The sequence below is a fragment of the Cebus imitator genome, unplaced genomic scaffold, assembly GCF_001604975.1.
Source record: "Cebus imitator isolate Cc_AM_T3 unplaced genomic scaffold, Cebus_imitator-1.0 Scaffold206, whole genome shotgun sequence".
In the NCBI taxonomy this organism is placed as follows: domain Eukaryota; kingdom Metazoa; phylum Chordata; class Mammalia; order Primates; family Cebidae; genus Cebus; species Cebus imitator.
The window spans coordinates 1797061-1906897 of NW_016107521.1; the positions used below are offsets into that span (position 1 = coordinate 1797061).

General features: G+C 52.4%; 3 protein-coding genes across 5 annotated transcripts; 2 read left to right on the top strand and 1 right to left on the bottom strand.

Moving 5' to 3' along the window:
• Window positions 1-7276: 7276 nt before the first annotated feature.
• Window positions 7277-43000, top strand: NR6A1 (nuclear receptor subfamily 6 group A member 1). Its single transcript, XM_037745652.1, has 9 exons — window positions 7277-7319; window positions 7621-7851; window positions 17510-17565; window positions 21189-21343; window positions 22509-22736; window positions 24687-24941; window positions 33309-33430; window positions 35439-35591; window positions 37814-43000. The coding sequence occupies exons 1-9, from the start codon at window positions 7277-7279 to the stop codon at window positions 37900-37902; spliced, it is 1332 nt and encodes a 443-aa protein (XP_037601580.1). The 3' UTR covers window positions 37903-43000.
• A 9693-nt stretch (window positions 43001-52693) lies between these two features.
• NR5A1 (nuclear receptor subfamily 5 group A member 1) lies at window positions 52694-78808 on the top strand. Of its 3 annotated transcripts, none has more exons than XM_017548354.2 (7): window positions 52694-52964; window positions 56741-56857; window positions 56936-57077; window positions 59281-59906; window positions 66434-66553; window positions 68299-68446; window positions 77072-78804. In XM_017548354.2, exons 2-7 carry the CDS (start codon window positions 56756-56758, stop codon window positions 77317-77319), a joined length of 1386 nt encoding a protein of 461 aa, XP_017403843.1. In that variant the 5' UTR covers window positions 52694-52964; window positions 56741-56755; the 3' UTR covers window positions 77320-78804. The 3 variants fall into 3 exon arrangements, with proteins under 3 accessions (XP_017403843.1, XP_037601561.1, XP_037601562.1); XM_037745633.1 differs by lacking the exon at window positions 52694-52964 and adding an exon at window positions 52978-53255 and having other exon boundaries at window positions 77072-78808; XM_037745634.1 differs by lacking the exon at window positions 52694-52964 and adding an exon at window positions 52978-53237 and having other exon boundaries at window positions 77072-78808.
• Window positions 78809-82639: 3831 nt separating this feature from the next.
• On the bottom strand, window positions 82640-103540 carry ADGRD2 (adhesion G protein-coupled receptor D2). The gene is made up of 28 exons (XM_037745653.1): window positions 103360-103540; window positions 102559-102689; window positions 102290-102382; window positions 101842-101905; window positions 101278-101490; window positions 100677-100969; window positions 100347-100547; window positions 100111-100273; window positions 99900-99998; window positions 99425-99510; window positions 98867-99151; window positions 97204-97315; window positions 96463-96623; window positions 95708-95835; window positions 95223-95328; window positions 93712-93767; window positions 92683-92809; window positions 91804-91907; window positions 91463-91565; window positions 91014-91167; window positions 90541-90674; window positions 90349-90464; window positions 89247-89367; window positions 84327-84368; window positions 84208-84243; window positions 84004-84118; window positions 83425-83483; window positions 82640-83162 (listed from the first exon to the last, which is right to left on the bottom strand). Exons 3-28 carry the CDS (start codon window positions 102323-102325, stop codon window positions 83064-83066), a joined length of 3213 nt encoding a protein of 1070 aa, XP_037601581.1. The 5' UTR covers window positions 102326-102382; window positions 102559-102689; window positions 103360-103540; the 3' UTR covers window positions 82640-83063.
• Window positions 103541-109837: the final 6297 nt, after the last annotated feature.

Here is a 109837-nt window from a genome sequence, read left to right on the forward strand (position 1 = left end):
GACCAACATGGTGACATCCCATCTGTCCTAAAAATAAAAAACTTAGCTGGCCATGGTGTTGCACACCTGTAGTCCCAGCTACTCGGGAGGCTGAGGCATGAGAATCACTTGAACCCAGGAGGTGGAGGCTGCAGTGAGCTGAAATCATGCCACTGCACTCCAGCCTGGGTGACAGTGAGACCCTGTCTTAAAAACTAAACAAAACAAAACCAAAAACTCTTGCCAGGTGCAGTTGTGCATGCCTGTAGTCCCAGCTACTTGGGAGGTGAGGCCCAACGGTCAATTGAGGTCAGGCATTCAAGGCTGCAGTGTGCTACGATTGCGACTGTGAATTTGGAACTCTGCAACTTCACTGCGCTCCAGCCTAGACAACATAATGAGCCCTGTGTCTTAAAAACAAAAAAACAAAACAAAAAAAAAACTTTACATTGACCCTAAGGTTTGAAAGTCTATGGCAGAGACCCAGCCTGTTACCTTTTTTCTAATAATTTTTGTGTTTAGTTATAGATAACCAGCAATACATAGAATATTTTGTAGGAATAAAACTGTGGGCAGAACATGACTCTTTTTACATACAGAGGGGTAGAATATAACCTGATATATCTGTGGCTACTTCTGTGCAGCTCTTCTTAATAGTCTTACTGAAACTTAGTGAACTATATTGGCTCTTTTAGAGAGCACTGAAATTCTTCTCAGAGGAAACCCAAGTTGGAGAGGAGTTTTCCAGCACAAAATTTAAGAAATGACTTTAAAGTCTTTTTTTTTTTTTTTCCTGAGACAGAGTCTCACTCTGTCACTCAGGCTAGAGTGCAGTGGTGCGATCTCGGCTCATTGCAACCTCCACCTTCTGGGTTCAAGCAATTCTTCTGCCTCAGCTTCCTATACCACCATGCCTCACTGATTTTTGTATTTTTAGTAGATATGGGATTTCACCATGTCGGTCAGGCTGGTCTCGAACTACTGACCTCATGATCCACCCACCTCGCTTCCCAAAGTCTGGAATTACAGGTATGAGCCACTGCGCCTGGCTCAGTGTTCTTAATCTGTATTATTCTATCGAAAAATATAATGGGAAGAAAATCAGGCAAATAAACTCTTCAAAGTTGATACTATGGGTCACAGTAATGTAGCTGATGAAAAGCTGAAGGTTTAGAAAATGATAGGTGTTTGAAACTCAGCGAGGTAGTTTGCTATCTACAGAAATATCAACAGGAACAAAATAGTGTGGGTAGAGAGATGACTTTTACTGATTTATTAGAGAAACTGAATGTCTTTCTTGATCAAGGGTACTGAAAGGGCTCAAATTTTGAACTTTAAATTTTAATTCTCATGAGGAGCCAGAACTCCTTAGAGAAATGGTTGATTCCAAGTATGAGGCAGAATATAAAAGTTGAGCCTTGTTGTGTCATCCAAACTATTAATGGGGTCATGTCAAAAGGATACAGTAGGCTACATAAAAAGCCTCCCACTACTCTAAGATTGTGCAATCAACACATCAAAAAGAATACTGATGGCAAATAACTTCAAATATAAAAATCAGTTACTTAATAATAACATTAAAAAAGAAAAACTTCATTTGTTACTACTGGAGGTTGCTATAATACCAATTCAGCACTCCGAAAATTGATGAATAAAGGGGGGAAAAAACAATTGCCAGTAAAAACAATTGGAATCTTCCTCTCTTGTTTCCTTCCACAACAGTAAGAGAAGGGAAGAGGGTGGAAATCATGACAGTTGTTTGGTTGGTTGGTTTTGGTGACAGGGTCTCACGTAGTCACCCAGGCTGGAGGGAGCAGCATGATCACAGCTCACTACAGCCTCAGCCTCCCAAGTAGCTGGGGACTACAGGCATGTGCGACCATGCCTGACTAATGCTAATGGTGGCATGATCATGGCTTACTGCATCCTCGAACACTTGGGCTCAGGCGATACTCCTACCTCAGCTTCCTCCTCGGTAGCGGGGACTATAGGAAACACCATCACACCTGGCTAATTTTTTTGTAGAGACAGAGTTTTGCCATGTTGCCCAAGCTGGTCCTGAACTCCTGGGCTCAAGTGATCTACCCATCCCAAAGTGCTGGGATCACAGGTATGAGCCACTGTGGCAGTGGCTCATGACACTTCTTTTTAAAAAGATAATATTATCCACATTCTATAAACTGGAAACTGAGGTATATCTAAATAGGTTAAGAAACTTGAAATCACACTGCTAGCAGGTGACAGAGCCTAGATTCTGATTTTAGAGCCCAGGTTTTTAATTTTTATGTTCTCTTGTGTGTGTGTTCTAGAAACTTGTATCACCACATGCAAAAGTTAGCCGAGCCTGGTGGCGCATGCCTGTAATCCCAGCTACCCAGGAGGCGGAGGCAGGAGAATCACTTGAACCTAGGAGGTGGAGGTTGCTGTCAGCCAAGATTGTGCCACTGTACTCCAGCCTGGGTGACAGAGTAAGACTCTGTCTCCAAAAACAAACGAACGAAACACTGAATTAAGTGCACTGAATGCATAAATTAAGAGCACTGAATTAGGAATGGTTGTGAACATTTCCTTTGAGATAGGCTGCTCATTAGTCAGGGAATATTGTAGATGTAATGAATCTGGAATTTCAGTGAAGCATATAGCTCAGTCTTTCATGAAGACTTTACATATAAAGATAGAGAAATGCAGTTCCTGGCCTAATAAAAAGACAAAACGTGGCCAGGTGTGGTGACTCATGCCTGTAACCCCAGCACTTTGGGAGGCCGAGGTGGGCAGACCACCTGAGGTCAGTAGTTTGAGACCAGCCTGGCCAACATGGTGAAACCCTGTCTCTACTAAAAATAGAAAAAATTAGCTGGGCATGGTAGCACATGTTTGTAATCCCAGCTACTTGGGAGGCTGAGGCAGGAGAATTGCTTGAACCTGAGAGGCGGAGGTTGCAGTGAGCTGAGGTCGCATCATTGCACTCTAGCCTGGGCAACAAGAGCGAAACTCCATCTCAAAAAATAAAAAATAGGAGGGGGGAGGGGAAGGCTGCAGGGAAAAAAAAAAGAAAAGACAAAAGTAATTGAATAACTATTTCCAGTATGCTAATGGTTAAGTCAGATTGGAGAAAGGGCTTCAGTGTTTTGCCTGAAGGCCACATTCTGTTTAATATTGTTTTAAGGATAGATATGAAAATAATGTAACACTGACCACACATGTAGACAAGAAGGAGGTGGAAGAAATAATATACTGGCAGGACCCAGATCCCTAAAGATTTCAAGAGACCAGAATGACATGCCGAATTTATTGTATAAAGATAAAATGGATCAAGGGCAAATGTAAAGTCCTAGCCTTGGGTTCAACGTTCAACTTCCCAGGAATGGAATAAGAACAATATTGGTCAATGGTATGTGTGGCAAATACTTCAAGTTTTAGATGCCTGTGAAACAGATGTGAATTAACTATGTGTGTGGTTGAGTAGGAGGTGGCAGGGAGGACTGAAAATACAGCAGTCTTAGAATTGAAAGATCTTAAATTCCAATTCCAGCTTCACTCCTGACTTGGTTGTGCAATCGAGATTATTTACCTCTTTCAGCATCAGTTTTTCCCATTATAAAATGTGTGGCATGTCACAGAGATTCAGTCATTGTAAAATGTATGTACTTACTGTGTTGCTAGCTGCAGAAACATATAAGCAAAATTAATTCAGTCTTAAATGATATTAAGAAAAACAAATCATTCAGTTCTGGATACTTTAAGACAGATTTTGATACTGTATGATTCATTAAGACTAAGAAATGAGAAGGAAAAAAATCACAATTGGAAACTCCTTTATTTATTTATTTGTTTGTTTGTTTGTTTGATGGAGTCTTGCCCTGTTGCCAGCTGGAGTGCAGTGGCACAATCTTGGCTCACTGCAACCTCCTCCTCCTGGGTTCAGCCTCCCGAGTAGCTGGGACTACAGGTGCACACCACCATGCCCAGCTAATTGTTCTATTTGTAGTAGGGATGGGGTTTCACCATGTTGGCCAGGATACTCTCAATTTCTTGACCTCGTGATCCACCTGCCTTGGCCTCCCAAAGTGCTGGGATTACAGGCGTGAGCCGCCGCACCAGGCCTCAAAACTCCACTATTATCTTTAAATCTCTAAATGGTTTATATATGAGCTAGGTTAGATTGTATATTTGTTTTTTTTAACCCATGAGCACAGTAGTCAGGGCAGTGGGGAAGCTTCAGGTTTGGCTCAGTGTAAAGAAGAGCTTTTGAACCATTAGAACTGTCTAAAAATAGAATGAATGGCATGAAGTGCCTTATTGGTCACTAGAGGCATGGAAGTAAGAGTGTGGGGCAACTCTGTCTTGGAACATTGTGGAGGGAATTCATGCCTCAGGGGAAAGATCTATTCAGGGCAATTTCTAGGCCCTTTCTAACTCTTAAGATTCCAGATTCAGTAATACAGGGATAATACTTCTCACAGTTAATGAGGTGAATAAATAGTATATGTAAAAATTTCTTGCACATTGCATGGTACACAGTTGGTGCTCACTGAATGTTTTTTGCCTTATCTATAAGATAAGAATAACCCTTGCTTTGGCCTGGTACCAGTGAGATAATGAATGTAAACAGGCTATAAATATCCTTCAAATCCTTTGCAATAGGAGATGCAGAAATCTATATCTGACATCTGGCCAGGCACGATTAGGGGCATTTACTTTAGTTTGTTCACTTACAAAGGGGGACCTTGGCTTTTTAGGTAGGTAGGTTGGTTGGTTGGTTGGTTGGTTGGTTGCTTTTCAGTGTGGAAGGGCCTGACTTACCTGTATGTAGAATGTATAGATTTGCCTTGCTATAGCCAAAGATGTAATGGTTAGGAACATAGACTTTTGGGGCTTCCAGCCTTCCCTGACTACCTGGACGACGAGGGAATATAGCACCTCATGGGCCTCCATTTCCTCATCTGTAAAATGTTGAGGGCACCTCATTTAGGAATAATTGTGAGTAGTCAGCACAATAATGTATGTTAAGTGCTTGGCCAGAGCGTAGCACCTAAGTGCTCAGTTAACAAGCTGATTCTGTTGTCGTTATTTTTCACATGCTGGGAGAGAAGTTTTCCAAATGCTTCTTTGAAGGGCTACTAGATTGATCTGGAGAGAACCTTTCTTTTGTACCATTGAGAAACTCCATTTTGAATTAGTTCCTGGTCCATGGCATAGACCATTTTTTGCAGAAACAGAACATGGCAGGCAGTAAAATAGCTGTAGCCAGACAGAGAAGCAGTCCTAGGACTCCAGGCTCCTTAAAGAAATATGGCCCTCTAATCTTTATTCTCAGTGTGGCCTTTTAAAACTACCATGAAGAAAGCAAGCAGTGTTATGAGACATGAGCAGGTTCTTAACAGGTCTGTATTTGATTGTCATTCTGTAGATTCTTTGCTCTGGTTCCAGATGCTGCACAGCATGCCATAGGAATGCTTTATGAAGAGGCTGTTGAATTCCAATTCTGATATTGGTGATTCACTTGGATCACCTGAATTCAGGAGTTCAAGACCAGCCTAGCCAACATGGTGAAACCCTGTTCCTACTTAAAATACAAAAATTAACTGGGCATGGTGGCAGGCACCTGTAATCCCAGCTACTTGGGAGGCTGAGGCAGAAGAATCGCTTGAACCTGGTAGGTAGAGGTTGCAGTGACCCAAGATTGTGCCACTGCACTCTAGACTGGGCAACAGAGTAAGACTCCCTCTTAAAAATAATCATAAAAAAAAATTAGTATCCCTGGGCTGAAATGAAGGTGTTTGCAGAGCCATACTCCTTTCAGAAGTTCTAGGGGAGAATCGGTTCCTTGCCTCTTCCAACTTCTGGTGACTGCCATCATTTCTTGGTTGGTGTCCAGTTTCTGCCTCAGTCTTCGTATCACCTTATCTTCTACACATTCTGTATTTCTTCTTCTCTACTATCTTTATCAAATCTCCCCCTGCCTCTCTCTTACAAAGACACTTGTGAATGTATTTAGGGCCCATCTGTAAAGTCCAGAATAACCCCCTAATTTATCACATCTACAAATACCCTTTCCTTTATAAGGTAGCATTTTACAGTTTCCATGGATTAGGACCTGATATCTGTGGGTCGCAATTATTCTGCTTACTACAGATGGCAATCATAAAGACTCAAAGTTGGCGTATAATGAGGGCTCCAGAAATGCAAGCCTCCTCCTTTCTCTGCATCCCTCCTGTATACACTACCATGATCCTCCATTAACATTGCCTTTGAATGCCTTTCTTTTCAGGAATGTCATTCTCACATTAAATGTGGGCTGCTGGAGTAATAATGAAAATAATAACTGACAGTTATCAAATGTCTATTATAGCCCACGTGCTGTGATGAGAGCTTTATCCCTGGGATATAGGTATTATTATAATCACCATTTAATAGATGAGAGAAATTGAAAAGTAAAGAAGATCAGTTTTTCCCTAGTTCACCCAGCTAGTGTCAGAGCTAGGGTTCAAATTAGAATCTCACTAATTATAAGAGTTCTCTAATTCATGGTATAATGATGTGCCCTTTTTTTTTTTTTTTTTTTTTTTTTTAAGAGACATGGTCTTGCTGTCACCTAGGTGGAGTGCAGTGGTACAGTCATAGCTCACTGCAGCCTCAAACTCCTAGGCTCAAACAGTCCTCCTGTTTCAGCTTCCTGAGTAGCTGAGACTACAGGTGTGTGCCATCACACCTGGCTCTATAATAACGTTCTTGATTATTATACCTTGAATCTTACTCAGGAACGAGGTTCAGATATCTGATTTCTTGTCTTGGCGTCTGATTGGAACCTTCCCCGGTGGTTTATTGTACCTGTTGGCATAGCTTCACATCACAGTTCACAGGGTACTTTTTTGTCGGATGCTTGCTCTTTAGCAGTTGCTTGGTCCTGAGTAAATGCAGGTTAAAGGAAGAGGAAGTGGAGAGCTGTATTCTATCCTGAATTTTCTCCTCAAGTAACTTGTTTATTGCTGGTCAGTGAGTTCCATGACTCTGGGGATCATGATGATTTATTTATGTCCTAGCACAGGACCTGGACACTGAATTGATGTTCTGCTAGAGTATAAACTTTACCAGGGACTTTTGTTCACTGCTGTATTTGTGCTTTATAGCAGTTCCTGGGATAGAATAGTTGCATAGTAAATATTTATTGGCTGGATGTCTGGCTGACTGGCTTAGCTGGGTGTGGTTAGAACTTATTTACTAATAATTACAGCTATAACTTATTGGCTATATAGCATGTGTTAGGTACTTACATATATGGTAAGTAATTCATACCATGCTCCTACAGGGTAAAATTGATGGGTTTATGGATGAGCAGGGTGAGGGCGATAGAGGAGTCAAAGATATTTTCTAGGATTCTGCTTTAGATACTGATCCAAGTATTGATGAAACCCAGGGGGAAGAGTTTAGGCAGACTGTGTTGTGGTATCTGCAACCACAGATGCAGGGACTATTCCTGGGACAAGTTTCCAAAGATGGGCCCCCACTGTTTGCCCTTCAGCCTGGAGATAGTGCTGGTCTTAATCTACTCAGAGCAGAGTTGCTCACTTTAGGAACGGTAGGCTTAAAGCCATTATTTCTACTGTGTTCTAACTTGAACATGTTCACTTTCTGTTCCAGATGATCGGACTGAACAACGAACCTGTCTCATTTGTGGGGACCGCGCTACAGGCTTGCACTATGGGATCATCTCCTGTGAGGGCTGCAAAGGGTTTTTCAAGCGGAGCATTTGCAACAAACGGGTATATCGGTGCAGTCGTGACAAGAACTGTGTCATGTCTCGGAAGCAGAGGAACAGGTGCCAGTACTGCCGCCTGCTCAAATGCCTTCAGATGGGGATGAACCGGAAGGGTGAGTGGTGCTTATGGCTCTCATGGCCCATCTTTCATTCATCACTTTACCTTTAGTGTCAGCTGTTATGCTTTGGAGTTACTTATTTCTCAAGCCTGCACTACATATCAGGCCTTATACTTTGTACTCATAACCCAAAAATGAATCTGGAACCATTCCTGCCTACAAGAACCTTCTCAATTAGGTGGGAGGAAAAAAAAAACTAGTGAGATGTTAAGGATTCTATGGGAGTGAATGCACAAGCCTTGTGTGACCAAGAACCCACTGAACAATCAGGTCTTGACAGGGATTAATGTACTTCACTAGCTATTTCAGGAATGATGACAGACGTAGACATTTTGGGTGAAAGGCGTGAGGTAGGAGATTTCTGAATGTGGTATCATTTTGTTTGCTAGAACCATGGCATACCCAGAGGCTAGGCATGCTCAGAAATCTGTGTCTGGGTTGGTAAGGACTTTGGGATTTATTAAGAAGCTTCCCAAGAGCCATTAGCCTGAGATAACATGAATAAACTGATATTTTATTCATACTAGAAGTAGGATGAATACGAAGGGCAGTTTTGAAGGATGAATTGGGGCAGGGAAAACAGAAAAGCCACCTAGAAAGTTTTTAGAAGAGTCTAAAAGGAAATCTGAAGGATCTGAATGAAGTGGGGAAGGAATGGCACAGAGAGACATGGAAGAAACTCACCTGATAGGAGCTGGTGACATACTTGAGCAACACCAGAAGTTGAAGTTGAGGATTTGGATTAAGAGTAATGGCCTGGCCGGGCGTCGTGGCTCATGCCTGTAATCCCAGCACTTTGGGAGGCCAAGGCAGGAGGAACACCTGAGGTCAGGAGTTTGAGACCAGCCTTATCAATACAGAGAAACCCCATCTGTAAAAAAAAAAAAAAAAAAAAAAAAAAAAAAAAAAAAAAAAAAAAAAAAAAAGGAATGGCCTTCCTGGGGGGGGGGGGGCGGAAATGGCAGGGTTGATTTCTCTATGAGACCATCTGAAAAGAAAGGAAAAAGCAGGGTGGGGCAAAATGTTGGCCTTGAGGTACCTGAGAAGGACACATAAAGATGTCCACCAAGGAAGCTTGATATATAGGATTGGAACTGAGGTGAAAAGTCAAGCCTGCAAGCAGGCTTCATGGAGCTGTTGGCACAGAGGTGGTAGTTCATAGGCGAAATCACCCACAGAGAGAGCTTAGATACAGAAGGGAGAAGGACCAGTGTCAGAAGCCTAGAGTGGTATTCCCAGGGAGGGTGGAGGGTAGAGTAGAGCAGTGTCATTCAGCAGAAAGAAGAAGAGGCTCTAGCAGCAAACAGACTAGCTCTGTGACCTTGGGAAGCTTGCCTTATATCTCTGATATTCAGTTATCTTACCTTTAAGATGGTGTGTTACTTACTCTTTAGAGTTCTTTTCCAGATTAAGTATGGTAACATATATAAAATACCCAGCAAGGTTTTAGGGGTTCATAGCAGCAGTGTTCAGAGATGAGGGGCTTAGTCAGATATAGTGAACTGTTCAAACTGGTTTTATAGCATTGTGAATGCAGACATCCAGATGTACTCAGACTGGTTTTATTGTGTATGAGATAAGAAGGACCTTTTAAAAACTTGCCCATCATGAAGAAAGGTAAGAGAGATGTGGAAAGGCATTTAGATAAATTTAGGTGGTTTATAACTTATTTATATACTAATACTTACTGAGCATTTATTTATGTACCCTCCATATATTCTACCACTGAGTATACAGAACAACCCTGTTATTATCTATTATCCTCAATTTACAGATGCAGCTTAGGGAGGTAAAATGACTTAGCAGTAGTTAGATTAGGGGTGGTTATGTTGACAGTTAATAATTATTAAATTATAATTTGTTATTAAGCCGAGCTTATACCTGACCACACGAACAACATACTGCTTCACATGTTCACCATATGGCTTAGCTGTTTACGCATTGGAATGCCCTCTGTTTACTGGATGGTGAATGTCATAGTAGGACATTTGAAGTGTTACCAAGTTTTCCCCCTGCCTCTCTTTTTAACTCATCTTCTAACACTGTGCCTCAGGGATGCCTTATACTGCTGTGCCTGTGCTCAGGTTTTTTCCTCTACTTAGAGATCGTTTCCCTTCCCTACTGCCAGTTACCTCTTACTGAAATCTTTTCCAGCCACCAATACCAAGCACTGTGGTGAAGAGAGTCTGTCATCTTCTGGCCCTTACCCTCTTTGGTTTTGGGCTCCACCTTTCTTGTCTCCCTTTGTTGCCCTCACTGTGAATATCTGAGGAAAGCTTAGTTATTACGGATTGCCTTCTTGACTACTGTCTCTGATTAATCATCCTGCTTATTCAGCTGGAGTGTGAGATTCTGAGGCTTCCAGTAAAACTCACCTCTTTTAGGGAAGAATAAACTTAACCTCATAACCCCTCTAACCATAGTCAAAAGACACATGGAATGGAAGGGATAGGGAGCTGTCTCCTTAGGATTATTTGCACACAGAGCAGGCTGACCCAGTTGCCTGGTGAAGTCTGCATCAGGGAGAGAAACCCTGCCACCTCCTGGTTGGTGCTGCAAAAGCAGGATTAAAATTGCAGTTACCATGGGAGTATTTTGGGGGTAAGGAATATTCCGTATGGACCTATGGTGGTTGACACATAATTCTGTGCATTTGTCAAAACCCATAGAACTTTACCCCACAAAAAAGTAAATGTTACTACATGTGAAAATTTGTTTAATCAGCCAGGGTGTTGTGGGAGTTACAGGGCAGAGGGAAAGAATGTACACTGTGACAAATGAATCTAGCTGGTGTTACAAATGAGTCACATAATCACACTTAAGGGGTTTGAGAAAAAAGGAGCTCACCTTTGAAAATGTTTTGACTGTATACTGTAAAGCTAAAAACAAAAAGAATTATATACAAACAAAGCACTCTAGTTTGTAAAATTTGTTTCTCTCAAGGTTATGTGTTAGGAATTCTGTCGCTACTTCGCTACTTCGTTTGTATAATAGAGAGTGGAACCAGCAAGTAAATACATTGTGGACAATGAGAGTCAGATTTCTCAGGTCAGAGAAAGAAAGAAGTTATAAATCAGCCAAGGGGAAGGCTAGAGTGAATCCCCTGGTGCTAGATTGGTTTCAGTGTATCAATATGTATTCGTGTTTAGATAGATAGATTTTAAAATGTATAGATATGTGCGTGGGTAGGTGAGTTAGTACACATATGTGTATTTCCAAGCTCTAGCCACTGAGAGGGGCTAGAAGCAGATACCCAGGAGCAATGAGCACACCCAGCACCCAGATCTTGGCTTCCAAATAACAATGAAAGGAATGAGACTCATTGGAGAGCTGATTGATTCCACAGCTGAGGTAGGGGAAATATAAAATGATCCTGGAGCATCTTGTGGTGCCAGCAAGTTAGGAAGTACTTTCTAAAAAATTAAAGGAAGCATATCGAAGGGCACAGAAGCCAACCTGAAAGAGCTTCTGATGGCCAACACTGGAACAACTTGAGCAGTGATAACTGTAGGATTCGTTTATAACCCAAAGACTAAAGTAAATATCCATGAGTTTATACTGAAAGAAATAAATGAAAAAATAAAGAGAAGTGATCATTCTTCCTTTTAAGTGAATTCTGATTAATAAATGTAGAAGGAGGCCAGGTGTAGTGGCTCACATTTGTAATACCAGCACTTTGGGAGGCCAAGGCAAGAGGACCACTTGAGCCCTGGGGTTCAAACAGCCTGGGCAACACAAGGTGACTCCATCTATATAAATAAATAAATATAAATATAAATATAAATATAAATGTAGAAGGAATGAGGGAAATAGAAAATCACCACTAGCGTTGGGCACAGTGGTTCATGCCTGTAATGCCAACACTTTGGGAGGCCAAAGCAGGTGGATTGCTTAAGCCCAGGAGTTCAAGACCAGTCTGGACGACATGCTGACACCCCGTCTCTACAAAAGAAAATAGAAAAACTAGCTGGGCATGGTGGCACATGTCTGTAGTCCCAGCTACTCTGGAGACTAAGGTGGGAGGATCGCTTGAACCTGGGAGACGGAGGTTGCAGTGAGCCAAGATCATGCCATTGCACTCCTGCCTGGGTGACAGACCAAAAAAGAAAAAAGAAAAAAATCACCATTAGAACACCACAGTCATAATTGCTACAAGCAAGATCCACTAATGGATGCTAAATAAGTGGCCTCAGTGTAAACAGAAACAGCATATTTGCATAGTCTGCAAATACATACTAATTACAAAGGGAAAAATGGTTTATTTAGAGAATTCTAACAGACATGACTTTAGCCAAGTAATCAAGATGAACAGTACCAATAAAACACACCAACATTGTATATACCCCTGATATGAAACGCTGAGAAGGGCACACATATACACACACACAGAGGCTAATTTCACTCTCAGTCTAATCCTGAGAAAACAGACAAGCCCATATGGAGAGACATTCTTGAAAATAACTGACATTTGACAAAATACCCATTTGAAAAGTGTTAAAGTCACAAAAAACAAGGAAAGACTGAACTGTCACAGATTGGAAAAGACTATGAAGGCATGACAGCTAAATGTAGTGTGGGGTCCTGGACCGTGTTCTGGAACAATAGATAGAAGTGAAGCAACTGGAGAAATCAAAATGAAGTACTTACTTTGGTTAGTAGTTTTGTACCAAAGTTAATTTCCTAGTTTTGATGACTAGCCATGGTTATGTGAAATGTTAAAAGGAGGAGCGTATATGGGAACTCCCCATAATATTTTTGCAACTCTTCTATAGGCCTAAACCTACCTCAAAATTAAAAAAAAAAAAAAAAAACTATTAAAAAAGTGCAGCTGCCATTTGTGGCTGGGGCTTTTTCGCCTATGCGCTAGAAGCTCTCTGTTGTCCCCCATCTTTGGTAATAGAACTGAGTATCTTTTCAGGCATTGTGAGACAGTGATCCTATGGCATCGCTATATCACTTTACCAGGGTAAAAAGTGCCCCGGGACACAACACAGAAGTCTGCATGAAGCACTGAGAAGTCTGAAGGAGGGAGAACAGTTGAGTAGAATCTTAAAGAAATCAGAGTTGATGTTCCTTACCAACTTTTTTTTTTTTAAACATTTTTTACATTTTCTTTACAAACATTTTTTTTTTTTTTTTTGTAGAGACCAAGTTTCACCATGTTGCTCAGGCAGGTCTTGAACTGAGTATCAAGTTTAGCTGAGCTGAACTGAACTCAGGCAGTCCTCATGCCTCAGCCTCCCGCCAAAGTGCTGGAACTAAAGGCGTGAGCACCATGCCCAGCCACAGGGTTTTTGGGTTGTTGTTGTTGTTGTTGGGTTTTTGAGTTGTCGTTGTTGTCTTTTAATTAAGACTTTAAATTTTTGTTTTGTTTTATTTTGAAATAATGTCAAGCTTACAAAAAATGTGCAACAGTAGTAAGAACTCCCATATACCCTTTACCCAAATTCCCCAATTGTTAACATTTTGCCACCTTTGCTTTATCATCCTAATTGTTTTATTATTTTCCCTCCCCTTCTCTCCCCCTTGCTCGTTCTTCTGTCTCTCTGTCTCCCCTGCCTTCCCCACTTCCCACAGGTAAGTAAGGGTGCATGCATGCACCTGTGTGTGCACAACTTCTTAGCCATCTGAGAGTAAGGCATAGGCAGTGTTCCCCTTACTTCTGACAATCACAGTACTGCTATCAAAATCAGGAAATGTAACATGACACAGTACTATCTTATTAGCAGATCTTATTCCATTTTTGCCAGTCATCCCAGTATCTTTTATAGCAATTTTATTTTATCTAGAAGCCAATTCAGGGAATCACATTACATTTTTATGTCTTTTTAGTCTCTTTTAATCTGAATTGTTCCTCAGTCTGTCTTTGTCTTTATTAACATTGTTGATTTTGAAGCAAATAGGTCATGTATTTTGTAGAATATCCCTCAATTTTGGCTTGTCAGTTTCCTCATTGACAAATGCAAAAATGGCTTTTCTGTGCATTTTTGGTGAGAATGCCATAGAAATGATATTGTGTCCTTCTTAGTCCATAATATCAAGAGCACATGATGTAAGCGTATACCCATTATTGGTGATATTAACTTGAATCGCTTGGTTATGGTGATGTCACTTAGGGGAGGTGGTGTTTCCAAACTTTTCCACTTTCTTTCTGAGTATAGGCAACAGAGACAAAACTATGTAAAACAGAATGGCATGTTCAAGGACTAACAAATAGTTGTCTATAGATAGGGTATAGCATTTGTGACAAGAGATGAGGATGAGGGGTCCAGAACCAGGTGATAGATGGTCTTGAATGCCATGCTAAGGAGCTTAGATTTGGCCCATAGACCAAAGGTGCTTTCAGCAGGTTTTGATTGGCAAGATGTAAATCTTTAAGACCTTGATGTAGTTAGCTTTGTTATTTATGGTTTCTGGATTTTGTTGACTGCCCAGTGCCAAGCAAATGAATAATGATAGGCATGAGTTCCAAAGCAGAAAAAGTATTTGTGATGCCTTCTGAGAAGATAGAAGAGCCATGGCTAGTGCTATTCTCTTTCTTAGATAAGAGTTACAGCAGAACCATTCCTGTAACATTGCACACAGGAACCATTTATTCTGTTTTTTTTTTGAGACAGAGTCTCACTCTGTCACCCAGACTGGAGTGCAATGGTGTAATCTTGGTTCACTGCAACTTCCAACTCCCAGGTCCAAGCGATTCTCCTGCCTCAGCCTCCTGAGTAGCTGGGACTACAGGTGTCCACCACCACGCCTGGCTACAGGGTTTCACCGTATTGGCCAGACTGGTCTCGAACTCCTGACCTTGTGATTCTCTCGCCTAAGCCCCCCAAAGTGCTGGGGTTACAGACATGAGCCACCACACCCGGCCCCATTTGTTCTCTTTAATCAAATCACTGCCAGATAGACTTTAGCCTTGCTGAAAAACTTGTTAGCTCAGTGTGGCATCAAGGAACAAGCATAGCTTTAGAATTAGAAGATCTAAATTGAAACCCCAGCTCTATCAGTTCTTCCCTGAGTAACTTGAGCAAGTCTCTTTACCTCTCTGAGCTCCATTTCCTCATCTCAAAAATGTATGGGAGAATATTACACCTTCCAAGGTTGTTGTAAGGATCAGATGAGGTAACATACATATGTGTAAGAATATTATAAGCTTGAAAATATGGTACAAGTTTTTGTTTTTAACAGAGGCACTGCAGCACATTATATTTTCCACACTTCAGGTAGTTTCATGGCCTCTTGACCAATTTTATCATCTCTAACTAAATGGGTACTACTGTTTATATTAGTCTTTAAATAGCTTTTAAAAATCAAAGTTAATTTTTAAAGGCAATTTTTTACCACCTCAGTGAGTGGAAAATCAGTATTTTTAGTGTACATCAGAATGAATGTATAATTAAGAGTTTATAAACCACCTAAAAGTATCTTAGGTTTCTCTACTAGGATGCATGTATAGTAGTCGTGGAAAGAAGTCTGGTCTTAAAGTCTGATAGCTTGGGTTCCAACCCTGATTCTGCTCTTTAGTTTCTGTCTCTTCCTGCGAAATACTTTGTTTCTGTGAGCCTTAGATTCATCTGTTCAATGGGAGAGATACTAATACTTCCCTCGTGAGTTATTTTACCTCAGAGAACAACAGTACTTATGTAACACATAGTAGATTACTGTCATATATGCGTTTTCTTATTCTGGGTGGTGGTCAAAGAAGATGAGCTTTTGAATTTCAGAACAAGAGATTGGCAAGATGTAAATCTTTAAGACTTGTGGCCCTTTAAATGAAAAGTAAAGTATGTTGAGTTCTTTTCACACCTCCAGGACGGTGAAAGTGAGATAACAGCTGAACTATTAATATACTGGGTGTTGTATTCCAATGACAGATCTTTGCTCTCTACCTATGAGCTGAACATGTGAGATGTTATTATTGGAAACAGAAATACCCAAACACTGTCATTGATCATGGAACAGCAGAGAAGTGATTGTAAGGATTTTTAGATCTTGAAATTAGATTGAAAGAGAGCTCCCAGCAAGCAAGCAGCATACGTCTAGCTCTAACATAGGCTATATATGTTTCTTACTCTAAATTCACAACAACTTTTTATAAAGCAGACCAACCATGTTGCCTCCACTTGGTGGATGAAAATATTAAGACTCTAGCAAAGTTAAGAATAGAACCATGGATTTTTAACTCAAAGAGGCTAGGGAGAGGGAAGGATTAGTTGCTAAGTGCTTACTTTACATGCCAGGCCCTAGGATTGGTATTGTAGCCACACTGTTTTATATAATGTACCATAAAACAAGTACCAGTATCTCCTCTTTTCATTTCAGTAAACTGAAGTCCAGAGAGGTGAAGAAACTTGTTCATAATTATACAGACCAGGCAGAAACAGGATTTGGACCCTAACTCAACCTAATTCTAAATTTCCTGTCAGCCTTTTAGTTACCTCTGGAAACAGGGTTATGCTTGGAGCTCCCACCTTTTGAGGCAATCAGTCCTGCCTCAGGAACTTTTGAGATGACTTATGTTAATTTTTTTTTTAAGTGGCAGGTATATCCTAGCAAGGCCTGCTGCTACATAGTGTTGTTAGTTTATCTTGTGTCATTGTTAACATTAACCCCTTCTAAGCTATCCTTCACAGTGGCTGTGGCAAAGATTTTTGAAAAATCCCAATATGACTGCAGTGCCTCCCTACATTCCTTCTCATCCTCAAGCTCCTTAGCTAACGTTATACCCTTAGTCTGGCATTCAAGGCTGTTTATGACCTAGGCCCAATTGGCCTCTCCACCCTTATCTCATGCTACTCTTCCCCCACGTGTGCTTTAGTCAGATTAAACCATTTGGAAGTTTCTAGAAAAAAGAGTTTATTCTTACCTTCAACTTGATGCTTTTCTGTACACTGTTGGCTCAACCTGGAGCACTCTTTTTCTGCCTTCCTAAACCCTACTTAATCTTTAAGACTCACTTCAGAAGTTTTCTTTCCCAGAAAGCTTTGCCTAATGCTGCGGCCCTACTGTTACTGCAAATCAGGGGTTCTTCTCTATGCCCCCATATTAAGTGTTCCATAAACAGTGACGATAACATTAGTAGTAGTTGTTATTCTTAATGAGGATGATACTACTTAAAGGATGCTTTTTATAGTTAGAAAATGCTAGGTAAGCTCCTTCAACTATAGAGGTGCTCTACTGACTGCCTTTGCAGGGAGAAATCATTGAGGTTAAAATTCTGATTAATGAAAAAAACAAAAAACCTGTTCTGATTCTACAAATCAAACCTAAACTTAGGTTGGGAATAAAAACTTTTATTTAAAAATGGAAATATTCTATCCCTCCCCTATAATTTGTCAAGACCTTAAGATGCTTCATCCTGGCAGGATGTTTGTAACTGAAGGACTAGTGAACAGTACTATCACCTTTTTTAAACATACTGAATGTATACAGTGTGTGTAGTATGTATGCAGTGCCTTGAGAGCCCCAAAATATTGCTGCCTATGAAGGAGCCTGGAATAATAGAATGTGTGCTTTGGGTCCAGAAGGACCTGTGTTTTAATCTTGGCTTTGCCAATTACTGCCTTACGCTTTTGGCCAAATAAGTTCTCTTTTTGTGCTAAGACTTCTGTGAGTGTGCTTCTGACTACCTTTCTTGACTTATATTTCCTTCCAGCTATCAGAGAAGATGGCATGCCTGGAGGCCGGAATAAGAGCATTGGGCCAGTCCAGGTGAGTTCTAGGCCTCAATCTCTGTGGTCCATCCTGGAAGCGCAGGGCTCCACTGTTCCTGAAACTGCTCACCTTAATTCTTTCATCTGCTGCTCACAAGAGCCATCTTTGCTTTCATTTCTGTAAAACTGCTTTTATAGCCTGGATGTAAAAGTGCTTTGAAAATCATAAATATTGCTCATGCATGGCTAGGGGAAAAAAAAAGAATATCTTAAATATATAAGTTAATGATTAAAGCTCTTCTTGTGATCCCTCAGCCTTTTCTAAGGATTTACAGACAGTGAACCCAGTTATGATTCTGAACCATCCAGAGGATTTTTTGATCAGTCCTTAAGGTCATAGATAACTTAGCCTGGCAGAAATGAGCGAGACTAATTTGCTCTTCATGTCGTATAAAAAATATACTAATATATTTTTGAGCAGAATATTAATGTCTTACTGTAGACCAGGAATGATAATACTCCATTCAGTCCCACAAACACTTACTGGGCTCCTACTCTTCCAAGCCCTATACTATGAACTTAGTCTAATGGGAGAGACAGATAGGTCAACAGACATCATAGTAAGTTGAGAGGTAACAGAGGATGCCCAGGGACTACAGAGGGAGGGGCACCTATTCTGCTTGGGCTAGGGCCATGGTTGGGGACCAGAGACACTCAAGAAAATAGACTGTGCAAAGACCCAGTGATGAATCGTTATGACAAGGAGTTTGTTCAATTAGGTTGGAACGTTGGGCACATGTAGTGGAGTGGCAGAAGATAAGGAAGATTCCTTGAATTTGGAATCAGTTCATTAGGGAGTGGCCTTCAACTCTCTTTGACATAGCTCCTTAGGAAAAGTCTTTGTGGGGCCAGCCTATACACTTGTTCTTACTTGCCAGTGGAAGAACTTCATGAGGGTAGAAAATTGAATATATTTCCGCCCATCAGGTGAATCCCTTGGCGCACTAGTAGGCAGAGCACATGGCTTAGGAATTATTAGTGGCCAGGAGCACTGTCACCCACCTGTAATCCCAGCACTTTGGGTGGCTGAGGCAGGAAGATCGCTTGAGGTCAGGAGTTCAGAACCAGTCCAGTCTGGGCAACATAGCATGACAGACCCTGTCTCTACCAAAAAAAATTAAATTAAAAAAAAATATTACTGGTATGAGCTAAGAGGCAACCACTAAAAGGTTTTATTTAGATTTGCATTTTAGAAAGATCATTCTAGCAGTGGAAATGGTTTGTGAGGCGTGAGGTGAGGGTGAGTGAAACGGAGGGAGAGAGAAAGCAGTTAGAAGGGCTTTGCAGAAGTACGGGCAAGAGATATAGATAATAGTTTGAAGCAGAGCAATGGCTGTGCAGATTGAGGGGAAATAATAGACCTAAGAGTTATTTGCTGCGTAAATCGATAGGATTTAGCCAGTTAAATGTGAGAGAATGAAAGAAAGGTGTTTGGAGTTGTCTTGAGACATACACCGATGATGTTTGGGGGATTTCCTATCAATGTGCATAGCATATATTCAGTCAGGCTGTGTGACTCTCAACTCTGCTGTATTTATTCTTTTTTCCTAAACCATTTTTATCTTGTTACTCAAGTCATATATATGTCTTGTAAATTATTCTTGTGTTTTTTTTTTGTCTAGACTAATAGCTGCCCTTTTTTATTATTGTAAAAGTAAAAACCGTATAACATGAAATCTACCTTATAAACAAAATTTTAATTATACAGTACAGTGTTGTTAACTATATCCACATTTGTATACAGCAAATCTTTTGAACTTTTTCATCTTACATGACTGAAACACTATACCCATTAGATAGCAATTCCTCATTTTTCTCTCCCATTGCCCATGGCAGCCACCATTCCACTTTCTGCTTACAAGAGTTTTACTACTTTACATGTCTCATAAAGTGGAAGCATGCAGTATTTGTGCTTCTGTGGCTAGTTTATTTCACTTTCTTTTTTTTAAGGTGTTTTATGTTTATACCATATTTTCTTACGCATTTCTCTGTCATCAGACACGTTTTCACTTCTTGACTATTTTGAATAATGCTGCAGTGAATGTCGGAGCGCAAACGTCTCTTCACAATCCCGATTTCAGTTCTTTTGGATAAATACCCATAGATGGTATTGCTGGATCATATGGTGGTTCTATTTTTAACTTTTTGAGGAACCTCCATGCTGTTTTCCATGTGATTGCACCGTTTTACATTCGCACTAACAGTGCGCAAGGGTTTCCGTTTCTTTACATCTGTACCAACACTTGTTATTTTCCAGACTGGTTTTTTGGTTTGTTTTTGTTTTTTGTTGTTGTTGTTTTCTTTTACATATAGTAGACATCCTAACAGAAGTGAGGTAATATCTTCAAGTTTCAATTTGCATTTTCCTGATCATAATTGATGTTGAGCATCTTTTCATATACCTACTGGTTTGTATATGACCATTCTTTGGAGACATGTCTCCTTAAGTTTCTTGTCCATTTTTCAATGGATTTTGTTTTTTGTTTTTTTTTTTGTTACTGAGTTACGGGAGTTCCTTGTATATTGTGGATGTTGACCCTTTCTCAAATGTGTATTGTAATATGTTCTCCCATTTCATAGAGTATCTTTTTACCCTGTTGACTGTTTCCTTGGTTTCACAGAAGCTTTTTAGTTTGATGTAGTCACACTTGGCTGTTTTTGTTATGTTGTCTGTACTTTTGGTGGTGTATCCAAGAAATCATTGCCAAGACCAGTGTTATGAAGATTTTCCCTGTGTTTTCTCCAAGTTTTATAGTTTTAAGTCTTAACATTTAAATATTTAGTCAATTTTGAGGTTGACTTCTGTGAATGGTATAAGGGTTCAACATCTTTGGCAGGGTGGGAGCAGGGCATGTGGATATAGTTTTCCCAGCACTATTAGTTGAAGAGAGTATCCTAGATGTGATGGTAGAAAGTCTCACAAAGGAGATGACATTTAGGTTTTTGTTTTTTTTTTTTTGTCTGGTTTGGTTTTTTCTTCTTTTGAAACAGGGTCATGCTCTGTCACTGAAGCTGGAGTGGGTTGGTACGACCATGGCACACTACAGCCTGTCTTCTGGGCTTAGGCCAGAATCTCCTGCCTCAGTCTCCTGAGTAGCTTGGGACTATAGGCATGCACCACCATGACCAGCTAAGTTTTGTATTTTTTGTAGAGACAGGGTTTCACCATGTTGCCTAGGCTTCTCTTGAACTCCTGGGCTCAAGCAATCTGCCCTCCTCAGACTCCCAGAGTGTTGGGATTACAGACATGAGCCATCATACCTGGCAGGAGGTGACATTCGAATCAGATCTTGAAGGGCCAGTAGGAGAACGGTCAGTGAGGAATGGCATTTCAGGGTTAGGAAAGAATAACCTCAAGGACAAAAAGGAGTTGAAAGAACCTAGAGGCTTCGTGGCTTGAGAGTAGTGTAAATGAGCAGGAAGAGGGCCACGAAGGGCCATGGTGCCAGTAAGAAGGAAGCTACGCCATCCTAAGATTAGTGAGAGGCCCGGAGTATGGGCGTGGAGGAGAGGGAATCTAGGTTTCTGGGAGATCCTATGAGATTTAAATAAGCTCTCAGTCCTGAAGAAAGAACAATGTCTTGAGCACCCAGTCTAACATATCTTAATTCCTTGTCAAAGATATCAGAAGAAGAGATTGAAAGGATCATGTCTGGACAGGAGTTTGAGGAAGAGGCCAATCACTGGAGCAACCACGGTGACAGTGACCACAGTTCCCCTGGGAACAGGGCTTCAGAGAGCAACCAGCCCTCACCAGGCTCCACACTGTCCTCCAGGTGAGCTTTAAGGCAAACCCACGATAATCATCTAGGGATCCTCCACCAAGGGCAGACCCACAAGAAACCTCTGGCTGCGTATCCCTGCCAGGCTGTCTCAGCCATTGTACTGTTGCTCCCTCAGACTCTTGAAGTAGGGGTCAGGATGATTGAAAACAGTGTTTCCCAGCCCCTTTTATGCTAAAGACCTTGAAAATGTCAGTGGTCTCTTCTGCAGACTGATAAAGTACTGTATCTTCTATCCATGCCCATGCATTCTTCACCTAACAGAATAACATTTTAAATGTAGCTATTTTCCCTCATTTATTTTATCACTGAAATAAACTTCCTTGACAGTTTTGAACTAAAACTATAATTTCTCTGCCTCACAAGAGTCAATGTTTTTCACTTTATAAATTTTAAGAAACATCGAAGGCTTTTTAAGCCGGTCAAATTTGCTGCTATCAGAAAATACAAACTTAGAAACTCTTGGTTCAAGCATATCTTTAGTTAGTTGTCATGTGTGAAATAGAGCCTTCAGCCATTAGGGAAGGTTTCCTTTTTCCAGAAATCTTTCTTGTAGGATATGGGTTGACAAACTTTTTCTGCAAAGGCCAGATAGTAAATATTTTCAGCTTTCCAGGCCTGATGGTTTGGATCTCCACTTCTCCATTCTGCCTTTTTAGTATGAGAACAGCCACGGCCATGGACACTATGTGAAGCAGTGAGCATTGCTGTGTTCCAGTAGAACTTCATTTGCCAAAATAGGCAGTGGGCTGGATTTAGCCTGCAAGCCAAAGTTTGCCAACCCCAGTTATAGGAGAGATTCCCAGCAGTAATATAATATAAACACCCACTTTGCCATCATAGTCTACAAGTATCTGTTAAAAATACTCTCCAGGCATGGCACCTATATAAAGAATTCATTCAACCAGTATTTATTCATCACCTACTCTGCCTTGCACTGAGTGTCCAATGGTGACCCCAATATTTATGTAGAGTCCTTGTCTCACAGATGGGAATCCAGTAGGAGAAACATGAATGTAACTATTAATTTTGTCCCCTGGCTTGATGAAGACACAGACCTGATGGCCAAAGAATACCTTAAGTCACCTTCTGGCTCATTTCCTGTGAGTAATTACTAGATTTGCCATGGCTCTGTTTGATGCAAGACTTTTCTCTTCAGCAGGTCTGTGGAACTAAATGGATTCATGGCATTCAGGGAACAGTACATGGGAATGTCTGTGCCTCCACATTACCAGTACATACCACACCTTTTTAGCTATTCTGGCCACTCACCACTTCTGCCCCCACAAGCTCGCAGCCTGGATCCCCAGTCATACAGTCTGATTCACCAGCTGTTATCAGCTGAGGACCTGGAGCCATTAGGCACACCCATGTTGATCGAAGATGGGTAAGTAAGCTCCACCCTTCCTGGCCCCTTGCAATCTCAAAATGTCCCTACCCCACATCCACCTGTGTCCCTGGCTGCTATACATTTGGCTTCAGAATGAGTTGGGGTATAATGACTCAAGCCTCAGGACAAATCTGTGCTTATCTTTGAAGCCAGTGATCCCTTATTGTTTCCTTAAGTATTTTTTCTCACAGAGTTGAGGTTACTTTTCAGTTCCTATGGAATTGAGATAGAAGGGCCTTTGTTTATGTTTGGGCCTAGGTAAGCCAGGTACTGGGATGGATCTGAGCACTTCCAGGCTAGAGATGAGTAGTAGTTCTGGGGATAGGCATATATCAAATATAGGCTCCTTCACAAAGCCCTGGCTGGTTGTGGCCTGTCCTGCAACCCTCACCAACATCCCCACGGCTAGGATGGTGGCACATCATCACTTTAGGTGCAGGCTTGAGTGGATAGAAGGAATATTCTTTCAGTCTTTAGTCAGCTCTACCTGAGGAGATGATAATTCAGCCCTTGGGTCTACCCATTGCTGCATCCATCATTCCTCTGGCCTAGAGCATAAGCAGTTTGAGTGCTTAGACCTCCCAGGAAGGTTTCTTAAGCTAGTGTCCAGTTTCAGAAGAGGAGATTAAACTATTCACCCACAAGGAGGCCACACAAACCCTTTATAAATCTAGATGTAGAAAGCTGGGCATGGTGGCTCATGCCTGTAATCCTAGCACTTTGGGAGCTGTAGGTGGGCAGATCACAAGGTCAGGATTTTGAGACCACCCTGGCCAACATGGTGAAACCATGTGTGTACTAAAAATACAAAAGTTAGCTGGTCATGATGGCATGTACCTGTAAACCCAGCTACTCAGGAAGCCGAGGCAGGAGAATCGCTTGAACCTGGGAGGTGGAGGTTGCAGTGAGCCAAGATTGCACCACTGCACTCTAGCTCTTGGCGACAGAGCAAGACTCTATCTCAAAAAAAGAAAAAAAAAAAAAGTTAAATGGAGGAAAGTGAGGAAAAGTGTTGCCAGGGGCCTTGAGAGAAAGAAAGTTGAAACTTCTGGGTCTGTGGTCTCAGAGGCCCCTTTTATTCCAGAGTTGAGAGATGCCCTGCTGCTCTGCCCAGCTTTAGCTTAAAGGAAAGGCTGAGCAATCCTGGTTCCTGAACTCACCACCAGGGGGTGGAGTGAGAGCAGGGAAAGCTTCTGAACTTGTTCTGTTCTCTTCAGCAGTCTGGACGTGAGGCTTATTTTTGTGCCAATTCCTTTGTTGGGTGGGCATCAGAATTAGAATAAGAATTCCATTGCTAAAACTTGAACAGGAGTGACTGGGATTTTCTCTAAGACATGAAACATCAGAGGACACCAACAATAAAAGTCATATTCCCTGACAATTGCACACTTTTTTTTTTTTTTTTTTTTGAGACAGTCTCGCTCTGTCACCCAGGCTGGAGTGCAGTGGCACTGTCTCGGCTTACTGCAACCTCTGCCCCTTGGGTTCAAGTGATTCTCCTGCCTCAGCCTCCCGAATAGCTGGGATTACAGGCCCAGGCTGCCACGCCCGGCTAATTTTTGTACTTTTAGTAGAGACGGGATTTCGCCATGTTGGCCAGGCTGGTCTTGAACTCCTGACCTCAAATGATCCACCTGCCTCAGCCTCCCAAAGTGCTGGGATTACAGGCATAAGCCACCACGCCTAGCCAATTGCACACATTTCTAAGCCTTTTATTTCCTCAGCAGCCTTTCCTCACCAGACTCACCTCTCCAACCCTGGGCTTGCTACTGGCCTCAGCCCTGCCCCTATATCAGAAAATCACATTGGATAGAACTGGAGACCGTGGGCATGGAGCAAGGAGCCCATTGCCAGGGACCCTTTGTGCCCTTGGGACTACCTTCTCTATGTGCCCTCATCCTCACCCTCTGGCCAATGGAAGTGACTTTCCCTGTCCCTTTCCCTCAGATACTCTGTGACACAGGCAGAACTATTTGCCCTGCTTTGCCGCCTGGCCGACGAGCTGCTCTTTAGACAGATTGCCTGGATCAAGAAACTGCCTTTCTTCTGCGAGCTCTCAATCAAGGATTACACGTGCCTCTTGAGCTCTACGTGGCAGGAGCTAATCCTGCTATCCTCCCTCACTGTTTACAGCAAGCAGATCTTTGGAGAGCTGGCTGATGTCACTGCCAAGTACTCACCCTCTGATGAAGAACTACACAGGTGAGGGCTCCTGGCTGGGGAGGAAATCCCAAACAACCACACCATTGTCATCCCTGTAAGGCATAGTCGCCTGGCCCGTCAGAGGATAGGCATTGCACCACATAGGCCTGGGTTTGAACTCTCACTCTGCCACTGACTAGATTTGTGATCCTCAGGTTCTGAACTGGTAAAATGGGGTGATAACAGAATTTCCCTAATAAGATAGTTTTTAGGAATAAATCTTATACATTCAAGCTTAGCAGAGTGCTAAGCTGTAATTTATTTTTTATTTTATTTATTTAGTGTGTGTGTGTGTGTGTGTGAGAGAGAGAGAGAGAGAGAGAGAAACAGAGAGACAGAGTCTTGCTCTGTCGCCAGGCTGAATGCAGTGGTACAATCTCGGCTCACTTCAACCTCCGCCTCCCAGGTTCCAGTGAGTCTCGCCTTAGCCTCCCGAGTAGGTGGGACTACAGGTGCACGCCACCACATCTAGCTAATTTTTGTATTTTTATTAGAGATGGGATTTCACCATGTTGGCCAGGATGGTCTCCATCTCCTGACCTCAGGTGATCCTCCTACCTTAGCCTCCCAAAGTGCTGGGATGACAGGTGTGAGCCACTGTGCCTGGCAGCTGTAATTTTTTAAAAATTAATTTATTTTTTGAGACGAAGTCTAACTCTGTCACCCAGGCTGGAGTGCAGTGGCTCAGTCTTGGCTCACTGAAACCTCCACCTCCTGGGTTCAAGTGATTCTCCTGCCTCAGCCTTGCAAGTAATTGGGATTACAGGCACCCGCCACCACGCCTGGCTAATTTTTGTATTTTAATTCTCCATGTTGGCCAGGCTGGTCTACAACTCCTGATCTCAAGTGATCCACCCATCTCGGCCTCTCAAAGTGCTGGGATTACAGGCATGAGCCACTGTGTCCAGCTGATTTGTATTTTACCTGGATTTCTGAGATAATGCATCCAGGAAAAACAATAACCTAAATTCTGCCTACAAGGCAATAGGGGCTCTGAACTGGAGTTTATAATCCAAGAAAGAGACCTAGAGGTCATTTTGGTACCTACTGTGTGCACTAGGTAAATATTTTTAATTGTCTGCTTTCTTTCTCACAGCCTCTAGCCTTACAGGTGTTGTGCCTATTTTATAGATGAGAAAACTGTAGTTCAGAGAGACCTCCCCTTAAATATTTGGGATTTGAATCCAGAGCCATAGATTTGAGCACATGCCTGCCTGACTGAAAAGCTTCATTTCCTTGATTCTGTCTGAGATGCGGTGAGATGTTGAAAGCATGGGACTAAAAGACTGAGCTGTTCTGTTTGTCATTTTCTGGCATAACATTTTATCCCAGCTGGCCAGTATCCTTACAGCCTCCCTGTCCAGAATGGGTCACCTCCCTGCTGCTCTGGGGCCTGTCCAAGCACACTTTTTACTCATTTACTCTGCAGAACTGGAGCACAGGGTGACCATATTTTCTGACTCTAAAATCAGGACAAATGATCTGCTGAGATGACTTTCTGGCTTGCTAATTTATCCATATGAAAAGTCTTATAATGCTTAATTTGTATTTAAATAGACATTTCAATACATGACTTGTATCGTACAGTTCAAAATATTGGAAGTCATAGGATTCCAGGGCACCAAGAAGAAGAAAAGAAAAGGTGCCCCTACCCATGAAAGCTGGAGAATGGAAAGTAGCAGCCTTCACAATTTTCTTCACAGAATGGGGGTCCATCTCCCCCCTGCCACCTAGTTGTGGCATTAAGACAAGCAAAGGCTCAAGTGGAAAGCCGTACTCCAAGACCTGCAAGGGCCCTTGGCACAGCTAGGGGAGGGAGGAGCCAGCTTGCCGACTCTCTCCACTCGTTTTCTAATATTTCCTTATTAATGATGCTTACTGGCTTCGGTGTGATCTATAAATGACAGAGTTTTGAACCCAGCTGACACTTAGTCTGGTAAACAGAGCTATCTGATTTTGCAGATGACCTAACCCCTTGTCCAGAGCCTCTAATTCATTGTTTCCATCAAATTCCTGTCTCCTACTCCATAACTCTGTTTGGATAGCAATCAGCCTACTCTGATGTTGTCAGGGTTTGCGGAACTGGCCCAAGGAGTCCAGCCTCTCTGGGTGCCTGGAATCTACGAGTGCAGCCTGAGGCTACAGCATCAGCCTTTCGACTCCACTCCCGAGTAATAGGTGTGCCCAGGCCCTCTGCAGGGAGGCAGGAGTCACTGGCAATACAGGTTCTCTTTGGCTTTGAGCTTCATAAGGCATCCCATCTCACTGTAGCCAGTCCCTTAAGCCCCAAGACCAAGGCAAAGGTCAGTAACAGCTGAAGTAGTGAGGAAACGTTTCCTTCCTACGTTGGAATTTTTCTAATCAAGGAGGATCTAAAGCTGTACCATCCACTATAGTAGCCACTAGCCTTACATGGCTTTTAAAATGTAAATTTATTAAAATTAGAAATTTAGTTCTCACTTGCACCAGCCACATTTCCAGTGCTCAGTAGCCACAGGGCTAGTGGCTACTAGTACAAATAAAGATCATTTTTATCATCACATAAAGTTTTATTGAACATTGCTGTCTTTAGAACATGTATTGCTGCTGAGCTGTCAAGTGGGTTCTGAGACTAGGAAATGGATTTGTTGTTAGGACTCTACTGGGGAATCCATCGATGGAAAAATAACAGTTAAACTTCAACATGTTAATTCTGATTCCATGACCATTTACTGAGTATCTATTGTGTGTTTTGCGGGGAGGAAGCTGGGATCACAGGTGATGCAGACATGGTTTCTGATTCAGAGTCCCTATCCTTCATTTAGGGGATTGGGAGGCAAAAAGAAGCAGACACAATTTACAGTGCAGGGTTGTGTTGGCGGAGATAGAGGGGCATATGAAGAGAACTGTGCAAGCATAGACTGCGGAGTGAGTACCTCTGTGCAGGGCCAGGGAGGGCTTACCAGAGGGTCAGACATTTGAGCTACACCTTGAGTGGGAATTTCTAGGCCCCTGGTAGAGAACAAGAAGGAAGGCAGGAGATAAAACAAAGTCCTAGAACTTAGAGATCCTAGATGATTGCTATGTGCAAGGAATCAAAAGCAATTCTGTGGATTTAAGGTATAAAGAGAATGTATCTAAGAGAGACAGAGAAATGAGGGGAGAATTGACTAGAGAGAAAGATATGGTCAAGACAGGTCATGAAAGTGCTCAAATGTCAATCTAAATAATTTGGGGTTTGTTGTGTAAATAGTATTAAATCTTGGGAAGTTTTTAAGTGGAAGAATTACACAGGTTGCATTTTAGAAAGATCTCTGTGGCAGTAAAGTTCAGGATGGATTGGCCTGGTCAAGACTGGAGCGCAGTGGCTGAGCAGGAAGGAGACTGTCCCATAGCCCAGGTGAAAGAGAACAAGGCCTGGACAAAACAGCAGTGATTGTGGAGACAGAGGGAAGCACAAAGCTAAGAGATGTCAAGGAGACAGTGGGACTTCAGTGAGTGGAAAATGTCGATGATGCTGCTGGTATTTTTGGACTAGCGAGGCAGGTAGGCACCAATTTTCTTAGCTAGGATAAAGGAGCAGGGAAGAACAGGATGGAGATGAGCAACTCTTTGGTTTAGGTGTCTGTGGGGTCTGAGAGGCATATAGGACTGCCTAGGAGGTCGTAGGAAGTGGAAGAACCTCTAGAATCAGGTTAACCACTGGAAAGCAGTAACCGCTCTGCTAGAAACCCAGGCTGTGGAGTCTGTAATTGGCCGTAGTGCTCTCCTACCTTGCCTGCTACTGCCTTGCTCCCACTCCCCCAGACGGCCTTTACTTCTTCACAACTCTTGAGTGCAAGTGAGTTCCTGCTGTCATGGAAAGGCTTTTCCCAGATGATACATGACCACCTCCTTTTCTCTTCTCAAATATTGAATCAAATTTATGGTGCCCATATTCCTTAATCAGACTGTTATCAGACAGTGAACCGGGTGAATTTGATTTAAAGCAGATTGTAGCACCAGCCAGTGACTGCTCCTGGCCCTAATCAAGACTCCTCTCCGGAGAGGATGCCTTGAGCTAGATGGGCTTTAATGGGCACTTCTATCTCATGAGCACCAGCCCCATTTTGCCAGATCTCTGGAAAGTTGCCTCCCAGCTTCCCTGCCTAACCATAAGGCTCAAGAAACAGACGTTTATTTTTGCTACAATAATGGGAGAGATGATGATGATGGTGCTATTTGTAATGATAACAGCTGACAACTGTATTTATTATGCCAAGTTCTATCTTAAGTGCCTTACATACATTACTTGTTGAATTCTCACTGCTACCTTGTGTGACTGGCACTAATATTATCCCCATTCTAGAGATGAGGAGCATGAGGTTCAGAGAGATAAAAAGGCTACAAAGCAAGAGAGAGATGGAGCTAAGTTTGTCACCTGTATCTGTTGTGCTCCAGTGCCCAGCCTCTTTAACATTGCCTCATACTAAATTCTTATTTTCCCAGAGCATTTTCAAAAGGTTTGACTTTCTGGAATTTGTCCTGAAACTACAGTCTTAGTTTTCATCTTGGAGTCTGTACATGGGTGCTGAGATGGCAATTTCTCTAAGATTGTGGCTCATAGTCACTCCTGGGAGTAGGTGCATTTAGATGAATGAAAAAGAGACAACTGGGTCTCTCAGCCCGCTTAATGGGACATAACTTACATAGTGTCAGCTTCAATTGCAGACTGAATGGTCCAGTGGTTTGGGGGATCCTGGCAGGAATGTTTTCCTTGCCCCAGCATGCTTGTGTAATGGGAACCTAGAAGAAGAATGGGTGTGTTTGTCCAACTTTCTGGCTTTGAATGCTGATAATTTGTAGACAGTGAATACGGGGCATTAGAACTGTGGAGTGGGCAGATGTGGAGGAGGCACGGCTGCAGGCCCATGGAACAGAGAACAACTTTGTTTATCAAGGGGTGGGATGTGGGGTGTGGAGGAAAGCTTTGCAGTCAGGCTGTGGAGACTGAGTGGGGGCTGCTGGGCTGGCTGCCAGCCCCCACCACTGCTGGGGGTCGATGGTGTCTCCCTGTTGTAGGAATGTTGGGAAAAGAGGGATGTGCTGTCCTCAAGAGAAAGGGCAGATTTAGGGCATATGGACAGGCTAGACACTTGGGAACTCCTTTGTGTCGCTCAGGTCAAGACTCAGCCAGGAAGAGGTTTGGCACTCCTGGCTAACTGTCTGGCTGATAGCCACACACCTGCAGGGTCTGCAGTGCCAGAGTGAACACTTGGGGCAAGGGGTTGCTGATTAAAGGACAGAGCATTATCTTTGCTTGCTACACTACTCGGCCACCAGACGGATGCTGACACTGCCTCTCCTCTTGCATCCTCCTTTTTTATGCCCTATACTATTTCCTCACCTCTCCAGGCAGATAATGAAGGAAATTGGCAGTAAAGACCATTTTTCCACTCTCAAGACCATAAATAGCTAGCAGAGCGCTGTGATGAAGAATGGTCTTCACTCCCAGGAACACCGCCTCCTGCAAGTGTTAGCATCTTGGAGACACTGCAGGGGCAGTTCTGTGCACTGTAGCAGACCTGACGTCCTCCCAGGGCTGGGCCCTGTTCTGAGTTGCTGTGGGAACACAGTACTCCTAAGGTCCCTAGTGGTAGTATATAGTTAGCCTTTTCCAGGTAGCAGCTAAGAACAAGACAGGATAAGGGGTAGGCAGTGTAGTGCTGAGAAAAGTCCATAGGCTTGGAATTAGAAAACCTAGTTTGAACCCTGGCCTCACCACCACTCCCATTTATTTTCCATGCAACTTTGGACTAGTCACCTATTTTTCTGCTTCTTCATCCCTAACATGGAGGTGATACATAGTATCCTTCCAGGTTATCAGGAGGGTCAAGAGTAAGAATGCGTATGAAAAGGCCTAGTACATAATAGAGACTCAGTAAATAACCTCCCTGAGCCTTCATTTCCATATGTGAACAAAGGGGGTTGTGATTCGTATCCATTCTGTGAATTTATTGGGACTGTCAATGGGATTAAATGTATGTAGAATACTTAATGTGCCTGGCAGGTAGCAAACACTCAACAAATGGTAGAATGGTAGAAACGGTGTTATAGAATGGTGGTTATTGTGGTTATTCAATATGAATCTATCAGCCAGGATTGGAATGTATCAATAAAGTTGTAAAAGCCATTGGACCAGGTTCAGAGAAACTGAGTCAGCCATAGTAGCTCAAGTCATCAAACTGAAGGAAACCCCAGCTCGTACTGGGAGCCATGCCAAGGCCAAAGGTCAGAGCTGCGGATTGCAGTAGTCAGTCATCTCTCAGTATCGTGGAGGATTGTTTCCAAGACCCCCGTGGATACCAAAATCTGCAGATGTTCAAGTCCTTTATATAAAATGGTGCAATATTAGCATATAACCTACGCATATCTTCCTGTGTATTTTAAATCAGTTCTAGAATTCTTATAATACCCGATGGAATATAAATGATGTAAATGCCATTTAAATAGTTATTACATTGGTTTTGGTTGGGGGGGGATTTTTGTTTGTTTGTTTTTGTAATAGTTATTACATTGGTTTTGGTTTGTAGGGGATTTTGGGGGGTTTTTGGTTGGTTGGTTTTCTGTTTTACATTTTGAGACAGGGTCTCACTCTATTGCCCAGGCTCTAGTGTGGTGGTACAGTCACAGCTCACTGCAGCCTCAACCTCCCACACGCAGGTGATCCTCCCACCTCAGCCTCCAGAGTAGCTGGGACCACAGGCATGCACCACCATGCCCTGCTAATTTTTGTATTTTTTGTTAGACATGGTGTATTGCCATGATGCCCAAGCTGGTCATGAACTCCTGGGCTCAAGCAATCTGCCTGCCTCAGCCTCCCAAAGTGCTGGGACTACAGGTGTAAGCCACTACACCCAGCCATTATACTGTATTTTTAAATTTGTCTTATTTTTTATTGTTGTATTGGTTTTTTAGAAAAATATTTTTGATGCAGTCGGTGGAACCCACTGCTGCTGAGGCTCCTCTTCATGCTTAAAAAGGGCAGGGACCTCTGGCCTCAACCAGAGCCAGGCTTTCCCCAAGCAAGAGAAAGTGTCCTGCTTGTCCAGGAAGTCAAAGCCTGCAAAGCCTTCAAAGTTAACACAGAAAGCAGTAGATTCCAGAAAGCAATAGTTCATCCCCAGGTGTTGTGGACCCTACCCAGATAGGGCCTTGTTGGCCTGGCACAGGGTTTTAGTGCGCAGATCTGAGGGTGTCACCAGGTAGCAGACCTGAAGCTAAGAATCTTCTCCTTGTGACTGAGTTATATCAGGCCCTTCTGGGACCCTCCACCCACTAGCCAGTCTACTCCTCAAATGACTCAGGCCAGACTTGACCTCATCTTTTGTAAATTCCTGCTTCCTGGTTAAGTGTTTGCCTCCTTGGTTTGATGGTGTCTCCATCTCTGGTATGAAGTATACCCAAAACATTAATTCCCCTGGGGTGACCTGGCCTGGGGCTCTGTTGCCTAAAAGTTGGTCTTTCTCCAGAGAGCTCACTCCTAGCCCAAAGTAAGGACTATGGGGGCTTTGAGCCCCTCTGCTAGGGTACACCACCTTAGATATTGGAGAAACCAAGGCCTTGGGTTCAGGTTCTAGGTTCCCACTCTGTCACCAATTAACTGTGTATTTGTAGACCAGACCCCTCCCCTCTTTGAACTTCAGGTGCTCATCTGTACATTGGTGATGATTATGTCACCCAGCTCATAGGGTTGAGAGGATTAAACATGATAACGCTCATAAAGTAACTGATGCAACCACAGAGGCTGGCATGATATGGAAACTCAGTTAACATTTTACTCCCTTCCACCAAAGTCAGGGATGCCAATAACAATTTTCACTGTGCATAACCTCAGCTCTGCTGGAAGCAGTTAACATAAGCAAATACAATCAGCAGCTTTTCTTTGGAGTGTGGTAGAGGCTCACATAGAGTCACCATGGCAGCTGACTTTGATGCTAGAGGCTGCGTCTCAACAATAGCTGTATCTTAATAATGTTGTACTTCTCCGCACATTTACATCCCAGACCTTCTTTGGCCCTTGTTAGCCCAAGAATGCAAGTTCCTCAAAGCATAGAGGGGTCAGATGACCTTGCCAAGATCTCATAGCCTGTGTGTGATGGAGATGAGTTTGAACCTAGATTGACCCTGCCTGGCCTTGGGAAAAGCAGCTTGCATGAGCTATGTTGGCCTGTAGACAAAGAATGGATCTGCCTGTGCTTCCCAAGTGGCTTTGGATCCCATTTTCCCCAAGCTCAGCCTGTTTCCTGTCTTAGATAACCTTAAAGAGCTGCATGAGCTCTCTGGCTGCCCTTTCCTCGCCCCTACTGGTATCACAGCCCACCGTTAACACCTGTGTCTGTTCCCCAGATTTAGTGATGAAGGGATGGAGGTGATCGAGCGGCTCATCTACCTCTATCACAAGTTCCATCAGCTAAAGGTCAGCAATGAGGAGTATGCTTGCATGAAAGCAATTAACTTCCTAAATCAAGGTGAGTGGCTGGGATGGGCAAAGGGACCTTTGCATTGGTAGGGGGTGTAGGGGGCAGCGAGCATTTGCCCTCCTGTTTCACCCCTCCTTACCCTCAGGATTGTCTCACACAATCCATCATACCATCTGGGTTTCAATCCTGGAAAACCTGTGGACCCCCTTGTCATCACCCTGACCCTTTATAGCACTGGGAATGGGAGAACGCTTTGGATATTTTTTTCTTCAAACCTAAATGCCACAATCTCTATAACTCATAGAGGAAGGAAAAGGATTTGCTTTGTTTAGTCAGTTTTAATGCATTTACACACAGACACCAAGGACAGTACATGCGTCATTTTAAATATGTACCAAGTTTACCAGTGACTGAAGAAGAACAGAGTGACTGATGAAACTATTGGAGATAAGGCCTCTGACAGGCTGGCAGTGGTTCTGACAGCCTCTTCAGGGCAGAGCAGGGATGCACAAATACACACACACACACACACACACCCCCCAAGCATGGCTTTTAATAGGGTACACAAATACACACACACACACACACACCCCCCCCAAGCATGGCTTTTAATAGGGTGCACAAATACACACACACACACACACACACGGCTTTTAATAGGGTGCACAAATACACACACACACACACACACACACACACACACACCAAGCTTGGCTTTTAATTAAAAGAATGCCGGATATGATTTATGTGGAATATTACCTGCAAAGTGGCACTTGGCAGCTGCCTGCCCGCATAGGGAGGAGGTTTGTATTATCTTTTTTTCCAAAGTAGCTAATGAGTACTCTGCTCCCATAGCAGCACTGGGCTGTTCTGCTGCCTGTGGCATTGCAGGTGCCCTCGTCCTGTGTCCTGTCTCCACTCCAGAGCTCCTCTCCTCTTTGCCCACTCTCCTCCTGCTTCTGCACCATTCATGCATTTATCTGGTGTTCTGCATGCCTCCCTTAGGCCAAACCCTGTGATAAGCATAAAAGACATTGAAAAAACTTAGACCCCAGATCTCTGGCCTCAAGAAGTATGCATTCTGATGGCACTTGACATGCTGCTTGCCCCTCAGATGGGGGAGAGCAGTAGCAACTTCTTGAAGGAGGAGAAATCTGAGCTGGGCCTCAAAGCCTGGGTAAGATTTATATATAGAATATTTTTGTTCATATTCTATATATAAAAAAGGTGTGTGTGTGTATATATATATATAGATAGAGAAAGAGAGAGAGAGAGATATCTATATATAAAAAATGGAGGGGCCAGGCACAGTGGCTCATGCCTGTAATTCCAACACTTGGAGAGGCCAAGGCAGGAGGATCACTTCAGCCCAGGAGTTTGAGACCAACCCAAGCAACATAGACCCCATCTCTGCAGAAAATTTAAAAAATTAGTTGAGCATGATGGCACACACCTGTAGTCCTAGCTTCTCAGGAGGCTGAGGTGGGAGAAACTCTTGAGCCAGGAGATTGATGCTGCAGTGAGCTGTTGATCGCACCACTGCACTCCAGCCTAGGGGGCAGAGCAAGACCCTGTCAAAAAAAAAAATGGAGGGACAGCCCAGGAGGAAGATTAAGAACAGAAGCACATGGGAAGTGTGTGTGTGTGTGTGTGTGTGTGTGTGTGTGTGTGTGTGTGTGTGTGTGACAAGCATGAATGTATGGGTATCAGCAAGGTTTCTGATTGGTTCCAGCGAAAGGCAAATTTGAAGACATTATAAAGGATAAATTTGGAAAGGTAGGTTATTCAGTCATTTGTTAAGTGTTTTCTAGTTGTTTGAAGCTGAGAGAAGCCCTAGCCCTTGAGGGACTCTGTCCGCTTACTATCCTCTGTATTATTTTTTCCTCTCTCTCATTTCTCTTCCCTTATGCAGAGCTTAGTTCCTCCCTATCAGAGAAGATCCCCTGTTGTGACAATGTTTATTAACTTAGTTGAAAGATGCACATATTTAAGGAGTTGGTTTCTCTTCCACATTAGAAAGCCCGTCCCATTCCCTGTGTGGTTTTTTCTTTCACAGATATCAGAGGTCTGACCAGTGCCTCACAGCTGGAACAGTTGAACAAACGATACTGGTACATTTGCCAGGATTTTACTGAATATAAATATACACATCAGCCGAACCGCTTTCCTGATCTCATGATGTGCTTACCTGAGATTCGCTATATTGCAGGTAACATCCTGGGTCTCAGGCTTCCAGACCTTCCTTGCTTCTCTTAGCTTGTGAAGGAATGAGGCAAGCAGTGTTTTCAGGGTACTCATTCCAGCCCATCACCAACTGCATGAAAGAGCTCTCATCCTTGCCCTCAAAAAAGGTCTGTTATAACGAGAAGCTTGTGTTCTCTGTAGAGAAGAGAAGTTAATTTCCTGAGCTCTTATGATATGCAGGGTACTTTGTGGCCTTATATCATTTAATCTCACACCAGTCTCTGCTGATGGTTGGCGATATTATAGCCATTCTACGGATGAGGAAAGAGAGGCTCAGAATATCTCAAATTAATTTAATTTCTTGAATTGTTGTACTTTAAAAGAGTGAATTTTATGATACATTAATTATATCTCAATTTTTAAAATTATCTTCATTTCACAGAATTGCTCATAAGCCCATTAGCTTTGAGAGGTCATTTCTTTAAAGTGATGTCTTTAGCTGGGCACAGTGGCTCATGCCTATAATCCCAGGTACTCAGGAGGCGGGGGTGAGAGGATCTGTTGAGGCTAGGAGTGAGATTTCATCTCTAAAAAAATTAAACATAGGAAAAATAAAGTTTAAAATCCTGTGTTTGCAGAGGAATTTTATGCATTAGGATGTGTATACATGTATGTATGTATGTTTCTATGTGGTCTTGACCCCTACTGAGCTTCCTGACATTTAAGTAGGTCTATTTCAATATGAAATCCTGGCTTTTTTGGTTGTTGCTTTGCTTCATGTAGTAAAGATTCTTGTTCCGGCTGTCTGGCACATACCAAGGGGCAGCTCAGAACTGTGACCTGTAGATCAGGATTCTTCCTGTAAAATTCAGCAGTATAGTTTTTAAATTCAACATAAAAATTCTGGAGAAAGCAATAACAGTTTTATTTCAATCTGACAAGGGAATTTTTTTTTTTATACTTCTTGGGCCACAAAGCAGTCTAGCAGATGTAAGCTGGGCCTAAACTATTGGAATTTTAGAGATATTTTGACAGTTTGTCTCAGTATTTTCTAATCCCTTACCACGTGAGACATTAATCAGGTACTCTGTGAAATAAAGGAAGTCAGCAATTATACATCAGTCTCCTCCATAGAACTGAGTCCTCAGCCTTGGCAGCACTTCCAATCACCTGGAAAACTTAAAAAAAAAAAAAAAATCAATGTTTGAGTTGTACCTCAAGAGATTCTGGTTTAATTGGAATGGGGTGGAGCCCGGAGATCAATCAGTGTTTTCTTTTCTTTTCTTTTTCTTTTTTTTTTTTTTTTGAGATGGAGTCTTGCTCTTTTTGCCCCGGCTGGAATGCAGTGGCACAATATCAGTCACTGCAACCTCCGACTCCTAGGTTCAAGCAGTTCTCCTGCCTCAGCTTCCCAAGTAGCTGACATTACAGGGGTGCGCCACCACGCCTAGCTAATCTTTGTATTCTTAGTAGAGACGGGGTTTCACTATGTTGGCCAGGATGGTCTTGATCTTTTGACCTCATGATCCGCCTGCCTCGACCTCCCAAAGTGCTGGGATTACAGGCATGAGCCACCTCGCCCAGCCTCAATCAGTGTTTTCAGACGGCTCCCCAGGTGACTCTAAGGTACTGTCTGGGAGAAGAACCACAGCCTTAGATATTTACAAATAATATTAGCACGCTAAATGCTCTGAGAAGTCCTTCAATCAGAGATTTGCAAAACTCTTGGAACCCTGAGTTTCTCAAATGTATTTGTCCCTTTACCCCCATTCCTTTTTCCCCTAGTACTTTCATTAACCTATTAAACCATCCTGAAGTGCAGTATTTTATAGAATATTAGTTAGAGAATCCACGGGGGCTTGGAGGGGGGTGAAGAAAATATGAGAGAAGTTTCTTGGACTACCTCTCAGTTTCAGATTCCTTATCTATAAAACAAAGGTAAAAAGCAGTACACAGAAGTAGTGTGAGAATTAAACGAGTTAATTCATTTAACCACCCAGAACAGAGGAAGTATTCCCTGAGTAGTAGGATGATGAGTTGGCACCGTTACCAGGCTCCCTAGGGCACCCAGAGGGGTCTGGATGTTAGGATGTTAGCCCAATGTGTCTGATCTTTGTGATACTCCTGGCACATCTCTTGCCCTAGACACTCAGCAAGGTGATACTCCCTCTCCACCAGCCCGGGGAGGCCGACGTGCCCATCCACTAGTGGCCGCTGCTAACTCTTCTTCTCCCGCCTTGTTCCCAGGAAAGATGGTGAATGTGCCCCTGGAGCAACTGCCCCTCCTCTTTAAGGTGGTGCTGCATTCCTGCAAGACAAGTGTGGGCAAAGAATGACCTGTTCCCAGCGCCCTCCTCAGGCCGACCACCTCGCTTTGGGTGGGCAGGATGGGCTCTGGAGGAAAAAGCCAGAGAGACCAAGATGGAGGCCGTGGAGCAGCATTTCCAGTTGCCTCCACAGCAAGAAGAGTTTTTGTTTGTTTGTCTGTTTTTTTAACCTCATTTTTCTATATATTTATTTCACGACAGAGTTGAATGTATGGCCTTCAACATGATGCACATGCTTTTGTGTGAATGCTGCCGATACATCTTCTTACAGTTTACAGATGTGAAGATGTTTAATGTGACAGTGTTGTCATTGTTTAGAAATAGTTCTTTTGTATTTTGAGGGAGAGGGTGGGATGGGGCTAAGATGACTATTTCCATAATGTTAACAAAGATGACTACCTCAATGGAAATAGGGGGTGTGTCCATCCCTACTTTTTCCACATTTTCTCAGCAGACTCATACATTTGTCTGTCAGAGAGCAAATTGCCTTTTTTAAGCCACAGAATTGCCAGGTAAAAGGGCACACTGTAAAGGGGCAAAGTGTTGTTAGGAGATTGACTAAGCAGGGTTGGGGAGATGGCAACAGGACAGGGGTGAAGACTGCGCCATGTCCTTTCCTTCGAAAGCATGAAGAGAGAGTCGGACACAGTGACCAAATTTAAGGCAGGTTTCCTTCCACCCAAGAAGTCCTGATGGCAGAAGAGTGTCTGTTCTCACACGTTGCTGCCCCTACCCTTGCTCCACCACTGTCACCTTCTACCACTGTGAACTTGCCATCTAGGCAAAGTCCTGGCAATCAGTTGATCCACAGGACTGGCCTCCCAGCTCCCTTGGGGCCGCCAGCTACCTAGTTTCCTTACCTAGATCTCCTGAGCTCCACCTTTCTCCTTCCTGCTCCCTTATGTATTTGACTTCCTACTGGCCCTTTGAAAAACCAGCTGAGCAGAATGCCATGTTCTGAATCCTGTTGCCCACCACTGATTTATTCTCCTTTCACCTTGTTTTCTTCAAAGGGTAGTAGGGCAAGGCCAGACTGCGAAAAGAATAGACACTCCTCTTGTGAAATTCCCTGTTCCTCTCCCCACCCCTTCCTACCGCTCTCTCAGGTCTGAATCCAAAACCTGCAGTCTTTTGTAAGCAGTGGGAAGGACCATTCACCTGTCTGCTGACCAGAAATGTTGCTCCTAAGTTCTTCTCCAAGTTTTCCTTTTCTCTCCAGAGTGAGACCAGTTCTCCTCAGGGACCCAACACAAAGCCCAAGGCCCAGAGTGGTCCAGCTGCCCCTTACTTCAGCAGTGGACTGACCAGCCAAGGCCTGGAGGGCTGGAGCCAGAAACACCTGGAAGGGAAGGGGGGCTTTAAACTACCTCAGGTTCCTGATGGCCTGGCTGCTCCTCTGCAGACATGGCCTGGACTCCTTGTTCTTTCACTACCTGCCCCACCTCATCCCAGGAAGTGTTCCTTACCCTCTTGACTTTGGCCAGTGCCACATCAGGTCTGTCTTAGAACTCTTTCAGGTGCTTTTCCCCTTTTTGCCTTAATGTAATAATTGTCCTGCCTACACCCAGGTACCTTCCACAGCCGGTGTGGCAAGCAGACCTCTTAGCTGGCTGCATGCCTGAGTGGGTTGGAGGCCCATGGCTGCTCCCTTGCCTATTCAGTCAAAGGCTGTTTGCTCTCTCCCCAACTCAGTCTAGTAAAGCTACCCAGGAGGCCACCATGTCGTGTGCATGGGTAGTCCATGTTTGATTGTAACTTCATCTGTCTGGTGAAATGTTACGGGTACCAGCAGAGTGATGATTTTGCCCCTTGATGGATCTAAAACTCAGAGCATTATGCCTTGATGCCATTTCCCTGGTTGCTCTGAGAAAGAGAAAAGACCTGTTCCTCAGGAAAAGCTCCAGCTAGCACGTTGTTCACATCAGTGGGAAGATTTTTGTATGTTCATGTGTATCTGTTTATTTCTAAGTTCACAATACTTGTTCCCCTGATTTTTTTTTTTTTTTTAATTTAACCAACTGGATCACATTCTTTGGCCACAGGTCAGACTCTGAGCTGCTTTCCTCCAGATTGGGAAGGAAACACATATCATAGACCCCTTCTCTTAGACAGCTCCTGCGTACAGCATCTTTCTTTGCTGAGGCCTCCATCTGTCCTACTATTATTTTTGAAATTGCTTTTCAAATTAAACATTTTACCCATTGTGTTGGGTGTCAAAGGGAATTGCTCTCTGATGAGGCAAGAACGTGTCTCTCCAATAACATAGTATTAAACAGAGCAAGTTGTTAATTTGTGGAGTGGGGGAAAGGTTCTGCAAGTTGCCATTATACAAATCCAGTTTTACAAATGTTTGCAGCAGATTCCACAGAACAAAGAGCCCATTCATTGCTGAGAGCCCTGCAGAATCTCTGAGCCAAGTGGCCGTGTGTTCCGAGCCGGAGCCTGACCTGTGGACCGTCTTTAATGTCTTCTGCACCCAGTCCTTTTATGACGTGGGCTTTTTTTAAACAGGGTAAAGTGAATGTGTTGCATTGCAAACTCAGGTATTATGCGGAGAAGGTAGGAGTGTAGCTAGCAGCGTGGAGACATTAGGTCAGCCACTAAATGTATTTGTGAATTTGGTTTGAAGGACACAGAGAAAGGTTGGAGGGGGAGGTTTGGTGTGTTTGTTTTTTGCCTTCCTGTAACGTTTAGTTAACAGGTAGCCTTTTGATTGTGGAAAGAGAGAAAGTTGTACATGTTTTCTCTCATTCCTCTCTCTGTCCTCTCTCTGATTCAACCACCAAAAGCACTCACTTTGAGTGAGAATTTCTACGCCATAAAAATATGACTCTGAAAGCCACGTGGAAAAGGAGAATCCCACCTCCTTGTACTACGTTGAAACATGCAAGCCTTTCCCTCCCTCTCCTTTTGGATGTTTTCTTGTTCCCAAGACAAAAGTTTGGCATCTTGGAACTTATTCATGCTCTGGCTGCCTTTGTAGACTTTTGGAGTCCTTTGCAAGGTTTGGTGGTCTTGCCCTTAATCTGGAGAAATTCCCCAGAACCTGTCTGAAAGCACTCAGCCTGGCTCAGAGGACACCCAGCCAGTATGCCCCACTCACAAGAGCAGTGGGCAAACCCCCAGGGATAGGAGGAAGTAGGCAGCATCCTCCCTGTCCTGTTCCCCAGAACCAGAGCAAGGAATGGGGAATCCTAAGGGTTTCTGTGGCATCACTGAACATCGCCCACTCCACATCAGCCTGCCTCTCACCTGCCACCCTTTTTCAGGGAAGTGAGTACCTGCCATGTTCAGTGTCACCAGATCCTTAAAATCCTGGGCCCTGAGCTGGCTGCATTGCTCTGTTACCCATTTCCTGTATTTGTTTGTTTGTTCTTGATTTCCGGGGGGAGTGGGACCAATAGAGACAGACAAACCCAGTGTGGGCAGCATCTAAGCCATGTCCAAGATTGGCCAAATTCAGGGAACCCTACCTCTCAGCAGGACAGAAGGCTGAGCAGTGGTTCCAGGCCCTCCACGTTGGGCCCCTGGTGTATGTCTTTTTCCTTGATGCTTTTGAAATTTTTGCAGTTGTTTTAAGAATCCAGTCTTTCAGACCAGCCCTTTTATTAAACTTTGATTTTTTTAATTAATTTTTTAAAGTAAAAAACAAAAACAAAAAAAAAATTTAACAAACCGCTACTCTTACTCCCTCGCCTCCCCACCCTACTCGATGCGCATTCCCTTGCACTCCCCTCTGCCTTTGCAGCTGAAGCATCTATGGCTTGAAGTATCTATGTCCAGTGTCTGTGAAATGATGTTTTATCTGTGTGTCAGGATGAGAAATGGCAGTCATTCCACCAGGTGCTGGAAACTGGTTAGCCTGGAGACAAGGGTTTCTGGGGCCACAGCTCAGGGATGTGTATTTAATTACAGGGTCCCCAGAAACTCCTCTCTAGGCTGCTATGGCAACATTTTTTCTGGGCTTGGGAGCCAGACCTGAACTGTTTCCTCCAAGGCGAGAGCCCTAGAGAGCCTGCCGGGTCTGGAACAAGCTAGGGCTTCTGCTTGCCAGACCTGGGCCACCATGAGACTTGAAGGCTTCTAGCTGTCCTATGACATGAGCCACAGTGGCCCTGCCTCTCCCAGCTCATAGAAGCCTGATCCCTCTGTCTAGTCCGGTCCTTATGTGGCATCCGTCTTCTGGGCCTGCAGCCCTAAATGGGCCACAGCCTGCATGGGAATCAACTGTAGGCTCAAAAGGAGGCGGCGAATAAGGTCAGAGCCCTCTCCAAGCCCAAGAGCAAAAGTTGTGTTGCTGGTGGAGGCTAGTCTTCCAGACCTAGCCCTACCATCTGTGCCCTTTGATGACTATTGTTTTTTTTTCTCTAAAATGTCTTGTAATAGGTGATTATTTGTTGACTCAAATTTCCATGAAAAAGAAAAAAAAAAACTACCTCTTAAGTGACATCCTGGTGATTCCTCCCTGAGGATTCCTGTGGGAAAAGAATACTGTAGCTCCTGCTCCGTGTACGTGTTTCTGTCGGGGAAAGAAGCCCCGCCTGCCCTGGGGTGTTGGTGTTTTTGTCTGTGTTGCCATCCTGGGTCTGCCACAGGGGCTGGTGGCTGCACTGTACTGTCTGGGCTGTGTGTGGGGATTCCTTCCCACCTACCCAGCCAGGGACGAGTCATTCCCTTGAAGAGACCTCCATTTCCTTCCTGTGCTCCAAGGCATGGGGAGCACCACTCCCACAGGCACTACCTTTAGGGGCTCTGATGGCACACGCATCAGGAGCCTACCCTCGTGTTACCTGTCCTAGCTCTGCCTCCACCCACAGTCCTGTGTGTAGGAATCAGGAAACGGGATGTCTCTGAGCCCTTGTCCCCAAAGGGCCGGCCAAGGGCTGCCCGCCAGCCTGGCTCCATCAACCCTGCATGATCAAATGATAGCTGGCGGGCTCTGCAGGCTACCCTGGCCCTCTGCTACCTCCCACCCTGCCAGCTGGCAAGGGATGGGCTCTGCTCTGTGAATTGACTACCTGTGGAAATGTGACCAATTAGTGTGAAATGCATGTTTAGCAAATGTTAGATACTGTATTGAATCAATAAATGTGAATGCTTCTGCACATGGCATCTGTCTTTGAAGCTTGTCTGGGGTTCTGGGGAGGGATGATGGCATGTCCTGAGGCACCGGCTTGAGCCTTCACACCTGTGGCTCTTGCTCATAACTGACGCCCACCTCAGTTCCTGTTGCTGAGGCTCTGGCTGGGGGTGGTCTCTCTGAACTACCTGAATCAATGAACCAGCACTGACTAAAGTGGCCACCTTGTGTGTCACGCACCATGTTGAACTTCAAGGATCATTGCTTCTATTTTGTAACTGAAGAAACTACAGTCGAGAGAGGTGAGAAGACTCTCCCGAGGGGGGCGGCACCACCAGAGGAAGTGAGCCTAGTGGAGAGGCAGACACACGCCTGCGCAGTGCAGGGGGATGAGGGTTGCCATGAGGGGTTATGTGGGATTGTAAGCGCCTGGAGAAGGAGTGGCTTGTTCTATGCAGGATAGTCAGGAAGAGCTTCGCAGATGAGTGTTGTTGAAGATGGCGCTTGTATAAAGTCACGGGGCAAAGGGATCCACAGCATCTCCTAGGCCTGGCTGTGAATCAGAAAGATGGGAGTGTTTGGGCATAACAAGGGACTGCCACGGCAGGAGTGGTGGCCGGTGGGAGGGATCAACAAGAGTTGGGGCCGGAGAAGCAGTTGGGAGCCTTGGATGCCACATTCAGGAGTGTGGGGAAAGAAAGCTGTCTGCTGAGTCTCGGGCAAGAGAGCAGCATCACAGTGCTTGAGAGGCTGATGGATGGCCTTGGATGCACTGTGCTCTAGCAAAGCAATACTGTCTTTCCAGAAAATGGGGGAGGTCTGTTAACAGCTTTTCCAGAGCAGAAAATATGGAGGCTCTAAGAGGTCAAGGGATATGGCCAAAATCATACAGGAGTGTCAAGTTCGGACTTGAACCCAGATCTGCCCAACTGTCCTGCAGGCCTGTGCATATGATCAGAGAAGTGGCAGAGTCTGGGTTGAGGGGCGTGTGAAGACAGATGGGAGAGATGAAGGCTCCTCAGGCTGGGAAGATAAAGGCTGAAGAATGTTTGATCAAAGTCCGTTAATCCTCTTGTATGAAATGAGGGAAGCCCAGCTGCCTTCCCATTCCTCAGCCTCCAGCACAAGAAACCAGAGAGCCCTTGAGTTTTGAAAGAGATGGGTTTAGAACAAAGGAAATGCTGCAGAACGAATTAATAGACTGTCTTCCTTGCCCCACAAGGGGAACAGATACACAGAGGTGCCGGGAGGAGAAGGGACGCATTGGCCAACTGCCTCCGGAGTCCAGGCACTGTGATGGGTGCGTCATGCACGTCGTCTCAGTAATCTTCATAACAGCCTTGCAAGGGGTAGGTCTCAGCCCCATTTTTTTAATAAACAAATTGAGGCTTGAGGAATTTAAGTCTTCTGCTTAAGATGACACATGAGTAAGTGGCAGAATTGGCTTTTGAATCCAGGTCTATCTGATTAACTAAAGTTACAACAGGCTTCCTCCCTGTTCAGCCTTAGCAATTCAATAGTGCTGAATGTGGATGTCCAGAGTTTGTAGCAAAGCTCAGTAATGGCCTTTGGGTGAACCTTTTACCATTCAAAACAAAACAAAACATTAAGCTAAAAAAGGATTAATTCTGTAAGAGGTAGATGAACAGACCCAACCAAACTGAGCTGAAAAGCAGTGCTGCCCAGATGTGTAGAATACTGCAGGCACCATATCGGCATGGAGTCTCAACACAGACACCCACAAGACGGTTCTGTGGAACAAGAAGTCAGAATTCTGTTGCCAAAAATATAGGAAGTGCTGCACTCACTCTTCGGTCCACATTGATTCTCAGCCCTTATCGGCATATTAAAGGCTCTGAGAAGTCCCACCTGAAGAAAAGTAACGTTGTTGAGCCCAGGTTCTACCAAAACCATTTGAGCATTGGACATTTTTGCCTCCTGTTAAAATTCTGTTGGGATAATAATATTCTGTGGAATAAAAGGACACTGCCCTTTGCTGCTTATGTGATGCTGAGCTTTTAGTTTCCTGGGTTCCAGCCAATAATATGGAAGAATAATAAAGTAACATCTAGAAAACAAAGCAAAGCACTGTGCTAAGGATTTGTGTGCACTAGAGTACTACTGATTGCCCAGAGCAACCCAGTGAAGTTGCTGCTATAATGATCCCATATTACAGATAAGAAAACTGAGGCCCAGAAAGGGTAAGTCATTTGCTTAAGGCATAACTGGTGAGATGCTGGGAATGAATATAAACCAGCATCGATTGAGCGCCTACTATTCAGCAAGATCTGTGCTCCAATTCTCATCCGTGTGCAAACCCTCGGAGGTAAGTAAGGCCATCTACATACCTGAAGAAACAGGGAAGGCTGGCTACTCTGAATTAAGTCAGAGTCTGAAGACAGAAGCCCCTGGAAATGAAGGCAGGGGAGAGTGCTGGGGTGAGGCTGGGTCTGGCTTCGCAGAGCTCTTTCCAGGGGTGGTTTCCCTCAAGCAGTCTGTGAGATGGCAGGTGTATCAACCAGGGATCTCACCACCTGAGTTCTCATTCCAGCTCTTACCCTTCCGGGTTGCCTGTGACCTTGACCCAGATAGATCTCCGATCCTCACTTTCCCTGTCAGACAAATGGTGTTGATGGTACCTGTGTCTTGGGAGATGGCAGGGTTAAAGTTGGGGCTCAGTGAAGTCAGTACATAAAAGGAAGCTAGGTACGGGGAGCTGTCACCCCTACACCCCAACAGCAGAAACTTAGCAGAACCAGGAGCCTTGGCCTGGCTGCCCATCAGGGTTTTAGGTCCACAGTGGTAATCAGCCTCTCAGAGATCCTATGGCAAAAGTGCCCAACTGCCAGACCCAGGGCTCTTGGAGTCTTGTTCCCTTGGTAACAAGTCTCACCATGGAGACCACAGCCCCATCCTTGCCCTCCCTGCATGCTCACTCTCCACAAACCTTTCTTGTCCAACACCCAGTCCTAGGAGCAGTGTAGGTACTGAGGGGCACTTCCAGGGGTACTTCCTCAGGTGAGGAGTTGAAGGCCAAAGGAACTCCCATATTTTGAGTGTCCACTCTGTGTGGCGAGGTCCAAAGGAATCTGCTACATACATGGTCTGGTTAGGGTTAAAAGCACTCGCGCTGTTTTCCGTAAGTGGAAACTGAGGTTCAGGGAGGCAACATAGACCAGCCCAAAGTCTCACAGCTAGTCAGTATTGGAGCCAAGACCTGAATCCAGGGCTTCTGACTCAGGAACCCAGGCTTTTTCTGCACTCCCCATTCCCACCCATGTTGCTGAGACACGAAGCCTCCGGCCACAGTCTGAGGAGGGCTGGGTACCCGGCTCCGCCAGCAGCACAAGCAGCAAGCCAGCAGCCCTCCGAGGTCTGGGCTGGGCCCGGCAGCAGCAGAGGAGGAACTGCACTATTTTAAGCCAGGGCCAGAGGGCCCCATGTGGGCACAGGGAGGGTGGCCTCGGGCCCTTGGCCAGCTTCCTGGAAGTCCCCATGGCCTCCCTCCTCTCCCACTGGCAGGTTTCTGAGGCAGTCACTTCCCTACAAACAGGAAGGAGGCTCTCAGGCCGGGAGACCTCCAGCCCCAGCTTCCTCCCCCTCGCTGCCACCCCCAGGCTTCTCCATTACACAGGGGAGCCTCCAGTGCCAGGCCTCACCAGTGCCCATCATCCAGCTGACTCCAAGCGGGTGGGTGGGAGGGGCCTGAATTTGGGCTCCTTGGGCTGCCCCAGCTCACCCACTACAGTTCCAAGGTCTCAGCTTTCTGAGGCCCTTTGTCCCATCGCCTGAGTTCTCATAGACATTCCCACTCGGCTGGCTACTACGAGCCAGAAAGAAGAGCAGCAGTATCCCTAGATGTGGCCCCATTCAAGGACCCCAGAGAGAGAAAAGAAAAACAGATTAAGAGGCTGAAAATAGCAGAGAGAAACAAATTAGAACATGATTAAGGTACCGACAGTGACAGATTCATCATGACAGATAAAAGCACAGACAAGCGAAGAGACACCAGAGGTGGCTGCACAGGGTTGGAGCCGAGGGCAGGGGGTGGTTCAGCATGGTGGCTCCCGACCACCCCCAAGCGCAGGCCCTGTCTCGGGGCTGTGGGGGGCCCGCTGGCTGCGTGGCTGAAGTGGAATGTGGGGAGCAAGGCTGGGTCACCCCTTGAGGGCCGAGCGTGTGCACCGTGAGATAAGCTACCCCAGGCCGGGGCCCCAGCTGCACTGCATGCTCCAGGGGCCTGGCGGAGAGGCCAGACCCAAGGCTGGAGCCCAGTTCTGCCAGATGCCACCTTCTGCACCTCCTCTGGAGGCTCCCCCCACCCCATGTTCTAAGGGTCCCAGGTCCTCTGCCCAGCCCGGGGGGCAGCAGATTCTGAGTGCATGCCGTTCACAGAAGAGCAGTGTGGGCCTTGAGAATAGCACCAGCCACAAAGAGGCTCCTACCTTGCTTCTCCAGCACAGGCTGCAGTCCTGGCTCAGGTGAGGGGGTTGCAGGGTGGGGGCCCTAAGCTGAACACGCAGAGCAGGGGCTCCAGCGGGCTGTGGGGTGCTGAGGAACGCCGTGGAGGTGCAGCTTTTCACTGCACCCTGTCCCCTGTGGCACCGCACACTCATGTGCCTGAGTGTGTGTCCACGTGCTTTCTCAAATGTGCAAAGATGGATGTGTCCACATGTTGCCAGGAGCCCAACTCTGTCTCCACAAGTCCCTGCTCTCAGTCTAGAGAAGTGGCCCCAGAGCCACCTGGTCTCTCCCATCCCCATGAGGTGGTCCAGCCCAGAGAGCTACCAGGCGGAGGGGGAAGAGTGAGCAGGTCTACTGCATGCCCGGAGCCCCCCTCCCCACACTGCAGCTGAGGCTCCCGCTGGCCACGGCCTTGACCCAGCGCTATGGACTTCTCTGACATTGGCATCGGATCTGAACATCTGGCAGCAGGCTGATAAGGGGTGCAGCGGAAACAGCCTCCGCTGCTGCCAGCAGCCCTGCCCCCTCTGCTGCCCTGCACGGGGTCTCCACATCCACCCTCCCTCCGCCTCCAGCTGTCCGGGCCCTGGTCCTTCCCGCTTCTTGCTCTCTGCCTCAGTATCTCTCTGTCTGTCTGAATCTCTCTCATCCCTACTCTCTCGCTCTCCCTCATTTCTTCTCACTCTGGTTTCTTCTCTCCCTCACCCCCACCACTCTGAATTTCTCTGTCATCCTCCCTCCCTCCCCAACTGGGTCTCCCCTTCTCTCTCTTCACATTTTCTGCCCACGCCTCTACAGCTTCTCTCTTTTTCTGGCCACTTTTCCACTCTGCAGCCTGATGATTCTGCCCCTCTCCTCTGTTTCAGTGTCTGGGCCTCTGGTTTGTTTGTCCCTTATCCCACCTCCAGGAAATAGGCCTGGCACTTTGGGAAAATCCCCACTTTGGAGAGAGACCCTGGGCTTTGTTTGCTTGGGGAGGGAGGTGGGGAAGGTGCCTGAGTCAAGACTACACCCCTCTTCACTTTCCCCTCCGGGTGGGTCTGGTGGCCTGGGACCACCAGGGCTGAGTCTTGAAGGAAAGGACAGATAGGCCACCCAGAGGCTCTGGCAGGGAGGAGAGGAGTCAGCCTGCAGACCTGGGCTCTGGACCCCACTGCCGGGATTTGAATGCTGGTCCCATCACACCCTCACCTGGTGACTTTGGGAAGGTACCTGGTCTCTCCGAACCTGACTTTCCTCACCTCTTAACTGCTGCTATGGGGGTTAAAAGGGAATGACTGCCTACCTCCCAGCATGCCGGAGAGGTCTGATACTGACCGCAGATGTGGGGTGGTTAGCTGGGGACCCGGCACGTAGGGGGCACTTCTGAGTTAGGGCCTGGCCATTCCCAGGTAACGCCTGGCTGCCCCAGTCCTCATGGAGCACGCAGTTTGGCTGAGGGTGGGAGGAAGGAGGGCAGCGCACAGGGAAAAGAGGTGTCCATGACCGTGACCAGGGTTGGTTAGGGGATAAGGAGCACCCAGCCTTGAGTGGCGGCAAGTGACAGCTGGTGCCGCCGACAGAGGAGACAGGACCCAAGGAGCAGCCAGCTGAGCTCTGCCTACCTGTCCTTCCTGTCTGAAGGAAAGGCCTATCTGCTGTGGCTCCAGAGATAAATCAGGCCTTTCCTGGAGGGTCCCCCAGTCTGGGGTGAGGCACTCATCACAGAAGGGCAAACAGTGTCCACGATGATGTTGCAATCTCAGACTCAACAGGGAAAGGGCCTCTGAGGACAGATCAGCCAGTCCTTCAGCTGCTTGCTTGTTTGTGTTTTGCTGACACTTTCTGAGCACACACGACATACCAGGCAGCCACTGAACATGTTACACGTATTGTCTCCTTTCATCCCATTTTACAGAGAAGGCATAAGGCCCAGAGAGGGGAAGTGACTGCTGCCAGGTCACACAGCTAGAAAGTGGTAGAACTGGGATTTAAACTAGAGACTGCTAGCAATTGTCCTTCTCAGGGCTCAAGGGCTCACCAGGGGACTATGACAAAGCCAGGCTGGTTCCTTCTATGGCATCATGGTGTGAAGAGAGACCTGTTTGTCTTGTTTAAGAAGGCAGACAGGGCAGGCGCGGTGGCTCACGTCTGTAATCCCAGCACTTTGGGAGTCCAAGGAGGGCAGATCATGAGGTCAAGAGATGGAAACCATCCTGGCCAACACGGTGAAACCCCTTCTATACTAAAAAATACAAAAATTAGCTGGGTGTGGTCTCACGAGCCTGTAGTCCCAGCTACTCGGGAGGCTGAGGCAGAAGAATTGCTTGAACCAGGATGCGGCGGTTGCAGAGAGTTGAGATTGCTCCACTGCACTCTAGGCTGGCGCCTGGTGACAGAGCAAGACTCTGTCTCAAAGAAAAAGAAGGCAGACAAAGCAGACCCCATTTCATAAAGTCACTCATCAAACGAGGTGCAAAGAATCATGATTTTGTTGTTACAGGTATGTGACATGTTAGTGATGGGTATTTGCTGGGATATTTCTTACTAGATTAAGAGGGTGAGTGATATAAGTCCAGAAACAAAATCCTTACATTAAAATAGGGACACCAGCCCGGGCGCAGTGGCTCACGCCTGTAATCCCGGCACTTTGGAACGCCAAGGTAGGTGGATCACCTCAGGTCAGGAGTTCAAGACCAGTGTGACCAATATGTTGAAACCCCGTCTATACTAAAAATATAAATATTAGCCCAGTACGGTGGTGGGTGCCTGTAATCCCAGTTTCTTGGGAGGCTGAGACAGGAGAATTGCTTGAACCCGGGAAGCAGAGGTTGCAGTGAGATGAAATTATACCACTGCACTCCAGCCTGGGTGACAGATTGAGACTCCATATCAAAAAAATAAAAAATAGTAGGGACACTAAAGCCAGGTGCTGTGGCTCACGGCTGTAATCCCAGCACTTTGGGAGGCCTAGGTGGGCAGATTGCTTGAGCCCAGGAGTTCAAGACCAGCCTGGGCAGCATAGCGAAACCCCATCTCTACAAAAGAAAATACAAAACTTAGCCAGGTGTGGCGGCACGTTCTGTGGTCTCGGCTGTCTGGGAGACAGAAGCAGGAGGATCGCTTGAGCCCAGGAGGTTGAGGCTGCAGTGAGCTGTGATACCACAGCTCTGCAGCCTGAGTGACAGAGCAAGAGCCTGTCTCAAAAGACATAAAACAAAATAGAGACACAAAAAAGAAGAATATTAAGATAAAACAGGGAGACTAGTTAGGTTCAGCCATGTGCAAGAGAAGTATATTTTGCAAGAAATTTAGGTGAAAAGCGTAATTACAAGGTCATACACATTGGGGAATAAGCTGTATTTTATATTGCAGATGGAATATATTCCTTCAGTTTTGACTGTGAAATTATAAAAATTATTAATTTTGAGTTGATGATTATTACTTTTTGGGGACAGAGTCTGGAATGTAGTGCTGGACTACAGGCACATGCCAAAACACCTGGTTAATTTTCATATTTTTAGTAGAGATGGAGTTTCACCATGTTGGCCAGGATGGTCTTGATCTCTTGACCTTGTGATCTGCCTACCTTGGCCTCCCAAAGTGCTGGGATTACAGGCATAAGCCACTGTGTTCGGCCATATTAATTATTAAAACTCTATTGCCCAGGCTAGAGTGCAGTGGCACAATCATAGCTCACTACAGCTCAAACTCCTGGGTTCAAGCCCTTCTCCTGCCTCAGCCTCCCGAGTAGCCGGGACTACAGGCTATCAGTATTATTGTTGTATATTCACACACAATTTTAAGTAGCATAATGAGGAAAACAAACACCAGGTTTTACTTTATTTTATTCTTTTATTTGAGATGGACGGAGTCTCACTCTGTCACCCAGGCTGGACTGCAGTGGCGTTATCTTGGCTCACTGCAACCTCTGCCTCCTGGGTTCAAGTGATCCTCCCACCTCAACCTCCCAAGTAGCTGGGACTACAGGCACGATCTCAACTAATTTTTGTATTTTTAGTAGAGATGGGGTTTCGTCATGTTGACCTGGCTGGTCTCGAACTCCTGACAGGTGATCCACCCACCTTGGCCTCCCAAAGTGCTGGGATTACAGGCATGAGCCACAGCACCTAGCTAGAAAACACACAGTAGGTTTTAAATATAGTTGGCATTTCTACTTTTTCAGTGGCTTTCCGTGAAAAAATATATATACATAGTTGGCTTCACTTATCCAGAAAAGTGCCTCTCGTTCCAGATAAGTGAGGTGTTGGATGTGATTTGCCTATTTTCTCCAATGAAGGGGCATGTGGGGGGGAGGGGTGGTTTCCACCAGTGACTGCCCCATAGTTGCCCTGTGCCCTTCCCCCACTCCCAAGATGAAAGGCAGAGAGGTCAATCCTCTGAGGATAGAGACTTCTCTTCCCTGTGAGATCCCTGGTGCCCAGAACAGCACCTGATCCCTAAGTGCATGCTTAGCAAATGTGAGATGGACAGAGGAACGCAGGAAAGATCCAGTCGCTGTGGGAGCAGCACAGGGCCCTACAGGACCAGGAGAGAGTTTAGAACCATCTGGGCCTGGGGGTCGGACGGGACCTCCCAGGCTGTAGACAGGCCTCGCCTTCTAGATAAAGGCCCTTCCCTCTACCCCGTCCTCTCCTGGCCTAGCTACACACTTGGTTCAACCTGGGGCCACCATGGCCACCACTTGGCCCAGAGGCAGTATCCGCTGAGCCTCAGTTTTTCCAGCCGCCGATGGGAACATCAGCAGCCCACAGCAGATTGGGACAGTCAGAGGCCACCGTGGCACGCACGCATGAGGTGTCCAGGCCGATCACCTGCTCGCCTTTTAGCCCTCCTCTTCCCCCACCTGATGGAAGAGTTAAAAGACAGGTCTCGGCAGCAGGCCACCTGGTCGAGTCGCCATGCCCTTGTCTCCCCACTGGCCTGTCGCGACTCCACTCAATGTCCTGGCCGGGCCAGACCACGCCCGGCCAGGCCCCAGGGAGGTAGCCATTCGCAAGGAGAGCGGCCAGGCGGCAGGCCGGGTGGGGGAGCAGCCCATAAATCAGGCCCCACTCCCACCCGGTCGCTAACAAGCGCGGCTGCCTACCCGCCTCCGTGGGGTCCCTGCCTCTGGGCTCCCACAGCGGGCCTGGAACAGCCAGCTGGCCAAGGCCTCCGCACTGCCTTGGCCTCCGCCCCCACCCTCGGCCCCCAGATAGATAGGGATATATTTTTTTTTCTTTTAGGAGAAGAAGAAAAAAATAGACGTAAATGAAGAGAAACACCAACAAAGAAGGCGAGAGGCCTGCAGAGTCACGTGGGGGCAGAGACCAATTGGGCCTCCGGTGGCCCCCCCCAGGGCGGGGAGGAGGAGGAGGACGGACGGACAGGGCCAGCCTGCCGTCCGGCTGCCGCCCGCCGTGGTGTGACGGGATTCCTGTGCGCCCACGGTCGCCACCGCCCCACCTGGGCTGCTGGAGCCTCCTCCTGGACCCCCGGTGCCCACTGCCACCCTCATCCGGCGTGAGAGCGCTGCTTCCGCTCCGTAAGTGAGGGCCTGGGCCCAGGCCTCTAATGGCCAGCCTCCTTCTGCAGTGCCTCCCTGCAGCCTGGGCCGGCCACCGCCTGCTCTGCTCAGTGACCAGTGCCCCCTGCTCTGAGCAGGGAAGGGGCCAGGGGTCTCCCAGACTCACCCTCCCACCATGCTACCCCCTTTTCTTCCCTGGGCTGCCGAGGGGAGGAGCCAGGCCTGTGACCGCAAGCCCCATGGAGGTCCACTGGTGTCCCGCTGTCCCTGGCCAGGCGTCCACCAGGCTGTGTGGGTCTGAGCCTAGCGGTCTGTGAGTGTGTCCGGAGGGCTCTGGGCCTGTCTCGGGGCTCTGTGCCTTGCCTGCGTGTCTGTGTTGTCTCTGTCGCTGTCTCTGAGTCTTGGTGTGTATCCGTGTGTCTGTCTCTGGCGTCCATCTGTCAGCCTGGGTTCTGCGGCTGGGCCAGGTCTAGCTTTGCTTCCCTGGGTGGGTGCGTGTGGAGCTGGAACCTGGGGCTGTGGGGGTGGGTGCCTGGGTGCCTGGAGTGCGGAGGAGCCAGGGGCTCCTAGCCGGTGAGAGTGGAAACCTTGGGGGAGAGGGAGTTGGAGATGGAGGGAGAAGGGCCTCAGAGCCCAGCCCCCACCCACCCGGCCGGCCTAGGCCTGTGTGGCCAGATCCAGACTTCCAGGAGACCTCTGTGGGCTCTACCTTAGAACAGCCAACTGGGGCACCCCAGCCCCTCATGCCCCCAACCCCCTTAGCTCCCGAGTCACTATCTGAGGGCTCTACTGTGATGGGGAGCTGTTCAGAGGCAGCCGTGATCCCCACCTCCAGCTCCGGCAGATGCTCTTGTTTCTCAGCGGTTTGGGGGTGTGGAGTGCGATTAACAGGATCTCTGGCTGTCTTTCCTCCCTCCTCCCCAAGATTCTTGCACGGAAACCGCAGTACCCCATCTGTAGGGCCAACACTTTCCACTTTATGCATGGAGAAACTGAGGTTCAGAGAGACCAAGTGACTTGCCCGAGCTTGCACAGCTAGTCTGCGGGTTCTGCTCCTCCACTGTGGGGTGGGCAAGCTGAGTGGGGTCTGCAGGGGTCTCTGGCTACAGCTCACAGGCCCCAGGCCCAGCTCCGACCGAAGCCTGGGGCCTGCAGGCGGGCGGGGAGCCCATGGAGCCCTTTGGTGGGTTGCGCGGCTGTCAATGTAAAATTTCGGCATTTTCCTGCTGGAAGATCGCGGCTTTTCGGCCTCATGGTCCCCAAACTCTCTCCGACCCCAGGTGCCGGCGGGGGCGGAGGCGGGATGCGAGCAAGCCGCTTCCTCTTGGGTCAGTTTCTCCAAATGAAAAACAGTGGCCCCGCCATGGTCCCCAGCCCAGAGCAACAGCTCGGCCCTTGGCCCAGGAACCCCTTTGACCCCAAGGCCGCCCAGCGCTTTTTTTTCTTCCCGCCCCATCCCGCTGTGAGACCTCCGAGGGCAGCAGCCGGGACCTGCCTCTGGGCTCCTCTCCCAGCTCCTGCGCCAGTAGAGGCTTCGGGCCCTCCCTAGGCCTCGGACATTCGTAAAATGGCATTTCCACGATTCCCATTTCCAGCCCAGTGAACTAGGCTGGCAAGGAGAAGGGGTTTGCCCCAGATCTCCCCAGCGGGGCGCCCCTGAGCGCTTCCACCAGGCCAAGCGCTTGCTTTTCCCCACTGCTTTGGTTGGTCCTCACGACCCGCCCTTAGCGAGGAAGAGCGGTCATCTACCCACTTCACAGATGCGGTCCCTGAAGACTCGAGGCGGGGAGAGAGCTGCTGCAGCCTCGAGTGAGGAGACGTGGCGGGGCCCATGGGAGAATCTGGCTTCCACCCGTGAACTCGTGCCTCGGCCACGGTCGCCACTCGCTCTTACCCACTTCCACGCTGCAGCGCGACCGGCCACCTGCGTGGCCCTCGCCACGACCCAGCTGGGTTCGCAGACAGGAGCTGCCTCCTCCCACCGCAGGCGGGTGGCCCGAGGCCCCCGGCGCCCGACACCTGCCCAGATCTCGGGGCGCTCGGGCTCCTCCGCTCTCTGGCGGCTCTCGAGGTCCGGGGAGCCCGGCTGGGGCTGGGGGGCCGGGAGGATGAGGGCGAAGACTCGAGCCGGGCTGCGGAGGGGGTGCCGGGCGCGGGCCGGGCTCGGGGGGAGGATGCGGCCGGGCCTCCGCCCCCGGATACCGCACGAGCCGATATAGAGCGGCCGGCCCCCGGCCCGGGCGCGGCGGGTTGGCGCAGGGCGCGGTAGCGGCGGAGGGGCCCGGGTCCCAGGTGCGCCTCAGAGAGGCCCCGGCGGCGGCAAGGGGGGCGCGGGGAGACTGAAGGGGGGGAGGCGGGAGGGGGGAGCCGAGGCCCCCGCCGCCAGCCCCGCGCCCCCGCCTCCCCGCCCCCGGCCCGAGTGGCCGTCATCGCGGGCGGGCGGCGCTGCGCCCGGGTGCGGCTCCTCGCCGGCGGCGGCGGCGCGGCCGGGAGGTGCGGGCTCCGCGCGGGAGGGACGCGGGGCTCTGCTCGCAGGAGCGGCCAGGTGGGCGCCGGGCCGGCAGCAGCCGCCGTCGCGCCCCCTCTCGCGTCCCGGGCCCGGGCTCCGCGCGCTTCCCTCCTTGGGACTTCGCCTCTCCGCCCGAGGTCGCTCCCCCGCCTCGGGCTCGGCTTCCTGGAGCCCGCCACCCACCGCCCGAGGTCTCAGCGCCTCGCGCCCCCTGCGCGTCTCCCCGCCCGACGTCCCAGTGGCGGCGGCAGCGCGGGCTGCGCCTCCCGTTGCCGTCGCTGCGGCGGCTTTGTCTTCCCCGGCGCAGGGGCCCCCGCGGCTCCGCGTTTCGGGCTCTCGGTCCCGGCGCCGTCGTTTTCCGTCTCCCGCGGCCCGGGTCCCCGGCCCGGGTCCGACACCGCCGGGCCTCGCCTCGGCGCTCCGGCTCCCGGCCCGCCGGTTTCCGCGCGTTCCCCGTCCCCGACCCTCGGGCTGGCCGCCTCCGCCTCCAGGTTTTCTCTCCGTGTCTCTTTCGCTCCGCGGCCTCGTCTCGGCGTCTCTGTCTCTCGTCTGTCGCTGTGTCTCTGGCTCTGCGTCCGTCTCTCTTGGGTTTTCTCTTTGGGACTCCGCTGTCTCTTCAAGTCTCTCTTGGATCTGATCCCCTACCCCTCGTTCTCTCTCTCTCTCTCTCTCTCTCTCTCTCTGTCTCTGCCTCCCTGTCTCTCTCCATCCCTCCCTGTGTCTCGTCCCTGCCAGCTCGGCGTCTCTGTGTCTCTGGCACTTTGGAGCTGGCCTGGTCTTTGCGCCCCGCGGCGTCGGTCCTCGTCTCTCGCCTGGGTTTCCTCCCATCTCTGTCTCTCCCGGACTCTGTCTCTGCCTCCTTCGTCTCTGTTGGGTTCCCAGAACACCCGGGCCGGGCGCCCCACCGCTCCCCGGTCCCCTGGCGCCTTCCCCGCAGCTGAGCCCATCACCTTTTCTCAGAATCGGGGTTTTGTTCTCAGACAAACGAATACGAATCGAAGCGCATCGAATCCGAGGGCCCCCGATCGGGCGCGGCGGGGCCCACGCTGGAGGAGCCCTACGGCGGGGCGGGAGCTCGGGGCCTGGGCAGGGAAGGCCGGGCACCGGGGCCTGCACCGGGCCCACCCCAGGACGCTGCGCGGGTGCTCGGTGGGTGCCGGAGGCAGCGCCTGGGCGCAGCGAGGGGACCGCGCGACGGGCCGGGGACAGCTGCTAGGGCGGCGGCCGCGGGGACCCCAGGCTGCGGGTCTCCACCGGCCCGCGCTGACCCGCTGTTCTTCCGCAGGTGGACGCCGCGGGCATGGACTATTCCTACGACGAGGACCTGGACGAGCTGTGCCCCGTGTGTGGGGACAAGGTGTCCGGCTACCACTACGGACTGCTCACGTGTGAGAGCTGCAAGGTGAGCGGCCGGGCGCGCAGCAGGGGTGCGGCGGCCAGGCGCGGCGGGGCCCCGCTGACTCTCCGCTCCCTCCCTCAGGGCTTCTTCAAGCGCACGGTGCAGAACAACAAGCACTACACGTGCACCGAGAGCCAGAGCTGCAAGATCGACAAGACGCAGCGCAAGCGCTGTCCCTTCTGCCGCTTCCAGAAGTGCCTGACGGTGGGGATGCGCCTGGAAGGTGCGCGCCGCGCGGGCCTCGACCCCTGACCTCTGACGGCCCGAGGGAGCAGGGGGTGGGGCTGGGAGAGGGGCTGAGGGCATATAGCATTGGCCTTCACGAAGTTTCTGGGGCCCGGTGATTGGCCCCTCGTTCGGCATTAGAGCCCAGTCGCTGCAAGGGAAGCGGACGCTGGCGCTCGTCTTGTAGATCACCCGAGGTGGCCTCGGGTGAGAAGGGACGCAGGCAAGGCGGGCCTGGGTTGGGCCGACAAGTATCCAAAAATGAACTCCCTGGAGATGACCCTTTCCCCAGCCCCTGCCAGGGCCCCAGAACCCAGTGGGCAGAGCTCCCTCTGTGAGGAGGTCGCCATCGCCCCCCCACCCCCAGTACCCAGCCCCAGCCAGCAGAGGCCAAGTCACAGTGCCGGCACTGTCAATCAGGCTGGGTGACGCTGGGCAAAATCCTTAACCTCTTTGAACCGAAGATTTCCCCTTGAAACATGAGCATAGCCTGGTGCAGTGGTTCATGCCTCTAATTCCAGCATTTGGGAGGCTGAGGCAGGAGGATCACTTGAGTTCAGGAATTTAAGACCAGCCTGGGCAACGTGGAGAAACCTCCTCTCTGCAAAATATAAAAAGTAGCTGGGCGCAGTGGCAGGTGCCTGTAGTCCCAGCTACTCCGGAGGCTGAGGCAGGAGGATCACATGAGCCTGGGAAGTGGAGGCTGCAGTGAGCTATGATCACACCACAGCACTCCAGCCTGGTCAAGAGAGAGATCCTGTAAAGAATGAAATAAAGAAATAAAGAAAGAGAGAAAGAAAGAAAAGAAAAATGGGCTTAATGGCAGTGGCTTCCTCCACTGAGTGAGTGCGGGGACCGGTGCAGGTAGCTGGAGACGCCTGGGCGTTCACTGCCGCAGGTTAGCTGTCAGGCTGATCTCTATTTCCATTAGGATCTGCCCACCACCACTGCCTGGCCCCCGCTCACTCAGCTGCCCAGCCGCTTATCTGTCCATCCATCCATCGGAAGGGCTCTCTGGTTCATTTGCTCAGCCAGTAGGAGCCAGTGAGATTCCTTCCCGGCATGTTCTTAGCCAGGCCCTGAGGGGGCTGGGCAGTGGGGGACAACCGAATTGCCCCCAAGTAACCCAGGCCCCTCTGTGCCTCCCTACCCTCAACCCTAGCCCTCAGCCTACAGAGGAGGAGAGAAGTTTCGGCAGGAAAGATTTGAGTTCCTGGGGGCCCTCATGGGCCCCTAATCCCAGGTCCCGAGGGGCTGGAGATCTGGCATCGTGGGCGGCAGAAACTCCTGTGCAGCCTGAGGAGCGGCACAGCGCTGCCCACCCCAGGGGGCAGGAAGACTGGCCAGGTGGCCCCCCAGCCCCTATCTCCTGCTCTTTCCCATCGCCCAGAGCACAGGCTGGGGCCCTGTCTGAGAGGGGCTGGGGGCGCACTCCAGCTGCAGAGATGCACCCGTTGGGTCTGGCTGATGACACATTGCTGGCCAGGCAGAGGAGTGAGGAGCGTCTGGTCAGCAAGAGAGGTCCCCTCTCCCAGCACAGAGCCTTGGCTGGCTCTAAACTCGGCTTCACATTTGCAGCCAGTGAGGGACACTTGAATCATTTTGCAGCAGAAGCTCGACACTCAGGCAGTCAGTCAACAAGCAGCTGGACCCTGGGGCCAGCAGTGAACTAGGCTGACCAGGGTCCCCTTCCGGTCACCATCTCCCTGCCAGGCCTTGTGCTGGGCATCTGAGCCCAGGGCTGAGCCTGCAGGAGCACACGGTGTGATCCACTCAGCATGATTAGAGTGGGCAAGGACAGGACACGTGGGGCAGTAGAGTCTGAATGAATCCAGGAGTGCTTCCTGGAAGTAGTGACATTAAGGCTGGGTGTTCAGCAACCACAAGAGAGAGAGAAAAAAAGGTATGAGTTGGAAGGAAAATGAAAGGCAGGGAGGAGGAAGAAGATATGTCAAGCAGAGGAGTGGAGGTGAGTTAGGTGGAGTGGAAGGAGAGGGACCTTAACAGAGATCACCTGAAAAGCTGAGCAGAGCCTTGAAGGCCAGGCAAAGGAGACTGACTTCCTCTGTGGTCAGTGGGAGCCATGAAAGGGTGTTGAGCAGGGGAGAGAGCGATCAGATGTGTTTGGAAAGGATCTGTGGTTGGGCAGCATGGAAGGGAGCTCAGAGAGGACAAGCCTGACTCTCTGCCCCTGCCCACAGCCGTGCGTGCTGACCGTATGCGGGGCGGCCGGAACAAGTTTGGGCCGATGTACAAGCGGGACCGGGCCCTGAAACAGCAGAAGAAGGCACAGATTCGGGCCAATGGCTTCAAGCTGGAGACGGGGCCCCCGATGGGGGTGCCCCCACCGCCCCCTCCCGCGCCGGACTACGCACTGCCCCCCAGCCTGCATGTGCCTGAGCCCAAGGGCCTGGCCTCTGGCCCCCCTGCTGGGCCGCTGGGCGACTTTGGGGCCCCAGCACTGCCCATGGCCGTGCCCGGTGCCCACGGGCCACTGGCTGGCTACCTCTACCCTGCCTTTCCTGGCCGTGCCATCAAGTCTGAGTACCCGGAGCCTTACACTAGCCCCCCCCAGCCTGGGCTGCCGTACGGCTACCCAGAGCCCTTCTCCGGAGGGCCCAGCGTGCCCGAGCTTATCCTGCAGCTGCTGCAGCTGGAGCCGGATGAGGACCAGGTGCGGGCTCGCATCCTGGGCTGCCTGCAGGAGCCCACCAAAGGCCGCCCCGACCAGCCGGCGGCATTCGGCCTCCTGTGCAGAATGGCCGACCAGACCTTCATCTCCATCGTGGATTGGGCACGCAGGTGCATGGTGTTCAAGGAGCTGGAGGTGAGTCTCTCCTCCCGCCCGGCTGGCCTTGCTTCACTGTCCTCCCAGCTGCCCAAGCCTTAGACCGACTGTCCTTCAGATGGGGCCCTCCTACCCACTGGCTTCAGGCAGTGTCTGGGGACCCGCAGGCCACCCTGAGACACTGAGCATTTCTGCTCTCTCACAGCGTCGTGGGTCCCGGCTCCCTCCCGCTCCTTCTCCTTGAGCCCCTCGAGCCTCTGCTGCTTTGGTCCTGCGCCTGTCTCTTCCTACTGTGTCTCTCCCTGGCGTGCTGTCTCTCCGCTTCTCAGTGTCTCTGCAGCCCCTTCCGTCTCTGCGGTCGCCTGTTCTGAGGCTCTTTTAGTATGCATTTCCCTCGTTCTCTGAGGCCCTGGGCTCCCTCAAAGGACTAGCGGAGTCCTGGGGAGACTGTCTTGTCTCCCAAGGCTTCAGCCCAGTGTTGGGAAGAGGGTCTGGCCCATCCTGGCCTCCCATTCAGGGAGGCTGCCCATCCTCGCCACCTCTGATGGCACACACAGATGGGACTCTTAGTGTTTTGGAGTCCGGGACATTCGTGGGCCCTTCTTCCCAGCTGAGGTGAAAGATCCTCCTGCCTCTGCAAATCTTATTTATGCTGGATGGTGGGGTGTGTGTGTGTGTGCGTGTGTGTGTGTTCAGGGAGCTAGGTGGGTAGGTAGGTGGTGGCTTCCAGGGTCTGCCACTGATGTTCCCTGGCGAGGCAGCCTTCCCCACTTGGTTGAGGTATCTGAAGCTACAAAATCAGGAAAGCGGCAGGAGAAACTGAGGCTTGACATAGGAAAGAACTTCCCAGTCTTCCCCACCTAGCGGCTTGAAGAGCCTGAGGCCCCAGAGCTGCCCCTCCAGTGCCCTGGCTCTCTGAGACCTCCCCAGACACCCCTCTAGCTGGCCAAGGCCTGCCCCGCCCTGGCCTGGGTTCAGGCACTCTGTAACCCAGGCTATTGGTGTTTGGCTTGCCCAGGCTGCCCCCCTGGCTGTTCTGGGGCTGGGTGTAAACAGCAGGGCCCATTGCCCCCCCTGCTGGGGCCACTGCAGCCTTGAGCAGCATTGTCAGTGTGGCGCCACTTGGGCTTGGGCTTCCTCCAGGGGCATGAGGCCGGATGGGCTGGGGGCGCTGCCTGCCCTGGCTGGTGTGGAGGGGATGAAGGTGGGGCATGGGTGCCTCGAGCCCTAGCGGCGTCATGGGACTGGGGCCTGGGCCATCGGGGAGGCGGGAATCGGTGGTGGCGGCTACTGCTCCCACTGTGGAGGCCTGTCATGCTGAAGCCTGGGGCTGCACCATGTGTCTGTCATGGGGTGGGTTTCTGACCACTGCCCCGCCTCTGGTCCTACCTAATGGATGGGGCCAAAGGCAGGCTCTTGAACATGAGGTCGTGGTGGAGATGAGGCCCTCAAGCGCTAGGGATTGGTCGCCAGCTTCCCTTCAGATTCCCCATGCAGCCCCCGCGCAGCGGGGAGGAGGAGCAGGGCATTCCCGGCCTTCCAGAACCCTGGACTCAGGGGCAGGGCACTTCCTCTGGCTGCCTTCCTAGTCTCCCGGGGATTTTCACGCAGGATGGGAAGGGCTTTTGTCCCAGCTTTGCTGAGTGTTTTTTCCTGCTTCTGGCTCCTCCGTGGTCCAAACCTTCCTGCTTCCCCTTCTCAAAGTCTGAATTGAGCCCAGGATTATAAGCGGTGGTCACCAGCCTCTGTAAAGGGGCCTTGCAGATAATTACCAGCCCAGCCCTTAGAGCACCTCCCATCAGCCACATGGAAGTTCTTTTCCACTGGTCCAGTGGGCCCTGGGCTAGTGTCTCTTTGCAAAGCCCAGAGGTGGTGAGGAGGCAGAAAAGTGGGAGGTGTGTGTGAGTCTGGCATCCCTTCTGGCTGGTCATTCATTTCCCCACCTCCGGACGGGACACATCTTAGCAGACAGAAGAGGGGGCTCTCTGGCTCTGAGAGTGGAGCAGCCCTTGGGCTGGGCACTGGGGACATTAAATCAGCCAGACCCAGGAGGCTGGCAGCCTGGAGGAGACGTCAGACATGCACCTAGGTGCCAGTGAAGGTGCCCTGGGCTCTGAGAGCCACTGAAGGAGCAGAGGGAGCCCTGGGGGGAGAGCAAACAGCTCTAACTGAGGGATTCAGAGATGAGTTCTGTGCCTTTCTGGAAAGTAGAGAAGATTCAGGACGTCCCAGGCAGTGGGCACAGCATAGACTTAGGCCCCGAAATGTGATTCAGGTCCTGGGAGTTCCCAGTGGGCCTGGGAAGTGGGGCCAGAGAGGTTGGCAAGGTCAGAAGAGCTGGGACCAGGAATGGGTCCTTGGGCAGAGGGTGATGGATGGCCTGCCTGGGCTGGCTGGGGCTCCAGGCTCTGGGTCGGGGAGGGGCTTCCCCAGCAGAGCCTGAGCTCTGAGCAGAGGCCCACTCAGCCCTCTGATGCTGATGGCATCTTGCTGCTCAGGAGGCATCCTGGAGTCTCAGCTGAGCCCTCAGGGGGGCCGGGAGCCCAGCTGTGTCTGATGCTGGGCTCCAGATGTCCTCTTGGGGTCTTCCTCCCGTATCCTCTTTCCCAGCCGGGTTGGGGGTCCCTCTGTCTCCATTTTTCCATCTCACACAATCCCAGCACGTTAGCTCTGACAGTGGCACAGAAGTGAATGTCAAAGACTAGAATCAGAGAGGCCTGTTGTCAAGTTCCAGCTCTGTTGCTTACATGCTCTATGATTTGGGCAAGTGACTTCACTCATCCGGGCCTCAGTTTCCTCATCTTGATAATGGGAGGAGGTGGAATAGTGTCCACCCTGCAGGGTTGCTGGAAGGAGTTAGTGAGCCAGGACAGGGGAAGAACTGAGCGTGGGCAGGGCAGGCTTAGGAAGTGGGGCTGCAGCACCCTTCCTCTCTCTTCCCCTCTGAGCTCCACCATTTAGTCGACGCCTGCAGGCTTATGTGGGCCTGGCCAGGAAGACAGCAGGGAGAGAGACACTGCTCCCAAGCTCCTCTGAGCACATGATCGTTCTGGGACTGTATTGGGGCCACTTTGCTTATAAAGCAACTTTTTCCCTGCAAAGTGGCAGAAACTCACCTGTACCTGCTGCTTGGTGGGCAGCAGTGCCCAGGGCACAGGCAGCCAGCCTCTCTGGTCACTTACCATGAAGGACAGGCTGGGGGGACGCAAAGGAGGACCCAGGAGGGGCGGTGGGGCCCAGGAGTGTCCAGTGACCCATCTTGACATCAATTCACCCTCAACATCCAGCTCCAGGGCCCCCACGGACAGCAGATTTAACTGCTCAGATAGATGGTTTCGTTTAAGCGGCAGTAACTGTCAGTCCTGGGCAGACAAATGACACCTCCCTGACCACGCGGCCGGCAGAGCGCGGCAGCCAGCCCGTGGCGTGTCAGCCACCAGAGAATTACACAGCCCGCTAGCCTTCACAGCCAGACCGATCGGACCCCAGGGGGCTCCAGAGGGGCCCTGCTGGGAGGGAGGTCAGCTCGGCACCCATAAATACCCGGTCTCTGAGGCAGCCTGCAGAGCGTCAAGGCTCCGGGAAGATTTGTGGTGGGCTGGCAGGAGGGGTGGACGGCTGATGGGCCGAGCAGACGGGCCAGGCTAATGGGAGCAACTCTCTGTGGTTAAAGGAACCTCTTAGCCACCTGCCTTCTCGTGCAGAGGGGCTGGCGGCTACGGCCCTCTGGTTTTCTTTTAAATAAAAAGAGGGGTGTGTGTGTGTGTGTGTGTGTGTGTGCGCGTGCGCGCCCGCATGCACACTCATCTGTGTGGGGAGGGGAGTGCTTAGGAGTTTGGTGTCTTTATGCATCCATTTGTCCACCCAAGGCAAGCAGTGAGTACAAGACCTGCTTGGCCAAGGGGCGTGGGAGCCACGCCGGCAGCGTTCACGGAGGAGCCAGCAGCAGATCCCCACACAGTCCTACGTGTGTTCTTATGCTTTAACCAAAAAAGGGAGAAATTATGTTTCCTGCTTCACAGAACAGGAAATTAGAGTGGAGGGGGACGATGCATGGCTGGATGGGGACTCAAACATGGGGCGTGGGGCGCCAAAGCCTCAGCCACCATATTGTGGCTCTCTGCCCCTGCCACCCCTATCAGCCGCACCGGGCAGGGCTGCCCCATCCAGGGTCTAAGGTCTGGGTACAGCGTCTGCTCCCAGGGCTGGGCCAGCCAGGTCACCGTGACCCATCTGCTTTCTGCCCGAAGCGCGGCTTATCTCCTCATTCTACCCCTTATCGCTCCTCTGCCACCTCCCCACCCCCTTGTGCCTTCATTCTGGGCGCAAGGGTGTCTGCTCCTGCGGGCCTCCGAGGGGCGGGGGCCAAGCCTGGCCCTGCACACCCTCCCCACTGCCTCCAGCTGGGTGCCCAGGGTGGGCCTAAGAGTTTTTCTTGCTGCCAGTTCGACCCCTGGGCAGGCCCCTCCTACCCAGGTCTCAGGAGGTTCCCAGGGTCCCCAGAGCCCAGCTGCCTGAAGCCTGTGTGGTACCTCCAGCAAACCTCTGTTTCCTTATCTGTAAAGTGGACTGAATGTCAGCAGGGCAGGGGCGAGGTGTCCTGTGCCGCGCTGAGCAACATGCCTGGTAATAGGTGTTCTCTGAGCCTTGCCTCCCTCCTGGAAACCTCCGCTCCATGGGGGACGGCACTTCTGAGGAGAGCTAAGGAGAGACGATTGAGTGGGCCTCTGACCAGGCCTGTCTCCTGCGTCCTCCCAGCCAGGACAGAGCCTGGGGCCCGAGGCTGACGGTAGGGGCTCTGGGAAAAAAGCTTTGCTGGGAGCGGGATGGAGGTGTGGGCTCTGGATCCAGAGGTGAGGGGGGGAAGGAGGGAACGGACCTCCTGCCTCCGCTGTGCCCATCTGTGTGCGGTCCTGACTTTTCTCTCTCCTTCTCGCCCCCCTCTGTCTGCCTGAGGACAAATGTCCCAGGGATGCCCCAGGAGAGAAGGGGAACAGAGAAGAGGAGGGGGCTTCTACCTCCTAGAGAGAGAGCTGTTCATCAGGCTTGGGCCGGTTCCCCTCTGGCTGGGAGCCCCTAGGTGGGGAGTGGTCCCTCGGCGCTCTCTGCTTGTCTTGGGGAACCTTGCCATTCCTCAGCCGCTTTGACTCCTGCTCTGGGGCCCAGAGAAGAGCTGGACACCGGTTCTGCCTCCCCAAACCCCATAGGCATCCGTGAAGACAGAAGCATTTAACTGATGGCACGAGATGTTGCAGATTCTGCGTCCAGAGGGTGGGCGGGCCTCGAGGAAGGAGAGGGGTCAGGTAGGGATTTGTAGAGGAGGAGGGAGGCTGTGAGACCAGGAGCTCCTGGATGGTAAGGGGGGTGATCGGCAGGTCTTCCTCCACACCTAGTGGTTAGGAGCGCAGATCTGGAGCTGGACAGAGCTGGGTGACCTCTCTGTATTCAGCTTCTCCTCTCCGTCATGCAGGTAGCGACTGTGGCTGTAAGGCAGCCGTGGAATGACTGTTAGCTGCCATGGCTTGCATTCACCACAGGGCATGGCCCAGGAAGATGCCCCGGAATGGTCTGTGGGGTTGATGGTGGCCACTGATGAGTGGCATGGGCTGAGGGGACCAGGCTGTGTCTGCTTGGGACCATCTGCCGTGCCCAGTGTGCTTCCAAACACCCAGAAGGGCTGGCTTTGTCACAGTGGAGACTGTGCAGCAGGAATGCCAGCTGAGGCCCTGGCCTGGCCCTGCCTCTGTGTGATCCTGGGAGAGTCTCTTGCCATCTCTGGGTGGCAGATTCTTCAGCTGAAAACTAGGGATTGGGGCCAGGTGATCCCTGGCTCTTCTTCTGAGTCCTGCAGGGTCAAAGGACACTCCAAATGGGCTGGGCCTGCCCCTGCTCCGGGTGCCTCTGACCGCAGCCTGGGCATTGGGAATCGGCCCCTTGTCGCTGCTATGTTTCTGCTTCAGGTGCCAGGTCATTGCTTCCCCCCTGTGCATGCCCTGGGCCTGACCGCAGGCCAGGTGGGACCTCCTGACTTCTCCTGAGCCTTAGAGCTCTGGGTAGGCCCAGGGGGAAGCCCTTGGCTTCTTCCTGATGGATCCTGTTTGAGTGGTTGTGGCTGCCAGAGGTGTAGCCACAGGCTTTTAAATGTGCACAGTGTTAGGATTAGGAATCATCTTGCATGCATTTGTGGGAGTCCTCTGCAGAGCACTTCTGTGGACATGAGTCACTGTCATGTATGGCGTACCTAACATGGACCGGACTGTCTGCTTAGTACTTTGCCCACTTTACAGATGGGAAAACTGAGGCACAGAAAGGTTACCAGGACTTGCGTAGTCATACAAGAGACAGAGCTGGGGCCTGAAGCCTGGCCCATGCATGCCCCACCCTCCTGTTAACTAGCCAGACCCCTGTTGCACTTGGATAACGTAGGCATTTGGGCAGACAGGCACAGGGAGGTTAACTTGCCCAGGCTGCACACCCAGTGGGGTCTCAGCTGGGAGGAGAAGGGGTGAGAGGAAGGTACCCGATGCTGGCTGGAGCCCAGCCCCCCACGTGCCTCTTCCTTCCAGGTGGCAGACCAGATGGCGCTGCTGCAGAACTGCTGGAGCGAGCTGCTGGTGTTTGACCACATCTACCGCCAGGTCCAGCACGGCAAGGAGGGCAGCGTCCTGCTGGTCACCGGGCAGGAGGTGACCACCCACTGGGCCCCGCCCTGCCCCTGGACCCCGCCAACCTGGACCCCACCCCACCCCACCCCTGGGCCCCGCCCCTGCCCTGCTGCACACTTCCAGAATTCAGGGCCCTGGAGAGGACCCAGGCCTCTCGGGGCTGGCTCTGGGCACTCTGATTATCAGCCCTTTCCCTACGTTCAGGGGACACAACAGGCCCGACCCCTCAGGGAGCAGCCCTCGGCCAGGCTTGAGAGGCACTGGCCACTGGGATCCCTGCTCTGGGGAGCAGCTCAGGGGGTGTGGGCAGGTCAGGGGAAGCTTGTGGAGGAACTGATGGTGGCCCTGGGTCTGGAAAGAATACACTAGAGTTGGCTGGGGAGTGAGGGGTGAGGGGGCAGTCCTCACCTCCACTGCAGGCTCGGAGAGGGGAAAGTGTGGCAGCCCGGTTCCTGCTGGGGCTGGTGTGGAGGCGGCCTGAGGTGAGAGAGGAGGGAGGCTGGAGGGTTGCTAGGGCTGGGTTAGCGGGTGACACCTTGCAGGCCCTGACAAATGAATGAATGAATGAATGAATGAATGGGCAAAGGGCTCCAGAGAGCTCAGAGTCAGAATTTGGGCTGCCTTAGAGCAGGGAGTGAGGATCTGGGGAGGAGAAGCCCCAGAGGCAGCAGGGTCTGGGGAGAGCTTTAGGAGGGGGAGGGACACACCAGGTGGCAGCTGAGGGGCAGGATGGGAGGGGGGGCATCTGGGTGGGTATACAGCCAGGGAGGAGGACTCGCCTGGTGAGATCAATGTAGGGAAAGGGGGAGGGAGGGAGGCAGAGAAGGGGGTTGATGCTCAGGGTCTAGCCTGGTGGCAGGAGCCTCACTCCCGGGTGGGGACACGGGAGGGGCCGTGGGCTGGGTGGGTGCCGTGGGGTGGGGAGGCAGGTGCTGCTTCCCACTGCAGCGCCCCCAGATCCCCGCTCCTCATCTGCATCTCTTGCCTCAGTGCCACAGGAGCACGGGTGGGCAGCACTGCTTCCAAGAGGGCGTGTTGGGGGTTTCCTCTGAGTGCAGGTGCCTGCAGTCTGTGTCTGTGTGAGGTGTGATGTTGGCACGCCGGCCGAGTCTCTGGCTATGGGAATGGTGTGTGTGTGTGCACTTGCCTGTGTTTTACTGTGCAAAATCTCCACACATCAGATGGGTCTTCCCATCACCTCGTAAATGTGAATGCATACATGGGCATGTGTCTGTGTTGCTGTATGAATGTACCAGGGTGGGTGTGGCCATGTGCACATGTGTGTGCCTTCACTTGTGTTTGTGTGTGTGTGTGTGTGTGTGTGTGTGTCTCCGAGCTGAGCAGTGACCCAGCGTGCAGGTGTGATCATGGAGGTTCTGGGCAGCCATGTGGATGTGTCCACGTGTCCCCTTGGAGGCCTGCCCTTCCCTGAGCCCTCCCTCCCGGCATGTAGAGGGGCTCCCTGAGCAGCTGGTGCTGCTGGGCCTGGTGCTGGCTTAGTGTGTGAAGGAAGGGGGTGCCCTCAGCTCCAGACCCGGTGGGTTGAGGAGAGTTCGAAAGGCGGGTCCCAGAAGGGTCCCCAGCGCTGCACAGATGTCATCCACGCCTGGCTCGGCATCAAGGCTGGGCCCTCCTGACCCCAGCCCGTCTGAGCTGCCCTCTCAAGGGCACCTCCGATCCATTCCCTCGCCCCTCTGTCTCCGATTAGAACCTCCTGCCCGGACCCACGTCTTCTGACTGTGCTGTTCCCGTGCCCTCTGCCCCAGGTGGAGCTGACCACGGTGGCCGCCCAGGCGGGCTCCCTGCTGCACAGCCTGGTGCTGCGGGCGCAGGAGCTGGTGCTGCAGCTGCTTGCGCTGCAGCTGGACCGCCAGGAGTTTGTCTGCCTCAAGTTCCTCATCCTTTTCAGCCTGGGTGAGTGCGGCTTCCATGACAGAGAGGTGGATACAGCCAGGGGCGGGCAGGAGGGTGGGTGAGGCTGGAGAGGTAGCCCTGCTGTGGCCAGAGTGGCCACAAAGGAGCCTCAGGAGAGAGAGGTCCCTCCCTTACCTACTCAGTGAACAAAGGTCTGAGGGCCCCCCCGACCAGGACCTGGCTCTTAAATGGGGACTGCTTTCCCTCTGGTGGCCCCTGTGACTTCAGGATTTTTATTCCAGGCTCGCATCCTGGGGTCCCCATTTTCCCTAATTCCTGGATCTAGGAGGCCCCAATTCTGAGTCTAGCTCCTGGGACCCGTACCACTTTGCCGGTGCACTCATGCATTCATTCATTCACTCTACAAACAGGCGCCTCAGATACCGCAGTAAGCAAAAAAACCCCAAAGCCCGGCCCTCGAGGTGCTGACCTTCTCCGGGGGAGACAGATCATGAGCTTAATACGATTAGTAAGACATAGGTTCCTAACATGATTAGGCAGGCATAGCCAGGAAGGTTGTTACCAGTGCTAAGGAGGAAAAGAAAGCGGAGGAAGGCAGAGGGCAGGCCCGGCCCGGCCTGGCCAACCACCCCACTCCCCAAACACCCAGGTCTCCCTCCCGCTGCCCTCCTGACCCCAACCCCACCTGGGCTACTCCAGTCTGCACCCTCACTCCCTGGCAAGCCATCACCAGTGTGCTCCCCATGCCCAGTGATGCTGAGGACACAGCTGTTCCTTGCCAATCAGGAAGAGACCTGCAGCTGGGGTGGTTAGGGCTGAGACAGAGAGATGGGTGTGGCTCAGGGAACCCTGGGTGGGGAGCAAGAGCTCTTCTTGGAAGGCTTCCTGGAAGAGGGAGATGCGAGCAGGGTTTTGGAGGATAAGTAGGAGTTTTCTGGGGGGATGATTTTTTTTGCAGTGGTGCAGATGGGATAGAATAAAGGAGATGAGTGAGTGCTTCATTACCTGGAGATGGGGCAGGATTAAGATATTTTGTGGTGGCTGGCATTACAGTTATAGTCTGGGAAGGGTGTGCCTGCCAGAAAGAGGGAAGAGTGGGGAGCATTACGGAGGCGGAGGGGAAGACGGAATTAATTAATGAAAATTGGGAAGCCCAGTGCTCAGGCAGGATTGGCGACATCCTCTGTGCCATGCGACTGGGTGTAGTGGGCTGGGTCTCCCAACTCTGGCAGAACAGGCTGGTAGCTAGAGGGCTTATCTGCAAGGCCACCTTAAGCCACCTCTCAGGACACCAGCCAGGGCTCTGCAGGGGTCAGCGGGGGACAGCCACTGGGGTGGGGAGGGGCAGGATCTTGTGCAGCCAGTTAGGAGCTGTGGCCCAAAATCCTTGCAGAAGCCTCGGCCCGGCCCAGTGGGCTGCAGCTGGGGAAGCTTCTCCTACCTCTGCCTGCAGCTGGGGAAGCTCCCTCCTACCTCTGCCTGCAGCAGCACCCTCCCCACAGCCTGGCAGCCTCAGCAGGCTGGCACAGGATACAGTCACAGACGTGCGTGGTGGGGCCCTGTGTGGTTGGCGTGTGGAGCCTGCAGGAATGACGTGAGCGCCTGTGTCTCTGTTTCTGGGCATGCGTGTGTGCTTGCACGTGCAAACGACGGACTTTCACACGCTTGTGGCTTCTTATGTGTTAGGCTGTGCGAGGGGATCGTGTGTGATTGGGGAGAGACCTGGAGATCTGGGAACACGAGGAATTTGTGAGGGAGGGTGGTGCTTGGAGGCACCTAGAATCGGAGTGTGTGTCTGCAGGGTCGGAGTAGTTTGGGAAGTGAGAGTTCTTGACCAGGTTGCCATCCTGAGGCCACTGGAGGATCCTGGCGGGGGAGGGGGTGGAGGGTAGGCTGCCAGTCACCAGGCTTCTTTGCCAGGGCTCTGTCTATCCCTGGGTGTCCCCTGAAGAGCAGGGACAGTGTCTTGGCCCCCAGCCCCTCTTCCCACCAAAGCCCTGGACACTTGGGACTGCCAGGCCCAGCATAGCTCTGGCTGCCACTCAGGGTGAATCCCGGACCCCTCTTCCCTGGGGCATAAGGAAGATGGCAGAGCTTAGCACTCTTCTCTTGGGTCCAGGTGTGGGCACACTCAACACTAGAAGTGCCCAGCCTTCATGTCACGCCGGTCATCAGCCTTTATGCCCAATGCAGCAGCTGAGGCCTGAAGGTGCGAGGGGCTCTGGTGCTGGGCTAGAACAGGCCTGAGCTGGGGGGAGAAGGGTGTGTGCGTGCACATGCATGTTGTGTGTGTTAGGAAAGGGAACTAGGTTGGGATGAGGAGTGGATTCTAAATCTGCACTCTGGCTGTGTGCCCTTGGGCCAGTCACGGCTCTCTCTGAGCCTCTATTTCCCCATCTGTAGAATGAGCCTTCCTGGAAGAGAGACATCTGAGCAGGGTTTTGGAGGATTAGTAGGAGTTTTCTGGAGGGATGAATTTTTTTGCAGTGGTGCAGATGGGATGGAATAGAGTTAATCCCTAACTTGCTACAAGGATTGAATAAGAGAGTTCCCCCAAAGTGCCCAGCGCTTGGCTGACCTCTGGGAAGTATGTGTCTCAGAATTGTTTTAATCATAATTACCATTATTAACTTAATGTGCATTTGCATAAGTGAATGAATGAAATGAATGAATGAACCAGCTCACATTCTCCATCTTCACAGGAGCTGTGTGTCTGCAGTGTCTTATCTTTGGGCACCAGACCGTGGGTCTGGCTGATGTGGGTGGGGGAGCCCTGAGCCCAGCAGGCCAGGAACCTGATGAGGCTGGGGTTACCGGAGGAGGAACAGGAAGAGATTCCAGGACCCCAGCTGACGGCAAGCAGCGAGAGATGGGGTGTAGGGGGCGGGCAGAGGCCTTTGGGTGGCCAGTTCCAGGTTAAGAGAGGAGCCCCATCAGTTCAGTGTGATCAGGGTTGGACCAGAGAGGAGAAACCAGCGCCACCTGGCTATCAGGGAAGGCTTCTGGGGGGTGGGGGCTCTGAGCTGGGCCTCGCAGTATGAGTAGGAGCATTCTGGGTGAAAAAAAGCAAGCGGCATTAAAGGCTTTCCAGACTAAAGGAACAGCTTGTGCAAAGTTCTGGGGAATCTTCAAAGTTCTGTCTGGCAGTAGGGGGCGGGACTGGGTGGAGAGGAGGCTGGCGAGGGGACAGGAGCTGAGCTGTGCAAAGCCTTGAATGCCGTGGCCTGGTACCTTGAACTTTCCCTTGGGAAGGATTTTAACCAGGCAGTAACATGATGAAATCCGCATTTTATCAGGACCCTTCTGAGTGCAGCATGGGAAAAGGATGGCAGGCTGGCAGCCCAGAGCCCTGGCAGACGCTAGACCTCGGGCTCGGCTGGAGCAGACTCCAGGGTCTGCAGCAGAGGGGTCCTCTCCTGATCCTGCCCAGACCACCAGAGCTGGGGCCCCAGGGAAACTGGGACCCAGAGAAGGACCGCCACTTGCCAGCAGACCTCCAGCTGGCGAGCAGGGTGTCCCCTTCAGGGGGCGGCTCCGCCCTGGGCAGCCTGACCTCGAGTGCCAGTGTCCCCCCACCCGCCCCACCGCCCTGCGGCTCACTCAACGCCTCCTTCGCGCCTGCCTCCGCATAAGGGTGCCATTTGGTGTCTAAATAGCCGTCTCGGGAGGGCGAGGAGGCAGGTAAGGAGGTTTAATTAAAATTAGTGCCTCTCTCCCGGCAATCACGGTATTTATGAAGATGGGCCCGGCTGGCATTGTTCTCCCGAGGACTTAATCGAAGCTTAATGGATTGACCTAACATTCGATTTCCTGACTTCCATTGAGGCGGCGGCAGCAGCATTCCCTTAAGCGTTTGCAATTTACCCACTGCTCCGCGCCAACAAAAGGCGGCCTGAATAGCAGCCCCACTCGAGGGGCCATTGTGCGCGGGGGCGCCTGCCTGAGTTACCGCTATTGGGACAACATTCTTTATGCCTCGCTGGAATGAAAGGATTATTCAAATATTCAATTAAACCATGAAAAGGGGGCTTTTCTGAGAACCTGGGGGCCCCCAGCTCTGCACAGCCAGCGGGCTGCTCTCCGAGGTGGGGGCACCATCTCCCAGCTCCCTCCCACCTCCACCTCCGGGAGTGCTGGGAGCTGAACGGGCTTGGGGGGCTGCAGGCTCCTCTCCAACATGCCCACCTACAACCTTCAGGCGCCCAGGGCCCAGAGCTGGGCATGCAGATGAGAGCCAGCTCCTAGCTGCCCTGTGAGGCAGAGATGAATTTGCCCCTGTTCTGCAGATGACAGGAAACTGAGGCTCAGAGAGGGGAAGTGACTTGCCCAAGGTCACCCAGCTGGTTGTAAAGCTGGGATCTGAACCCCTGACACATGAAGGGGGTGTCTCCAGGGTTGTTTGACCCCTGCTCCCGTGCTGGAAGAAGGGCGTGGTGTTCGTGGGTTGTCGGCACCGTCACATCTGTTATCCGCAGGAAACTTCTCAATGATCTCTTTAGAAACTGGGGGCCCAGAGAGGCTTGGAGAAGGGGAGTGGCTTGTGCAGGGCCTCCAGGTGAGGATGAAGTCAAGTCCAGAGGCCAGTGTAGCCTTTCTGGGAGAAACCTAGGACCCCAGGATGGGGGCTTTTGGACAGGACTCATGGATTGCATGGAACATAAAGTTATGTCCAATCCCCCAGGGACGGGCATTCCAGCTTGACCCAACTCCTGGGCGGGGGGACCCAGCCCTCTTGCCTATCATGGGAGACTCGGGTTTGAATCCAGGCTCTGGCATCTGTGTGTCTTCAGGGGCCTTGCTTCCCTGAGCCCTGGGGACGCACTGCCCTGCCAGTCTGGATGTCTGCCGAGATGAACTGAGCTGGGTGCAAGGTGTCTGGGGGGTACCTGGGAAACTGGGGCTGGGCTTCTGGACTGTGGCCACTGCGGCTCCGTTAGCAACTGTGCTTCCCTCCCCCAGCCCTGTGGCTGACCTCTTGGGGGCAGTGGGGGTCTCCAGGCTGCTGAGTGCTGGGAGGCCATGGAACTGCTGGGGGTGGGGGGCGTCCCTGACTCCGATCCTCCTTCCACACCCACCCCCGCACTCTGCTTCTGTGTCCCTGGTGAGGTGCTGCTGAGAACAGTAAATCCTGGTAAAGCCGAAGCCCTGGTCTTCCCGGCCTCCTCCCACCCCTGTCCCTGCTGCGGCGTCCTGGCCAGTTGTCCCCCTCCAGCTGCTTCCTCCAAGCCCCTTAACTGATGTGTGGCCTTGAGCTGGTCCCTGTCGCCCTCTGGACCCCTATTATGAATTGTCAGAAGACTTGCTTGAAGTGTCAAGAGGCTTGGGGAGGGGAGTGAAGGCAGATGGGACAGGGATGAGGCCAGCAGGAGCCCAGTGAGGGGGCATGACTTCCCCTGACCTTTGAATGTCAGGGGCAGGACTGGCTAGGGAGTAGGGCTGCTCGATACGGTTGGGCAGGTCACTCACTGCACAAGAGCACATGGACCAGGAGGCGTTGGGTAGATATAGCAGCATCTCTCTGGACAAGGGGGAGCGTCCATGTAATTGGCACAAAGGTGCCTTCAGGGTTAATGGTGACCTTCCTGGGGAAGCGAGGAAGAAAGTGTTCCTGGCTCGCTTCAGAAAGGAGGGTGAGGAGCCCGGGCTTGGGTGGGAGGATGGAGGCCAGGTCCTGCCATCCGCCCCCGGGCCCAGCTCGGGTTTCCCTAAATCCGACTTCGGACAACATAGGCTTTGGCAGGCGTACTGGGAGCGGCCTGGGATCAGGGTTGCCAGGAGCGTGGCGCTCTCCTGGCGCAGAGGGTGTTAAGGGGATTAGGGGGCCAAGGGCTGCACATGCTGCCTCTGGACTCCCCCGCAGCTGCAGGGCCAGGGCCGGGGCGATGGGGTGGGGGAGGAAGTGGGCGGATGACCGTTTTTTGAGCCACTGGTCACCCCATCCCAGGCAAGGCCAGGCTAGGATTTGAGGCCCCGGGACAGATTCTGTGGGTACCTGCTGCCCCTGTGCCCCCAGGCTGGGCACCTGCTAGAAATGCTGCCCAGGAGCTTAAAGAGGCCTGCACATAGTGGCAGGAACTTGGGTGACAAGAAATTGACCCAGGCTCTCCCCGTCCAGGGAGGAGGAAGGCTGTTCAAGTCAGGGCGGGGCAGGGACCACTGCACCTCAGTGTTGGCTGGGTTCAAACCCACTTTCGGTCTCTTCACTGGACCTCGGGTGTGGGGGGAAACATCAGTTGCACTCCTCTGTTCAATCATTGGTGCACGCAGAACCAAACCCCCTCCCTCCCTCGCCAAAGGGAGCCCTTCCCTGATGCTTAATGCAGGTGGTCCTGTTTGCCCCTGTCTTCCCGTGGCATGTCTGCTTTGTGTACAAGCTTTATTTATTTATTTATTTATTTACATACTTATTTATTTAGAGACGGAGTCTCACTCTGTTGCCCAGGCTGGAATGTAGTGGCACAATCTCAGCTCACAGCAACCTCTGCCTCCCGGGGTCAAGTGATTCTCCTGCCTCAGCCTCCCAAGTGGCGGAGATGATAGGCACGCACCACCATGCCTGGGTAATTTTTTTGTATTTTTAGTAGAGACGGGGTTTCACCATGTTGGTCAGGTTGGTCTCAAACTCCTGACCTCAAGTGATCCACCCACCTTGGCCTCCCAAAGTGCTGGGAATACAGGCGTGAGCCACCGCCTCTGGGCAACAGGCATTTCTAGTTTATGTACGTGGCTGAGCCTTGTGGATCTCATCCTGACCTCCCTTATGTGATCTTTGTTTTCCACTCAGCCTCAGGCTTTTAAAGGCGCATCCCTTTGCCCTGCACTGTGTGGGCTCCCTGACTTCTGTCCACTGCACAGGGCTCCTGGGGGTGCCACTCCACGTGGCCATCCAGGCCACCTCCTCACCACCTTGAGCACAGATGGCCCCTGACTCCCGAGCTTTGGCTTCGAATTTTTCAACTTTACGGTGATGCAGCCATTGAAAAATATGCATTTGGCAGAAAGCATGCCTGGAGTACCCATGCAACCCTTTCTGTTTTGGGTTTTCAGCATGGTGTTCAGTGAACCCCACGCGGCGATCAGTACTGGATTGTAAAACAGGCTTGCATCAGATGATTTTGCCAGCCGTAGGGTAATGTGATCTCAGTGCATTTAAGGTAGGTCAGGCTATGATGTGCAGTAGGTCAACTGTAGGAAATGCCTTTTGACTTAAGATATTTTCAGCTTGCGGCAGGTTAATCAGAATGTCAGCCCACCTGCACTCCTGCAGTGAATGTCCATGTTCCCCCATGGCCCCATGACAGTCCTTCCTGGGCTACTGGAGCCTCCCTCTTGGCCATAACAGAGACTACAAGAACATGCCAGCTGCCTTCTAGAACCCTTATCTTACCCATATCCCCATTACTACTGGCCATAACTTAGAAATTTAGGTTAAAAAGACCAAGAACCGGCCGGGTGCGGTGGCTCACGCCTGTAATCCCAGCACTTTGGGAGGCCGAGGCGGGTGGATTACAAGGCCGAGAATTTGAGACCATCTTGGCTAACATGGTGAAATCTCGTCTCTATTAAAATTACAAAAACTTAGCCAGGCGTGGTGGTGCATGCCTTGAGTCCCAGCTACTCAGGAGGTTGAGGTAGGAGAATCTCTTGAACCCAGGAGGAGGTTGCAGTGAGCCGAGATTGCACCACTGCACTCCAGCCTGGGTAACGGAGTGAGACTCCCTCTCAAAAAAAACAAACAAACAAAAAAAAAACCAAGAACCTTCAAAGCCCTTAGTAAGTAAACTGTACTTAATTTCTATAATAATATTAAGGACTACAAAACTCTATTCTGCAACAATTGAATGCAAAGCAACCACTTTAATTAAGCTAAGCCCTCCCTAGATTGATGAGACTTTAACCCTTGAAAATTTAGCGAGGCCATCAGTCCTCATGTGTTGCAGCATGAGATGGGATCCTCCCACCCACAGCGTGCCTCTGTGGGTGTGGAGATGTTGGGGTGACAGTGGCAATGGTGGCAGAGTGGGGATGCGGATGGCAGTGGTCATGGGGATGAGGCATCAGTGATGGCTTTGATCGTCCTGGGGGGTGGTGTTGGTTATGGCAGCAATGGTTGACCCTGGCGGTGGTGAGAGCAGCTTTCATTATGATGGCACTATTGTGGTGCCAGCTCACCCAGCCCAGCGAGCGTCTCACACGCTGGACACTGTTCTTCAGAGCACTTTCCACACAGCAGCTCCCTAAATTCTCAGGATCATGTTGTGAAGTTGGTACTGTCATCACCCCCATTTTACACATGGGGAACCGACAGTTTCAGTAACTGCCCAGGGATACTCCCAGCGAGGCTGGTGACGGGCTTCATGATTCTTGTTCATTGTGATCACGGTGGTGATGATGGTGACAGGTGACTGTGGTTGGGTGGTTGATGGTGGCGCTGGCCACGTTTATGAAAAACACAGGCACGTGAGTGTCAGTGACAATGGTGGTGATTGTGAACCAGGATGACAACAACGGTCATGGTGAAGCGGTGCCAGCAGGGAAACCCTGGTTGCATGGTTGATGGTGGCAGTGGCAAGTCTTTGGTGGTCATAGGGAAGGCAGCATTGTGATGCCGGTGACAGTGTTGGCCGCCCGGCCCCGATGGTGACCGAGCGCCTCCCTTTGCAGACGTGAAGTTCCTGAATAACCACAGCCTGGTTAAAGAGGCTCAGGAGAAGGCAAACGCTGCCCTGCTGGACTACACCCTATGCCACTACCCACACTGCGGGGACAAGTTTCAGCAGCTGCTGCTGTGCCTAGTGGAGGTGCGGGCCCTGAGCATGCAGGCCAAGGAGTACCTGTACCACAAGCACCTGGGCAACGAGATGCCCCGCAACAACCTGCTAATCGAGATGCTGCAAGCCAAGCAGACTTGAGCCTGGGCCGGGGGCGGGGCCGGGGCTGGGGGCGGGGCCGGGGCGGGGCCGCCGCCACCCCGCCGGGTCCACGTGTTTCATTTTATGAGGCCCACCCAGGAGCCTCGGCCCCGTCCCAGAGGCCGCTGCCCCTGAGTTCTGACACGCTGTGTTTGGGAAGGTGGGTGGGGCTGGGCAGGGCCTGGCGGAGGTGGGGTGGCCCTGGACAGCCACTGGCACTTGCCTGCTAGTTGGAGTGCCCAAAGGAGGTGGCTGGTAACCACCCCCCCGCCAGCCCCTGCCCTGCTCCCAGCTGTCTCTCCTGGAGTCTGAAGCCTGCAGGTCCGGGGAGGAGGTTCGGGATTCCCTAGTGGGCCTGGATGTCCCTTGGATCAGAGGTCATCCCTTCCTCCTCTCCTCCAAACAGACAGGGAGAAGTTGAGCAGGTATCAACTGGGGGAGGAGAGAGGGTCTCCAGCGTTCCCCCACAGAGAACAGGAGGGAGGTCCTCTGTAAACTAAGGATAACTGAGTTTGCTAAACTGGGAGGGGCCACTGGGCCCTAGAGGACAGCAGGAGACTCGTTAGGACAGAGTCCCCCTCGCTAGCCCTTCTACTTCACCTGACTCTGCAAGAGGGAGCTTTGATACATCATCGGGAAAGAACTTTGCTCCGGTCATCACTGATTCCCTCTCCTGCCCGAGGAGAACGTTTGGTGCAGTCGACATCCTAGTCCCACCCAGAGGTGGCCCTCCCAGGCTGATATTTATCTGCAAGGTTGTAGTCAAGAGGTCCCCCCACTTTTTGTTTTTAAGCTTCTAGATACCCCTTGAAAGCTGTGGTGGAGGGAAGGGGACAGATCTGAGGGCTGAAGCTGAGGCTTGGGGACTGGCACTAAGGACAGCTGTTTCTCCCTGGACACTCGCCTACCAAGTACCCGTGGGGTGGTGCTGGGTCACTGCTTCTGAGCCCCAACCCCAACCCAGAGAAGACCTGTTGCCCGCCCTTCACCCACTCGCTGAACAGCAGGACGCCCTGTTGGGGGCTTCAAGTCTCTGTGGGTGGGAATGAAGGTGAACTTGGGAGGGGCACGGGGCTGTAGATCAGGGACAGCGCTATTGAGCTCCTCCCTGTGGCCCCAAACTTTTGGGTCCCTTGCTGCAAACTCGTGAAGCTGGGCCTCAGCTCCCTGGTCTCCTGCCCTAGGTTATGAAAGAAACTCTCCAGGGCGAGGCACTAGGGAGAGGCCTCAGCTGTCTCCCATCCCCGGGCTGGGTGCCTGCTGTCCACCCTGCTTTCCTGTTACTGTTGCAGCTTGCGCTGAGCCTGCCCAGTTGGAGGAGACTGGGCACCCCTGCCTTCTGCCTCCCTGTCTTAGTCCCCATCTCTGCCCCCTGAAATGTGAGCCCCTGCCAAGGCCAGAGACCCACAGCCCCGAAACGAGAAGTGCCCTTAAGAATGTCCCCAGCTCCCGCAGTCCTGGAATAAATTTTGCAATTAGTTTCCAGCTACCTTTGCCTGTTTACATTCTGGGTCCAAAGCAGAACGGCCCCGGTGGGTTCTGGGTGGTCTGGGGGTGGGGCAGTGCTCTGACCTGGAGGGAGGTGGCATACAGACCCTCTGGCTCAAAACTGGGGAGGCAGGTGGGTTTTGGGGCTGGGTGGGGGGACACCAGGCACTTGTTGGGGTTTGGGCCCCACCTCATCCCTGAGACCCTGGGGCACTGGGAGGCCCGGGGATGCTGTTGCCTCTCTGCCTGTTGTGCCCTGGCCTTGCCAGCTCAGCCCCCTATTGTGGGGCAGAAGGAGCAGCCATTTAAGGGGCATCTACTGTGTGCCCCCCTCATCCTACTGTCCTGGAAGCAGCCCTGTGTGGCAGGGGTTGTACTGCAGGAGGGGAAGGCACTTGCCAAGGGCCCATGAGCCACAGACCTGGGAGACCAGAACCCTCAGAGCCCTGGCGCTTTCCTGTCTGCCCTGCCACATCCCTCACAGAATCCGCCCCAGCCCCACGTGGTGGCGGCAGTGAGCACCGCCGCCATCCAAGGCTTCCTCCGCTCCAGGACCCCTGCCCAGCGTTTCCTGCCCCATCTGGTCGCACCTACTGCTCTTTGCAGCCACTTCCATAGGTGGCATCCCCAGGTTACAGATGAGGAAACTGAGGCACAGAGGGCCACAACAACTTGCTCAAGGTCACACAGCTGAGAGGGGCACCGTGCAAAGCTCCATCGATCCTGATCCACTTTGACCAGCTTGACTAGTTCATCTCCAGGGCCACCCCTGGCCTTCATGCAATTAAAAATGTGTCCCCTCTAGGGCAATATAGCCACAGGCACACAGCTTGACAGTGGCTTTTATGCAAAGAAAAAGGTGCCCCTCTTCTTCCTGGCACCTGCAGATGCCCTAGCTTCTGCCCTGGGCAATGTCCAGCCTTGTAGGCGGAGACTGTTTTAGCCAGACTGTAGTCTGATATGATACTTAATATAACTGAGACAGACAAGATCAGAAAGTGATTGACCCTGCTTCTGGGAAAGATGAGGGGTCTGGAGAACAGGAAGACTTTGTAGCAGAGGTGTCCTCCAAATTGGGTTTTGAAGGATGCCCAGGAGTTCACCAGCAAGATAGGAGCTAGGGGCAGTCCAGGCAGAGGGAACAGTGTGAGCAGAAGGATGGAGGGGTGTCAGCGGCTGTGTTTTGGGACCTAAGAGAAGTTACTCTGGCTGGAGAGTAAGCAGGGCGTGTGTAGGGGGCAGGAGGGACATGGAACAGGGTGGGGGGTGGGGGGTGGGAAAGGATCCCTTGGTCTCACCTTTGTCCCCTCCCCCACAGCCCATATGATTGGTTTTGGGGGAGACAGGAGCCCGCTGAAGGTGAGGATGCTGAGATGCAGGCAGTCGGGGGGCCACCAAGTTCCCTGCCTCCTTGCTGCCCCTTCAGAGCCCCGCCCCTCCTGTCCCTGCTAGGGATAGGGTGCCATACTTGGTCCAGTGTTCCCAGCACAGGGCAGGGGTCTGCTGGCCCTGTGGAGCTATGCTGTCTTCTCTCTGGACTGCTTTTCCCCCCCAGCCTGGCACCTTCAAGGCCTTGAACCTCCTCTGGGCCACAGGCTCTGGCTCCTACAGCCCTGGACATCTGTCTCAGGCCACAGCTGATGCTCCCTGAGTGCCTGCTGAGGGCTGCGCCAGGAACCAAGCGCAGGACTGTGCAGATCCCTCGAATGGCCGTTGGGTGGACATGATGTCCCCCATTCTACAGAAGACGGACGGAGCATGGAGAGGCCACACAGCCATCCCCAGCAAGAAGTGCCTGGGACCCCGTACCTGTGTGGATGGGGCCAACACTCTGGTCAGATTTTGTCCCAGACTCAACCCAGGCGGGGTCCAGCATGGAAGCTGGAGGCTCCTGGGAGCTCTGGGTGCCTCTCTGTGTCTTGGCTGCTTCTCGGCCAGCCCTGCCCCACCTCCCCTGGCCCCAGCAGGATGTGAGCCAGGCTGGTGTCAGCAAGACAGTGTTGGCTGCCTGGGCGCTCCCAGTCCCAGAGCCTGGGCCCTCACTTCCCTGCCACTGGCCTTGGGGTCCACCCGGGCACCAGGCCTGGTGCAGAGCCCTCATGCCATCCCTGCTCCCCTCCCTGCCCTGAAGCCCATTCTACCAAGAAGAGACCAAGATTCAGAATGACCTTGCCCACAGCCACATAATGGGTGGTGGAAGGTCCTGGTCCCACGGCGTGACTTAGAGGTGTCCAGACTCGCAACTGACCTGTGAGCTGTCTTCGAGCTGGGGTCCCCACTCACCCTGACTGCCACCCCTGTCCCCTGTGCTACAGGGCCCAGGAGACCCCAGGCCTGACTGGTCTGAGCCTGTGTCCTCTGTACAGCAGGAGTGATGGCGGCTCAGGGCTCTAAGGCGGTAAAGGGCTCAGCCCTCCCTCCAGGGATACAGCAGGTGCTCATAAATGCTGGCTGCACCTACCCTGATGATGAGGCTGAGGCTTTGGAGTCCCAAAGCCAAGCGCAGCTTCTCTGGCTTCCTCCCTCCTCCCAGAGAGCCTTGCGTCCTCTCCCTCTGTCCAGGCCAGGACTTGCAGAGGACAGGAGAGCCCAACGGTCCTATTTATTACCAGACACAGCAGGGCCCATTGGAACTTCGGGAGCAGGTGGAAAGGAGCAGATCACAGGCAGAGCCTGGGGGAAAGAGCCTGGGGACTCAGTGGGTTAGGGGAGCTCCGGGCTGGGGCTCACACTCCTCTAGGGAAATCGAGCGGCTGAGGCCGGGGAGCAGGGGCCGCTGTTGGCTCTGGAGGACTCCCGCTGCGCCATCCTGGGGTCTGGGGTCCGGGCAGAGCTGAGCTGGGCAGGGCTTGGCTGCGAGTTTCCCAGGCACGCTTTAAAAACCTAGTGGGAAAGTGCGCCCTTGGGCTGGGCTGGCAGAGGGTCCTGGTGGAGAAGCCGGGGATGGAAGGGCTCTGGGAACTGAGGGTGGGGGAGACCATGGCCAGTCCCCTCTGTGCGTCTCAGTTTCTCCATCCTCGCATGCCCCGAGGGCTCCGAGGCCTTTTAGGAGGGGCGGTGGCGACCCGCGAGGGACACTGCCCCGCGCCTCCAGTCCCCGCTGAGTGGGCTGCGGAGTGGGGTGGGGACTGGAAGCAGGGGCGTCCGGAGAGCCCGGCCGGGTGGGGGGTCCGGAGGGTGGGGCCCAGGTGGAAGCGGCTCCGTTGCTACGAGCGGCCCTAGCAACGCACCCATTCAGCGGAGACAAAGGCGCCGTCACTTGAGCGCAGAGGCGCCGCCGCCGCTCTCTTGTTCCTGCAGCCGCGACGCCCGCGGGTGGGGGCGGGGAGGGTGGGGGAGGGGCGCTCTGGCCCCGGGGAGCGCCTGGGCGGGCCTGTTGGGGGAGCCTCCAGCCCATTCTGCAGAAGGGGAAGCTGAGACTCCCCCGACCGAGACGCCAGCTGGGGGTGGGGCCTGGCCGGGGCCTGGGATCCCACGGACCCAGGTTCATGTGGCCTTAGCTTACACCCACATGACTACTGCTGTGCCTAGGGTCTCCCATCTGCACCAGTGGGGGACTGGCCCTGGCTCTGCGAGGGCTCTGGCTAGCGGCTGCCCCTTTCTGTGCCTCAGCTTCCTCATCTGCGCAATAGGTGGAGAAAGGCACCTCCACTTTCCTGTCACTGGATCAGAATCAGCAGGTGCCTGGGCTGAGGCCTGAGCCTGGCCCTGGGAGGAGCCTGGCGGAGATGGCTCTTGCCTTTGCTGGAAACAGTCACCTGGCTGAGGCTGGGGCGTGTGGGTTTCAGATGGAGGGAGGCGGCCAGCGGGCAGGGTCCCATGGCTTCCCTGGGCCCAGCTGAGCTCCTCAGGCTTCAGTCCTCTCCCTGAGTCGCACCTGGGGTGTCCTCAGCCTCCCACAGTCCCCCAGCACCTGTCATTCCCCTATCAGCTGTCTAGGTGGGGACCCACAGCTTTGGAGGAAAGCGCTGTCCCTCAGTGAGTTTGGAAGGCTCTGAATCCCACAGCATCAGGACGAGGCCCTCAGAGGGCGAGGGGGTGTACTGGGTTTGTGGGGCAGAGATGGGGGGAGGACAGAGGAAGGCAGGCTGTGTGCCTTGGCAGCACCCGCTCTCAATAGGGTTCCACGACCTATTCTCTAATGAACCCCTCCGAAGGGGCACTGCCTGTTCCCCACCAGGCCCCCAGTGCTCCCAGAGGACCTGCCAAGTGAGGAGAGGGCCTCTGCAATTGTGGGGGGTTGGGTATGATTGATTTCAAATCACTTCCATCCTGGTACAGTCCCAAAAAGGAAAGAGGGGACCCCCTGAGGTGGGGACTGTACCTGAAGCTTTGAACGCTGTCAGTTCCACAGCCTGAGGACAGAGGGGCTGTCACAGGGGTGGCCCCCACTCCTTCTGCTGCCCCTTGCCCTGGGGGCCCTTGGCTATAGGGGCCTCTGCCAGCTTGCGGCCAGCAGCTCCCCTCCCTGGACCCTTCAACCCAGGAACAGAGAAACAGATCCCGGGGAAGCCCCCACCTCAGCCCTACCCCCAGCCCTGTGGCTTCCTGATCCTGCCTGCTGGCCTTGCCACCCCCTAGCAGAGCCCTGTGGGGCCCACCTTACTGCAGCCTCACCTGTCTCTCGGGGTTTGCGATGGAGGAGAAGGCTGAGGGGTTTCTAGGGCCATAGGTCCCTAATGGGGAAAACACAAATTTTGGAGAGACATGAAAGCAGGAAGCCCTCTCTCTGCACTTCCATCCCGGGAGTGGGACCTTCAGGATCAAATTCGCTGTGAATCCACTGCAAGGTTCACCCCACAGATTAGTAATGAGGCCCGGAGAGGGAGGGGAACAAGGCCAGGGCATACAGGGGGTACTGGGAGCTAGGATGGGGACCCCTGGCCTGGCCTTGAGGTCATTCAACCCATGCCCCACTCAGGGTCTGACCCCATTTACTCACCACCTCCAGGAGTTCCCCAAACCCGTTTGCATGGAGCCCCAGGGAAGGTGACCTGGACAAGCCCCATGCTTGGGCCAGGCCCCAGGAGCCTGGGTTTCCTAGCAGTGGGGAGCGAGTGACAGGACATTCCTCAAGTCCCAGGGCCCTGGTTTCCTTTTTTCAGATGGGCCAATAGGACCTTGTCCTCCCAGCTCTACCTGAGTGCTGGGGAAACTGAGGCACTGGGCGGCACTCCCAATGGGTGCTAAGAGTACCTCTGAGAGCCATGTGTCTCCGGGGTGGAGCCAAGGCCCCGGGGCTGCCTCGGTCTGCCTCCCAGGGACCTGGGGGCCTCAGGCTGGTTCCCCTGCTGGCAGGGCTGGCACAGGACTGAAAGGAGAGGGTGTGGGGGCTGAGACCTGGCCCGGGGGGCCTCCCACCCTCACCCACACCCCCATTGCCCTGAGCAGCGCAGCCACCTTCTTCTCAGCCATCCTCTGCAGGGCGCTCTGCACCTGGGGAAACACTTGGAGGTCAGGCCGGGGACCCTTCCCACCCCTTGGACCCTCCTCCCTGCAGCCAGCACCCCCAGACTCACCTCCTCATTGCAGGCACCATAGACCAGGAAGATGTACGGCCCCTGAGGACAGACCCAGGGAGTGGGTGACGCCTCAGCCGGGAGCCCGACCCCGTCCCATCCCCCACAGCCTGGCCTTGCCTGGGGTTCTGCCCCTCCCCCCGGGGCAGAGACACTTGCAGAGATGCCCAGAGACTGGCTGATGGGCATGAAGTCAGCCCTGCTCTGGCGCCCACCTGCGGAGGGGCAGCTGTGGCATTCAGCAGGACGGGACCAGGAGGGACTTTGCCCCATACAACGTCGGCCTTCAGCCTCTGTCCACCAAGGAGCATCTCTGATGCCAGTCCTCCGTGCCCCACCAAGGGGTAGGGAGTGGGACCTAAGCTCTAAGGCCCAGTCAGGTCAGGGGACAACAGCCCTGTGAGTGCCTTCTCACTGCGCCTCTAGCTGAGTGGCCCTCACCTCCCTGATCCTCTGCCTCTTCTGGAAAGTGAAGATGAGGCCAGGACTTGCCTCCTGAGGGGATGCATGTGAGGGACTCACACAGTGGCTGGGGCGGAGTCAGCTCCCCCTCCGCCACAACTGGGGTGCCAAGAAGGCCTCACCACCCACCCGCACCATCACATTTGGGCTCTCACTTGACCCTCACAGCAGCTCAGTGGCAGGGGTGGATTCATTCTCCCCATTTGATGGAGAGACCAGGAGCTGGGGGTGTTGGACAGAGGAATGGGTCCCAAGCTCCAGTATGGCCCAGCAGGTGGCCCAGCTCTGAGGCCATCCGTCCTGGGATCCCCCCTGGGCAATGTCACAGGCAGTCGCTCCTGTGCTGCAGCCCGGGGGAGGGGGGAATGGGGGTGGGAAACACAGGTGAGGGCCTGGGATTCCTTGGGGCCTTCCAGCCTCCCAGGGCTGAAAGCTGGGGCCCAAGAGCCTGGCTGGTCCTCCTGCTGCCCAGGCACCAATTAAGATGATACCACCACCCTACTCTCCAAGACAGACCCCGAAGCCTCCCAGGTCCCCACACCCAGCCTGTTCTTTCTCTGCAGCCTCTGCACTGCCTTCTTCATCCCATTTCCTTCTGCCTTCTCACTATCCAAAGGCATCTTTCCAAATGCCTACCCCAGAACACCAGCACCTGCCTGATGCCCTGCATGGCTCCCAACGACCCCTGGGACAAAATCTGAGCTCTTTGTGTGTGTGTGTGTGTGTGTGGTTTTTTTTTTTTTTTTGACAGAGTTTTCACTCTTGTTGCCCAGGCTGGATAGCTAGGATTACAGGCATTCGCCACCATGCCTGGCTGTTTTTGTATTTTTAGTAGAGATAGGGTTTCTCCCTGTTTACCAGGCTGGTCTCAAACTCCTGACCTCAGGTGATATGCCCACCTCGGCCTCCAAAACTGCTGGGAATACAGGCATAAGCCTACACACCCAGCCACATTTTCAAGTTCAAAATGGGACGTAAAGCAGTGGAGACAACTTGCAACATGTACAGCACATTTGGCCCAGGAACTGCTAATGAATGTACAGTGTAGTGGTGGTTCAAGAAGTTCTGCAAAGAAGACAAGAGCCTTGAAGATGAGGAGCNTTTTTTTTTTTTTTAGACAGAGTTTTCACTCTTGTTGCCCAGGCTGGATAGCTAGGATTACAGGCATTCGCCACCATGCCTGGCTGATTTTGTATTTTTAGTAGAGATAGGGTTTCTCCCTGTTTGTCAGGCTGGTCTCGACCTCCCAACCTCAGGTGAGCTGCCTGCCTTGGCCTCCCAAAGTGCTGGGATTACTGGCGTGAGCCACTGCACCCGCTGTCTGAGCTCTTTGCAACAGCTTTGTGGACCCCACATTGTCTGCCCCCCCACTCCCTTCTGGCCCATTTCTTACCAACCTTACCCCTCATATCTCTCCACCATTGGACCCCACCATGCCCCCTCCGCCCCAGCTTAAAACATTCTTTCCCCCTTTTCATGCAGCCGTCAGGTCTTAGCTGAGAGTGACCCCCTCCAGGAGGCCCATGCGGCCTCTGAGGAGCTGCTCCTCTGTCCCCACACTGCCTTGAGAGTCCCTTGTCTCTCGGCCTCAGCCATGACACACTGTGGTTTTGATGTCTGTCTCTCCTTCAGGCCGAGAACGTCACAGAATTCTTTGATCCTGGGCACCTCCATGTCCCCCAGCATGCAGGCCAGCCCTGGCTAGGGAGGTGCTGGGGAAGTGCGTGTTGAACAACTGAACAAATGAGCTCACCCTTGTGGGCTCCTAGCACGTGCCAGGGATTGTGTGTAGCCTTGGCAAATGTTATGTCAGCTGAACCCCACAACGAACCCACGAGGCAGGTGGGAATCTAATCCCCTTCATGGAAATGTAGAAACTGAGGCCTGGTGCCACTTGTCCAAACCTCACGACAAGGCTCGGTCCACCAGGGTAAGTGTGAGCCACAGCTGGTTATAGAAGTGAGGCTTTGCTCTCCCTCGACAAAACCCAGCACGGGCCAGAAGGACACAAATTACTTCCGGAGAGTGAATGAGGTTGGACAGTCTCGTCCCCGAGTCCCAGGCCTCCTCCCTGGTCACTTGGTCACCCCCTAAGAGTGGGATGTATCCAGCTTATGCCCAAGACAGACGGAGAGTGAGAGAGGGCCAGGGATGGAGGTGGAGCGTGGGGGGAGGACAGAGAGGCCTTGGTGTGATGAAAGGAGAGGTGACGGGACAGGCCGGGCCTGGGGAGAGGGACAGAGAGAACAGGGCCCTGAGCCCAAGAGGGTCAGGTGACTGTCAGCAGCGGAGCCCAAACCGCACTCCTGCCTTTTGAGCTCCTGCCTAAGGCAGCCTCTCCTGGCCTTCACTCACCAGGAGAGTGTCCCAAAGGCGATCTGAGGCTGCCTTAGCAGGTGCAAGAGAGGGTCACGTGCAGGGAGATGGAGAGGCAGAGATAAAAAGGCCGGTGTCAGCCAGCCAGGCGCGGTGGCTCACGCCTATAATCCCAGCACTTTGGGAGGCCGAGGCAGGTGGATCACTTGAGGTCAGGAGTTTGAGACTGGCCTGGGCAACATGGTAAGACCCCCGTCTCTACTAAAAATGCAAAAATTATCCAGGTGTGGTAGCAGGCACCTCTAATCCCAGCTACTCAGGAGGCTGAGGCAGGAGAATTGCTTGAACCTGGGAGGCAGAGGTTACAGTGAGCAGAGATCGCACCACTGCATTCCAGCCTGGGCAACAGAATGAGACTCCATCTCACAAAAAAAAGAGGTGACAGACAGAGGAGAGGAGTGGAGAGACACAAAGGCCCAGGAAGAGCCAGGTGGGGTCAGTGCCAGGACAAACATCCACGGCCGGAGGGCACAGGGAGAGGGGGACAGTGACACAGGGAGAGCCTGAGAGAACCAGAGAAGATTCAGAGACCAGATGGGACAGAGAGAGAGAGAGGAAAGAAAGAGAAGGGAAAGGAGGGAGCCGAGCCAGCGTGACGGTGGCATTGCCCCATGGCTGTGTCTGCCCACCTGAGGGGCACAGGTGAGGATGGAGAGCATCAGGGAACCCCCCATGTCATGGAGAGGGGGCACCTGGCAAAGAGCTGGAGGAATCACCATGGCAACAAGGTGCCGCACCCGCCCCACCGTGTGACAGGTAGAGAAGCCCAGCAAGCCTGAGCCCAGCCATGAAGTGCTGCAGGGAGCGGGGCTTGGAAGAAGGGCTCCCCTGCTTTGTCCCCTCGCCTAACACTTCATTTATTCATCGTGGCCATGGTCTGCCTGCTCTTCTAAGGCAGCTCAATGAATACAGGGGCTTCTCGCTCCCCATTTGCTGCTGTGGCCCCGGCACCAGGCACAGTGCCTGGTACACACGGGCAAGCCGTGAAGAGCACACAGATGAATGAGCAACTGGGTCCCAGCACCCTCCCAGGGACCAGCCTGGACCCATCTGCTGCGATAGCTGGATGCCCTGTGGCTGAAAACGCGGGCTCTGGAGTGGTGCCCCGGCATGACTGTTGCCTCCTGGGGGGCCTTGGGCAAGGGACCTCATGAGGTCTCAGTTTCCCCGCTTACAAGGCTTGTTGGGAGATAAAAACAGGAGCCTGGCCAGGGTCTAGGGAGCACCCAGGCACCATGAGCCTCTGTTACCACCTCGGCCCCCTTCTCCAAGGAAAAGAGGGAGAGTTCCCAGCTCAAGGGCACACCGACCCGGGGGGGTTGCACCTGACTTCCTGAGCCTGTGTGGTCCAGCCTGGGCCCTCACACACCTACCTTTTGGCCCTGAGAAGGACCTGCACTGGGAAAGCAGGGGGTAGGGGGTGCAGGCGACGGGAATGTGCCTGGGGGGGATGGTCCAGGGAGGTCGAGGGAAAGGGAGGGGCCGGGAAGGGCCTCAGTGGGTCTCCCTGACTCCCAGCACCCAGCCCCCCAGCTGTCACTTCAGTTAATGTTCTGGTCCCCCACAGACATGCCAGTCTGCTGAGAGGGTCTTAGTGGCCCCCTCCCGGTGGCTCCAGAACACAGGCCACGAGGAGCCGGGGAGCCCAGGCCCTTCCTAACGCAGGTTGAGCACCCACCTTCTCACCAAACCCTCTTCTAAACTGCCATCCCAGCAGCCGCAGACCCCAAGGGGAGGTGACCGATGCCCTGTGTCCCCTCCCCAGCCTCCTGGCAAGAACTGAGTGGCTCTGGCATCAGCCTGGAGGCTGGAATTTCTGCCGGACTCTGAGTGTCCAAGCGCACTCTTTCTGGGCCTCAGCCTCCCCAGCTGGCAGAGGGGCCCTAAAAGCTGGTTGATTGGAGCCTGCCTGTTCCCACTCCCACCCTCAAAACCCCTTCTTTGATAGAATGTCCCAGTTGCTGTTGAATGCCTCCCAGGATGGAGAGCTCACCCCTCCCCAGGCCCTGGCACACCAGTCATCCTCTCTCAGCTTCCATGCGCATCAAGGCCTCGTCCCAGAAGATTGGGGCGTGGAGGTACCTGGACGGAGTTGAGGCCCACGGCAGCATAGGCCCAGGCAGGGCTCAGGTGCACCAGGATGCCCACCAGCCAGGTCAGGCCCAGGACGGGCAGCAGGACCAGCACAGGCTTCATTGTGGCCCTGTAGGAGGGCAGACAGGGCTGATGGGGGTTGGGGGGCCTAGGGAGCTCCCTGCAGGGTTCCAGGGAGAGCAGCACCTGTAAGTGACTAGAGAGGGGCAGGAGCTGAGGGCCAGAACCATGGCTCAGCAGGATTTAGGAGGACCGTGGCTCAGCAGGATTTAGGAGGACCACGGCTCAGCAGGATTTAGGAGGACCACGGCTCAGCAGGACCTGGGGGAGCCAGGACCTTTGACTGGACTTTGTTGCCCCCTCCTCAAAGACAGAGGTGGCATGAAGTAGGGTAGTGGCACTTGGGAGATGGGGTTCCAGCCCCCAACTTGGTTGGAAGGAATGGGGTGGCAGCTGTCCAGAGTGGGGACTGAGGCCTGAGCAGTCGGACCAGCACGGATAGGGTCAGAAAGACTCCCTTCTTCCTCTCTAAGGACCCTGGGGTTCCCTGGCTTTTTGGGGACCCCCCGGCTTGGGATGCCCTGTACTTGGTGGAGGATGGGAGGGAAAAGGGTAGGCCAGCAAGGAGGCAGGGCTGGGGAAGAAGGCCAGTGGATCCCTCTCTCTCACCAGCGTGACCCCAGAAGGCAATGGGGGTCTTTGGCAGGAACGGGGACCCAGAGCCTCTCACCCTGAACCTGAACTTCTGGGGCTAACCTGATTTGAGCATGTCCCCTACTTTATTCCCTGCAGGCCATCAGTACCTTCTGCAGAGAATGCACTCCGAACAGTGGCTGGTGTCCACACCCCTCACACGGATCAGTGGCCATCCCCACATGTGACACGCAGGGGTGCATGTTGACACATGTTGACAAGCCCGCATGTGTGCGAAACAGATGCAGGGACTTGTGTACACCCACATAATACAGAATCAGGCACGGCCACATGGCCACACTCTGGACACAGAGTTGCACGCACTCTCGCCCAGTGAGCCTCTTGCCTGGCGCCAGCACTCCTTGCTTCCTCTTGTCCCCCCATTCCAAGCCCTCACCATATCTGGGTCCGGATCTGCTGCTGCAGGCAGGGCTGTGGACTCAACATGCGGGCACGGCGGCGGGCGCTGGACACGGTGACCATCACCACACGGACCAGGATGCAGGTGTTGGCCTGGAGACCTGGGGTCAGTGGGCTAGGGAACTTCCCCGTCCCCAACACATCCCTCCCCTGCAGATCCCCGGCTCACAGTCAGCACGAAGAGCACAGGCCCCACGAAGGCCCAGATGGCGTCTGTGTGCACACTGAGCCAGCAGTGTCCGGGGGCCACATAGTCATGGGGCTGTGTGGCCAGAGTGGCCGCCACGATGCCCACTGGCACGCCTAGGGGAGGGAGAAGGGGCCTCAGGGCCGGGTCACCTGCTCTTTCCTCTCCAAGACCCAGGCCCCACCCTGCAAGCTGTAGCTTCGTGGAGACAGCACTGGGGATGGGGAGGAAGGCAGTGAGGTGGAGGAGGATGATGAGGAATGGGGTTGGGTAAATTGAAAGTTAATAGAACTGAGGAATTGAGGTCATGTCAGAGATGGGTCTGGGTGGTGCTGGGTGCTCAGTGATGCTAAGTGCTGGATGCTGAGTGCTGGGTGCTGAGTGCTGGGCGAGAGCCATGTTAGATGGCAGGGTCTGGGGTTCAAGGCAGAGCACAGGCACAGAGCAGGCCTCACCCCAGCCGGTAGCATGGTAGAGCCACATGCGTGGGCCAGGGCGCATGCTCACGGCCACCACCTTGCTCCACAGCAGCAGCCCCTCCACCAGCATCCAGGAGAACGCCACCAGGAAGAGGAAGTGCATCGCAATGGTGACAGCCACACACGCCACCTGTGGGAGGGCAGGGGGTCCCCACAGAGGTCCGAGGTCAGCTGCAGGTGCAGGCTGGCCCTGGGGCCCCATACCCAGCCTGACCTTGCCAACCCAAAGAGGTGCCAGTGGGTAAGTCCTCTGGACAGCAGCCTGGGCCCTGCCCACCATTCAGGGCCTTTCTTCCCTGGGTCCTGCTCCTTCCCCGGGAAATGAAGCCATGTGAAAATGTTGGGGGGCGGGGAGTCACCCCAGAAAAGCCCACAGGCACTTTCCCAGGCCTCCCTGGCTCTCAGCCCACCCACTGGCTGCCCACCTCATTACCCCTGGCCCACTCGCTGGCCATGAGGAAGCCCTCTGCAGAGGCCAGGGAGAAGGTGAGGTTCTTGTGCACTGTGGTTCGCTCTGACTTGGGGACCCTGGAGGGGCAGAGGAGTCAGTTAACAAGGACACCACTGCCAATCCTCACACCCTGTAGGGCCTGCCCCGCCTGGTCCCCTGAATGGGCAGCTCTGCGGGGCTCAGCACAGCCTAAGGAGAGGCTCAGACCGAGGCTCTCTGGGGCCAAGGATGGACACCCGACTGATGGAGACACGGAGGCCATTGCGGGGCGGGGAGGTCCCGGGCCACCAGGTCACAATGGTGCGTTCTCCTCACCCGGCCACCAGGAAGAGCAAGAAGGTGGTGGTGAGAGCACAGAAGGACACGCCACAGCCCACAAACGAGAGGGTCCTCAGCAGCGACTCCTCCTCAGGGCCTCTCTGTATGGAGGGACAGAGAAACCTCCGGGCACCACCCAGACCCGAGCCAGGCCAGACTTCGCCCCGCCTGGTGACTCTAAGGCCCCCCACGCTGCATTCGCCTCAAAGCAGGGCCCAGGCCTGCACACAGTAGGCGTTTAATAAGCAGGCATGAGCACGTCCTTCTCTCCTGCTGGCTCTCCCTAGACTGATCCCAATTCACCCGTATTCCACTGATCGGACAGCTACTCAGAGCTCTGACAGACATGGCCACAGGGAGGGATAGGGTTTCCATGTTGCCCAGGCTGGTCTTGAACTCCTGGGCTCAAGGCTTCCCAAAGTGCTGGGATGACAGGCATGAGCCACTGTGCCCAGCCCTGTCCCCCACGATCTATGAAAGCTGGCATCCCTCAGAGGCTTTTTTTTTTTTTGAGATGGAGTCTCACTGTGTTGCCCAGACTGGAGTGCAGTGGCATGATCTCGGCTCACTGCAACCTCCGCCTCCTGGGTTCAAGCAATTCCGTGCCTCAGTGTCCAGAGTAGCTGGGATTATAGGCGCCCACTACCATGCCCAGCTAATTTTTATATTTTTAGTAGAGACGGAGTTTCATCATCTTGGCCAGGCTGGTCTTGAGCTCCTGACCTTGTGATCTACCCACCTCAGCCTCCCAACGTGCTGGGATTATAGGCATGAACCACTGTGTCCAGCCAAAGCCCTCTTCTTACTACCTGTTGGCTCTTTTCTTCACCTCCAGCTGAGAACCCCCTCCCGACGCCCCCTCCCACCTGCACTCACCTGTACGTCATAGACCTGCAGCAGGATGGCAAAGCTGGTGCTATGGTTGCAGAAGCAGGCGGTGGAGTCCCGGTACAGAGCAGCCACGGAGCAGCCTGTGGTGGCCCAGGCACCCCCTGTATATGGGCTTGGGGGATGGGGAGGGAACAAAGGGCTCTTGAGATAAGGTGGACAAGGGGGTGAGGGGCCAGGGGCGAGCAGAGGCCAGTCACTGCCCTGCCTCTAAGCAGCTATGTGACCTTGGCGAGTCACCGCCCCTTCCTGGGCCCCAGTTTTTCACCTGTAAAACGTACTTGACATTCTTAGGATGGCAGGAGGGTAGGGCTGATACCAGTGATTGCCATTTATCAACTTCATTAATTACTGAGCCCCTGGGACCAAGGTTCCCTATCTCAGCTAAAGGTCTAAGGCTGGGAGCCAGGCTAATCCCTGGAGCCTGCTCTGCTCCGTCAAGAGCCCTGGGGCCCTGACCTCAGATAGATCAAGTTCAATACCCATTTGACAAGATGAGTCTCTTCCAAGGCACCTCACAGAGTGAGCGCCTCCTCCTTCACATATCTCCTGTGACCCAGGGAGCTCACTACCCCCCGGGTAATACATCCCCCTGCCCTAGCTTGTCCTGGAGCAGGGAGGAGCCTGGAGTCACCCCCGAAAGGCAGATGGTGAATGAAGGCCAAAACCAAAACCATGCGTCCCACCTCATCCCCAGGCAGAGTCTATGTCTTTTTAAAAAATTGTCTTAAAGGCTGGGCTCCGTGGCTCACACCTGTAGTCCCAGCACTTTGGGAAGCTGAGGCGGGTGGATCACATGAGGTCAGGAGTTTGAGACCAGCCTGGCCATCATGGCAAAACCTGGTCTCTATTAAAAACACAAAAATAGTCGGGGGTGGTGGTGCCTGCCTGTAATCCCAGCTACTCGGAAGGTTGAGGCAGGAGAATCACTTGAACCCAGGAGGCGGAGGTTGTAGTGTGCTGATATTGTGCTATTGCACTCCAGCCTGGTCAAAGAGCCTGCAAATGGAAACTCACCTGATACTGAAGTTCCAGAAAGCACAGACAGGCTCCACCAGCTTCTGACGGAAGGCCTGGGGGGCAGGAGACAGGGACAGGACCGGTGCATGAGCATAGATTGGGGGACATGGGGCAGGTGTGAGTGTGGACGGGCAAGGAGAGAGATCAGGAGGAGGCAGGGATACCAGAGACTCTGGGTTTGAGGGACCAGGGAGTTGCCCACCATGCATCGTGGGTGAAAGGGCAGAGTGGAGGCAGAGGAAGGAGAGGAGTGCAGACTCTCATTCCAGCATGGTAAGCAAGGTGGAAAACTGGGAAGGAGCTGAGCAGCCATCACATCACCGAGGAGCAGTTAAGCAACTGCCCCTCTCTCCTCCTTGTGACACTGTATCTGGTAGGGTGAACACACAGGCCGCTGGCTACTGATATGGAGAGATTTTTTTTTTTTTTTTTGAGACGGAGTTTCGCTCTTGTTACCCAGGCTGGAGTGCAATGGCGCGATCTCGGCTCACCGCAACCTCCGCCTCCTGGGTTCAGGCAATTCTCCTGCCTCAGCCTCCTGAGTAGCTGGGATTACAGGCACACGCCACCATGCCCAGCTGAATTTTTGTATTTTTAGTAGAGACGAGGTTTCACCATGTTGACCAGGATGGTCTCGATCTCTTGACCTCGTGATCCACCCGCCTCGGCCTCCCAAAGTGCTGGGATTACAGGCGTAAGCCACCGCGCCCGGCCAGATATGGAGAGATTTTTGAGATGGAGTCTCGTTCTGTTGCCCAGACTGGAGTACAGTGGTGTGATTTTGGCTCACTGCAACCTCCGCCTCCCGGGTTCAAGCGATTCTCCTGCCTCAGCCTCCTGAGTAGCTGGGACAACAGGTGTGCACCACCATGCCTGGCTAACTTTGTATTTTCAGTAGACATGGGGTTTCACCATGTCGGCCAGGCTGGTTTTGAACTCCTGACCTCATGATCCACCTGCCTCAGCCTCCCAAAGTGCTGGAATTACAGGCGTGAGCTACTGCGCCCAGACCTACAAAACTTTTAAAGTAGTCGCCTAGTGATGGACATAGTGTTATTTTATTTTATTTATTTTTTTTGAGATGGAGTCTTGCTCTGTTGCCAGGCTGGAGTGCAGTGGCGCAATCTCGGCTCACTGCAACCTCCACCTCCTCTGTTCAAGCGATTCTTCTGTGGTGTTCATGCACCACAGGCGCATGCCACCATGCCCAGCTAATTTTTGTATTTTTAATAGAGACGGGGTTTCACTATGCTGGCCAGGCTGGTCTTGACCTCTTTGCAGCTGGAGGATTAAACGGATGCTGTGTATCCGTGGCCACTGCCAGAAGGTGACCCTGCAGCCAGTCGCTTCCCTCTCCATTCCCTCGAGGGCAATGGAGGTACCTCGCAGGTATATTCTGCGTGCATTATTAGTCCTTGGTTGTCCAAGGAATAAATATTGGGGGTTGGGGGAACTGAGCCAGGATAAGTGCACCAGGATGCCGGCTTCCCAGAAGCGCCACCCAGTACCTGGGCCTGGTGTTGCAGATGAAAGTTCACGGCCATGCTGACCTCTCCAGTTTCGACCCACACTTCAGAGGAGATGATGGCTGACCCCACTTGGGTGCTTAGGAACCTGTGGGAAGATTGAGAGCTTTCAAGGGTGGCTGTGGAGGAGGGATGGTGCCTGGCTGGGGCGTGTCACCCAGGTCCCTATGGTGGAGGAGGCAGGCTCTGTGTCCAAAGAGATAGCAAGAATTATGGCACCTGGTTCAGTCTTGCCTTAGGGACTTACTGGTAACTTGGGTAAGTCCTAACACAGAAGCCAGAACCCCAGACAAGAGTTGAGTTATGTTCATCTCCGGGAGGTGCAGAAGTGTGTGTGTGTCGGGCAGGGGTGGGAAAGGGTGGGCCCTGGGCTGCTAAGGACACATTTGGCCACCAGAATGGGGACCCTGGCCCTCCCTGGGGAGGGGACACAGGCCCTCACAGCCCTCCAGGTGGTACCTACTCACCTCTGCACCCTGTTTGCCTTCTCTGAGCTGGCGGGGGCCTGGGGCTCTAGACCCAGCCCCCACAGGGTCTGCTGGAAGACTCTGGAGGTGAACCAGCTGTGAATCACGGTGACTCCAGAGAGGCCTGGCTGAGTGGAAGGGGCACCAAGGCAACACCCGGTGGCTGGGCAAGCACCACCAGTTGGCCCTGAGGATGATGCTCTCCCCACTCTACAGATAGGGAAACTGAGGCTCAGAGAGGTTAAATGACTTCCCTAAGATCACACAGCTATGACGTGGGGGAGCCTAAATTCCAACCAGCCACAATCCATGTGCTTAGCCTCACAACTCCAAGTCCCTTTGCCCCTTGCCCAATCCCCCACCCCTGCATGGTATCACGCGGAGGGGTCTCCCCCCACCACCCACTCCTGTTGAAAGACGTGTGTGTTTCAGTGGAGAAAACTAAGTGAACACCACTCTGCGGTGGGTGCTTTTAACCTCATAAGCCACAAGGCAAATAGTAATGTGCCCATCTTACAGACGAGGAAACTGAGGCTCTGAAAGATGAGCAGCACAGCTGGCAATGGTTAGAGCTGAGGTTTGACCCAGAACCCAACAGGGCTCTGGCCACCCCCTCATCCTCACCGACCTTTCCCAAGGAGTCGCCTCATTTCACCCGTAGGAATGTGGATGTGACTGGGGCCTTCGGGACGCCCACCGGGCATCGTAAATAAGCAGCCGCTCCTGCTGGCCTCCCTCAAATGTAAGCGCCGCACCTCCAGGCCTGGGGGTAAATGAGGCTGTGGCTGGACCTCGGATGGAGGTCTTTCTGCCGAGCAGGCCCAGCTGGCAGGGTCTGCATCCGTCTCTTCCTGCCACAGGCCTAGGAGGCCACCATTCCTGCTCAGAGAGTTGCAGCGACTTGCCCAAAGCAAATCTGATTTTTTCAAATCCAGGGGAAGGGTGTCACTGAGAAAGGGGGGTCACCGAGAGGCAGGATGTGAATATCGATGAGTCAACAGAAACTGGTGGATGCCTGAGGGACATGGGTTTGTACCTGAAGCTCCACCACAGGTGCACCCCCACTCAGGCTATAGACAGTTGCTGAGTGTGCACTTGGGCTTGGCCAGGAGATGAGAGACGGCTCAGAAATAGCCCTACCACTCAGGGAGTGTCCCGTGGAGGGAGATCATCCCATTATGTGATTACCAGAAGTGCAAGGCAAGACACGTTCAAGGTTCTGGGGTAACAGAGGCGGGAGGAACTATCTCTTAGAGGAGGAGAGAGCTAAAACAGGAAGGTTTCCTAGAGTGAGTGATGCCCACCCAGGGTTCTAAAGGAGCTATAGGCGTTTACTAGGAGATCAAGGGAGAGAGGGCATTCTGGATGCAGGGCACAGCATGGGCAAAGGCAGTAAACAGAATGCAGTGTCTGTGAAGGCACAGACAGCTCCCAGTCACCAGGGCTGAGGAAAGAGGGCAGGGTCCAGCCGTGTGGGCTGGTGGGTGCAGGCTTACCAGCATGGCGGTGCTGGATGCGCACTCGGGGCCGTTCTGAGGTCATCGTGGTGCTCAGCAGCAGTGCCAGCTGCTGCACACTCGCCACCAGGGCCATAGGCCCGCCAACCACCTGTGAGGATGCGGCATCTCAGCTCCCTGTCACACTCTGCACCCCACTGCCACCTGCCCTGAGCGCTGGGGAAAATGCTCCATGATCTGGGAGGTGGTCCCGCCTTCTCCAGACCCTCCGTGGCTCTTTAGGGCCTCCAGGATCAAGTCCTGGGTCCTCAGGTTGACATTTGAAGCCCTGCCTGCCCCAGCCTCTTTCGACTGGTCCAATTCTGTCTCCCAACCACGCCGTCCTCCAGTCAAACCTTCGAGCGCTCTGTGCCTGCTGGCCTGTTTGCCAACTACAGCACACTCTGAAGGCTGCGCCATGCCTCCACCTTCACTGAGGCTCAGTGCTAGACCTATAATGGGTGCGCAACACTGACATTCCAAAAGGAAAGCCATGGGGGTGTGGGTAGTGGGAGCAGGGAGGGAGGGGAGGAACATGCATTTATGGGGCGCCTACTCTGTGCTGGGCAAGTCACACTGTTCATCCCTTAATGCCTCTCCATTGCCTTAGCAAGGGCGGTGTGATCATCCCCATTCCCCAAGGGAGAAAACTGAACTTCAGCCTAGCTTTTCCCCAGTCTACTGCAGTGCCTTGGATCCCTAATCAACTGTGGGCTTGCACACTTCCCAGGATGGGGAGCTCATTACCCATGGTGCACCATTCCATAGAACCAGCCTCCTGTGTTATGCCGTTTCCCCTACCCCCATGTCTTAGTCCCAGTTCTGTCCCCTGAGGCTCACGGGGGACCATGTTTGCTCCTTCAGCCCCAGAGAATTTGCAGGCACTGTCCATGATTCTTGTTCCCTCCCTGCTCTGGGCTGATCACTCCCAGGCCGACAGCCACTTCTGCCAGAATGAAGTTTCCAATAGCCTCTGCATCTGGATAGCACCTGTAATGTTGTCCAGAGTGTCTGGGCTGTTTAGGCAGACAAGGCGGACCGTCCACTTGGCATAGCTCCCTCACTTAAGGTGTCAGCAGATTCTTGGAGATGAGGGAGGCTCTTACTAACTGGCAGTTCTTCACTACTTCATTTAACTGCAGAAGCTTTTGTTCGAGTGCAATTGTTTTTTGTTTTCGTTTTTGTTTTGTTTTGTTTTTTGAGACAGTCTCATTCTGTCACCCAGGCTAGAGCACAGTGGTGCAATCTTGGCTCACTGCAACCTCTGCCGCGTAGGTTTAAGCGATTCTCCTGCTTCAGCCTCCCAAGTAGCTGGGATTATGGGCACCTGCTACCACACCTGGCTAATTTTTGTATTTTTAGTAAAGACAGGGTTTCACCATGTTGGCCAGGCTGGTCTTGAACTCCTGACTTCAAGTGATCCACCTGCCTTGGCTTCCCAAAGTGCTGGGATTACAGGCAGGAGCCACCGCGCCCGGCCTCAAGTACAATTGCTTGTGGAAGTTCAACTTATCAAATAGACAAAAGAGAAGCTTCTCCCGATGGGTGCAGAGAGATGGAGCCTGGAGCTAGGTGCTGACTCCCCTACAGCTACACACCCAGCTGGTGGCTAGGCTGGAACTACAGCTCAGGCCCCTGGCCCACCCAGCCCTGCCAGCCTCACCTCACGGATGGACAGCCATGTGTCAGCCACCTGCTCCTCCAGGACCAGGCTGGCCACGGATACAACGCCCTGGCCCAGCTGCTCCCACGGCCCTGTCAGCAACAGCTCCGGCTCCCCAGCCCCGATGGCCGCCACCCTCTTCAGGAAGCACACAACAGCCAGCAGTGCGGCCGGCCCCAGAGAAGACACCTCCATCACCAGGACATGCTCCAGAAGGCCCAGGAAGCTGGAGGCCTCTGCCAGGGACAGGGCCCCACGGGCTTCAGAGAGGGGATCTGGAAAGAGCTGTGGGCAGAGGAGCCACTGAATCTGGGTCTGGCTGTCATGAGGGGATCCCTCCAGGGGCCACACTTGGGCTTTGCCAGGGTCTTCTTGGTGGGCACCCATCAAATTTATCACAAGCCTCCAACTCTCAGGGGCTACAAAATAGGGAGCCTGAATGGCCTCAGTTCCTGCAGACACATCAGGCGTGTGTCCCCTTTACAGGGGAGGAAACTGAGGTACAGAGACGTGACCCACGGAGCCCCCAGGCTCTCCAGCCCCTGTAAGGGAGCTCACCACAATGTCATTGGCCAAGGCATTGACTTGGCTGATAACATCCTGGCCAGGCCACGATTGGGCATCCTGCAGCCGCCGATAGGTCTCTGCAGAGGAGGGGATACCAGGCTGGACCCCAGGCAACGCCCCTGCCCACAGGTGGCCAGCCTGCTCGGGGACCTCCACCCACCACGTGCTGCCCAGGGGAAGAAGAGCACCTTGATGGCTGTGTGTCCAGAGGCTTACATACAGTGTTCTAGATGGGGAAACTGAGGCACAGAATGGCCAAAGAGCTTGCCCAAGGTCACACAATTGGGATTCACCCTCAGGTCTGTCTGGACCCACTGCTCTGTAGGCTAGACTCCATGGAGACCTTGAAAGCTTTGAGAAGACTCTGAATTCCCAGACTTTGTCAACAGCTCACCCTCTTCTCAATCTACCCCGTTCCACACCCGCTTCCCCTTCAGCAGAGGCCAGGGCCACAGCCAGGGCACACCTGTCCGGTAGCAGCAGAGGAAGGGCTGCGGCTCCAGGCAGAGCTCCGAGCCCTCGGTGCGAGGTCCTGGGTTCCATGTGGGGCACTCCTCGGAGGGCACTGGCAGGGCCGGGGGAGGTGTCAGCGTTCTCTAGGAGTCCTGCGCACCCTGGCGAGCCAGGATGCACTGCCCCGGGGTTAGGGGACAATGTGAGACCTGAGAGAGGGACACTGTGGCCGGCACGGGGCTGGGGTAAGGCGGCCAGGGGACGAACGTAGAGCCCCAGGCAGCTGGGACCAAGCTGATGCTGACTTCGCAAGCCAGCTGGCCCGGAGAGGGCGTGGCCAGAGCTGGGCGTGGCTTGGTTGACAAGGGGTGGGTCGAGTCCCAGGGACTGAAGGGAAGGATTCACGGCCATGGGGTGGGGCAGAGGCGGGGCGGCCCGTACCGGGACAGAGAAGGCGTACCCACACCGTGGGCAGCAGCGAGGGCGCGACGTCCAGAGCGCCCGGGTCCCAGCGGAAGAGCAGGCCCTCGTGGGGCGGCGCGCAGGCCCGTGCCCGGTGCAGTTGCGCGGGGCTCAGCACCCGCGCCCACAGATGGAAGTCAGTGAGATTGCCGCTGAAGGCGTCACGCGCCGAGAAGCCGCCGCCCAGAGAGTCCTGATCCTGGCCCAGCACCAGGATGCCGCCAGACGGCACCGGGTGGCCCGCGCCCAGCCCCCGCGCCCCAGCGCGCCGCCTCCCGTCGGAGAACAGCGCCCAGCGCCCGCCCTGCTGCTCCCACGTGGCGCACACATGGTGCCAGCGGCGGTCGGCGCGGAAGACGGCGAGGAAGGGCCCGTGGTGCCCACGCACCACCAGCGCAGCGCGCACCACGCCCCCCGGCTCGGCGAAGGCGCGCAGCTGCAGCGCGTTGGGCAGCGCTGGTGCGGCGACGGAGAAGAGAGCTGCGGCGTCAGGCGAGTCACAGTCCCACTGCAGGTGAGCACACGCGGTCAGCGCCGCCAATTCGGGCAGGGGGCTCCGCAGCCGCGCCGCCCGGTCAGCCGTCCTCTGGCCGAACACCAGCGCGGCGGTGGTGTGCGTACCTGCGGGGACACGTGGGCTGTGACCTCAGTTTCCTCACCTGTGTACACGGTCCTGCTCCTGCCCCTGCAAGGGCGGGACCCTTCCAGGCTTTGGGGTGCCTCCCAGACTCAGGAAGGAGGAAATGGAGGCTAGCATTCTGCTGCCCAGGAGTCAGGCCGGGATGTCCAGTCCAGGGCAAGGGAAGCTGGAGATGTAATAGGGTCTTATTCCCGGCTCATTCTGCAAGTGTGGTCACTGTGGGCTGTCATCTCTGAAGGTCACCAGAGCCTCTGCCCCTTGCTCCCATTTCCCAGGGGCCCACACTCACGCCTCTGCGGGGGTCTCCGCAGAGGGGCCTCTCTTTGGCCCATCCAGACCGGGTCGCGTAGCCGTGAAACAAGAACCCCATCAGGGGGCTGCAGTGCCAGGTGGCCAAACTGCTGCTCGCAGGACTCTTGGGCCTGCCACCAGCTCAGCCGCTGTGCAGAGAACTTGCACACCCCACCTGCAGTCTCTACCACCTCGCCGGGGGCCACGGGGGCTGAAAATGATAGGAGAGACAGCGTGGGATGCATTTTGTGGGCAACTGACCCTTCCAGGGCTGGGCGGAGCTAAGGACACGGCTTGGAGTCATTCAGGCCTGGATGGGCTGAACTCTGGCCATGTCTGGCCGCCTGAGTCCTGTCCTCTTGCAGAGCTTGTTTCATCGTCTGCACTATGGCGGGAATGAGGTGGGAACCAGTGAAGCTTTCCTTGCAGGGCCTGGTCTGGTGGGTGTGGAACCAAATGTCTTTTGTCCCTTCTTTTGCATCCTAGGCTGGTGCACCCCCTGGACCACAGACTTGCTTAGCTGGGGGATGGGAACCCTCCCTGGGGGATCCCTCATACCAACCTGGGGCCCAAGGGCTCCTTGATTCACCTGGGGAATTGGAGGGGGTCCCAGAGAGACTCCTGATCTGGGAGAGAAGAAGACAGGCAGAGGCTGGGGCTGCCCTCCCCCACACTTGCAGTTATTGAATGCCTACTCTGGGGGTGGCTGGGGGTGGGATTCAGTGGAAGCTGCAGGCTCTGCAGTCAGACCTGGATTCAAATCCCGCCACCCCGAGTGTGATCTTGGGAGGTCCCTTCGCAGCCCTGAGCCTTTTCCCTGGGAGAGGAGTAAAGAGGCTGATGAGTAAGCGTGGTTGCCCTTAGTGAGGGCTTTTATTCCATCTGTACTGGGGCTCATCTTGCGTGACCTTTGCGGTGACCTCATGAGGTGGGATGGCTACTTGGAACCTTCCAAGCTGTGAGTCCCCTTGACCTCCTCCCTGGCACTGCCCTCCCAGAGGTGTAGGTACCAAAAGGCAGAGAAGACAGTAGCACCACAGGGCCATCTTGGATCCAGCAGAGCAGGTGACAGACAGCAGGGGTCACAGGTGGGCCAGCATGGACTAAGGAAAAAAACAAAGCGAGAGGAAAGCAGCTCGGAGTCCTGCCTCGCTTCCCCCTTGAACTTCTGCAGGGTCCCTTTGCCCTTTATTTGGCTCCCAGGCCCCACTGAGCTGGGAGCCAACCAGTGGGCTGGGAGCCCAGGATGGGGTGGCCACCCACTGGGGACGACATTTACTTGCACAAAAGATGGTCTCCAGGAGCCCCTTCAGGACTGAAGCAGGGAAACACTGTCTCCCTGGAGAGCTGGGAGAGGGGGAGGCAGCAGCAGGCGCTGGCTGGAGAGGGGCAAAACAGAGCTCAGGGTCCCTGTGGGGGATGGGGGAAGCTCAGGGCTAGGTGGGCTTCTCTGTGTTCTTCGGGGTTCTCTGCTCGTCATTCAGAGCTCTGCTTGGTCAGGCCTCTGCTGAGTTCCCTGGCCTCAGCTGTCCACTGCTCCTCAGTGCAGCCACCTTTCCCCTGCTCCCCAAGATGCGTCCATTTCTGAGTCTCCCTTCTCCGGACCTGTGATCATGCCATCCTCCTGCCTGGACTGGCCTCCCCGTCTCTCAGTGGCACCTCCTCCAGGTTCAGCTTGCTGTCCCTTCAGCCATCCAGCACTGCTGGTGGGTGTGCCACAGCGAGGCACTGTGTTCAGCGGGGATATGCTAACCCTGGGTGATTTGGGGGTCACTCCCGGCAACCTGGGGGACTCTGCAGGCAGGGAAGAGCCTCATGGGTCTCTGCTCCAGCCCTGGCATTACACAAATGTGCCTCAGAAACGGTGTCCTGCCACCCGGCCTCCTGCCACCTGGTGATGGCGCCTGAGCCATCACCAGTGATCATTGACCCCTTTTCCCTCTTCCAGACAGCACCAAAGTCCTCCCCTCACCAGAGGTCGCGGTGGCTCCCGCATTTTGGACTCTGAGAAGCACTCCCTCGTTCACCTCTGCCTGCATTCGCGCCTTCAAGCCCCTTGGCACCCACTTTTCTTGCTCACCAACTCGTTGAGGTCCGAGAGAGAGATGCGAAGTTTGTCCGCCACTGCGCGTCCCTCTTCCGCGAGGCGCCAGGGCCTGAGTCAGGGGCCTCCCCTTCACCCGCTGGTCCCTCCCCTGTTCCCAGCTCCAGTTGCTCAGCCGCTTCGCCTGGCCTGGCGCCTGTGGCTGTTCACCGTCTGCGAGGCGTCTGCAGGGACTGAAGTCGGGGAGGCGGAGGCGGGCCCTGGGTGGTGCCCGGGCCCGTGCTAGGAGACCCCGCCCCTCGGCCACAGGTGACCCCTCCCCTGGCCACGCCCCTTTCAACTCCCCACCCCGTTCTCTTGGGCCCCCGACCTGGCTCCACCGGACAGAGACCTGTCTCCCGGTGGGTGGTAGGAGAGCTTCAGGCACTCGCCCCGGGCCTGTTGTCACTTCTCCCCCAAACACACGGGTTCGATTCACCCGATTAGAAGGGGCCACTCGTGAGACTTGGATCCAAAGCGAACCAGTGGAAGATGGTCGGGGAGGGGGCAGCACTCAGTGCCTGGCCTAACCTGCCCTGAGCCGGCTCCCTGCAGGATGCTTCTCCTGTACCTTCCACCTGCTGCCAGAAAGGGCTGGGGAAAGGCGTACCCATTTTCCAGAGAAGAACTGAGAGCTCTCAACGCTGGGTAGGCCAGTGGCTGAACTGGGCCTTGAACCTGGCTCTCTGGGTCTTCATCCAGGCCATTCTAAAGTTACTGCAGGGAGGGCAGGGAGAGCCTGTCTGGGGAAGGGAATAGGGGTAGAGCCAGGACAAGGGCTGCAGAGGGAAACTGAGGGGGTGGGGGATGCAGAGGCAAAGATCCCCCACGGACATATGGAGTAGGGACTTGGGGCCATACCTCCCTGGCCTCAGTAGCAGAGATTCCTGGTTAGGGGGGAGGTTAGACTGAATGACTTCAGGGCCAGGCTTTGCGGGCAGATAGATCCATCCACGTTCATCCAAGTTCATGATGGCTCTGACCTAAGGCATGGCACCTGATTTCTTCTCAAAGCCAGTTTCCCCATCTGTGATGTGTGGATGATAAATAGTGCATAACTCATGGAGTTGCTGTGAGATTTAAGTTACTTTGACTTAACATGTACCAAGCCTGTAGCTAGTACATGGTGCCTGGCACACAGTCCATTTGCATTCTTGTCAAAAACGTATTTAAAAGGTGGCTTGCCACGCCGGGTGCAATGTCTCATGCCTGTAGTCATAGCACTTTGGGAGGCCCAGACAGGAGGATAGTTTGAGGCCAGGAGTTTGAGACCAACCTGGGCAACACAGGGAGACCCTGTCTCTAAAAAAAATTTAAAAATTAGCTGGGTGTGATGGTGCACACCTGGAGTCCCAGTTACTTGGGAGGCTGTAGTGTGAGGATCACTTGCACCTGGAAGGTTGAGGATGCAGTGAGTGTTGATCATGCCACTGCATTGCAGCCTGGGTGACAGAGCGAGACTCTGACCTCCCTCCAAAAAAAGCTTGCTGGCAACAATTTTTATTTTGTTTTACATATTTTATATATATAATATATATAATTTATATATATCTAATATATATATTGAGACAGGGTCTTGCTCTTCTGATGGTTTATCTTAAGAAGGAGGGTGTTGGAAACAGATGCTTGGGTGCCGCCAAGAAAAATCAGCACTGAGACAAAGGATCTCTCAACAAAGCAATTTTTACTTTTTCACTTCCTGCACTGCAGGAGGGGTACCCTTGCTAGCCATCTTGCCACGAGAGTACAATGAACAAAGGAAAAGCAGACATGTTATCTCTGTTGCATTTGGGGTTATCCTTACTGCTGTGTCTGATCTCCGTTGGTTGGAGCCAGACCTCACAATCTAAACTAAAACCTGATTGGCTAATAACTTAAAACTTTTCTAAACAGGTAAGGGGATAGGCTGCAAGCTGGGACATGCCTGTGAGCACGCCCAGCACAGATAGATATCTTGGTTAAAGTATAAGGACATAGAATATACTACGTGACTATAAGCATGTCTAATAGCCACATTGGATAGGACTTAACAAAGAGTTATTAGCACACTTATGATTTATTCTTTAACAAGAAAGGAAACTCTGAAGAGGAACTTTTTACTTCCCACAAAGGGTAATCAAAGTGGAAGATATATTGGCGTTCCGTTGCTATTCTTTCAGTTTTTCTCCAGGTTTGATAATTTTCAAGTTAAAAATTAGGAGACAAGAGGCCTCTGCCTGAGGCAGAGCTCAGAGCATTTCCCAGGTTCCTGGGCCGGGAAAACGTGGGCAGGACTTGGTTCTCTTCTGTTTGCGACCCACCCACTTCCCACCCAGTCCCAGTTTCCAGAGCCAGTGAGAAGGGCGGAAGGAGAGGCTGAAGATGAAGCCTTGATCCACTTGGTCCTGGCTGGGCCTTCCTATGCTTGCACCACCTAACTCAAGGCAGGGATTCTTGGGAGCCCATTTTACGTATGTGCAAACTGAGTCCAAGATCACCAAGGGACTGGCCCAAGGTCACAAAGCGAGGAAGGGGCGGGCTGCAGGGCAGCCTCCGAACCCCAGTGCTGCCAGTCTCCTTTGTGTACCTCCGGCCCTCCTCACCATGCCCTTCCTGTCCCACCCCAAATCTCTCTCTGTATCTTAAGCAATGACCTTCCCACCTTTGGCAATGTCCCTGCCCTGGCTCCCCTAGCCCAACTCCCTTCCCTCTAGGGGATCACATTTTCAGGAATCATTCCTGAAGATGGTCAGGTACCATGGAGGGGCAGGGCATCAGTGGATCCCGATTTGAGGCCTGAGCAGTTGGGACTGGTTTGGGCCATGGCTGGCCTAATCTCCCCTCTGCAGAGCGTGGGCATCGTCCGGCTGGTAGCCAAGGCCCATCCATCCGCTTTACAGCCGGCAGCTGTGACAGGCTGCTTGTCTCCAAGGACAAAGCCTGCAGGCTGTGGTTGGACGATACCCGCTGCAGACCTTAGGCTCATTGTCTGGGTACATGGGGTGGGGAGCCTGAGGTCTGCCAGGGCCCAAGGGAGCCTGGAAGGTGGCCTGAGGACATTGGGTCCTCACCCTGGCTCCTCAGCTAAACCCCCCATAGCCCAGGGCCAGGTATTTTGGAAGGAAGAGCCAGCCGCTGGGATGTTTTCACTTTGGGGTCACCCTAATCCCCCCAGAATTGAGGCTTGGCCATCGACCAGCTTTTATGTGACCCAGGCAGGTCTCTTCATTCTGTTTCTTCTTCCACAGAATGTTGAGAATCGCCTCTTTCTCTCGCAAGCATCAAGCATGGCTGTGAGAAGAGATTTGGGGTGTTGGGATCACTGTCATTTTTCTCCGAGGGGGCCTGCTCCTGCTTTGTAGACAAAGTAGGATCCCTTCCCCTCCCTCATGCCCCTACAAACCCTGGGCCTCGACTATCCAGGATGGTCCCAGAACCCGCACTGGCACAGCCTCCTCTTTGGCCTGCTCCAACCCCTCCCACACAGCAGTCAGCAGTCAGGCTGATCTCTCTAAAATTTTCCGTTTATTCAGCTTATATTAAAAAAAATAAGAAAGAAAAAAGAAAACCCATAACATTTCGATTTGATTCTGTCTCTCCCCTGCTCAAAATCCTTCTGTGGCTCCCTAGTGCCTCCAGGAGAAAGTTCACCCTTCCTCCTATGGCTCAGCCCATCCACCACAGCCACGGCTCCTCCTTCACCGTGCCTCTTCCCCTTACCTTCTAGCCAGAGTGAAATCCCCAGGCCTCTGCGTGAGTCACTCCCTCCGCTTAGGAATAGGCAGACCCACCCCCTGGTCTTTTCTGGTTCATTTCCACTTATCCTTCAGGTCTCTGGGATACTTTCCCTGACCTCCGCTTAAACTGCCTTAGGAATCCCCTGATCTCCCCAAATGTCAGGAACTTGTCTGCCCACCTGCCTCCAGCGCCCAGGTTACGCTTGAAAGTGAGTGCTTTGGAATGGTCCAACAGACCTAGTCACACCCAGACAGACGCCTTGCGTGTGTGTGAGGGTGCTGGTGCTGGGGACAGTGGGAAGGGACTCTGCCTCCTGGGCCCCAAGGCCTGACACCTGCGCTGCTGCTTGTGGCTACCGGAGGGTGAAACAACTATTTAGTGTCAACCTGTGGCAGGGCCCTCCTCAGCCTGGGAGAAAAAAGAAGCCCCTCCCACCCACCCCCAATTTCCCCACCTGTCACTGGGGCAGCTCAGGAAGTAAAACGTGGAAGCAGCTGGTGCAGTGGCCTTCAGCTGGGAGTCAGAACCTCTGCCTACCCCCCATCCCCTATTCCACGCCCCTTTCTGTCACCAGCCAGCGTAGGGACCTGAAGAAGTCACGTGTCTGCTTTTGGTTTCAGATGATCTGTGACACGCCCGGCCTGGAGCCTGGCACACAGCAGGTACTCAATAAATACCTATTTAGCCAGGCATGGTGGCTCACACCTGTAATCCCAGCACTTTGGGAGGCCAAGGTGGGCAGATCACCTGAGGTCAGGCGTTCAAGACCACCCTGGCCAACATGGTAAAACCCCATCTCTATTAAAAATACAAAAATTAGCTGGGCGTGGTGGCATGTGCCTATAATCCCAGCTACTGGGAAGGCTGGGGCAGGAGAATCACTTGAACCTGGGAGGCAGAGGTTGCAGTGAGTTGAGATCACGCCACCACACTCCAGCATGGGTGACAGAGCAAGACTTTGTCTCTAAATAAATAAATAAATAAATAAACACCTATTTGTATTAGGAGGAGAAAACCAGGAATCGGAGAACAGAAGGGAAGGGACCTGTGGCCATATAGTAAAGCCACCGCACAGCGGAATCCTCCTCAGCGTTCCTCACACAGCCCTGTCCAACCCTTCTCTTTTCTCAAAGCTTAAACATGTTTTCAGCAGGGTGTAGTGGCTCATGCCTGCAATCCCAGCACTTTGGGAGGCTGAGGTGGAAGGATTGCCTGAGCCCGGGGGGGTTGAGGTTGCAGTGAGCTACTGTCCTCCAGCCTGGGTGACAGAGCAAGACCCCATCTCTTTCTCTCTGTATTTTTTCATCTCTACCTTATGTGACTGAGTAATTGCTAGGGTACATCACCTTTCTGAGGTGATGGAAATGTTCTAAAATTGTTTATGCCGATAGTTGGTTGCCCAGCTGTAAACGCAGTAAAAAACCATTGAACCGAACACTTTAAATGGGCACGTGATCTGTGAATTATATCTCAACACTCTACCTCACCCAAAATTCCTGTCAAATTGTAATTCATAATGTTGGAGGTGGGGCCTGGTGGGAGGAGACTAGATCGTGGGGCTGGATCCTTCATAAATGGTTTGGCACCGTCCTTCTGGTGCTGCTCTTGGGACAGCGTTCTCACGAGACCTTGTTGTTTAAGAGTATCTAGCACTGGCCGGGCGCGGTGGCTCGTGCCTGTAATCCCAGCACTTTGATCAGCCTGACTGCTGACTGCCGTGTGGGAGGGGTTGGAGCAGGCCAAAGAGCAGGCTGTGCCTGTTCAAGACTAACTGGCCAACATCGTGAAACCCTGTCTCTGCTAAAAATACCAAAATTAGCCGGATGTGGTGGTGGGTGCTTATAATGCCAGCTACTTCAGAGGCTGAGGCAGGAGGATCGCCTGAGCCAGGGAGGCGGAGGTTGCAGTGATCCAAGATCACACCACTGCACTCTGGCATGGGTAAAAAGAACAAAACTTCATCTCAAAAAAAAAGGTATCTAGCATTTCCTCCCTCTCTCTTGTTCCTGCCCCTGCCGCGTAAGAGGCTTGCTTCTGATCTGCCCTCCGCCGTGAGGAAAGTTCCCTGAAGCCTCCCCAGAAGCAGAAGCTGCCACACTTTCCTGCAGAACTGTGAGCCAATTAAACTTCTTTCCTTTTTTTCTTTTCCCCCTGCTCTGTCACCCAGGCTGGAGTGCAGTGGCACAAACATGACTCACTGCAGTCCCGACCTCCCTGGCTCAATCAGTCCTCCCACCTCGGCCTCCCAAGTAAGTGGGACTACAGGTGCATGCCACCACACGTGTCTAATTTCTTTTTTTTGTAGATGGGGTTTTGCCATGTTGCCCAGACTGGTCTTAAACTCCTGAGCTCAAACGATCCTCCTGCCTTGGCCTCCCAAAGCGCTAGGATTACAGGTATGGACCAACACACCTAGTCTAAACTCTTTTCTTTGTACTCACCCAGTCTCAGGTATTTATTTACAGTGATGTGAGAACGAACTAATGCAAGTCATACTGTGGAAGAAAAACACTGAACTTGTCTGGGAGTTTGAGGCGGGCGGATCACCTGAGATCAGAGTTTGAGACCAGCCTGGGCAACATGGCGAAACTAAAAATATAAGAACTAGCCAGTGTGGTGGTGGGTGCCTGCAATCCCAGCTACTCAGGAGACTGAGGCAGGAGAATCGCCTGAACTTGGGAGGCAGAGATTTCGGTAAGCCAAGATTGCACCACCGTTCTCCAGCCTGGACGACAGAGCAAGATTCCGTCTCAAAAAA

Coding starts and splice junctions, on each gene's coding strand:
- NR6A1 (XM_037745652.1), top strand. CDS start 7,277: ATGCTCCTACAGGGTAAAATTGATGGGTTTATGGATGAGCAGG. Junction 7,320..7,620: donor TGGGTTTATGGATGAGCAGG/GTGAGGGCGATA, acceptor TTTCTGTTCCAG/ATGATCGGACTGAACAACGA. Junction 35,592..37,813: donor TGAGATTCGCTATATTGCAG/GTAACATCCTGG, acceptor CCTTGTTCCCAG/GAAAGATGGTGAATGTGCCC.
- NR5A1 (XM_017548354.2), top strand. CDS start 56,756: ATGGACTATTCCTACGACGAGGACCTGGACGAGCTGTGCCCCGTGTGT. Junction 56,858..56,935: donor TCACGTGTGAGAGCTGCAAG/GTGAGCGGCCGG, acceptor TCCCTCCCTCAG/GGCTTCTTCAAGCGCACGGT. Junction 57,078..59,280: donor GGTGGGGATGCGCCTGGAAG/GTGCGCGCCGCG, acceptor CCCTGCCCACAG/CCGTGCGTGCTGACCGTATG.
- ADGRD2 (XM_037745653.1), bottom strand. CDS start 102,325: ATGGCCCTGTGGTGCTACTGTCTTCTCTGCCTTTTG. Junction 100,274..100,346: donor CGCTGCTGCCCACGGTGTGG/GTACGCCTTCTC, acceptor CCTTCCCTTCAG/TCCCTGGGACTCGACCCACC. Junction 99,152..99,424: donor CCTTGGCCAATGACATTGTG/GTGAGCTCCCTT, acceptor CTCTGCCCACAG/CTCTTTCCAGATCCCCTCTC.